This window comes from Crocodylus siamensis, chromosome 4 (assembly GCF_052110815.1).
Source record: "Crocodylus siamensis isolate JL-2025a chromosome 4, ASM5211081v1, whole genome shotgun sequence".
Taxonomy (NCBI): domain Eukaryota; kingdom Metazoa; phylum Chordata; order Crocodylia; family Crocodylidae; genus Crocodylus; species Crocodylus siamensis.
In genome coordinates, this window is record NC_143398.1 from 145,309,949 (window position 1) to 145,429,640 (window position 119,692).

At 45.2% G+C, this 119,692-nt stretch overlaps 1 protein-coding gene across 1 annotated transcript; it reads right to left on the reverse strand.

Moving 5' to 3' along the window:
- Positions 1-21,405: 21,405 nt before the first annotated feature.
- Positions 21,406-85,457, reverse strand: LOC149866701 (antigen WC1.1-like). Its single transcript, XM_090044020.1, has 16 exons — positions 85,382-85,457; positions 71,107-71,421; positions 57,138-57,452; positions 56,456-56,767; positions 55,459-55,770; positions 53,553-53,870; positions 48,508-48,822; positions 47,592-47,906; positions 34,093-34,155; positions 33,692-34,006; positions 32,738-32,773; positions 32,079-32,216; positions 30,952-31,047; positions 30,565-30,648; positions 28,988-29,119; positions 21,406-21,632 (listed from the first exon to the last, which is right to left on the reverse strand). Exons 1-16 carry the CDS (start codon positions 85,449-85,451, stop codon positions 21,508-21,510), a joined length of 3,261 nt encoding a protein of 1,086 aa, XP_089900146.1. The 5' UTR covers positions 85,452-85,457; the 3' UTR covers positions 21,406-21,507.
- Positions 85,458-119,692: the final 34,235 nt, after the last annotated feature.

The window sequence follows — 119,692 nt, forward strand, 5'->3', positions numbered from 1 at the left end:
CACTAGGATTCCATCCCACCATGGTCTCTGCCCCTGGTATCATCCAGCAGCTCTGGCACCCAGCCCAGCACCTGCCCTGCCAGCTCCAGGTAAGCAGCCCCACCTAAGAGGCCAACACAGCAAATAGCACCACGTACCCTCAAAAGCTCCATTTCCTCCCCAGAGGGGGTCCCTGCTCAGCTAGGCAGGTGCCCTCAAGGCAGAAGGTGAGGTGCCACTAACTCCACATCCAAGACTTTGGGGTGCAGTTTCCCCAAACCCCCTGCACCTATCTCCTTGAAACATGGCAGGCTTCATGCCCTCAGAAGGGGCTACCATTCCTGCGCATTTCATCCAAGTCATGCTGGAGAACTACTAACTACATGTTTATCTCTGTGGAAACTACATGTTTATCTCTGTGGAACAGATTAAAGTTACCCTGATGTGAGCTAGGTAGCATGGCCCAGAGCTAAACCTTACCTGAAGTGATGTAACTTTAAGTTGCTCAGAGATCATTTAGCATGAGTTAAAACAGGAGTGGTCAAAATATGGCCCATGGGCCGGATCCATCCTGCCAAACACTTTTATCCAGCCCACAGCACCCCTCAACAAATTGCACCCCACCCACCCCTTCCACCCATGAGGGTGGGAGCGAGGCACCCATGTGTACAACCCCCCAACATACCCTATTGGGCCTGACTCCCACCCTCTTGAGCAGAAGGGCTCTGCCCAGCCACCAGCTTCTAAGCTGGACTCCTGCTGCAGCCAGAACCTGCTCACTCAGGGCAACAGGTAGGGAAGGGCAGGAAGGAGGGAGTTGCAGCTGGGTGGAAGCGGAAGCACAGCGCAGAGCCTGAACCCAGAGGGCAGTGGGAGCATGGAGCTCAGCTGGCCATAGTGTGGGTGTGGGTTTGTGTGGGAGGGTGGGAGGTATAGAGACCCTCTACACACTCCCCCCATGGCATGCAGCCCTTGCTGCCTGGCACCAGCAGCAAGCAGGGAGGTCAGGGTGCTCATGCCCACTGCAGGCACACAGTGGGGCATGGCTTTGGCCAACACTGTGCAGGAGGAGGGAGCAGAGCCTGCCCTATCACCTTCAGCTCCAACACTGATGCCTGCACCTCCAACACTCATGCCTGCAGCTCCAACACACGCAGACAGGGAAGCTCCACCCTGGAGCCTGCTGCCTCCCCCACTCCTGCTGCACAGGTCCCCACACTCTGCCAGGAGCGGAAGGAGCCCCACCTCCTGTTTCTCCACAGAGGCCAGCAGGACTTCCCCCTGTGAGTGCAGAGCTGCAGGCATGCAGTGTGGAGCCCTTGCAACAGAGGCAGCCAGAGCTGTGCTGGAGGCGAGGAGCACACCCCAGAGCAGCCTGTCTGGTCACTTCTATTGCAGGGGCTCCATGCCTGCAGCTCCACACTCACAGTGGGGAAGTCCCATGCTGGATTCTATGAGGAAACATGAGGCGGGGTTCCCTCCTCTCCCAGCAGAGTGCAGGGACCTGTGCAGCAGGGGAGGCAGCAGGTTCCAGAGTGGGGCTTCCCCATCTATGAGTGCTGGAGCTGCAGGCACACAGTACAGAGCACCAGCAATAGGGCAGGCTCTTCTCCCTCTTCTCATGAAGTGCTGGCCAGAAACGTGCTCCACCAGGCACCTGTGCTAGCTACGAATGCCCTGACCTCCCCGCCTGCTGCTGCTGCCAGGCAGTGGGGGATGCACACCATGGGGGGAGTGTGGGGGGAGCCTCTACACCCCCTGATCCTCCTTCACACTCCACACCCCCTCTTCCTGCCCACACAACCCCCACCAACATATACATACACCCCAACATACACTATGCCCCATTATGCAACCACACCCTCTCCCAAACCTCCCACACCCCACCACACACATACATAATATAAAACAGTGACACTTTATTTTTGAGTTATTATGCAATCCCTTCTAAATACAGTAGAAGAACAGAAGTCATGGCAAATATTTTTTGTAATAAAATTAAAATATAGTAGGTGTTTCATTTCTAATTTATGATTTTTTTTCTAGTTCTAAGATGGTTCTAAAAGGAGTATTTCGTGAAGGCAGGAAGGGGAGGGAGGCAAAGGTCAAGGGTTAGGGGGCAGAACTTCTGGTCCCAATGTGGCAACCAGGGGGTGGGGCAACTGTCAAGGGGCAGGGCTACCTATGCGGCCCCCGACAGCTTGTGAAAACTAGTTAAGCAGCCCTCCACCCAAAATAACTGCCTGCCCTTGAGTTAAGAGCTTTAACATGCAAATGATTGTGTTCTGATTGTGTTCTGATTGTAATGTGTAACTTTACACTAAGAAGAGCTATGAAGAAGAGCTATATGTGACTTGGGTGCACTCATTGCCTCAAAGATGTATAGTCCCTCTCCAGAAGCTAAGCCAGAAAGCAGCTTCAAGAAGGTGGACGTCAGATTATTAAGGGGGTCATATTCCAAAAGGCTCAGTCTTGGAGTCCAAGAAACAAGGGGTTCACCCACTCTAAAAGCAAGCTGCAAAGAGCCTATACAAAGCTGGCAGTCCCAAGCAAGTGCTCCTCTAAGGAACCTGTGACAAGTACCTGTCTTTCAAAAGGGGGAAAACGAGGATCTGGGGAATTCTAGACTGGTCAGTCTGACTTCAATATCTGGGAAGTTAACTAAGCAAGTAGAAAGGGGTGAGCACTAACAAATGAACTGACTTAACAAACCACACCAAACAAACTGGATAGCCCCCCTTGACAGGGTTACATGGTTTGATCATAGATTTCATAGACATTAGGGCTAGAAGGGACCTCGGAAGATCATCGAGTCCAGCCCCCCACCCAAAGGGCAGGAAGTCAGCTGGGGTCATAGGATCCCAGCAAGATAAGCATCCAATTTGCTCTTGAAGGTGTTCAATATAGGTGCCTGAACCACCTCCAACAGCAGGCTGTTCCAGACCTTGGGGGCTTGGACAGTAAAGAAATTCTTCCTTATGTCCAGCCTGAAACGGTCTTGCAGGAGTTTATAACCATTCGACCTCATCATTCCTTGGGGCGCTCTGGTGAACAAATGTTCCCCCAGATCCTGGTGGTCACCCCTGATAAATTTATAGGTGGCCATCAGATCACCCCTGAGCCTGTACTTTTCCAGGCTAAAGATCCCCATAGCTCTCAGCCTGTCGTCGTAAGATCTGTTTTCCTGACCTCTGATGCGTATGGCTCTCCTCTGGACTCTCTCAAGCTTCTCCACATCCTTTTTGAATTGTGGAGCCCAAAACTGGACGCAGTACTCCAGCTGCGGCCTCACCAAGGCCGAGTACAAGGAGAGAATGACATCCCGGGATTTGCTTGAGAAGCATCTATGGATGCAAGCCAGCGTTTTGGTCACTTTACTAGATGCAGCATCACATTGCAGGCTCAAGTTCATCTTGTGGTCAAGGATGACCCCCAAGTCTCTTTCTTCCATAATGCTAGCCAGCATAGCACTGCCGAGCCTATAAGGATGCTGCAGGTTTTTCCTCCCATGATGGAGAACCTTGCATTTTTCAGTGTTAAACACCATCAGGTTCTCGTCCACTCTTGATCAATAAGGAGAATCCTATGGACACAACATACTTGGACTTTAATAAGGCTTTTAGTCCAGTTGCACATAATGTTCTCACAAGCAAACTGGAGACATATGGGCTAGACAGAATTACTATTAGTTTGAGACCTATTAGTTGAAAGACCACTGTGATGGAACCTCAAACTGGCCAAGGCCATCAAGGTGCAAACTCCCTATGAGGTAAGATACCCAATTAAAGGACAGCTAAATTTAAGCACTAAAACCAACTTTAATAACTAGAGAAGAAACACTACCATGGAACTTGGGGAGACAGAACATAAAATAAAGGTCTAAAACAAACTGACTCCTAAAACTTTTCACTCTCCCCAGCAGGGGTGCCTCACCATAGCAGTGCAGCTGGCACAGGACACCCAGTGGCGGAGGCAGCACCAAGTTGCTCTGCCCTCCCATGCTGGGACCTGCCCACTGGCCCACAAAGACCCCCAAAGGCAAAGAAAACAGCAGGGCAGGAAGCCCCAAACTCTACAATGGACAGCCTGCATCAAAATTTTTTTATCAGACAGTTTGGAAGCCCTGAGCACACATACTCCCTCAGCCCCACATAAAAATCTGGAGAGGCACATGCCCACTCATTCCTCCCTTCCCTGGGATTTGCAGGAACTGAGAGCCGGCCCCCTTGCCACACCCTGGATTTGCTGCCCGTGGCTCTGTCCCACTCCTTGGCCAGGCCCTGTGGCCATGTATTCCCACCCCAGCCCTGATTGCCAGCCTGACTGGGCAGTACCCCCAGCCACAGCCACAGCTGCCAACCTTGTTCCACTCCCTCCCTTATCATGCCCACCTCAATCTGCCACCTCCACCCATAGTCTTACCTGCAGGCGGCTGGGGGAGCTGCTCTTCAATGCTGCCTGGGGATGTATTGCTGGCCACATGCATGTCTGTGCATGAAACATGAGTGAAGTCTCCCTCTCTCTCTCTCCCCTGCCTTGGGACATTCCACACACCCCTCCTCTTTCACCTGTGTGCTATTTGGTTTTAACCCAGTCAGCTACGTGACTGGGCTGGAAAGATTCCCAAGGAAGGGAGGAGATCGCTCTTGTCTTTGTCCTGGAGCAGGCATTTTGGGAAGGAGAGGGGTCATTTTGTGGATGGCAAGCTTGGACCTCTGGAGGGACACTTCAGATGAGTATAATGTGAGTAGATATGGAAACTTAGCATGTATATTAGCATTAAGTGAATTTTAGCCACATGTTAAAAGAGTCACTGAGCTCAATATTGAATGAGACTCAATTTATCCTACATTGCTCAAGGTGTTTTCTCTGAAATCATTTTGTTTTCCTCTAACCCCATTCTCTCTCTCTCTCTCTCTCTCTCTCTCTCTCTCCCCCTCTCTCTCTCTGAACAATAAAAGGTTACCTGCATGCAGCATGCTGGGTGTGGATTCCTCAGGGGAGATGGGTCAGACAGCCTTTAAAGCTCTCTTAGCTTGGCTAGCTAAGTGGGCTTGGCTCTTTACTTTCTTTACTTTCCTCCAGTATAAGAGGCTACTTTTGAATGCTTCAGGCTAAAAGAAGCACCCTGAAATACCACAGTGCAGTTAAGCACCCCCAATGTCTGCATGGTCTGTGTACCCTGGGCTGCACAGAGTCCTAATGGAGACCAAAGCCCTGGTGGTGGCAGCAATTACCCTAGGCTTGCAGGTGTGCTCAAGGAGGGGGGTCAAGTGGACATAGGTGCCCTGGGGGAGACACCCGAAGCTTGGTTTTGGTCAGATACAGTGAGGTGAGTGTCTCTGCATAGTAGTGCCCCCTACTGTCTCACCACACGATGCATGTGGCACCCCCTATTTCCCACACCCTCCAGTCCCAAGCAGCCCCTTGCAGGCTGGAAAACTGCCAGGCTACAAAAGGAAACTCACCATTTCCTGCATTTTTCTCCATTAAAGGAGAAAAATCCATGGTTTTTCAATGAATGGAAAATCTGCATCCCTGCTTCATAGTCCCCACCTGGTTCCAGTGGCTGGCAGGAATTGTCATTCTCTCTGCAGCAACCCCCCACCCCACTCATCTCCTGAGGTCTTGGTTTCTCCACTGTCCCTCATCAGGTTGCCTCTGTCCCACCACTCTAGCCTTTCCTGACACAGTCCCTACATAGCAGACTCCCTCTGTTTTCATTCTCTGGGCCTTCACACCAGCCGGCTTCTGTTGACTTCAGCAGACTGCAAGCGGGCAGGCACTCACACAGGTACATCCATCCACATGTATCCTCCAGCTCCCCTGCTTATATCTGCCCTCTCCCCTGCTTTCCCCAGCTTTTAGAAAGCGCCACACTTATCAGGAAAGGAGCCCTTCCAGCACTATTCAGAGGATGGAGTGCATTTAACTAGTCCACACCCAGCCCTTCTGCAATCCAGCCACTTACCTTTTCCCCATCAGAACAAAAACCATCCAGAAACACACTTTTAACAGAGAACATCAACACAAACAATACAACCACTTGAGAGGTGAGTGACATATATGATAAAGCATTTGGTGTGAATGAGGACATGTAAAGAGAAAAAAAGTTGGTTGCATGAAGAAATGTAAACAGAATGAGGAAGGTTTAGTTTGTCCAAAATGAAATTAAGCAAGACATGAGAGCAGCTTTCAAGCAGTTCCTTCTATCCCCATAACAAGCAATTCAGAAGAATTCACCAGTCCATTGGAATCTGACATAGCTGTACCATGAGTGCTTTTGCTGCAGCCTCAAGCCTCAAGCTTTCAGCCACCCACCCCAGCATCCACACCACTAGAAGAAGTCTTTGGAAAAGTTAAAAGTCTAATGTACCTAAGAAGAAGAACAACTGTTTTCTCTTTCCATAGAAGCCAAGACACAGAGCAATACATTTAAACTATAGAAAAACAGATTTAGATTAAATCTAAGAGGAAAAAAGAACCCTTCATGTCAGAACCATGGGGCAGTGGAAAAAGCTGCCCAGGAAGGTTGTGGAATTTCCTTCAATGGTAGTTTTCAAGAAGAGGCTACAAAGGCATTTGTCTAGGACAGCATAGGGAGCAATGCATCCTTGATTAAATTGGATTACATGGATTTTTAAGTCCTGTCCAACCTTATGGTTACAGAGCACCACCAGTGATTGAACTGACCCATTTTATGCCAAACGGTGCCTGGCAAAAAGTTGCACAAATAAAATTATCATAAAAACTAACAACTTCAGAATGCAAACTCTCACAGCAGGGCACACCCAACTACAGCAGTCCAAAATGAGAGTATCCCATTGGAATTAGCACCATCAGAAAGGCACAAGACTATCCCATATTCTTTATGGCAGCGTTAGAACATCCAGCATGGACTATGGTGACTAACTACAGTGGTGGTCCTTTCTTTCTTCTCTGGGCTGTTTCTACTAGCAGTGTCACTTGCTCTTAATGTAATCAGTATGTTGTTCTGTTCTGGCCCTAAGCCCCACTGTACTCAGCACTTTACAAAAACCTAGTCAAGAAGTTGCAGTCAGAGTTCTCTTGTGTGGTAGAAAGATCATCCTCTCAGTAGGCCATCACTATTTGTGACAGAGATGGATCTTACAGTTCTCTGCATAATGTGACCTTTATCACAATGAATACAAGACTTTTAGGAACAGAATATTGTGGGTTCTAGATTTCAACAAAAAAATATTACTAAAAATAGTGGGAAGGGGACAAAAATATTGATCAGGAAGTAATAGCCTCTCCATAGATGATTTCTTTCTTTCAACACAATTCTGTTACAAAGAGTATACCTAATTAGCTATGAGTTCTTTTATCTTACATTGCTTAAATGACCAAAAGCACTTTACCTAAGAGTCATGACTCCTGCAGAGTTTAATAGAAAGTGACAGTCTTGGGGGAAATGAGCAGAGAGAGAGAAACCACTTTCTTCCTAGATCCGGCCCTACTACAGTGAGTTGGTATCTCATGTTGGCAAAGTACCATACTGTGTGGTTTCTGCAGCTGTAGTCTACACAGCCAGGGGTTTGCTCTCCAGATTATAACTGAAGGAGGAATATCAAGACTTTATTTTTAATGCCTGAACCACTATCACTGGATCTGTGCCTTCGATTCCGTCTGTGACACTTCAGAGCTTCCTGTGTGTAAATGCAAGCCACTGTATAAGTATCACCAATGACAGCCAGGGGCAGGTTTGAACTTCTTCATTAACTAACTTATTTCAAAGATAAGAAATCCACCAACTGCCTGACCTGGTGCAAGGTGGGGGGACAGAATTAAGAGACTGCATATCATTAAGTAAGAAATAAAGATAAAAGATAAAATAAAGGTTTAAAACTAACTTTTGAAAAAGTTTTAAAAAATAACACGAGCGAGTCAATGTCAGTAGAGCCTGGAGACTTAACATTCATCTAGTTAAAGTAAATAAAAATATTACATGCACATTTAATCAATTCATCTTCCTTTATACTCTCTTACTCATTAATAGTAGCCTCTTTTGCCATTTTATCTTATGCTTTTCCTAGTTCTGTTGAAGTATTTTTCCCTAGTTATTAAAGTTGGGTTTTTTAATATGCCTATATTTAACTGTCCTTTAATTGGGTATATTACCTCACAGGGTGGGTGGGAGCTTTAATCCACTTTAGATTCTGTAATAAAATGTGCAGTTATTTGTTAACTTCTTTATCAAGCAATTCATTTATTTTTGCATGTCCAATGATTTGATATTATTTAACTTCACTAAAAGCTTTAATGACACTCAGTTCTCTACCTTTTATATTGGCTTCTTATTCATACTTGGCTGCAATTTAAGGTGTTGGCTTGTAAATTCCTGATGCAATTTTGATCCTGGATGGACAAAGGACTCTCCCCTTTCTGTTCAGGATATCTGAGATGCTCCTATTCTATTTTCCTGGATTGTAATTAGGTTGCCCTATAGCCAGGACCCCTATGGTCAAGCTAAGTTTTCATAAGCCATGGCAGAAAGGGGTGGCAAAGTCCCATAGAGGAACAGTGGGCACATGAAAAATAATGTCATCTGGAGTGATTATGGGCATTTGTACATGACACAGGGGTTTAATTCTCCTTAAATTGAAGTGGTGGTTTTTTAAAAACACCACTTCAATTTAGGGCAAAGTAAACCCCCGTATCATGTACACCCCCTTACCTGCCTCTCCGGCGGCAGGGAAAGGAGAGTGAGCTGCTGGAGGGCAGAGCGGTCCTTGAGCTGCAGGAGCTGTGGGGGGAGGGAGGGCTGATGCTTCCCTCTGCAGCTCGGTCTGTCCCAGGGGGCACCGCAGCTGCAGAGGAAAGCACCAGGCCTCCGCACAGCTCAGGCAGGCAGGCTCCAGGGGCAGAAATCAGGCTTACCATTTTGTTTTTTCTTTCTTCTGTGGAGCCTGCCTTCCCAGGCTGCTGCCAGGCTGCCTGCACAGCCCCTGAGCCACATGAAGCCCAGTGCTTCCCTCCGCAGCAGTAGGGTAGGAAACTAAAACTCCTCAGAGGTATTTTACTTTGCAGTGCCCCAAAGTCATTAGCTGCTTCCCAAAGTCATTTAAGGCTCATTATGCCACCAAATGTGCTACAGTGGCTGGAATTAATGCTCAATATGCCACTGAATGTGCAAACAGCAATGCCATTAAAGCCTGGCAAACAGCATTTAACCCTCTTTAAACCCATTTTGAAGTGTTGTCTATAAACAAGGCCCTAGTGAGTCCCACCAGGTAACTATTCTATTAGTTTATTTGCAGCAGAAAGCCCCCTTTGTACCTTACCCTTCTGGACACTGATATAACAGAAAGCCCCTTCTTGCCTGCAACCCCCTGCCCCCACCCCCATTTTGTGCATTTCTTTTCCTTCTGAGTATTGGCAGAGACCTAGCACACTCATTGCATGGGTGTGGCAAGGCTCAGAACAAGCCAGAAAGCTGAAGTGGCTTTTTGTAATAGAAACCTAGGAACTACATCTACATATCAATTAAGCTCAATGTCACTAAAGAAAACAAACTAAAATATCCACTGCAAAGACTGTAAATATATCCTATGCTAACCTAACTCACTTACTGTCCCCAGTAGCCTTTGATCTTCACTACCTCACATTGCATTTTTATATATTTCTCACAGTGCATTTTCATATTTCATCTGTTTCATCCTTACCATGGCATTTTGTATTTTATAGTTTATATATTTAAACTTTTAAGGAATGTACTCCCTGTAGAATGAAGTTACTCCCTGGACCATTGTTAAAACTGCATTGAAATTGTAAAATAATAAAAATCTGTTGAGTGAATGCAAGTGTATGGTGATCACTATGTAATTAAATTACAATAGTTTAGCCAAAGGAACTTAACAAGCCATTTTAAACTAATCAAACCAAGGAACTGATTCCTGGAACTGAGCACTCACCCTATGGACTATTCCTGTAACCCATGACAATACAGCCATTAAATCAATAAGTCAACAGTGGACTTCTGAAACTTCAGGTACCAGCAGGCAGAGACCCCCTGACTAACAGCTGTCAGGTACTACTCAAGACCCACGTGGGACAGCAACCTCTGGATTGGGCAGCCAAGATGATGCTGGGAGATCATGCAAGTCTGCCAGAAATGTATAAAAGGCAGTGAAGCGTGACCCTCAGTTGCGCCTTCTCATCCAGCACCTGAGCTACTGAGACTGAAGGACAAACAGGTGACCCCCTTCTGGAGAAGACATTACCATGAAGAAAGCTAACCATCAACAACAGACTCCAGGGCCTCAGATAGGTAAATATACTTACACCAGTGCTCTCACAATCACTACGGCAGCTACCATACACTATACTACATGGGTCTGAATGACATGGGGGGGTGCGCGTGCATGCGCGTGCAAATTTAACCAGTACCACCCATAAGTCAAAGTTTGCATTTATGATTTTATTGGTAACTTCACATCCCATCCAATAAACTAGAATTTATTATGATCCCGTGAGCTGGTCCTTTGTAGACAACATATTGACAGCATTTGTTTTTCAAAATGTCTTTGTTCCTCAATCTCTATTACCAATGCAGTTTCTTCCCTTTGTACTTAAGGGCTGGAAATAGTAGGCAGCCATCAATCCTCTGTATCATGGTATATGCATAAGATGCAGATCTCCCCAACACAGCACATGGATTGCCCTGCCTGCAGGGTCCCAGCTCCCCCACAGGGGCTACAGCCCACCCCCTCAAACTCCCCTCTCCTCTCCAGCCCCCTGCTTGTTCCCCTGCCTGGGGAGGCTGGAGATGAGCAGGAGAATGAGCAGGAGGCTGGAGACAAGTGATACAGTGATCAGGAGGCTGGAGACAATCCAGGGAATCCCCCAGTCAGCTCCAGGCTCCTAATTGCTCCCCCCCTCGGCTCCTGCCCACCCCCCATCTCTCCCCCCACTGGGGTCCAGCCTCCTGCACTGCCTGCAGCTTACCAGCAGCAGTGGTGGCAGTCAGGGCCCCTTGGGGCCTCGTGGCACAGCCCCACCACTTGGTGCAGGGCAGTGGGGGGCAGTGGGGTTCAGCCCTGGCTGCCTGGCACCTGCACTGCTGCAGCCCAGCTCACCAGGGTGCCATGTGCTGTTGGTAAGCTTGGGGGTGCTGACTCCTGGATATCAAGGGGTCTAATTTTGAAGGAAGGTTTTTTTGTTCCCACACGTGCCTCTTGCAGCGTCTCAAAGTGATCTATGCTAGATCCATTACTGAGAACCACCGCTCACATACCATCATGGAGCAGGCAAAAAAAGGTCACAAATTTTGGTGAGCATCTGTCCTTCACCTCCACAGCACTTCTTGGCTGACAGACTTGAAAGTTTTCATGAGGTCAAAGAAGGCCATACAGAGAGGCTTATGTTGTTCCCAGCATTTCTGCTGCAGCTGGCAAGCTATGAAGTTCATGTCAGTTGTGTCTCTGCCGTAAACCCACACGGAGATGCCAGGAGGAGCTGTTCAGCAAGGGAAAGAAGGTGGTTCAGGAGGGTTCTCACAATGATTTTTCCTGTGGTGGACAGTCAGGCGATCCCGCTGTAGTTTCCACAGTCAGACTTGTGTTCTTTCTTAAAGACTGTCATAATCATGACATCTCTGAGATGATCTGGGATTTCCTTATTGTTCTGGATGCCTAAGATGAGAGCATGAAGCTGTGATGTAAGCTTCTCTTCCTCCTGCTTGAAGATTTCTGTAGGGATTCCATCTCCTCCAAATGCTTTGCCATTCTTTATCTGCTTGATGGCTTTCCTCACTCCATCAAGGGTTGGAAGGATTCCTAGATAATCTCTTGGTGGGTGTTGTGGGATGGAGTTGGGAACAGTCTCATCAACAGCAGAATCTTGATTGAGAAGGTCTTCAAAATGCTCCTTCCAGCAGGCATTGATGACTCCTCTCTTCTTGGCCAAGTCTTTCTATCCTTAGGTCTCAACAGGGTTTGTCCCTGAGTGCTCAGATGGTAGATGGACTTGGTAGCACTAAAGAAACGGCACATATCATAGGTATCAGCAAGATTTTGAATTTCCTTAGCCTTGTCTTCCCACCATTTGTTCTTCATATTGGACCTCTGCCTTGACTTGTTGGAGATTCTGATTTCTTTTGCTTGGAGTTGGTGTCATTTTGCCAGGCACAAAAGGACTGGAAATAAGCCTACAGTAAAAGGTATTCATTATTTGTTAGTTTTCACCTTTATCAGTGTTATTTGATATCTGTCTGTTAATCTTAGGGTATTTGCATATCTTTGTGCATACATATGTATCTGGCATGGGTTTCTCCCCATGGACAGGACAGGAAGATCATGATACTTTACCCCACAGAATATTCAGATTCATATATTTTAAAGGGAGAAATAATAATTTTGGTCATCTAGGCTGACCTCCTAAATGACACAAGCCCCAGATTTTGCATAATAGTCTTAGCCTGAATGTATCTAGCTTGTATTTACAACCACTGCAACTTTTCAGAATGTCACCATCTGTATTTGTCCTAGTACATTTGCCATTGTGAAGACAAAGCCAAGAGCCACAACAGTGATCACAAAAGGCCCTGATATGGATACACTCACTGTTTTGGCTGTGATAGCCTGTGGAGAGTTTTGCATATGTTGGCATGTCCATATACTGAGTACAGGTCATGTCTGTAAGACATCTGAGGAGATGACAGAGGTTGGACAGGATCTGACCTGAGAATGAAGACGGAGAGGGTTAATGGTCTTGCATTTAGGTTCATGTTCTCTCCCTCTATGATACTGAGGGCGCTTCTACACATGACCCTATAGCAATGTAGTGATGTGCTATGTCGCTGTACAGCATGCTACAGTGATGTAGTGATCACGTGGATCTACATATGATCACTAGTTAGATCACTGTAGCGGCACTCTCCCCAATGCAGCAATGTAGCAGCAAAATCTAACTGTGTGCCATTTGCATGGTGCAGTAACTGCCCGTACTGTGTCATGCTTCAGTACTTCCAAAAGGAAGTACTGAAGCATGGCACCCTAGCAGCAGCACCATACAGCAATGTGTAGACACACCTTGAATGTTTTTTTTTTCTTCCCTGCTTATCTGTCTTCATCTAATTCTTCTCCTCCCACCCCCAACCCCCACCCACCAGCCCCTTCTCTTGCAGGGCCAGATTGTTACCACAGTGGTGGGCACCTTTGCTGCAAACAGATCATGGAGGCTGTTAGAAGAGACTTGGTTGTCTGACACAAGTGACTGTTTTGAGGATCCACATTACTCCCTGTCCTTCCCACAGAGCTGCTTTTCTCTGTACACAAAGGAAGCAGTGGTTGCCTATATGTCATAGTGACTGCCAACCAGACATTGGTGTATTTTACCCCACAGCTATAACAACCTCATGATAAGCAAAGACACTCACACTATTAGCACAAGGGAATTGGCTACACAATAATTTCTTTACACAACTTTACCACATTTTGCTCCCTCTGCCTGTGTCATCTGATCCTCTCCTTGTGCTGATGCAAAGACATATCATATTTCCTCAAGAAGATGACCCTAATTATAAGATGACCACCACCCCCCATAATAAAATTCTTTTGTTTGTTATAAATTTGTTATAATTTTCAAGGAATGAATCTAATTATTAGAGGTCTGCCTTGAACCTGTCCCCCTCCCACTGCTACAGCAGAGAAAAAAAATTGCGGGGGGGGGTCAGCCCTTTTGCTTTCTGCTTCCACTCCAACTATTTTCCCCTGGCAGCCCTTCCTGCTACCCTTACTATTAGACCTGGCCCACCCTGAGCACATGGAAGCAAAGAGCAAATTTGAAAACAATGACCTTGAAAATAAACACAACTGTAGCAATTTGCAAATAGTACCCATACACTTAGTTTATCCAGAATTGATACAGGTTCCCTTTTTTTAAAAACTGTTGCAAGTTTTGAAATTATTGCAATTGCTGCAACAGGTAGTCCATAAACAATTTTGAGCATCACTTTGGCACGTACTGGGCATGTCTACAAGTGCAAATGTTGTTCAGTGGGTTTACTGTAGAGGAAATTACTCTGGAGTAAACCAATCCTGGCCAGACATCTACATATGCAGAGATTCAGGAACAGATTTTCTATTCCTGGCAGCAGTCTTCTCCTGCCCCCTCTGGCCCTTCACCAGAGCTTTAGGCTCCCCCTGGGTGCTAGCACAGAGGCTAGCAAGCAGCATGGGGCCAGGAGACAGCTGTCTCCTAGTATGGGCTGGGACGTTGCTCCCTGCCCCTGGCAGCTGCCTGTTCCTGCGGCAGGCTCCACCACTGGAGCCCAGGCAGGACCAATGCCCCCCTGCCCAGGCAGCTGGGGCCAGGAGGGATTGGAAGAAGCTGAAGGGGAGGGGCAGGTCCCAGCTCCTTGCCCTGATGCACCAGTGGGGCAGCTAGCAGTGAGCTCCTGGTGGGGCGGGGACTCCCTGCCCAGCTGCAGGCTGGCTGCTAGCTGCCCCACCAGTGGATCAGGGCAGGGGGCTGGGACCTGCCCCTCCCCCGCAGATCTTTCCTAGCCATGTGCCTCAATTGCCTGATCATTCAGTTTACTGTTTAACCAATATAGAGGAAGTTAAGCAAATACATTTTTAGACAATATTCACATCCTTAGTTGCCACAGCTGGAGTTAAATGAGGAAGCTGCTCTCCCAGCAGCCAATCGGGATACCCAGACAGTGACCAACTGGAGTCATTTGCTGGGTTTAGGCTGCCAGTCAAAGACCCAGGCATGTGTGGCCCACTAGACAGTTAGCCCAGGTGGGGCTGCCTGTTACAAATGAATGTTATGCTAGGTGCAGAAACAGAGCTGCCAAAAATGCAAGTCAATCAGATCTCACTACAAAGAATCAAGCCTATCCAGAATTGGAGGAAAAGCTTCCTACTAAAAAGAAATCAGAAACTGGATCTGATACTTCCTCAGTCTGAGAAGAAAGCGAAACCTGAAAGACTCAGGGGCTGTGTCTATTTGAGACACTTACTGTGCAGTAGCTCGTTACTACTGTACAGTAGCTTTGCAGGGCACAAACTGTTATGAGACATTATTGCACAGTAATAACAAGCTGCTGCACAGTAGTAATGAGCTAGTGTGCAGTCAGCATCACCACAAAGCCATGTGGAGATGATACTGTGTTGTAATGCCAGTTACTGCATAGTCATTCAGTATTTGGGTATATGAGTACAAAATGACTATGCAGTAACAACTATGCAGTCAGCATCTCATGTAGACGTGCCCAGAGATTTGCTAAAAGAGCTGCAGATATAGGAAATAGGAAACTGAGTGGTACAGGCTCACTCCAAAGTGAAGCACTAGTAACCTTTTGTAGATGGGTGATAATTGATTTTTGAGTTTTCTGATTTTTTGATAGTTTTAGGTAAGAGGAAAGAAGCAGTGATAGAATTCATAATTTAATGATCCCTAACTAAGGAAACAGAGCTGCTAATTGGGAGATACTACTTCAGTTAGGTGGCCAGCTAGTCAGTTAGAGACAGGACTGCAGATGTGCCGTGCCCCATAAATTCAAGTGTGTTGCTTATCTTCTAAACTGTATACTTGTGTTTATTGAACCCAGTGATCACTATATCATGAACCCGCATTTATAGTATCCCTCAGGGGTCAAACCTTTCTTTGGTCTCTACATGCAGGCCATAACATTGGCAAGGTATCACAGGCTCGAAACACAATAACAACATACAGAGTACACATTCCTTTGTCTGTGCTTATGGCAAATTCGCAGTTGTTGAACTGGCCAGGGACTGGGGTGAAGATGAACAGCCTACACATCTTGGAGGCTGTTGTGGTTAGACAGAGGAGATACTCCTCAGAGTTTGCAGCTGCAGTGCACTATCCTTTTGGCTCAGGATCATAGAAGCATAGACAGTTAGGGTTGGAAGGTCATCTAGTCCAACCCCCTGCTCAAAGCAGAATCTTCCCCAACTATATCATCCCAGCCAAAGCTTTGTCTTCCCAGGTGTTTAAAACATCCACAGATGGAGAAACCACAATCCCTCTAGATAACCTGTTCCTGTGCTTTACTAACCTTCTGGTGAGAAAGCTTCTCCTAATATCTAACCTAAACTTCCCTTGCTGCAACTTGAGACTATTGTTCCTTGTTCTGTCATCTACCACCATTGACAACAGTCTAGCTCCATCCTCTTTTGAACCCCCCTTCAGGTAGTTGAAGGCTGCTATTAAATCTCCTCTCAGTCTCCTCTTCTCAGACTAAATAAGCCCAGTTCCCCCAGCCTCTCCTCAGAAGTCATGTGCCTCATCCCCCTAACCATTGTTGTTGCCCTCCACTGGACTTTCTCCAATTTGTCCACATCCTTTCCAAAACTGAAACACAGTACTCCAGATGTGGCCTCACCAGTGTTGAATAGAGGAGAAGAATCACTTCCCTCCATCTGCTGGCAACATTTCTACTAATACCACCCAGTATTCCGCTAGTCTTCTTCGCAACACAGGTACGCTGTTGTCTCATGTTCAGCTTACTGTAATCCCCAAGTCCTTTTCTGCAGAACTGCTGCTTTGCCAGTTGGTCCCCAGCCTGTACCAGAGTGTGGGATTGTTCCATCCTAAGTGCAGGACTCTTCGCTTCTCCTTAATGAACCTCCTGGAATTTGTTTTGATCCCATCCTCCAATTTGTCTAGGTCTCTCTGAATCCTACCTCTACTCTCCAGCATATATGCTACTCCCCTGAGCTTGGTGTCATCTGCAATTTTTTTCCCTAAAGTCTGGATTTATTTTTCTACAAATAGAATTCAGTTTTCAAATAATATTATTTTAAAAGAGGCAATTGCTAAAACACAATAGACAACACCATTACAAAATTAAGATTACTGGATTTGAAGATGAAGCTTTACATTTTTTCCTAGCTGTTACACAGTGAAGAAAACCCTGCAACATTAAAAATTGTTTACCATACTTTTTTCCCCTCCCCAAACTCTCCCAAAACCTGAGACTTTCCTTGCTGAGAAGTCATCATACAGGTTCTGAATTGTTACCTGTCACTTGTGCTCCTACTTCCCCTTCCCCACTTGCTCTGCAGCAACACGTCTTTTATCTAAGCCAAAGATCCCTCTGAAACCCAAAAATACTGTGGGGTCCACTCATCAAGAGGCTACCACTATTAGGACAGTTAGGGCAAAAAATTGGGATGTGCTGAGTTTGAGACACTTAAGGGGATCAGTTTGTATAGGCTGATTGACCCAGTTTGGCTCAGACATACCCTAATGAAGCAAATGCTGGCCCATGAGAGTTTCAGCTGGACACCCACCTGGATTCAGAGGTATTCTGTTCACCTTTGTACTTGCGCCTGACTGCATTTTATTGTTGCCCTGATGAACTGATTCCTGACATATGAGAGTGTCAGCCTGTACGTGCTGATCAACCTGGCTGGGTCAGGAATGTCACATTAATCTGTGTGTGTGTGTGTGTGTGTGTATGTATTTCATTGATTTGGTAACTGGAGGAACCCAACCCCATTGAAACCGAGTCCTGCAAAATAGCTCCCTTGAGGAGTGGGGACTTGCAGAAAGGAGAGATACAGCTCCATATAGAAACACAAGTAAAACAAGCAGCACATTGATAGAATTACAAAGACCCTAGAAAAGTACCCCTAATCAATGAGCACACCCCAAAGTGATGGGCAAATCTAGTAACAAATTGGTGGAGAATGCGGGCAGCACGGGACCCTAATCACATAGTCATTGTTGAGTAGTTGCTGCAGAGTGGGAAACTGAGACATAGACCTGCGATGCAGAACTTTCTCTTGCTTTTTTTTTTCTCTCTCTCTCTTTTCTTTCTTATTAGACCAAGCTTCTTCAGTGAGCTCCCTCTCTCATAGAATATTTGGTAACCTCCTGTATCTTTTAACTTAAGAACTGTGCTGGAATAACTTTAGGACCGTCCCATAAAGAGTTAAGAGTTGTGCTTTAGAAATAAGATTTTAGAGTAATATTGTGTCAGCATGAGATCTGAGTGACTGTGTAAAAAAGGCTTTTTGATAGTGATCAATAGTGTAATAAGGGAAACAGAGATGTCTGGAAAAACCTCTTTAGCTTTTCTCCCGCTTGTCTGAGGCAGGAAAAACCCTGCAGGTTAGAGAGGTGGGTAATGAAGAAGGGGAAATGCCCCTGGGAAAAAAGGGTGCTTCAAGAGGGAGAAATCTCTCTGACCCCATCCACTGTTGTTCTTGAAAAGTTGGGATAAACAGATCATCTCTTTCAGTCACTTCTTTAACCTTCAAATATCATGCTAGGAACATTGCCTGTCAACAAACCACCCAAGTGCCTTAAAATGGTGAGATCCCAGCTCTCGCTCTTATTTCTCTTTCTCCCTCTTTCTCTTTTTCTCTCTAGGCATAGCTTTCTAAACCTGAATTGTATGAGTTAAGCTTGAGCTAGGTTTCCCCAAATACTCAGCGGAAACAGGGTAATATTGTAATTGTTTTTGTTTGTTTTCCCTTGCATGTCTATTACTACTAGTACCATCATACATTTCATATACCTAGCAATGAATAACCTTGATATTCAAACTGGTGATAACCATGTGAATTTTTCCTTCTCTACTTCCCCCTCCCCACTTGCTCTGCAGCAATGCTTCTTTTACCTAAGCCAAAGATCCTTCTGAAGCCCCAAAATACTGTGGGGTCCACTCATCAAGAGGCTACCACTATTAGGACAGTTAGGGCAAAAAAAATCGGGATGTGCTGAGTTTGAGACACTTAAGGGGATCAGTTTGTATAGGCTGATTGACCCAGTTTGGCTCAGACATACCCTAATGAAGCAAATGCTGGCCCATGAGAGTTTCAGCTGGACACCCACCTGGATTCAGAGGTATTCTGTTCACCTGTGTGCTTGTGTCTGACTGCATTTTATTGTTGCCCCAGTGAACTGATCCCTGGCATATGAGGGTGTCAGCTTGTACATGCTGATCAACCCAGCCAGCTCAAGCATGTCACATTAGTGTGTGTGTGTGTGTGTGTGTGTGTGTGTGTGTGTGTGTGTGTAATTGATTTGGTAGATGGAGGAATCCAACCCCATTGAAACTGAGTCCTGCCAATAGCTCCACTGAGGGTGAGGACTTGCAGAAAGGAGACATACAGCTCCATATAGAAAAACAAGTAACACAAGCAGCACATTAATAGAATTACAAAGACCCTAAAATGTACCCCTAATAAATGAGTATGCCCCAAAGCGATGGGCAAATCTGGTAACAGAATAACCCACCTTTTTTTTTATTCTCGACCACCTGAATGGCAGACTCCTTATTTACTAGAAAGAGATTAAATTCCTTGGAAGCCTTAAGTTTATAGAACTAAACCTCTCTAGCTGATATGAGTTAGTATTATCTTATATATTCAATGGAGAAAACTTTCTGATTCAGAGTCTTTTTAGCTCTTTGAATATTTGCCGCATTTGAGACCCCCATAATAAAAGTTTATTCCATAGTTTTTATGAACCAAAACAAGGTCTTTTCCTTGAAGATGTCTCCTCCTCATCATCTTCTTCTTCATCATCAAGATAATCCAGCAGTCCAACTATATATCCATTAGTGGCTGTTACCACTGTAATCAAGTTTGCATTCTTTGATGAAGAGCTATTAGAGTTTGCTGGTGACATCTGAGCTGCTACAGATTTACTGTTTGTACTATTTTCTCCATTAGCTGCACTGGCAGAAATTCACTCCTGGGGCATGTCCCTATGAGTGTGCATGTGCAGTTTGAGGTGCTGTAAACTGCATACTGTACATGTGCACACATTTGCTGTGCTGCTAATTTGTAGCACAGTAGTTTTTTTTGAGACTGGGAGATCCTATTGTCAAAAAAACCCAGTACTGAAAAAAACAGTGTGGAACATGTGGCAGCAATGTGCACTGCCAGAAAGGGAGCCTGGCCACCTAGAGCCACACTCTTGCTTCCAGCCAGGCTCTCAGCAGCTAGCTTGGCACCACTGCTGCCCCAGGAGGCCCCAGGATCCCAGGTACTCCCTTACCCCACCTGGGTCACTTTGCTACATGCCAGAATGCAAGTGCAGGGGTATGCCCGGGGACAAATAGCAGAGGCACAAATATATGCTGCTACTATTTGTCGCAACAGGAAACACACACCCCTGCATGTGCTCCTGGAGTTCATCAAGTTAGCTTGTAGTACAGAAAATCTTCTAGGTCCTCACATATGCTAAATTCCTATATACAGGAATGTCCAAGAAATCCATTCTGTCACCCGCAGCTGGATGGGGTATTGTTCCATCCTGGTCATTGTTACTGCCAGCCTTAACTATGGTGATGGAATTGGCCAGGCAATAAAAAACTGAACCCAGATGAAATAAGCACAATATTGAAATGCACCAGAGCACCTCCTTAGCAAGGGTTCTCCTAGGGCCATCAAATCTGTAGTGAGTAATTACACCAGCTTCCCAGAGAGTATGATGTTGATTCAAGGTGTCAGTGCCTAACTTCAAGTCACGCAATGATTCATTTGTGCCCAGGATATATAAGCTTACCTCATATTCCAGGATTATGTTCATCACATTTTCCCTCATGCACAATGGAGCTGTCTACTACAACAGCATGACTTATTTGGGGAGGAGACAGCTTTCCTGGGGGCAATCCAAGACTGGCATAAATTCCCATAGGAATTCATGGCCACTTACACTCCACTTTCATGTGGCTTGCTTCACCTGCCTTCACTAATTAGAACCCACAACAATTCACTAAACAGCACAACAAATACCCACCATACCCTCCAACATTTGGCATACACATCATTTCATGGGAGAGAGATGGAGAATAAACAGAATCTGATGCAAGACAAAAAGTATTGCTTAACTATGAGTTGTTCAGATACCATTGTGGCTGGGCATGGAATCAAAGAAGAGAAAGAGACTGGCATCACTCCAAGATTTTTAAACTTTCCCCATGTGTGCATGTACCTGTAACTGACAGATCATTTATCCTCCTAGAAATCAAATAAAAATATTGAGTCTGGACTCAGGGTAGGTACACCTCTGCAATTAGAAATATTCTAAGGACAGGTTTTTCACCATTGACACACACCAGATACAACAATCATTCTAAATCCCAAATCTTGTTTAGCACCCTGCTATAGCCCAAAGATGGCACTTTGTTGTTGTTTTCTTTAGTTCATTCTGAAATTCCTTCCCTGATCTTTCTGGGAGGACTGCCCAGTATATCTCAGAGAAAAGTGTAAAAATTGAAACAGACTAGGTTTTAATAAGAAAAATAGTATCTTCACAATGAAGTCAATTTAGGAATAAAAATCAGAAAGTTCCAGGGAAGTCTGATCAATGAGAAACTACAGGAAAAATTAGAGAACTTTTCTCAATAGCATTTATATTACTTATAACTACAAAAGTCAGGCAAAAAGGCTGGCATCTAGGCCATAGGCAGGGATTGTCATTGATGACACAATGCCCAGTGAGCATTTTGAAAAGAAAAAATTTCAATCAGACAACGTCTATGTCTTCCTAGGGTATTTGCTCTAAACTCAGTCATTCTTATGTCAGTGTCACAGGGATGCCATCTTCAACATCATCATAATGCGTATCTCCAGGAGGCAGGGTTGAATCTGCTTTCTCAGCTCCAGAGGCCACTTCACTTCTTAATGAGTACAGACTCCAACCTGAAAATATCAAAGGAACATGACATTGACCACATACCCCACGGTGCACCTATGGGCACTGAACCCAAATGCACTTACAGCCTACAGCAGGGCTTTCCAACCAGCAGCCCACAGACTATATGTGGTTAACATGTAGCCCTTAGGCCCCTATGGCTGCCTCTCCTGCTGCCATGCAGTGGGGGACATCCCAGATGTTTAACAAGCACAAATTGTGGGATTGAGGAGAAGGGGGCTCTGTTCCACTGGTGCAGCCCATGGGGTCAGGCACAATGGTGCCATGTGCCACCAGTGGGGCTTTCCAGGGTACAGCCTGCAGCAGGGGCCATGGGTTCTGCATGCCGCTGGCATAGCCCATGTGGGGGAGATACCAGGGGGTCATCCCCATAGTGTGGGTTTGTGCTGTGTGCAGCCCCCAGCTGCGCCAAAGTAGAACAACCCTGACCTACAGCATGGGCTGCCAGTTCTCTTCCCTCCATTATAGAATTACTGAATCATAGAAATGCAGGCCTGGAAGAGACCCCTAAAGAGGAAGGAACCCCAAGAGATCACCTTGCCCAGCCCCCTGGAGTGAAGTAAGAGCAAATAGACCTAAACTATCAACAGCAGATGTTTGTTTGGCCTGCTCTTAACAATTGTAACAAAGGCAAAACAGTTAGTTATTTTCTATTAAATATGTAGTGGACATAGCATGCTTGGACTTCAATGAGGCTTTTGATAAAAAGTCTCACATGACTCTCTCATAAGCAGATTAGAGAAGTGTGGGCTAGATAAAACTACCCTAAGGTGAATAGACAACTGGCTCAATAGCCATAAGCAAAGAGTAATTATAAATGGATCAATGTCAGAATGGCGGTAGGTTTTGAGTTGCATTCCACAATGTCAGAACTCAGGCAGGCAAGGCAGGCAGACAAGGCCTCAGCTGGCCCTGATCCCTCTGGGGGAGGAGGAATGGGGACACTGGCTACTAGCTGCTGGAGTGTCCCCCAACTGGTACCTTTGAACTGCCTGAGTACAGCTATTTCATATAAGCGACAGCCTTGCAGTGCTCTGTGGGGTTTCAATAAGAGATATTTCCTGTCCTAGCTTCTGTGCACCTGATTCTGTGCTTCTAGTCTCCTAGTCCTGGTCCCGAATTCCTGGCTTTTCTTGAACCCTTTGCTTAACTCCCAGTGTCTATCTCCTGCCTGCACCTCTGCCTACTATCCTATGCCTAGATCAGGCACTGCACTCCCGGCTCATGACCCCCAGCTCTGGATTTCCCAGGCTTGTGCCCTTACTTCTGAACTCTGACCTCCCTTCACCCCCATGTCTGAGTCATTCCTGCAACTGAGTGAGGGCCTCCAAATGACAGCATCTGCTTCAGAGCAGTTGGTACTTCACATGATGGGCCCTCACCACTGGCTTTTCCTTACGGGATTTGATGGCTGCCTGCAGAGCTTTGTAGACAGAACTGGGTGCATTGCAGGGTCAAAGCACTGCAGTGCAAACCCAAATAAAGACCCTTTAGCAGGACACAAAAGTCCTGGGGACCCAGACTTACTCAAAATATCCCTTTATCAACAACCACTCGGACCTACCATGAGCCTGCGGTTCTTCTGCCTGACAACTTTGGTGGCAGCCCTGGGGAGTTTTGTGGGGAGGGGATAGTCAACCAATGTCTCTTGTCCTCATAATGCCCCTAGACCTGCCCCTCTGATAAGGTAAAGGTGGGCCTGATAATCAGTCTTCTTTCTAGAAAGGCCCTGAGATAAGCAAGTCCATTGCTGAAGATGGGGCAGTCTCTTTTGTACAATACAGATGGGTTTCTCCAGGCCACGGCACCGATGTTTAATCACTTTTGGACGAGCCCACCAGAGATAACCCTGCAAGACCTGAGACAGAGCCAGTAGATCATTATCGACAAGATAGCTTTTTTTCCAGCTAAAGATCCCAGCTGGAATGTAGCTGCCTCTTTTCTTGGACCTCCAAAAGCTGAACCCCATCTATTCCTGGATCACCAGAAGCCCACTCCAGCCCCAACTCCAGTTCCAGCTGCACGTCAGATCCCAGAGTTTGCTCCCAATCCAGTTCTAGTTCTATGCTGATCCCCAACCCTACAAAATCTGTTCCATCTCTGGCTCTAGCTCAGATCTTGACAAGATCTCCTCTAAGCTCTAGGCCCACGCTCCTAATTCTGTCCTTCTAGCTCCCTAGTCCTGCTCCCAGATTTGTGTATCTTTATTCCCTAGTCCTAGCTCTTGCTGCATTGCTTCTGCCTCCATCACTTCTCTAGCTCCTACTCTCTAGTGCCTGCCTACATCCATGCCTAGACCTTAGAGTCTGGACTCTTGGCTTGTGACCCCTGGCTCTTGGATTTCCTAGGCTTGTGCCCTCCCTGAACCCTGACACCCCACATCAAGATCTTGCTTGTGACACACAGGTGTCTGTCCTGGGACCAGTGCTCTTAAACATTTAATTATTTATTTGGCTGCCAAAATAAAGTTTCCTGAGCAATTTGAAGATGATGTGAAACTAGGAAAAACTGCAAACATGTTGGAGGATAGGAGTAGAATTCAAAAAAGATCTTGATAGATAGGAAGGAAGGGGTAGTGACAGCAGGATGAAGTTCAGTGGAGACAAATGCATGCTGGTATACCTAAGCAAGAGTAATCAAAAGCACAAATACAGAATGGGAAATAATTGGTTAGAAGGCAGCATTGCCAAGAGGGATCTTGGGGGTTTTTGGATCATAGACTCAATATGAATCAGCAATGTGATACAGTTGGAGAAAAAATCAAATGCAATTATGGGCTGAAGAAGTTAGAAAAACCTAACCTAGAGTACTATGTTCACTACTGGATTTCATATTTTAAGAAGGATGTGGAGAAGTTAAAGACGGTAAAGAGACAGGAGATGAAAGTAATGAAGGGGTTGGAAGGCAAAGTTTAGAGAACTGAACATGTTTAACTTATAAAAAAGATGATCATGGACCCTCTTGACAGCAGTCTTCAAATATCAGGAAGGCTGCTATACAGAAGAGGGAAAACAACTTTTCTCTCTTGTTGAAGAGGGTAGGATGCAAAGCAATTACTTTCAATTGCAGCAAAGTAGATTTAGATTAAATCTGAGGAGAAACTCCCTTACTGGTAGAATAGTAAGGTCGTGGAACAGACTGCCTAGGGAAGATATGGAATATCCTTCGCTGGAAGTCTTTAAGAAGAGTTTAATTTAGATAAGCATCTGGCAGGGGTAATTTAGAAGTAGCGAGCTGAACCAGATGACCCTTGAGATCCCTTCCAACTTCATGATTTTACCATTCAATATTCAATGCTTCAGAGAAAGGCAAAGCAAAAGAAAAAGAAAAAAATCTTCCTGATTCCTCTAGACAAACAGCAGAAAACCTGAAGCATAGGGCTATAGAATATAAAGCAGTGCATCAATTATTGGTAGCACATTAAAATCCCAGCATAAGAAGGGTAAATAAGAGAAGGAAACAAGGAAAGGGATCTCACAACTATTTTTCCTTAATTGCACACACACAACTTGGAATTCTGTATCATCTAAATTAAAGCACAACCTCAAAGCACAAATCCAGCTTCCCTCTTCCCTCTAAAATGACTTTCTCCAGCTTTACCCTGTTCTCACCCTCAGCAAAACTGAATACTTTCCACAGAATGCAAGCAGCATACTTGATGATCAAATCTTCTCTCAACCCTGTCATGCTGCTACCAAAATACTCAGAGCCTCATATCATGTGTTAATTACTACTCCAAGAATACCTCTATGGTAACCATGCTATCCCTTCAATAAAATTATCACGCCCCACCTTAGAGCAATGTAGGTTCCTTCCCCCAAATGCCTTGCTTGAAAATCTGTTGTGAGCTTCCCTCTGCTGGTTAGAAGCCTTCTTCTAATTTCCCCTCTAAATTTATATATGCACAATTTGTATCATTTGATCTTGTACAATATTACCTTTCATATAAATAGCCCATCATCTTCATCTTCTCTGGAGTGTATTTATATAGAAAAACCATGTAATAACTCCACCTTCATTTTACAAAACTGCCCAAATCAATCTCCTTAATCTCTTTTCATAAAATGAGTTCTACTTGACCTTCAGCACCTTAGTAGCCCTTCTCTGTAGCTGTTCCAGCTTAATCTTTTTTTTTTAACACTGGTGACCAGAACAATACACAGTCTTCTAAATGAGCTCTTACCAATGCTTTGTACAGTGTTAACGAAACTTCACTGTCTCTGGAAGAATGCATCTTAGAATTGTATTAGAATTTAATGCTCATACAGTACTGGTCATCATATGATTAACCAGTACAACCAGTGACTACAATGAAGAAATGTTTATCTGATACCACAAGGTTTTAAATTAGTCCCTAGAGGTATTTTTACATGCGTGCCCAATGCAACACTGGGCATTTTTAATTAGCAGTCCACATTAATTAAAAGCACCTGGCACTGTGTTGGGTAGAAGTGTATAAGCAGTGCAGCCTGCATCGGCGCTGAGGAAATGGTGACAGTACACTTTGAACTAAACCATACTGAATGTGTTTTAGTTCAAAATGCACTGCCCGCCATTTTCTCAGCACTGATGCGCACTGCTCTGCTTATACACCTGCATCTGACGTAGCACCAGGCACATCAATTACATACTCCAGCAGACTTGATCAATCAAGTCTTCTCTGACACGCTGGACTTCCAGCACACCAGAGTAGACTTACATGTGTATAAGCTCCCTAAGTCTGAATTTGTAATTTTATGTCCCTCTTCTGTGTACTCTTCATCCTTCTTTGAGAAGAACTGAACTGCCATAAACAACAGAGAGAGCAACTGTTTCCCTCACCACAGGGGGCAGGCTATGAAGCAATGGGTTTAAAGTAGAGGTGCACTGATACATCACTTCATATCATATTGGCAACAATAAAAAGAAAACTGACATTATTGGCAATCGTCTTCTTTTGGCTGATGTGGCCAATAATGCCACCAATAAATGCTGCATGCATGCAGCCAGGAGTACAGCCCAGCAGCTTGGAGACCAGCATCCAGTCAATAAGTCTTTTGGAGGGAAAGGATGCAAGGGAGGAAAGGTGTGGGCGGGGGGTGTAGACTGAGGCCCCTGTGGTGAGAGAGGAAGTGTGGCTAGGCTGAGCCAGGGGATGCACAGCCTGGGTGAGACAGGGCACAGGATGGAGCCACAGGTCATCCAGAGGGCACGGGGGGGTGGGAGGGAGGGCAGCTCCCAGCCACTGCATGCATCCCCAGGGAGGCATGGGGGGTATATGCCCCCTGGATCTGTGCACAGGTCAAGGGCAGGCTGCCACTGCACACTTGGGGCTGGAGGCTCTGCCAGGCTCTTCCTAGCAGGGCTCATGTCTCCGTCCCATGCCCTGCCCCATCCCAGTTATTCAGCGCCTGTCCCAGCACCAGTCCAGCCCCACTCCCTCCCTCACCATGGGGGTCTCAATCTCTCCCCCTCGCCCCTTCCCCCCCAACAGACTTACCAGCTGGATGCTGCTCTCCAAGCTGCTGGGCTGCATATCAGCAATCACACTGGTATTGGCTGATACGACTGGTTAATAATTGGCCATCAGTATCGGTCCCAAAAAATCTTTATCAGTGCACCCCTAGTTTAAAACTGCAGCAAGGAAGATTTAGATTAAATATCAAGGAAACGGGGGAAGAAATTTTCTTATTGTTAGAACAGTGGGACAATAGAACAAAGGTGTTATTGCCATCCAGCCTTGGTCATTTTCAAGGGGCCTAGGCTAAGCTGTGGAAGTGCTACTGAGCAGAATGCCCAAAGCCTGTTTCTGGAGTTACCGCAGTGTGAACCTTTGTAGATGTGACAGTTGACTTGGTCAGCAAGTAACAAAAACTATCAAACCAAAGCACAAGGCCTGAAAGAAGATAAGGGGAGACCATACATTAAATATACACTATATCATAGCTTTATCTTAAAGTAGAAATAATAATAGTTGACATAACCAAATGTATTAGATTTTATTTTACTATAATAGATATATTTTTAGAAGTGGACCAATATATCCATCCAATATCAGTTCAGTACCGATAAAGAAAATTGTCTGCATCAGAAATCGGCCTGATATGACTTACGCTGTTTGTTTATAACATTTATCTCATGTTCATACAAAGGTTTGCACTACATGACCCCTGAGGTCCCTTCCAACTGAACAGCTGTATGAACCACAGCTTTTCAACCCCTCAAGGACTAAATCTCTGGGCAGCAGATGCCTCATTTCCCAATAGTGCAAAGACTAAAGCCAGTCAAGTTATATATATATATATATATTGATGTCCTCTCATTTAACCTATAAGTTTTCCTTGTAAGCTTTGGTACATTTTCTGTTGCCTAGTTTCTGCTGGGAAAGATAGGCTGTCATGCTGCAGTTGGCTGCCTCTCCTTCTGTTTCTCCAGTTAGCAGGTAAACAGAGCTCTCACCAATTCTCCCTGAATCTCTCCTGTTAACTTATTCAAACCTCTCCCTCCTCTGCAGCAAGCTCTTGTCATGGCTTAGCATTCTGCCATGGCTTGGCAGCCAGTTCAAAGTGTCTCTGCACAGTTCTGCCTTACACCATATACACACGCCCTAAGGGACTTTAGAGCTTCTTACATCCAGAATACATAATGTAATGGAGAACGACTGGGCTCCTTGCATCCCAGTGCAGGTCAAGGGCAAGGATCCGAGTACTGTAGGACAGTTATTCTCAGTTTGGGTGCCATGGGAAACACTTGCACATGATTCACAACATAAACCAAGAGATTTCAAAGACAAAGCCATGGTCTCAAAAACATTTCTGACCTGTTGTGGTCTTTTTGAGCTCTTTGCAACAAAAGAATTGTTCTATTATTTTTCCATTGCCAAAAAACAAGTCAAAACTAAGAGTCTGATTTTTGTGGGGGTGCCTAGAGACCAAAAAGTTTGAGTGTAGGTTTTCATCAATTCCAACCAGTTCACACTAGCAAGATAATCTCATCAAGTTTTAAAAATGTATATTCCACCTCAACATAATTTGGGCAGGCAAGAGAATGGGAGTTTACTTCTTGGAAAAAGATCATGAGATGTTCCAATATTATGCCAATGGAAGTCACTTAAATCCTTTAGATTAACATGTTTGTCTTTTTGATTGTTTACTGGGAATTTAGGCCCATTCACCTTTCCGAGCTTCTTTCATCAACCACATAGACTAGACAATTTGCTGGATTTTAAACTGAAGCTGGGATTTTCATGCCATCACATGATTCCAGGACTTTTAGAAAACTAATAACACTTCCTAAGTCTTTTAGAAAACTACTAATTATCACTAGACTATATTTAATTGATAACCCTGCATCTCCCTCTTACCTGACTGCGAATCCCTCTTCCTATTACTTTCTTGTGGGGCCATAGGAACTTCCTGGTCAATCTGTGCAGAACCAGAACCATCCTCTGGATCAAAAATTTCTCTGGCATCATCATAACCATCTCTTGTGGCACCTACGAGCAGGGCACATGGGAAAGACAGAAATTAATGGAAATAAAGAGCCACTTCCACTGAAGAGAGAAATAAATGACATGCCAGGGGCAAAGAGCAGAGGTACTTATGCAGATTCTATGACAAGAAACCCAAAGTTTCTTCTCCCAAACTTACGGTCAGATATGTACTATACTTGGCACATTTATTTGATATACTTTAAAGACTTAATGTGCCTGTCTACTGCTGTAAGGAGCTGAAAGCAGAAAATTACCTAGCACGTGTGGGAAAGATATAGGAGATCTGGAAAGAGGAGGCTGTATGGTCTCTTTCAAAGGAATATTTCCTCAGCGCACTTTTTGCCACACCAGTTACACAGATGAACAAGCCTTTAATTTGCCTTCTTTATCACCCACATTCTAAACTTTCCATCAGTTTTTAAACAATTCATTTTGTTACTGTTACTAGGGCTCTAATCATTTTTTTTACTCTTCTGGACCCTTTCAAATCTATCCACATCTTTCTTGAAGTATAGGGTCCAAAACTGGACAGAGTACTCCAAGTGAGGCATCACCAGTGGTGAACAGAGTAGAAAAATCATCTCCTTTGATTTACAAAAGACGCTTCTGTTAATACAACACAATATAGTGTTGGCATTTTTGTGACTAAGGCACACTGGGCTCCTATAGATGTGTGGGGAGCCTGGAGCATGAAAACTCATGCACTCTTGCATCCTTCCATGTCACGTGTATCAATGTCCCTAATGGCAGCAGGGCGCTTTGCACAAACCATGTTTGATGAGCTTTAGCTCAAAGTGCCCCGCCACCATTTTTGAGATCAGGAACACTGATAAACATGCTGAATGAGTGATTTTAATTAGCACAGCTCACTAATTAAAGTGCCTCGCACCATGTGCCAAAACACATGTAAAAATGCCCACTGTTGGCTCATATTCACCTTATGATCCACTGTAACTTCCAAGTCCTTCTCTCCAGTACTGCTGCCTAGTCAGTCATTCTCCAATCTGTATTTGTGCATGCACTTTTCTGTCACACGTGCAGGACTTCGCAGTTGTTCTTGTTGAATTTCATCCAATTAACTGGAGAACGGGTCTAAAATCAATCTGGCCATTCTGAATCTTAGCCCTATCTCCAGAGGGTCTGCAACTCCACACAACTTAGTGTCATCTGTGAATTTGCTAAGCGTACCTTCCTTCCCATTGTCCAAATCATTAATAAAGATGTTAAACAACACCAGACAAGGACAAACCCCCTGGGGAGCCCTACTTAATATATCCTCCCAATTAGACAACAAGCCATTGTTGACTACTGGGCACAATGATCCAACCAGCTGTGTATCTTTTAAATCTGATCTGATCCCAATGTCAGACATTAGTACTGGAATGTGAAATAAAGCAAGCAGAAATGGGTGTATTTACAGAAAATCCACCACTCTTTTCCTCCATTACCTTGTACTGATCCTGGGTCACTTCCATCCTCACTGTCCCCAGTGTAATACTGCAATTTCGTCACAGAATCCTCTGAATTGGAGACTGGAGATAAGAGAAACAGTATGCTATGAATTTTGATGAACTAACCAGTCACCACCATTTGGGGAAGAGGGAACCCACTTAGCAGAGCAATGACTGTGGGAGGGAAGCACAGAGTATCCCTTCCACAGGTGTTGCAAAGAAGCCTTGTATGAGCATTTCGCCTAATCCCAAAGACTATCACTTGCCTAGCCACAATTTTGTATGCTTTTAGGGCCAGATTCTGTTCCACCCTTTGTACCTTGGTCAGGATGGAAAGTGAATTAAATACTTGATCCCTCTTAGGAAGGAGAGAGGGACACAGACCTGAACGATAGAATGTGTTCTGCTTCTTTGCCATCACATTATAATCAATCTCTTCATACACAACCTCAGAGAAGGGACCCAAGGGTCTTTTGGAGCCTAAAACCAAAGGAAAGTGTTAGCACAGGGTCATGAAAGCAGAATATGGGAACATTTTATTATATCATTATTCAGCCTTTCCCCATGGAACCAGTTTGACTGCTTGGTTCAAACTGATGTAAATGTCCCAAGTGATCAGGACCATGTCCCTTTCAAAAACGTCCTGCTAGAAATTATTTCATGAGCTATTCCTCCATCACATTTCTCTGCATATGGAGCTGAAACTTTCCCTTGTTACTTTCATCTCATTATTCCTGGTTATTCCCCCTTATCCCATTTTAAATAATTCCTCTCTCACCCCAGTACTTATACCTACCTGTTAAAAATGGCAGCAGGGCGCTTTGTTAAATGGGAATAGTAATACTTAACTTTTTGCTTTCCAAAGTGCTTAGAACTAATGAGTCTGCTGTGCTTTGCAGGTGTAAGAGTGCCACTATATAAGTGCCACCTGTGAATATAATTGTTGTGTTTGGGGTCAAGAGAAGTATCAGTTGCCAGATGAGTTTCTCAAAATTAGAGAAGACTTACACAGGGACAGGGACTCCTACAGGAACCCACCCTAGGCAAGAGTTAAAAATGCTTCAAGAAAACTCAGAAATGTATCCCATGGTGGCTCTGTTCTTGCTTCCCATCCGAACACAGCAGTGGGCCCTTCCCAGTGTCAGTACTACATCAATAACACCACATCAAATTACATTCCTCCCAGCACATTTCGTTCCCAAGGGCCTCCTTTTGAGTGAACATCTCTTCCATTCAGAATGTTTTTTCTTTATAGTTTTTACAAGTAAATACCATTCCAAAATATTTCCAGTTTCTCTTAGTCCTCTCCACTATTTCTCTCCTTGCTACATTACCACCTTCTTGTTTAATGTCATTTCCACATTTTTTGCTAGAGACAGATAGTGACAAATGAGCTAATGCAGCCACGCAGCCTCCCCACCAGCTCTTTCAAGACCTTATTCTGACTCCCTGCAGCACACCTTGTGATTTCAAAGAGGCATCTCAACACACTTAGACCAATGGGGACTCACCTCTGCGCAATGCCTTGATGCGTCGCACCTGTCCCCACAGAACAATTAAAACTAAGCATAGGAGGGCTCCCAGGACAACGCAGATGACAATGGGCAACATGTCTCTCCCAGTGTTTGATGGAGGGAGGCGGGGAAAATCTGAAAGGAAATGGACATGCAATTGGTAGAGATTATTTTGTGAGAGTCGTGTGGGCCTCTCAGAGCTTCCCAGGTTTTTGATGGGCTGCCCGTGACAATATAGTTATACATTGCCATACACAAGCTAAAGCCTTGACATGACCATTTATCATGGAGGAAGCTCATATGTTGCTGTGTGACTCACAGTCCTGGTCTCATCAGCCAGAAGATAAGAATGGCTCCTCTCAGAACTTCCTGCAGCTCCTACCCTGCTGGTGTCATTCACACACCAGGTGGAGGAGCCCATTCTCTCAGACTGAAAATTACAACTCACCCCCACCCCCTATGACACTGTCATCCCACTGTGGCCCTGTGACACTTAATCCTTGCACTGAAACTTCCAGGTTCTCCACCCCACTGCTGCAGACTCACCAATTAACAGAAACTGAATAGCCTTTATTCACCATCAGTTGCCAAGTAATGGCTCTTTCTTAGCTTCCTAAGAGAGTCGACACTAGGATAGAAGGGGTGGGGATCCTTACCTGTTTTCAGTGGGGATGCTGTTGTCTTTATTGCACCTATAAAGGAAAGAGCAAAGTAGATGAGAGGTGACAGTTTTTTACCATAGGGAAAGTCCCTTCTGACAGACTTCATGGTCAAGTCTATAGGGCCTTCCTCCTAAGCCCAAGTTTACTTCATCCACTCACTACCCCCGGTATGCACCAGTTACAAAAAATTGGACACAAAAGACAACTTGGAGAAGCCCTGAGTGCATGTCCCATGGCTGTACTCAGAGCCTACATACCAGAAGAGGCTGGGAGTTGGGAAAGAGGGATGGGGAGGCATTTTCAAGCCATTTACTCTGGCTAACAGCTAGGCTCTGAGGCACTGATGTGAAACGGAGTTGCCAGCATACCTGAGGTTGTGAATGAAGCCATATAAACATGACTATATGTCTCCACACAGCAGCTGCCAACTATGTATGATTTTCCCTCCAATCAATGTAGGGTCTCTTGTGCAGTGACTCAGTGTACACATCCTGGGTTTTGGAAGCGATGAGAATAATAGTAACAAAACAGTCCACCTGAGCCTGGGATAGGAGCATGGACTAGGTGCGTTAGCACAGTGGGGGCCAACCTGTTTGTTAGGCATGCCAGAAATTAGCGTCACAACCTCCACGGGTCTCACTCCATCATACTCCTGCCTGATCAGCCATTCTGCTTTCTGCTCTCCCCAGTCTGCTGCTCTGTTTTTGCTCCTTGCCGTATCTGCCACTATGCTGCCTGTTCCCTTCCCAGCTGTGTACCACACACAGAGGTTGTTCATACCACTTGTGGCATGTGAGCTGCAGGTTGGCCCCCCTGCATTAGTATATCTGGACCCAAAGGTTCCACCACACCTGGTCCATGAGATTCCTGTGTTTAGGAAGAAGCAGCTGGTGAAATACATACCCTATCCCTCCCCCAGTACTTGCACAGAAAGTATTTGTCACTCACCAGAACAGTTCACAGCAGCACCTTCCTTATGGTGGCATTTACTATCACCCCAGGGCTGGGCTGGACACTCCCAAAGAGACGACTCTGCCCCTCTACAGCTCACTGTCTCCAGCCAGATGGGACCAGTCCCCTTCCCAAATGCAGACTCATTCAGGGCAGACACAGCAGGTCCACAGCCCAATTGTTTACACACAACATCCGCATCCGCCATGTCCCAGGAGTCATCACACACCGTTCCCCAGGAGCCACGATGCCAAACCTCCACTCTCCCCGAGCACTCATCCTCTCCTCCTACAACACGAAGCTTCTCCTTGTCTGGGAACAGCAGAAATTTCATGTTAGTTGAACCACCAGGAAAGTCCTTAGGAACTGAGAAAGAGACACAAAGAAAAGAGAGGTACCTGTGCAGCTAGTGGAGTATGGGCATTCAGCAAATGGGGTTTGAGTTGTTTTCTCTTTTATACCTATAGAAATAAAAAGTGAATGTGAATGTATTGCTTAGTATGTGTGATGCAAAAGAATGTAGAATATAGCTGTACACTAAATCCCTGATTTCATTTTCTTTATAACTTAAAATCAAAATTCTAGCTTATTTAACACTGAAGGGATTTATACTCAGCTGTTACTATGAACTGTAGAACTTTCTTGCTGCTCCCTGCTGGTTATATTTGTCTGTGGGTATTTGACACTTTCTTTTTCACCCTGTGTGCAATAACTCTAGCGTAGGAATCCACAAGCAAGAAATACTGTAAATAGAAATGGCATCAAAAATGGAGTTTTAGATCCAAATTCACATTTCTCTTTTGCTGTCTCCTTCACACACACACAAACACATGCACATGTGTCTACACAGCTTTTGGGGAAATTATGACCAGAACTTCACAGACTGAGCCCATCTTGGATTGTTCATCCCCAAAAGAGTTATTACCACAGAACTGCAAAAATGATGATTTCTAATGACAGGCTGTGTTGAAATCTCACTAGTTGGTTACTCCAGGTAAGGCATGTTTGGTGTAGATAAATAATTAACTCCCAGGTTAGTTTTCAATGAAGGATGAAAAATAATAAAAGTATGTGTTTTGTTTTTTTGCTCAGAATGCAAATTGTTCATCTCAAAACAACAAATGAAGATGACATTTCTACCCCAGCATATCACTGAGCTAAATACATAGAAATAAATTCCATTTCACCAACACCAACTAGGGATCAGATTCTATTCTACCAGCTGGGCTTCTAATTAGACATAGATGCCTAATGTGATCCTATTCCACTCTGTTCAGGTTCTGATAATCCATTAACAAATCTATTTTTGTAACAATTTCCACCTTAGCCTTCAGAAGGAAGAGGATGACTCACTCACCTTTTGCACTGATTGGTTTTCAAGTTTCGGGGTCAGAATGAAATAAAATCAAACTTAGATATCTAAGTCTACCTATGTGTGTAACAGGTGGAGTAGAGTCTTGCCCTTAATGTCTAATGTATAGGTACTGAACAAAGTCCTGAGGTACGTGATCAGAAAGGCCTTCTGCTCTGCCTCTGTAGAGGCATAATGCTCCTCTACTTTCAAAGGGTCACAAGTATCAGCATGTGTCCCTGAAGATGCATTCTACTTCATCCTGAAAGGGCACACAACTCTCCCATTCATTGCAACGGGCAGCACTTAGACACCTCTAGAGACCATCCCTCAGGTCTGCAGAAGGTAGGTGATCCTTAGTGTTCCGCATTCTCGGTTTTTTGGGGGTTTTTTAAATCTGGGAATTTTTCAGGGTTTATCTTCGAAACATAAAAACCAGGATGAAATCAGGATAAAAGAAAGAAAAGGAAAAAAAAATTAAATCAGGGAAAAATTGGCAGTAAGGAAGTACGGCTGGGACTAGGAAAGGGGCAGGGGAAGGGGTGCTGTGCAGCCCATCAACTGCTCCTGGGGCTACAGCAAGGAGCATGCAGGGGGAGCTGTCAATGGGTGCAGGGTGAGGAGGTGCAGCTCTTGCTGCTATGCACCTCCCAGGAGGACTGTGGGCTGGGGGGCTGCACCAGGCTCTTCCCAGGGGCCGCATGCCCCCAGATCTGTGCATGGGCTGAAAGCAGGCTGCTGCCCACCCCAAACACCAGAAAGAGCCCAGTGTCGCCACCAGCTCCAGGTTGCAGGGCAGGGCTGAAGCTGAAGTCATTGGGGTGCAGCTTGGACACACCCGCCCTGGGAACAGTTCTCATGGCCTGGCCTGCCCCACTTGGGGTCAGAGCCGGGAGCCCCGTGCCCCCAGGCAGTGGCTCCAGCCACCTTCCCCCAGCCTCCACGTGGCCACCACCAGCCCTCAACCCACTGTACTTCACATGTAGCCACCGTGACCACCCTCCCCACGTCCAGCCAGAAACCATTGTCTCAGGTAACCGGCACAGTGGTACTTTTAGCTTACTGGCACCACCCATTTTTCAGTTCAAATCCCCGTTAACCAGTATAAGTGAGGAATGGGCAACTCCCCACTCATGCCAGTTAACAGGGATTTAAACTGAAAAATGGGTGTAAATCAGTAAAAAACAAATGACTTCAAAAAATCAGGGAATGTATCAGTGAAAACTGATTTAAAAAAAAAATCGAGAATGCGGAATACTAGTGATCTTTCATTCATTCAAAATTGGGAATTTAAATTTTTCTGCTATGTTTGGCTACTCAGAATCCTACTTCCCATTGACCACATCATGCACGTGCATGTTAGAAGAATCCCTAATCTGACCAGAGAAACAGTTCCATGCACAGCAGCAGTACACTCCTCCTTCTCTTATACAAATAGCCTAATAGTTAGATCACTTGCACGTGATATGAGAGACTTTGGTTGCGTCCACGTGAGCAGAGGCATGCCTTTACAACAGCACAAATAGTAGCACCACAAATTTGTGCCACTATTTTGTGTCCCAGTGCACACCCCTGCCCATGTCCTTTGCCGTGAAACACGTTGTCCTGCTGTACCACATGCTACAGGGGTGGGGCTGGCTGAGGCACAGGCTGCCACAGCATGAGTTAGGCATCCCCTGCACTGAGGCACCCTGTTGTTACATCCAGTGACGCTGTTACAGGTCCCAGCCAATTGGGGAGCAGCATGTAGAGATGGGGGAGCAGGCCACCCACGGCTGCCTGCTCCTCCATCTCTGCATGCTGAGACACTCTGCACCACAGCCAGCTGCTCCCCACCTGACTGGGGCACAATGTACATTGAGATGGGGGAGCAGGCAACCTTGGGTTGGCTGCTCCCGTTTCCACGTGCCTCAGTGCAGGGGCTCCCCTGTAAAGCCCTCAATCTGAGGCACACTGGACCTCGCAGGGGCTCCATGTGCCACAGAGCAGGGCTTCCACAGTGGAGTCCCCATGCTGAGACACGCAAAGACAGGGTGCAGCCAGCTCAGGGCTATCGGCTCCCTCATCTTGAACTACACTGCGCCCACCCAGCTGCTCCTCAGTGTGGTAAATTAGCACAGCTGAGCACTCGTTAATGTGGAACGTGTGTGTTTTGTGGTTCTGCAGAGATATGCAACACCACAAACCACATGTGCCTGCACATCTGGATCCAGCCATTGATTCCAAGCCCTTTCTCAGCCTTACAATAAACACCTCCAGGGATCAACAGTGTGCCCTAAGCAGTGCCAGATTTAGGCACAAGCTAAGTAAGCTACAGTTTAGGGCCTCACGTTATGAGGGGCCTCTAAATATGGAAAAAAAAAATACAGTAAAACCTCAGGACTGAGAATGTGCCAGAAATTTGAAAATGCCAGTTTTTCTAAATCAGCACTGCAACCAGTCACAAAGCTGGGGAGCGATGGAGGGGCAGGGGTTGCAGCGACCAGTCCCAGAGCAGCAGCCACATACAGAGCAGCAGTACAGAGTGTCTAATGGAGCTGTCAGGATTACAGAGTGTCTAATGACTGAGGATGATATTTCATTCTGGATACAGAAAGGTCCCTCAGAATGTCAACATTGGAACGGCCCATTTAAGAAATTGAAGCAGTTGTTCAAAAACCAAATTAGATATTGTTCAAATGGTCTATATGTGTGGTGGGCCAGTAGGGGATGCTCCTGTGTTGAGCCACCCACCTCACTGTGCCCAACCACCTTCCAGGCTCCAAGTGCCTCCCTGGGGGCGCCTCACATCTGGCCAACCCCCTTCCTGGAGCACACCTGCTAGCCTGGGGGTAGAGCTACCACCACCCAGGGATGGACTTGATTCTAGTTTTGCGCCCCCTGGGGAACACAGGCCTACTAGCCCTCGAGAGTACTTGACTCACTTCAAGAACTTGGGGTATTTCCCTCAGTCAGAAGCACAAGTAGTGGTCTCCCTTAGTCAGCCGAACTAAGGGGACCCCAAGGCATAATCTAAAGCTGCTCCCAATAAGTCTCCCACACTAGCTACAAAGGAACTTTATTGGTTAGAAGGAATAGGGTTGGAATAGGGTACAGAGTTGAATAGTATCAGAGAAATCCCATAGAGCAAACAGGGTGGCTGGACTAGCATTTGATCATGCATCTGAGTTACTGCAAGCTATATATCTATTAGATCTCAGCTAGCTTACTCACAGGTATCATCCAGAGGTGGGTGGAGATTCCCTCTAGAGGCAGGCAGTTCCTTGATCATGAGTTTTGAGAGACAGACCAAGTTTCAGATGGTCCGGCTCTTCTCTCTCTGATTCTTCCTCATGGCTGCTGCCTCCTCCTCCTGGGCAGTCCTTAAATTATATAGCCCTTATGACCTCATTTACCTGGTCCAATGTAGACTAGCACCTGTTCACTGTCAGCCAATGAATTTGAAATGCATCACTGGTTGCTGAGCTGACTGGCAGTCTCTAGCCCACCAGGGAGCCCAAGCCCCTTACCCAGGTATGTGATGCCAGTCACGCAGGCAGAGGGAGTAAGTTTCCCTGCTCCCTCAGGAATATATCCAGCGCGGGTTACCTAAAGAGATAGGGTAAGGTGTGTACCCTCTGCAAGGCCCAAATTTCATAGATTTCATAGACATTAGGGCTGGAAGGGACCTCAGAAAATCATCGAGTCCAGCCCCCCACCCAAAGGGCAGGAAGTCAGCTAGGGTCATAGGATCCCAGCAAGATAAATATCCAATTTGCTATTGAAAGTGTTCAATGTAGGTGCTTGAACCACCTCCAATAGCAGGCTGCTCCAGACCTTGGGGGCTCAGACAGTAAAGAAATTCTTCCTTATGTCCAGCCTGAAATGGTCTTGCAGGAGTTTATAACCGTTCAACCTTGTCATCCCTTGGGGTGCTCTGGTGAACAAACGTCCCCCCAGGTACTGGTGGTCACCCCTGATAAACTTATAGGTGGCCATCAGATCACCCCAAGCCTGTACTTTTCCAAGCTAAAGAGCCCCATGGCTCTCAGCCTGTCATCATAAGGTCTGTTTTCCTGACCTCTGATCATGCACGTGGCTCTTCTCTGGACTCTCTCAAGCTTCTCCACATCCTTTTTGAATTGTGGGGCCCAAAACTGGACGCAGTACTCCAGCTGTGGCCTCACCAAGGCCCAGTACAAGGGGAGAATGACATCCTGGGGTTTGCTTGAGAAGCTTCTATGGATGCAAGCCAGCGTTTTGGTCACTTTAGTAGCCGCAGCATCGCATTGCAGGCTCATGTTCATCTTGTGGTCAATGATGACCCCCAAGTCTCTTTCTTCCATAATGCTAGCCAGCGTAGCACTGCCGAGCCTATAAGGATGCTGCAGGTTTTTCCCCCCAAAGTGGAGAACCTTGCATTTTTCAGTGTTAAACACCATCAGGTTCTCATCCGCCCATTTGCTGAGCCTGCCCAGGTCAGCCTGGATCACCCGCCTGTCTTTTGCTGTGGATGCTTTGCCCCAAAGTTCGGTGTCATCGGTGAACTTGGCCAGTCCGCTTCTGACTCCAGTGTCCACATCATTAATGAAGATGTTGAATAATATGGGTCCAAAGACAGAGCCTTGGGGGACCCCACTGGTCACAGGGCACCATGATGACTGACTTCCATCAATTACTACCCTCTGGGTCCGACCACAGAGCCAACTTCCCAGGCAGCGGATCATGGTGGACCCAAGGCCACAATTGGCCAGTTTGGCCAAGAGGTGATCATGGGATACCAAATCAAAGGCTTTTTTGAAGTCAAGATTTCATAGATTTCATAGACATTAGGGCTGGAAGGGACCTCAGGAGATCATCGAGTCCAGCCCCCTGCCCAAAGGGCAGGAAGTCAGCTGGGCTCATAGGATCCCAGCAAGATAAGCATCCAATTTACTCCTGAAGGTGTTCAATGTAGGTGCTTGAACCACCTCCGCTGACAGACTGTTCCAGACCTTGGGGGCTCGGACAGTAAAGAAATTCTTCCTTATGTCCAGCCTGAAACGGTCTTGCATATATGACATCAATCTCTTCTTCTTCTCCCTTGACCAAGTGATAGGTCACCTGGTCATAGAAGGAAATGAGATTGGTCAAGCAAGACCTACCCGCAACAAACCCGGGCTGGCTATCCCTCAGGATGTTGGCATCAGCCAGTCCATTAAGGATGGCGTCTTTAATAAACTTTTCTAAGTTCTTCCCTGGGAGAGAAGTCAGGATGATGGGCTCATAGTTAGCTGGATCCACTTTTCTCCCTTTCTTGAAGATAGACACCACATTAGCCTTCTGCCAGTCTTCGGGCACTACACCAGAGCACCAGAAGCTCTCAAAGATCCGTGCCAGGGGCTGGGTTATAATGTTAGCCAGCTCCTTGAGTACCCTGGGGTATAGATTGCCAGGGCCAGCTGACTTGAAGGTATCCAGTCTCTCAAGGTGTTCCTTCATGAGGTTGGCATTTATGGAGGGCAGGGAATCACTGTCACCTGGACCTCCCTGCCCCATAGCGGGCACAGGCGTCCCATGGGATTGATGAAAGACTGACACAAAGTGCCCATTTAATAGGTTGGCTTTTTCCTGCGCGTCAGTTGTCAGTTGTCCCATCTGATTCAACTGGGGTCCAACGTTGTCCTTGCTTTTCCTCTGGCTCCCACACATATCTGAAAAAGGACTTTTTATTGTCCTTCATGCTCAAAGCTAGTTGGAGTTCAGCTGCAGCCTTGGCTTTCCTGGTTTGCTCCCCGCAGGACTGAACCAGTGCAGAATATTCCTCCTTGGAGGTGAATCCTATCCTCCATCCTTTGTAGGCCTTTCTTTTTAGCCTCAGGAGGTCTGCTAGATCCCTGGAGAACCAGGGGGGCTGCTGTGCCCTCTTGCTGCCTTTCCTTCGAGATGGAATAGACTTAGCTTGTACATTGAGGATCGCTCCCTGAGGAGCAACCATTCTTCCTGAACTCCCCTCTCCCTGAGGTCATGGTCCCTTAGGGCCTCACTGACCAGCCTCCTGAGCTTGTCAAAGTCAGCTTTCCTGAAGTCAAGGACTTCCATGTTGCTGACTGACTTGCCAGCTTTACGGTGGATGGTGAAGGTGATCAGCTCGTGGTTGCTGTCACCCAGCTTCCCATCGATCACTAGGTCACCGATTAGATCATCCCCAGTAGCCAATACCAGGTCGAGCAGCACTTCACCTCTCATTGTCCCATAGACTTCTTGAGTCAGGTAGAGGTCATCCATGCATGAGAGGAAGCTTTGCAACCGCTCGGATTTTACTGAGTGATCCTCCCACGAGATATCCGGGTAATTGAAGTCACCCATGACAACCATGGTTCTGGAGCATGCGGCCACAGCCAGTTCCCAGGCGAACTCTTGGTCAAGCTCTTGACTTTGGGTGGGAGGTCTGTAGTAGATTCCTACCATTGTCTCCCCTGTGCTGTGTTCCCCACATATTTTGACCCAGAGGGTCTCCAGTCGTCCACCCTGGTCACCGACATCATCTTGCAGGGACATGTAGCTTTCCTTAACCTAGAGAGCTACACCCCCACCCCTTATACCTACTCAATCCCTCCTGTACAGGGTATAGCCATCTATATCCATGGTCCAGTCATGGGTAGAGTCCCACCAGGTCTCTGTTAACCCTATGACATCATAATTTTTTGTGTTAAACAGGAGGATTAGTTCCTCCTGCTTATTCCCCAAGTTCCTGGCATTTGTGCACAGGCAGGCAAGTGTCCCCTTGGGGGCTCTTGCCTTGCCCACAGATTGTACCAGGGCTGAGGCTGGGGTGGGCTCCCTTACGTGCCTTTGCCGGCTGGCTTTGCAAGGATTGCTCGGCGGGCCAGCAGTGGCGGTAGTCCCCCCATCCCCTAGTGGGCTTAGTTTAAAGCCCTGGGGAGCAGGTCAGCCAGTCTGGCTGAGAAGAGCCTCCTCCCCAGCGAAGAGAGGTGGAGACCATCTCTTCCCAGCAGCTCGCTGCCTCTCTTGCCAAAGAGCAGGCTGTGGTCATGGAAGCCAAAGCCTTCCCGATGACACCAGCGCCGCAGTCTTTGGTTGACTATGTGGATCCTCCTCTCCCTCCTCAGCCCATACCCCCAGACTGGAAGGATTGACGAGAACACCACCTGGGCCCCCAGACCCTTTAGCCCCACTCCCAAATCCCTGTAGCACCTCATGAGCCAGCTGGGAGCACTCCAAGCCGTGTCACTGGTGCCTACATGAATAAGGAGCATGGGATAGTGGTCTATGGGTTAGAGGAGCTTAGGGATCTTCTCTGAAATGTCTCAGATGCGAGCCCCCAGGAAACAGCAGACTTCCCGGGCTAAGGGGTCAGGGCAGCAGATTGCCCCCTCAGTCCCCCTCAGGATGGAGTCTCCCACAACAAACACTTTACGTTTTGTCTTGGGGAGAACAGGGGCGATAGCCGCAGTTGGGCTTGTGTTGCCTGCTGGAGCTGGCAACTCAGCAGGCTCTGCTAGAGCAGCAAGAGGTGTGTACCTGTAGCCATGCTCCGGTGGGGCAGGATCCTTGGTGCAGCGGGTCTTAGGGCCCTTGACCACCTTGGTCCATGCCCCGGACTGGACAGAATGGGAGGTCCCAGAGTCCCCCCTTGTCCTGGAGGGAGACCGTGGTCTACCCTCCGGCTCCCAGGGGAGAAGGACATGGCAGTAGGAATCTATCTCCTGCTTACAGTCCCTGATGGCATGCGGGCTCTGGACTGTGGCCTGGACCTCCTCCCACCGGCATGCCAGAGACCCCAAAAGGGAGCAAACCCTACAAGGGGAGGTAGCCATGCTCCCCAGACCCAGAGCCTGAAAAAGGGACAGGCAGCCCCCACAGCCAAGAGCCAGGGGCTCCATCTGTATGCAGCCCAAACCCATGGGCTCTGTCTGGGTGGCGGTCTCTGAGGTGCCTGGGTCAGGGCCACAGAGCCTGAGGGGACCCGAGGGGTGCGGCGCGTGCCCATCCACAGCATGCCGTTGGTAGGTGGGCTGGGCCTGAGTCTGTCTACCCTAGGAGGCTTTCAGGCAGGGCCTCAGCCCTCCCACTCGCCCTCCTGTGCGAACTCCATGCTAACTCACATGCGGGTAGACAAGTGTGCCTGTTTGCGCAGCCTGTTCACACGACTCTGGTCATGTGGCTTCCTGGGGGGCTGGGCAAAGTAGGGGCCTGGGCGGGGTGAGACCCAGCCCGCCTCCACTTAGCTGCCTCCTCCCATTCCCTAAAGGGTTAACCCCCTCCCACCACAGGCCCCGCTTACCTCCAGCTGTGCTGGGGGTCAGCAGAGGGCTCCATAGCTGCTGGGGGGGTTCATAGTTTCATAGTTTCTAGGGCCAGAAGGGACCTGAGTAGATCATCTAGTCCGACCCCCTGCCATGGCAGGAAAGAGTACTGGGGTCAAACGACCCCAGCAAGGTGTACATCTAACCTCCTCTTAAAGACCCCCAGGGTAGGAGCCAGCACCACTTCTTTTGGAAGTTGGTTCCAGATCCTAACCACCCTGACCGTGAAGTAGCGCCTCCTGATATCTAGCCTAAATCTACCCTCTGCCAGCTTGTGACCGTTATTCCTGGTCACTCCTGGTAGTGCTCGGGGGAACAGGGACTTCCCCAGTGCCTGCTGGGGGGTCTCTGGGAGGCTTTGGGGGAGTGAGGGCACAGCGGGCTTTCACCCATGCATCTCTCGCTGCTCCGGAGCCTAACTGAGGCTCATTTTGCTGTTCGTGGGCCCTTTTAAACTACGCGCACGCTCAGTGGGCCCACCATCGGAGAAGCTGCTCTCGGGCAAGGGGAGGCCCTGCCCTACTGGAGGGGGACTGGTGAGTACCTCCCTACCTCTCTCTGCCTGGAGGGGCTGGGTCAAGTAGGGGCCTGGGTGGGGTGAGACCCGGCCCGCCTCCACTCTGCTGCCTCCTCCCACTCTCTAAAGTGTTAACCTCCTCCCATCACAGGCCCCGCTTACCTCCGGCTGTGCTGGGGGATCTCTGGGGGGCTTCGGGGGAGCGGGGGCACAGCCGGCTTTCACCCATGCATCTCTCACCGCTCCGGAGACTAACTGAGGCTTATTTTGCTGTTGGCGGGCCCTTTTAAACTATGTGCATCAAATTGTCACAGAGCAGAGTTTTTGGGGAGAAACAGAGGTGGTCTTCTACCACAGTCTATATCATTCAATGAAAGTTAATGATGAAAAATACAACTGGGAGTGGCTAGTCTCCAACAACCGGTTGTGTTTACAGTTTTGTCTGCAAGCTCTTCTCAACATCATCAACAGCACTTGCTTGTGATGGGTTTAATGACTAGCAAAACCCTGTTGGAATTTAAAATCATAAGAACTCTGAGGATCATAGAACAGCTTTGCTTACATATTTAATGAAGCAACATGGCTTAACCTTGGATTCACATCTGGAGGAACAGATGAAAAGGGAGCAACAGTACTGGAGGCATGTACTTGAACGTGTTATTGCAGTTGTGTGCACGTTAGCAGAAAGTGGATTATCTTTTAGAGGAAGGGAGAGGCCATCAAAAGTTTGGCTCACCATATAATAGGAACTTCCTTGGCTTGACAGAACTCATTGCTAAGTTTGATCCATTTCTTCCTAGCCATCTAAAACATTATGGAAGCATGGATATGGGAAACCTTCATACTTGTCGAAAACAATATGTGATGAACTCATCCAGCTTATGGCAAAAAAAGTAAGATCTATTTTGGATGACTTGATAAAAGCAGGATACTTCAGCTTGTCTGTTGACTATACACCAGATCTTTCACATGTTGATCAACAAACTGTTATCATAAGATATGTGTCACCCAATGATAATTTTTCAATTTAACGCTTCCAACTTTCCTTCAGTTAGAAAATCATAGTGGGGAAAATATGGCCAACATGGTGCTGGATTATCTAGTAAACGACTGCAAAGTTGACTTCAGTAAATAGAGAGGACAGGCATGTGATAATGCAGCCAACATGAGAGAAATGTATAATGACATGCAGCAAAAACTTCTGGAGAAAAATAAGTATGCTATATATATTCCATGTATTGGACATTCACTGAATCTTGTTGGCTGAGCTGCAGTTGATGGCTGCCTAGATGCAGTAAATTTTTTTTGCTGCTGTGCAACAAATATGTACATTCTTTTTTGCCTCCACAAAATGCTGGGCTGTGCTCCAATCATTTTTGGGTCCTGATTCCACAGTACCAAAACATCTCTCTGGCACTAGATGGGAAGCACATACAAAAGATACTTCAGCCATAGCTGAGACTTACGATTCAATTATTGATGCTCTTAACTCATATTCATACTGGTGACAGTGAAAAAGGTATTACAAGGAGAGAAGCTGACATTGTTTAGGAGAAAATGGAGGAATTAGAGTTTGTGTTCATGTTAGAACTTTGGAATCATTTGTTAGATCAGTTCCACAAAACCAGCAAGGCTCTACAGGATACACAGGTAGCCTTAGGACATATGCAAAGCTTGACACATCATTCTCTCACGTCTGGGAAAAAACCTGAGAAAGTTGTGATGAAATTGAACTCAAAACAAAAGAAAATCTGCCTGATGTAGACTACAAGTGTGTGAATAAAAGGAAAAGAATGAGAAAAAAAACAAGTCAATGATGGTGTTGCACGGAATACTGATGAAGCGCTTTTTCCAAGAGATAAGTTTCGAGTGAAATGCTTTATTGCTACAATGGATGCACTTGAAACCAACTAGAAGAAAAAAGCAGTTATATATGAAAATTTTGCAAAAAAAATTTCTGGTTTTTTTGTTGATTTAGATGCCTTGGAAAAAACAGCTGTGTGAAGGTGTAAAGTTTCTGGTGACAATGTTGATGTTAACCTTGTTGGACAAATAAGCGCTTCCACGCTTATATCAAGCGTAATTATTCAGATAAATGACATTTATGCCACCAGGACCTGTATCAAGTCATCATCCAAGATAAGATTGCATTGGCTTTCCCTAACATAGAAGTAATATTGCAGCTCTTTTTGAGTCTAACAGTAACAAACTGCTCAGGAGAAAAAGATCAAATATAAACTGCAAACAACAATGCTGCAAGAAAAGCTGTTTGCACTAAGCATTATGTGCATAGAAAGTGATAAACTTCATACATAGCTTATCATCTGAGGACATCATCAATGACTTTGCTCTCCAAAAATCACAAAAGAATATGATATAAATTTTATGTGATGTGCAAACAGACATAGTACAGGTTGTATTGCTGCTTCCATTTAGTAAGTGCTGATCTGTGCAACTGCTCGTGTTGCTGTAGATTAAAATTTGTCATTTATGCTCATTAAGAAATCAAAGTATTTTAATGTGAAAGCATTTCATAATGTAAATAGGCTTATTGCAAGATATATGTTTTAGTTAGATTATTAGTTTTTTGCTACACCTTCACCTATGTATATATACAAATATAAAGCTTTAATATTTCTGTTTTCATTGTCCCTTCTGTTAGAATAATACACTTTTTTTGGTAATGCTATGGGGTCTCTTAAGCTTGACATAGCTTAGGGCCACAGCATGTCATAATCCAGCCCTAAACCCTAAACTACGGGACAGATATGACTAGGAGCACCTTCCACTCTCCTCTTAAAGTTGTCTCACTGAACAACCAAGAAAGGAATCATCACTGGACCAGAAAGAGAAGAAACAAAAGGAAAACCAAAAAGGGACAGAACCAGAAATAGCACCATAATGAGGACTACCTCTCAAAGGCTTTCCAAAAAGTGCATTCTGAGCATCTAGTTCAACCCCACAGGCAGGGAGTAGCACGTCTCAAGCAAATTAACACCATATAGAAAAGCCCGCTCTCTACCCTGAGTGCTGTTTAGGCAGTTTTTCTAATGACGTAGTTACTCAAAGTGCACAAAAAACAGTAGAGAGAATCGCACCCCTCTACTCAAACAAGTTACTTTCCTGAGATCCATAATCAGGCTTATTCTGGATGGTTCTCCTATTCCTAAAATGTTTTCTCTCTTGGCTTTCAGCAGCCTACCCTCAACTGAAAAGTGTTCTCCGTTCTGTGGGGCCAAGTAATTAGGCCACTATTCTGTGAAGTAGGAGACCAGGGTTCATGTACTCTCAAAGGGAGTAAGCCTTGAATATGGGTCCCCCAGTCTCCCCATCAGGGGATGTGCTCTAATTACTAGGCAGGTGGGATGCAAAGATGAAACGCAAAAGTGCTGAACAGTTACTAGTTGTAGGTTTTGATAGACTTATTTTAGGAGCTTATGCTGCATCTCAGCACAACCATGCAGTGTAGATGTTCCTAGGGCAGCAGTAAATTACTTCCAGATCTACACGGTAGGGAAACACTTAGTTGCATAGGACAGAACTCTAGATACATAAGGCATTTTGTTATGCCAGTGTGCTGCAAACCATTGCACAAAGCAAAACAGAATTACTTACACACCTAAAAACTGCAAGTTATTTAGGGGTATTATCACTGACATAAAAGTTGGCTCATAATGTACATGTGTATTTCAGCATGCATTTGTATGTTTTGACTATCCAAATATTCAGATTCAGACTCACCAGTACAAAAAATATGGGTCTCTTCTGCTCGGGTGTTACATGACTGAGGATCCCACGATTTTGATGGGCACTGCCAAAGGGATTTGTGATTTTCTTGGCATCCAATGTGGTCCAGCCACATGGGGCCAGAACCTTTGCCATATGCAAAATCTCTTGCAAGGTCCCCTCCATCTCCACATCCCAGCTGTCTGCATACAATTGCTGCGGTGACTCGAGTCATCTGATTGGAGCAAATGCTTCCCCATCTACCATTGTAGAAAACCTCCAGCCGCCCGGCACAGTCATCACCATTTACTAGCCTCAGATCCGTGAACTCTAAAAGGAAATGGACAAAATGGAATAATTGGTCTGATTCTAAGGTGAAACATGTCCTGGAGGGATATGTCTGGGTAAGTGGCGATAGCAAAGCAGGTTCTCCCAAGGCTTGAGGGGCCAGATCCTGCCCAGGAATTTCCAGGGTGTGCCCCAGGGTTTGAGGGGTCTGGTCCTGTACCCTACATGCTCTTCCACCATAAACAGACATGGACCACAAGAGAGCAGCCTAATTTATTACTACCGAAACTGTTTATGGTAACTCAAGAGTGACATCTCTTTCCATCCTTCTAGACACTGCAGGCTCATTATAAATATAAGGGTCACCTCTGAAAAGTCTCTATGCACATGAAGAGATATAGCAGGGACTGCTCCTTCTCACACTAGAGAAAAGTATGAAATTGCCAGTACCTCTACATGAGAATTGATAGGAAATTATATTTTTCACTAGTTGTCCATTTTGGTAGTCTTGGTATACAAATAGGTAGTAGAGGGGCAGAGACAACCCTGGAGAATCTCTATTATTCTCAGTTATTTCCACCAGCATCAGGAATCTCCCTTAATTCCATGTAACCAGACTCATGAAAGCAGTCTCAGAACTCACCTGAGCAGAGCACTCCTGCATCCTCCCTGTGTCTGCAGTTGTGCTCACCCCATCGCCTGGAAGGACACTCCCATAACTTGAATTCATTCCCAGAGCAGTTCACATCATCCAGCCAGATCTGCCCTGATCCTTCTCCATAATGAGCAGAGAGAGCTGCCTCGATGGCATGCCCACATCCCAGCTGTTTGCAAACCACATTGGCATCTGACTTGTCCCAGAAATCATCACAGACTGTTCCCCAGATGCCCTGGTAGTAAATCTCCACTCTCCCAGCGCAGCGACCTGGCCCATTTCTTAGTCTGATCCTCCTGCTTTCTGAAAAGAGAAATCCCAACTGTTAAAAGAACTGAGCAGCTTCCTTGCAAATCAAAGGCACAATAATGGCTAATATTCTGAAATGGATGTAATCACTAAGGCTGTGCAAAGCTTTGGGTGGTGATTTGATTCGGAGGAGATTCGGCCCGATTTCGTGGCCAAATCTCTGAATCTGAATCAAATCAGGGGACCAATTTAAAGGTCCAAATCAATTCAAAGCTCTCCGAAGCTTCAGGAAAGATTCGGAGAGCTTTGATGACTTGAACAGTCCCCAGTGGGGGACTGCTTCAGGGAGCTGCAGCCACTTCAAGCTGCTAAGTACTAGGGTCGGGGGAGAGGGGGTGAGGGAGGGGACCATGGGGGGACCCCTGCCAGCCCCCTGACCTCCCCTGCTCCCCAACCCTTCCATGGCTTCCCCCACCTGCCCTAGCTCATTACTTTAAAGAAAAGCCCTGGTGCTCACTGGGTGCTGCTGGGCAGGGGGTGATCCCCACTGCCCCATGCTGCATGGGGGGCTCTGCATGAGTCCCCTTGATTCCCCCACTGCCCTGGGCCACCCATGTGGCACGGGGCAGTGGGGATCGCCCCCCACCAGCAAGAGTGGTGCGTCTTGGGGTTTCTCCAGGTTTTTTTTTCTTAAAGGGCCAGAGCTGACCCATGCAGGGGGCTGGGGGAGTAGGGAGAGGGTTCAGGGGCTCATGCAGAGCCCCCCATACAGCATGGGGCAGTGCAGGGCAGCGGGGATTGCCCCTTCACCTGGCAGCACCTGCTGAGACAGGGCTTTTTCCCCCCCGCCAAATGCTGGGAGCTGGGGTGGGCGGGGCGGCCATTGCTGGACTGGAAGAGGGGCAGGGGATGGGCCTGGCCTGGCTGATTCAGACCAAATTGAATCAGGACAGTGATTCGAATCACCAAATCGAATCACTGTCCCCCAAATCGGCTGAATCCAAATCCAAAGTGAATACTAGCTGTTTTGCCTAGTAATCACTTGTCTTTAAAAGAAATCCTGGATAGAAGATAAAACTAGAATATTTTCAAAAAGGTCTAGAAAGAATCAAGGGTAGTCAAGGAATTAATTATCATGATCAGTCAGCAAATCTCCCTAAAACTTTAATTTATATTAAATTGTTGAAGAATTTGGGAGGTACTTGTGGTACAGAAGATTAAGGAAGGCAATTACAATATCAGTTTGTTATAGGCGTAAAGTGAAAAAGGTTATATCTGACTTTTGTCAGCAGAGCTATGGGTGATGAGTATGAAAAAGCCACAACATAGCCAAAATAGTTACGTTGTCAAAACTATTGCATGGTACAGGTGATATCATTCATGGATGTGCTTTAACAAAATTGGAAAACAACTATTTTCTTATGTAAGCTGACTCTCCACAAGGAGCTTTGTACAGTGATTTTCACAGAACTCTTATAATGTGGATTAACCATAGGGATTCAGTGCTACTCCCATTGAAGGCAAGGGCAAAACTTCCTCTGACACAGGAACTTGAATAGGCCCAAATGCACTCTAGTTACATAGCAATTTAAATCTTCATGGAGAAAGAAGGTCAGCTGTAAGGAGGTGGGGTGCAGGAAAAACATTATAGTGCAAGAAGCTGGAAGCTTCTATAGGGCACCAAGGCTGGACACAGCCATGGGCGAACCAGACAGCTGCCCAGGGCTTGAACAGAAATGGGGGGAAGAATGGTAATTTTTATTATTATTATCATTATCTCTAGCGAAGTGGGGCCCAATACTAAAAGTTCGCCCAGGGCCGCCAGGAGTCTAGGTACGGTGCTGAAGGGCACAACATTGAAAGCCCAACAAAAAGCTGTTCCAAAACAATGGAAGCACAAGAAGAATGGTAAGAGGCCCATGTGGTTGCACAACGAGCTTTCACGATGGCTTAAATGCAAAAGGGAAACACACAGGCAAGGGAAAGACAGATGTGTCACCAAGGAAGCATACCAAGAAACGGCAAGAACTTGCAGGGACAAAATAAGGGAGGGAAAGGTAAAAACTGAACTGTACCTGGCGGGGGAAGTTAAACCCAACAAGAGGTTTGATAAGAAAGACCAAGGAAGCTGAGGGTTTGCTTGTAACTAGCCAGGGGGAACTCTTAACAAATAATGCAAAGAAGCCAGAGCTGCTCAACAGCTACTTTGCTTCAGTCTTCACACAAACATTAGACTGCAACAAGACACCTGATAAGAATTATTTGCATAAGGAAGGGACAAGCTGAAAGATTAGATACCAATAAGCAATCAGAGTGCTTTGGTGGCTCTAAATGAATTCAAGTCAGCAGGGCCTCCTGAATTTCATCCAAGAGTACCGAAGGAACTGGCAGAAAAGATCTCTGAGCTTTTGGCAATAATATTAACAAAGTCATAGGAGACAGGCAAGGTACCCGTGGGCTGGAAAAGGGCCAACATAATGCCTCTCTTTAAAAAAGGCAAAAAGGAAGACCCAGAGAATTATAGCCATACCTCGATACCTGGGAAATTACTGAAATCCATTTGCAAGCATCTGGAGAAGAAAAAGCTGATCACAAGCAGTCAGCATGGATTTACTATGAACAAATAGTGCCAAACAAATATGGTGTCTTTCTTCAAGAAGACAACTAATTGGGCAGATGACAGGAATGGAGTGGATGCAGTGTATCCTGACTTCAGCAAGGCTTTTGACAAAGTCCCCCATGACCAACCGTCTCATAAACAAATCGGAGAAATGATGGCTAAATGTTGGAAAACTACTATAAAACAATTTGGCTCAATAGTCATAAGCAAAGGGTAATTATATATGGGACCATCTAGGAATAGCAGGAAAAACTGAGTGGATTCCCACAAGTAACTCTCTAGGGTCAGTGTCATTCAGTATATTTATTAATGATTTGGACATGGCATAGAGTTTCTCAAGCCAATTTGCAGATGACACAAAGCAGGGGAGGATTGTGAACCCACTGGAGGATGGGAGTGCAGCTCTGAGGGATTTTAACAAATTAGAAAACTGGGCTTAAATATACATTATAAAGCTCAGTGCTGAAAATGCAAGGTGCTACACCACAGGAAGAATAAACAAAAACAAAGCTAAAAAAAGGGTGACACGTGGCTGTATGGTGGCACTATGGAGAAGGATCTGGGAATCTTGATGGATCACAGACTCAATATGAGTGTGCAGTGTAATGCATCTGCACAAGACACAAGAGGCAACAGTGCTTCTTTACTTGGTACTGGTTAGGCCTCACCTAGAGTATTGAGGGTGTGTCTACACAAAATGATACATTGCTGTAGTAATGACCTACGGTGATGTAGCTCATCATTATGGTGATGTAGTGTTGGTGGGCATAAACTGTGACGCCAATGCTATGTTGCCATACCAAATGCGCAGACTAGTGTGTAGGGGCATGGTCAGTGTGTAGTTTGGGGCTCCATATATGGAGCAGCTGAAGAAGGTTCAGGGGTTAGCAACAAAAAGACAAGCCATACAAGAAAATGTTAAAGAAATAGACATGTTCAGCTTATGGAAAAGGCACTTAAAAGGAAACATGATAGCAGTCTTCAACTAACTGAAGGCCTGCCAGAAAAAAAAGTGAGAACACATTTTTTTTTTCTGTTGCTGCAGAGAGCAGGATGCAGACCAATGGCTTGAATCTGTAGCAAAGTAGGTTGTGATTGGGTCTGAAGCAGAGGGTGTGGACCTCTTCCTTGGATCTCTAGAACGTATTTTAACCTTGTAGCAACATGACACTGCCCATGATTGTCCCCCTGTTTTGGCTGTAACAGGTTAGAGTGCTATCTATGCCTCGTAAATTATGTGACAGGGTTGACGGTGTAATTTTAGTACTAGGTTAGACAAGGATTTGTATGGGATGGCTTGGATAGGGATGATCCTGCCTCAGACAGAGGAGTTGGACTATATAACTTTTTTAGGTCCCTTCTAGCCCACTTTTCTTAAAAAGTATGACATGATTCTATGTACCAGTAGGTTGACACCAAAAACATCTTTTAATGCAAAGATCCCAGTGCTATAGTTCAATGCTTATTTTACTGTGTGCTTTTAAATTAATAAATTTGCCAGTATATAATGACAAATGTATCTATTACACAAGTACCACAAAATCAACAGCAAAAAAGGGTCCCATCAGAGAATGCTTAGTTATTTCCTTTTAAGAGAAGCAAATTACATTATAAGACTGGACATAGTAATGTCGCATTGTAAAATCTGTTTTTATTTAATTCCTGAGTAACTGAGCCAGTATCAATGACATTCTTGTGCTTCCTTGCCCTTTCTGATTCGGGAAAGTACATTATTTAAGATTTTCCTAATAGGAAGATATCACACTTATTAAAACTGCTTAGATAACTGGTTCTTTTTCCTAGGGGGAAAAATGACACAAATAAGAAACTTTCATTTTTATTATTCTGTAGTTTTTTAAGAAAATCTGAACATTTACAAGGAAAATAGGTTGCTCGTGAATATTAACATCCCTTGTAAAGATTTTTCACATAAAAAACGGTTTCAATAAAATGTTTTATCACCATATGTAAGTATAAGAAGGAGATCTTGCTTAGGTTCATAAGTCCTATGTTATTGATTTTATAATAAAACGCATGCATTTCCAAAGCATATGGCCCTGGGCTCCACATGCTGTTTGCAATTCGGTGAACGCACAGCAAGCCCTTGGGATGGCTACATTCTTACCAGTAAGAGCACATTTGTAGTATTTTCAGGGTAAGTCACCTGAGCAAACAACACCAACATCCTCAGTGATTCCTGCTTGCCTTGTCTCAGACAGGGAGGGACCGCAGAGCGTCAGATAAGACTCGTTTCCTGCACACTGGACATTTCTCAGTCCTACGGGGCCTGTCCCTCGTTCAAATTGCAGGGGGATATAGACTTTTTCAGCAATTCCACACTGGAGCTGCCTGCACACCACACTGGCATCATTCATGTCCCATTGATCATCCAGGACTCTGCCCCACATGTCACCAAAGGCAATCTCAACTCGCCCATCACACCGGCTTTCTCCATTCAACAGTCTCAGTGACTGAGAGTGACCTAAGCTCAAGAGAAATGGGAAATGCACACAATAAAACACATTATTCTTATCCCATTAGAAATAATGTACAGGTGTGAACTGAAAGACAGCTTTCTAGGTATAGGAATATAAAACAGGGAAAAAACACCTGGTCATTGATCTGAATACACCACAGTTGTAGGTAACCATATAATACATGTTAAATCCAACATAGTCCACAAGATTATGACAACACCCTCCCCGTCCGCATATTATAAACCACAAAAAATCTCAACACACTGTAACAAACCTAAACCTTTATGACAAAAATTCAAAAATCTCAAAACACAATGCATCACAGGAAGAAAGCAAGAGAGAACAACAGAAATGTCAAGATCATGATCTCCTGTAATAAAAAGGAATAAATTGGGTAAAATATTCCTAGAGGATCCCCTGAAGGAAACCATACTTATATGTAGAAGTAAGACAAGCATACAAACAAACATGTAATGGCCCTGGCCAATCTAACCAGAGAGAAAGTCTTTCCTTATCCTATATCCAACAGACAGTTTGAACCTGAATACATGAACAAGAGACACTAACCAGACAACTGCAAGGTTTCTTAATGCCACCAGAACCAGTCATATACCCCACTGAAACTCCCATATCTAGTACGGTCAATCTCTGATGTTTCAGATGAAGACAAAGAAAAACAACACAAATAAAATACAATTATGCATTAGTGTAGGAAAAGGCAGGCAACCAGTGGAATCGAAAGATTAATTAAATTCAGTGTATGCACGGTGCAACAAGTATTATAAAGCATTTTAAGAGATCAAGGGGGAAAGGATAACACGGGAATCTGGAATCTTATATGGAGTGGGCCAAATCCTGGCCTCCTTTACTTGCACACACAAGTCAAATAATTCCCCACATTGTAAACCAGGACCATCAAACATGGTCCACGGGCTAGATACAGTCACTCCCTAAAACCCTTGGGGCTCTGAGTGGACTAGGGACTAGGCAGGACTAGTGGGGGGGCAGAGCCTACTGCAGAATCTAGGACTACAGCACCCTGTTGGATATGGCTGTTGCTAGCAACAGGATGAGCAAGGGCTGTGCTGACACAGCCCTTCTTGCCCTGCAGTCACTTGGCCTGATGCTTGCACTGCTGCCACCACCAGTTGGGCTGCTGCCACAGCCTCTGACCCTGGCACCACCACCACAGCTTCTTGCCACACTGATCTGTTCACAGTTTACAAACCCCCGCCCTCCTGTGGACTCCTGCTTTCTCTCTCCAGCACCCTAAGAGCCTCTTTCCCCCTCCACAAGCACAGAGCAGCACATGAGCAGCAGAACTGTTACAAAACTACAGCAGTCAACCAAGGGACTAACTTACCCAATAAAAGGAAACATAACATTATCAGGAACCAATCAGAGAGCACTTTCTAGGGCCTGCTGCTAGGCTCAGACAGACATCTTCTCTTGGAGTGAAAAAGATATCTAGATGTTATACTTACGAAACTATTTACAGCAAAGTGTGCTCACATCAAGCCCCCCAAAGTATTCCCTGCAGGGTTTCCAAGCTACAACTCAGCCCACTTAGCCTGTCTGCGTCATGCAACTCACCTGAGCAGATAACACTGGCTGTTTCTCTCGGGGAGCAGGAGGGATTGCCCAGTGCAGTGTGATCACAGTCCCATAGGCAGGATTCAGTCCCTTCGCAGTGAAATACATCTCTCCATAAAGGTCCATCCCCTTCCCCAAAATGGGCACCTCTCGGTATTGACTTGGCATCACCACACCTCAGCTGATGGCACAGGACATGGGCAGCTTGCAGATCCCACTGGGAACCACAGAGGGTTCCCCATGTGTCTCCATATCGAATCTCTACTCTTCCAGAGCACTCAGTGCCATTCACTAACCTTCCACCTGGGCACCCTGAACACAAGGGAAAATGAGTGTCAAAGTACATGCTGGTAACAATAAGCAATCATGGCATAGTGGGGGAGCGGGAAACTGGAAGGATTTCTCTTTCATTTCAGGAGCAGAAGTTATTCCCCTGGGACTCTGAAACTTGGGTATACCAGCACATAAACGCACTGATTCGTCACCACGTTATTCAGTGAGAAAGGAAGACAGAGGACTTCAGTTCTCATGGTACATTACCTATAGAACTGTAGGTTGCAAGACATTTGGCTGGTGCAACAGCTTCAATGCAGGAAACACTTTGTGTCAGATCACTCTTACAATCTGGCCCTGTCTCTAGGGTTGCCAGCTCTGTTTGAATCTATTCCGGGAGGTTTCCAGACCGCCAATATACCCACGACAATGCGAATGTGCCCACGCTCTTGCGTATATCAGTTATGGGTTACAGTCATAGACTTTACATCAGAAAGGCCAATGCACATTACAATTACATTTTAAAAACCCACTGGATTACTATATCATTTGGATTCAACATTTAATATTTATTTTAATTAATCATTTATCTCCTGGGTGACTCTCGGCAGTCTTCTGGAGATGTCCATCTCATTCCTGGAGACTCCAGAGCAATCCTGGAGGTTGGCAACCCTACCTGTCTCTCTGTAAAGCACAGATTTTCTTCCTTCCTGCTGCTACTCACCTGAACACACCACGCTGGCTGCACTCCAATGAGGACACTCTGCAGCACCCAGCACAGTCACAAGACAGTCCCTCCTGTGGGATTCATCCCTTTCACAGCCAAAGGTGCCATTCCAGATAGGTCCATCTCCCTTCCCAAAGAGCTCGCTTCCTGGGATTGATAAGGCAACTCCACAGTCCAGCTGCTGGCAGAGGGTATTGGCAGCTTGGAAATCCCACCGCGAGTCACAGAGGGCTCCCCAGGTGCCCCCATGACGAAGCTCCACTCTCCCTGAACACCTTGTGCCATTTGCCAGCCTGTATCCTCCATATCCTGAGGAGAAGGAGAAGGGAGCTTATCAGCAATGTTTTCCAAAATAATTATCCCCAGAAACGCATAGAAGGAGGCCCAATGATCTGGGATCAGTAATAATTATTTCCCATGATAACAGTGAATTTCTTAAATCAGGGCCTACGGACTATTATCAGGCACTGATTGCCTGTCTTTCTTTCCCTGTTAGCTCCAAGTATATGTAAGAAGATTGTACAGTCATTCTTTCTAGCAGCTGGGACCCTAAAAAAGATACAAAGATCTCTGGGAAGAACACAGTAGGAAAAGGCAGAAAGGAGAGGAAAGATGCTAAATATCCCATCTGTTGGGAATATATTATTTATATTTTAAATCCATTGTCTTTCATTCTTACCTGAGCATATAACACTGACGTCATCAGTGTGAGAGCATGTCATATTAGGAAGGAACACCCTGTGGCAGCGTGTGAGATGAGACTCATTCCCCATGCACTGGAATTCTTCCTTCCAGATCAGATCATGTCCTTCTCCAAAGTGAGCTCCTCCTAGCGGGGCTAGAGCCCATCCACATTCTAATTCATTGCAGATGACAGTAGCAGCTTTGTGATCAAAATGTGAATCACAGACTGTCTCCCAGCTTTTTCCATGTTCTACTTCAACACGTCCTGAACAGGTAGTGGCTCCTTCAACCAGCCGAAGCCCAGTAAATCCTAGAGAGAAAATAAATCTACCAATGAAAAGAAACAATACTGGCATCTTACGATATTTCATACAGCCTCCCCTGAAGACGGCATTCTCTTTTTCTCTCAACAGAATGTCATACATTCAAAATGTTCTCTAACTTTATTCCAACTACATAGTTCTCCCAATAAAAGAAATCACCCTAAGAGTGCATCTACATGTTCTACTAATTCAAAGCAGGCTTACTGCACAGTAAAAATACTGTGCTAGTTAGCCTACGCGTGTGCAGGTCTGCACATGCTCCCTCTTGGAAGCAGATTTGCTCCTGCCCTGCTCTGCCCCCCTGCATCAGCCAGAGGGAGCTCCAGGTTCCCCCTGGGTGCTAGCCTGGGGGTTGGCAAGGAGCACAGGGCCGGTCCCCATATGCAGATAGGGCCAGGAGTGCTCTGCTGGCTGTGGTAGCAGCTGTCCCTTGGCCCCATAGAAATCAGAAGGGGTCCTGATGTGCATAGGGTTGGGAGACAGCTGCTGCTGTAGAGGTCTCCAGCTTCATGTACATGGGGACAAGTCCTGTGCCCAGCAGGTCTTCCCCACATAGCCCAGGGCTGGCTGGGAACTGTCCTGCTTCTGGAGACTGCTCAGCAAAGCCTGGAACAGACTGGGACCTGCCCCTCCCCCACAGCTCTTTCCCAGCCCCCTGCCTCAAAATCAGGCAATTGGGGCATAGGGTTGGGAAAGAGCTGCAGGAGAGGGATAGGTCCCAGCTTCCTGCCCAATCCACGATCCACCTACCGAGCCCCTGGCTCGGTGGGGAATCCCTGCTCAGCCGGGGGGTGGCCAGGAGCCATCCCACCAGTGGATGGAGACCCTATCCATCCCTGGCTGATTAGGGATTCCCCACCCAGACAGCGGTTTGCTGCTAGCTGCCCCACCAGTGGGAAGCTCCCAATAACCCCGGGCTGAGTGGGGATTCCCCACCCAGCTGGGGGCTCACTGGTAGCTGCTCCACTGGTAGCTCTCCAATCCCAGCACTGCTCAGCTCCCCACTCCTGTAGGGAATCATGAGCCCCACAGTGCCAGAATGGGAGCAAGAGCAGAGAGGGACCCTGAACAGTGCCAGAGCTGGGTTCCTTGCTGGTGTGGCTGGCCAGGAATAAATTTGCTCCTGGTCAGAGTCTACACAAGCTATTGCACAGTATCTACTAGACAGTTAATTTAGTACCTGTAGTTACAGGTACTAGCTAACTGTGCAGTAGACTAATCTACTGTGCCGTATTTTATTAGCACAGTTACTTGGCCATGCTTTACTGCAGGGTAGATTAGTCTACTGTGCAGTAAAGTGTCTCATGTAGATACACCCTAAGAAATCCTTGCCTCTCAACAGTAAAAGCACTTTTAAACAGACAAAGCCTTTTTTCCTACCTGTGGTGATTCCTGTGTGACACAAAAAGGGCAAACCCCTATCTGACGTTCATGTTTGCCAAGGGTTAAAATAAATAGCCAAGTAACTGCAATTTAGCACTTTTGCACCCGGTGGAATAGGGTCACCTTGCACACATATTTTCTGGATTTAAGGTGGAGGCAGGGAAAGCATGATAGCATTGCCACCTCTTAACCCAGGGTATAAGCTCCTCCTAGGAAGTTTGAACCTAAATCTCCTGCCTCTTCAAAAAAGTGCTCTAATCACAAGACCAAACGGTAAGCATTGTTTAAAGGAGGGCTGTCTATCTTCAGTGTGGCCAGAGGCTGCAGGCAACACCAACATGCAGCCCCTGAGCCACACATTGTACAGGCCGCATGTGGTCAGGGCATCCCCCTCCCTGGATCCACTCCCATCATTTAGGCTGCACTTCTGGCATATGGCCACCAGTAGGACAGCCTTGGCCTGGCTCAGAGTATTTTCTAGTCCTCCTTTGGAAGTTAATTGACTGAACAATCAAGAGAAAAAGTTATAGGCAGCCAGCAGGACCCAAAGCCAGTGGGTCAGTGAGAGGGAGCTATGCCATGGAGGGACTGAGACCACAGGTTGGGGCATGGGCCCCTGCTCCCAGTGTTGCAGAGACAATCTCAGTGCTGTTTACCCATTTTAACCAATGAATATTAAATACAATTTACATTGGGACAACTTCAAAAGGAGAGCTAGAGAGTCCATGATTCAATGTTGTGCCGGTGTCTTTGTGGTTAGAGCGCTTTGCTCGGAAGTTGAAGCTTCAAGTTCAACCTCCCCCTTCCACCTCCCAAGAACAAAAAGGATCTAAAACCTACCTCTTCTGCTCCCTGGGCAAGTGCCATAGCCATTCAAGAATTAACCTGAAATGTAGAAAGACTTCCCTCTGACAACTAGCACCCTGTTAGCAATGTTTTTTGTGCAACTGGAGTTTCAGGGCTTCTACAGTGAGACTTGGGGCCTTGTCACAAATGAGCAGTTAGAATGTGCTTTATTTACGGTTACCGTATGTCTGGATAGCCTGAGAGGGTGAGGGGTACCATCAGGGCCAGGGGCTGCAGGTCGGGAGTGAGGGGCACTGGCAGAGCCAGGGGGCTGTGGGCAGGGAGGAAAGTGTCCACCCGACAGGTATCCTTTCTTCTGGAACTGGAAATATAGTAACCCTACTTTATTTAGATCATAATAAGTGTTACCATATCATAATAAAAGTTAGAACATGTTCTGAGAAATCACACAGTATTATTTACAAGGGTCTCTAATACAATCTCCATCTTGCTGATTGTTAGTCCCAGCCCTGGTACCACACTAGCACCTTGAAGTAGCTCCTGCAAACCTGGTATTTAGGAGCTGTAAACATGGGAAGCCAGGGTCTTCAACCAGCTCCGATGCAGTCCCTAGGCTGGAGAACTGTAACTGGGCAGTTCAAAACTTCAGTGACATGCAGGGTCTGGGACTAACAATCAGCTAACTGTTGGAACCAGTCTAAGGATTCACTAGAGCCAGTTCAAGACATAGCCCCCCATGTTTGCAACTCCTGTAAACTGTGGTTGCACTGTACCACAGCTGATTCAAGATACCAGGGATCGTCTGGGACTCTGGTGTGGTCCTGGGGCCTTAGTCTTCACAAAAAATGTATGCTGCAACTCAACAGCTAATAATTCCTTGGGTAAAGAGAAGACAAGCTGAGGGATGAGATAACAAAAGAGACAGTCAAAAAGCCTTTGATGGGTCTGAAAGAATTCAAGTCAGTATGGCCTGATGAACTTCGTCTGAGAGGACTGAAGAAACTGGCAGAGGAGATCTTGGCACCCTTAGCAATAATATTTACAAAGTCATGGGAAACTGGAGGCAAGGCACAAGAGGACTGGAAAAGGACCAACAGAGTGCCCCTCATTTAAAAAAGCGAAAAGGAGGACTTAGGGAATTATAGACTGGTTAGCTTCCCCTCAAAACCCAGCAATTTACTGTCATAAAAAGTCCATTTGAAAGCTAATCACCAGCAGCCAGGATGGACTTCCTAAGGACAAATCATACTAAACAAACTTCATTTCCTCCTTTGACAAAATAACTAGCTGGGTGGATGAGAGAATGCAGTGGGAATAAGGTGTCTGGATTTCAGTATGGTTTTTCATGAAGTCCCACATGACCTTCTCAAACAAGTTGAAGAAATGTGGGCTAGATAAGGCTACTATGAAGCAGAAAGACAACCTGCTCAGTAGCCACAAAGGGTAATTATAAATTCAAACTGAGATCACCAGGGGACAGGCTATCAACTACTAGTACAAGGCCAAGAAATGGCAACCTTGAAACCAGCATACCAGGCTACAATAGGAAGCATTCTCCAACACCAACCAAAGGGCAGGTTATTCCACAGCTCACCAGGAAGACTCGGGCTTCCAATGGCAGGCTTAGTTGCCTGTACACAAATGCCAGAAGCATGGGAAACAAACAGGAGGAACTGGCCCTCCTTTTAACCAACAAGCAATACAATCTCATAGGGATTATGGAGACTCAACCTATGATTGAACCACAGGTTTAGGGGGATACACCCTCTATAGGAGGGATCGCATTGGGAAGAAGGGCAGAGGAGTTGCACTCTATGTCAAGAAACATTACACCTCCTGAGATATGAAGAAGGGCAACTTGAGATCCTCTGGGTCAAAATATGGTGAGAGCATGAGGAAGGGGATTTGACTGTAAGAGTATATACAGACCTTCAAACCAAGAGGAAGAGCTTGACCAGGAATTCTCTGGAGAACTGGCAGAGGCTGCATACTTTCAGAGCATGGTCATCATCGGTGACTTCAGCTATCCAGACATTTCATGGGATGAGCACTCAGCAAGATCTGATCACTCACCAGGTGGTTTCAAAGAGAATGGAGCTAGATTGTTCTCAGTGGTGGCAGATGAGAAGTGACTTCAAGTTGCAGCAAAGGAAGTTCAGGTTAGGTATAAGGGAAAATGTTCTCACTAGTGGGATAGTAAAGCACTGGAACAGATTACCCAGAGAGGTTTTGGAATCTCTTTTCTCAGAGGTTTTTAAGACCCAGCTAGACAAAGCCTTGGCTGGGATGATATAGGTAGGGATGGTCTGGCTTTGAGCAGGGGGTTGGACTAAATGACCTCCTGAGGGCCCTTCTATATGTTTCTATGATCAGTCAAAAGTATGTGAATAACCACACTTATGGGTGCATAAATGAAAAAAAGATTGAAAATCACTGTTCTAAAGAGACCATATTATGGGCATAAAAGTAGGCTATCCCAGTGTGAAGGAAGGACAGGAAGTGTAGCAAGAGACCAGCCTGGCTAAATAGAAGACTCCTCAGTGAATTGCTATCCCCACAAAAAATCTTACAAAAAGTGAAAACTTGACACTATTACTAAGAATCAGTGTTAAATAAGACTATTGCACAAGCATACAAGCAGAAAATCAGGAATACCAGGGTATGAACTGAGATTCAGCTGGCAAGGGATGTATAAAGCAACAAAAAAGCATCCTCTGTTGGAAGAGGAAGACCAAGGGAAGTGTAGGTACCTTTTTAAATGAAGAGGGATATCTAATAATATAGAATGTGGAAAATGCTAAAGTATTTAATGCCCTTTTAACTTCAATTTCCATGAATAAAGGCAGCTATCAGATAATGACTAGAGCTGGTGGTAAGGATAGGGGAGGAGATATATAGCTTAGAGTAGAGAAAAAAGTGGTTAGAGATTATTTAGAGAAGCTGTATTTTTTAGGACTGCAGGACTGGCAGAGATTAATTTTAAAGTACTCAATTAATTTCAGAGCTATGGCCAATTTCTCTGAGAACTCGTACAGGTTGGTTGTTGTCCTGGATAGCAGGAAAAGAGCACATATAGCATCCCTTTTAAAGAAAGGGGAGCAGAAGTTTCCAGGGAATTACAGACTGGTCTGACCTTGATAGCCCAAAAGCTTGTGGAATATATTTCTAAGCACCTAGAGGATAAAAAGGTGATCAGGAATAGCCAACATGGATTTGTCAAGAGTAAATCATGGAGGACCAGTCTGATTTTCTTTTATGACAAGGTAATGCACATTGTGGATGGTGAGAGAACATTCTTGTTTGTAAGTTAAGAAAATACAGTTTAGATGAAAGTAGTATAAAATTGATATGTAACAGAATTGGCATGGAGTTAGACTAGATGACTTCCTGAGGTCCCTTCCAACCCTAATTTTCCATGATTCTATGTGGCCTTACCAGTTCCAACCAGAGGGTAAGAATCACTTCCCTCGATCTGCTGGCAACACTCCTGCTAACGCAGTCCAGTATTCTGTTAGCCTTCTTCAATGGAAAAAGAGAGCTATGCAGGATGCTTGCTTCAACCAAGCCTCAAGGTTGTCAGGCATGTCTGTAACAGGGGCTTAGGCAGGGGCCCTGTTACTAAAACAGGATCAGGCATGACTGACTCGACCATGCACCCTGTCAGGTGGAGGGAATCACACACCTGGGGCAGGGCCGGGTGATTAGCCCACCAAGACTTGTATAAATCTGGTGGTGGGGCATATAATATTTACCTTAGGGCACAAGGAGGCAGTGAGGGCTGTTCAGAGCCTTGGATGGCGAAGAATACAAGGAACCTGCCTGGCAACCAGGAAGAGATGCCAAGACCGCGGGACTCTAGACAGAGAGAGTCCATTCAGGGCAAGCTACGCACCATGAGATTCTAGCAGCTCCAGTGAGTGTGGTGGGAGCCGAGGCTTGGCAGAGCCACACGGCAAGGGATCCTGAGTGAAGGAGGCATCCCATGGGTGAAGGATGATGGGTGGGCAAGAGGACCCCATGCTGGCTCAGATCCTGATCCCAAAGGAGCAACACTGCCAGGAGTGGCAACGCGGAAAACAGGGAAGCAACTGGGGCTGACACCAGTATGAGACTTAAACAAGAGACGCGGGAAATACACCTCATTAATAAGATAATTAGCGCTTAGAACACTGAGTGCTACATTGTAGCCAGAAAGTACCCAGTGCAGGGTGAACTGCTCCGCGGCACTGGAGATGCCACTAATGAAGTAATTGGTGAGGCTACAGTTACTGTACCATTTTACTTTAAAAAATAAACCAATACCCTGAGCAAGTAATACCTGGGTGGAGTTTATCAATCCCTAGCACTGAAAAGATTGCTGATGTCCTCCATTTTCTTTAAAATCCAAATCATAGCAAGAGAGTACAAAAGGGGAATGAATGAAGCTAGGATCGCCCAACCTGATCACAGTGTCCACAAAAAGATCTCCAGCCATCAAAGGAATATGCATCTGTACTGGATAATCAATACTAGATTTCATAGACATTAGTCCCTGGAAGGGACCTCATGAGATCATTGGGTACAGCCCCTCCACCATAGGCAGGAAGTCAGCTGGGATCGAGTGACCCCAGAAAGAAAGAAATCCAACAGTTTTTTGAAGGAGTCCGGAGTAGGTGCTTGTACCACCTCTGGAGAGAGTTTGCTCCAGACCGTGGACACATGCACCATAAAGAACTTTTTTCTTACATCCAGTCTAAATCGGCCTTCCTGGAGTTTATGGCCATTTGACCTTGTTATCCCTCAGGGAGCTCTGGTGAACAGGTGTTCTCCCAGGTCTTTATGCGCCCCTCTTATGAAGTTGTAGGCTGCCACCAAGTCGCCCCTGAGCTTTCTATTTTCCAGACTGAAGAGTCCCAAGTCCCTCAGCCTCTCCTCATACAGCCTTCACTCCAGGCCTTGGATCATATGAGTGGCTCTCCTCTGGACTCTCTCAAGTTTTGCCACATTCTTCCTGAAGTGGGGGACCCAATACTGGACACAGTACTCCAGCTGCGGTCTCACCAGGATTAAGTAAAGCAGAAGGATGACTTCCCTGGTTTTGCTTGAAATGCACTGGTGGGTGCACGTCAGAGTTTGATTAGCTTTGCCTGCCACTGCATCACATTTGTGGCTCGTATTCATCTTGTGATTAATCAGGACCCCCAAGTCCCTTTCAGTCATGGTCCTAGTGAGCATAGCACTGCCAAGCCTGTAAGTATGCTGGGGTCTTCCTACCGAGGTGCAGCATCTTGCACTTCTCTGCACTGAAGACCATCCAGTTTTGGTTGGCTGACGTTGAGAATGTGTCCAAGTCGGCCTGTACTCCCAGCCAGTCCTGTGGTGTGATGGCCCTCCCCCATAATTTGGTATCATCCACAAACTTGGCCTGTTCACATCTGACTCCCAAATCTAGATCATTGATGAAAATGTTAAAGAATACTGGCCCAAGTGACGAGCCCTGAGGGACTCCACTGGTAACCCTGTGCCATGTTGATTTGCTCCCTTCAACTAGTAGTCTTTGGGTCCAACCCCGTAGCCAGTTGCCTAGTCATCGGACCATATGATAAGCAAGGCTGACCTTGATAGCGCAAAAGCCTGTGGAATATATTTCTAAGCACCTAGAGGATTTTAAAAAACAGTTCCCCATCTTAACCATGAAGACATCATGGGGAACTAGGTCAAAGGTCTTCTTGAAGTCCAGACATATGACATCCACATCATCTCCCTTGTCCAGGGCATATGTTAACTAGTCACAAAAGATGAGGTTGGTCAGGCAAGACCTGCCAGTCGCAAAGCCATGTTGGCTGGCATTCAGATGCTTGCCTTCATTAATCTGGCGTTGATGGATCCCTTGACAATTTTCTCCAGTATTTTTCCAGGGATGGACATCAGACTCATTGGTCTATAGTTCCCTGGGTCATCCCTCCTCCCTTTCCTGTAGATAGGGACCATGTTGGCTCTTTTCCAGTCATCTGGGACCTCACCCAAGTGCCACGATTTTTCAAATATCCCTGCCAAGGGGGATGCAAGGATGTCTGCCAGCTCTTTCAAGACCCTCGGGTGCATTCCGTCTGGGCCTGTGGGCTTGCGAATGTCCAGTTTCTCAAGGTGTTCCCTCACCTGATCCACATTGATTTTGGGCCCATCACCCACTCCTGAATTGGTTTGTGCCATTCCTGGCACTGTGATCCTTGTGGGAGGGTGAAAAACTGATTTAAAAAAGTCATTTAGGAGATTTGCCTTTTCTTGGGCATCTGATGTCAGTTGCCCCACTGGATCTCTCAGGGGCCCAATACGATCCTTGTTCTTTTTTCTACTTCCCACATATCTGAAGAAGGAGTTTTTGTTGTCCTTCATCCCCGTAGCTAACCTAAGTTCAGTTTGTGCCTTCGCTTTTCTCAACTGCTCTCTGCAGGTGTGGGCAAGTGCAGAATAATCCTCTTTGGTAATCCTTCCTGTTTTCCAGGTGATGTAAGCTACTCTTTTGAGCTTAATGAGTCCAACAGTTCCTTATTCAGCCATGGGAGCTTCCTTGCCCATTAACTATTTTTTTGTGAGAAGGGATAGCTATGCCCTGTGCTTCAAGGATTATGTTTTGGAGTGATGACCATTCCTCATGGTCATCACTCAAAAGAATAGCACTAAGATTAGCACAAAAACGTTCTGCATAATCGGGAAAACAGCAGGAAAACATGTTGTTATCTTAAAGCCCAGAAAGTGGATGCCATTCTAAGACAGAAAGACATACAAAAAACTAATACTCTTGCTTCCAAAATGATACCTTTTATTAGACTAACTGGAAAATGGCAAGAAAATTGTTTCTGCAAGCTTTCAGGATCAAAGTCCCTTCGTCGGGCTCTGGGAAAAGTACAGATAGTACAATGTGGTAAAAAGTTCCCATAGGTAGGAAATAAACTTCATTTTTACACAGAGAGAGCTGAAGATGGAAGGCTGTCCCTCTGGGTCCATAAGAGTGTCGTTGTGAGCTGTGCTGAGTAGCTCTTTGATGTGTTGATCAGGTAGAATGCCTTCCCTGGAGGTGTCAGATGGCAGGTAGGGCGGTAAGAAAACTTCCTTGTTGTTCTGCAGTGAAGTTTAAAATCCAAAATCAGCTAAAATTCAGCGTCTTCCATGTTTCAGGGGTGTACCTGGTAGCCTTGTGGGTCTGAGACAAAAAGACATAAAAAAAACTAGAACATTCTAAAACAGATAGTTTTCTGACGCTGGCAGGTAGGAACACAAGTGATAGTGCATTAATTGGCATTAAGGGCACTGCATCGCAGGATATCTCACTGGTTGTAGGTAAATTCAAAGTACCTAGGAGAGTAGGGAAGGAGAAGAATGTCCTAAGGAGTTTCTCCACAATCTTTTCTGTCTTTCACAAGGGAAGGCAGCAGAGGGCAGAAGATACTAGAAGTGAACTTCAAGTTAGACTAATGATGCACATGTGGAGTCCCCCTTTTTTTTGTTGGAAGCTTGTTCCACTTCTTATTTGGAGAGGAGTGTGCACAGTTTGGATGGTCTCTACCTCCATCCCTCATCACTTAGGGGAGGATCAAACCAGACTATCTGAAATCATGTTAAACTCATAAGCGAAAAATAGAAAAGACGGAATGAGCACCCTTTTAGCGTCAAATCAAGGCACTAAGAGGAAAATTAATCCAAACAAAAAAGAAACAAAGAGGACATGACTATGATTGTCTGTATACCACCACAGTAATAAACAAGAAGCACTGAAAATGTTAATTAGCAGTTCAAGTTCAACCTATTTAACTTCACTCTTGGAAAAATACTTGATTAGAATGGAGAAAAATAATCATTACCACCTATGCAGGAAAGATGGAAAGCAGAGGAGTAATGATGCAGCCAGGTACCTGGAGCAGCTGTCACAGAGACACTGGAAACTTCAGGCTACCACCAGTGTGATTGCAGAGCTGCAGTGGCAGCTGGGTTTTTTCCCACTCCCTCCACAAGTCAGTGTTCAAGGTGGATGCCCAGTCACCCTGCCCTAGTGACACCATTAATAGAAATGGGAGGTGATGTGGCACCCTATGTAAAAATCACTTTCCAAGTCAATGAAAATTCAGACCAAATAATCTTTCATATTTATGGATCATATTTATGGATCGATATTATATCCAACTGAGTGCAAGGTGGGGTACAGGTTGGTATCTGATACTGACCATCAAATCACCCTAGGGAGCAAAACAACTGGCTCATAATGAAGCTTTCTTTAATATGTAGGCAAACAGCTCTGCCACCATTGGGGCTTCAGCAGGGGTGCTTTATGATTGCGATTTTATGTTTCCAGACCTCACGTATCCTTGCTATTTCTAAAAATTATAGTGGACAATTTCCTAACTCAATAAGTGCTGCATTCAACATGGAACAATTCCATGCTAGACCTCATCTTGACAAATAAAGAGAAATTTGTCTGAACTACATTAGTGGTTGGTTAGATGCAAGTGATCATTTTATTATATCTGGAAACAGACTAAAGTCCAAATTAGTAAAATACATACTTGGAGTTGTAACAGGGACAGTTTCACAGAGCTGAACCATGTACATGCACCATGTCAGTGTGGAGAGAATATTTAAAGAGAACAAAATGTTAACAGTAGTTAGGACAGTGCTTGTTAACATTTTCCTAAGAGTCTGTGATAGATTATCAATACCCAACAACAGAGTATCTTGAAAATGGTCAATGAAGAAACTAGTTAACGGATGAGCTGTGATCAAGCAACCAGTTAGAAAAAGCTGCAATAAAATGCCTTGGTGGTTAGAGGATATCCCAGTGATGATTCAGAGAGGCAGGCAGCAAGAAGCTGTGGAAAGAACTAGAAAGAAAGACTGGGAAGGTATGATGTATCCCCTAGAAGCGATGAAGGACAAAAAGGAAGGGTCACCTGAGCTGGAGCCCAGAAAACCCTGTACCTGAATTCTTCATCTTCATAACTGAAGGCACTGGAGTGAAGTTGCCAAGGACAAGTGACCTCTAAACAGTATAGTTTCCCAAAGCTGGGAATGCAACCCTTTAGACTGTGAACCTTCCTACATAAGACCATGAGGATGGATGGGATGCTTTGAAAAGCTTCTGGGCTTTGCTGGTGGCCACATGGGGCCAAGAATGATTTTCTTCCCTGCTGTTACTAAGGTTCTTCGTTTTGGGGGAAGGCAGGTTTAACCTTCCTCAAAAGCATTGGGTGTCAGCTCCATCCAAGGCTGGGGATTTTGACTGGTGCCCTGCTGGGATTTTAAAAAACCCAGAGGTTCCTGGCTAGAGGCTCCTGTTCCTAGGCTTGGGGTCAAACTAATCATCACATTTGGGATTAGGAAAGAATGCTGCCACATTGTCAGACTGACATGACTTTTTCTTCTGTAGTCGGTGGCCCAGTCTTCCTCTTTGGACTTCTTGGGCACATCCACACATGCAAGCACATGTGCTTGCAGCAACTCAAATAGAAGTGGTGCAAATTTCAGCTGGGGATTTTTGCCTCAGCACACGTGCTTGGACATGCATTTTGTTATGAAACAAATTTTGCCACTTGGGGCAAAATAACCCTCCCTGGCTCCTCCCAGTTCTGCAGCCAGGGGTAGCTAGAGCCTGAGGCCAGCACCTGTGCTGTCCCCAGCAGTATAAAAAGCCACCCTGGCAAGTAGCTCAGGGCTTCTAGCTCTCAGGAGCTTCTGGGGCCCATCCAGTTGGTACCTGGGGATACTACCCTTTGTGCCAGCTAAACTGCTGAAGCAGTCCTGAGAGTTCCCTGCACCCTCTACCCACTGCAGGGTTCTGGCAGCAGGGGCTGCTGCCTGGCTGTAACCTGCTGCACACCTGCCAGACCCAGATGGGGACTGCACAGCCAGTAGAGGCATCTGCCCCTCTGGGCCAGCTGCCAGTGGGCTGTGGCTATAGATTTGGCCTCTGTGCAGCACTACTGCCACGTCTTCCCCCTGCCAAGCCACCTGGGCAGCTATTGCCTGAAAGATGTTCTAGGTGTGGTGGCCTGCTTTGAACTGTCAAAGCCTGTCCTCCTGGCCAGGAGGTCAGCCACAACCAGCTAGGTCCAAGGTGCTAGCTCTGAGCAGGCAGCGTCCTAGCAGGAATTCTGGTGTTCCCTATTGGAAAACTGAAAAATCCCTGATAAAAAATCCCAAAGTCACTCTGTAAAAGACCCCAAAATCCATGTTCCTCCACAAGTAAAACGAACGACCACTATAAAGAGAGAAAGTGACATAGAAAGAGCAGTTAGTTGGATAATGTCTTATTGATCTTTCTACAGTTGTTAAAGCATGTCTCATCATAATAATACAGCGAACTCTAAATACATGTTTCATGAATTCATGATTATATATTTTGCTGCCTTTCCACAGGAGATACGGCCCCCACACAGGAGTTACGGCCCCCCAGCAGGGGATTCGGTCCCCACACAAGAGCTACAACCCCTCCAGCAGAGGGTTCACTCCCCACACAAGGGCTATAGCCCGCCAACAGGGGATTCAGCACCCACACAAGGACTACAGCCTGCCAACAGGAGATTTGGCCCCCACACAAGGGCTACAGCCCCCCAACAGGGGTTACAGCCCCCACACAAAGGGTACAGCCCCCGCAGGGGCTACCACGCCCCTGTGAGGCCCACATGCCACACCCCAGCCCCGCGATTGCTACCCCACCTGGCCCCATCCCCCACCAGCTGCTGCAGCCCCCCCATGGCTGCCCCACCCAGCCCCGCCCCCCATTCTCCCAGACCCCCAATGAATACCCCACCCAGCCTCACCTCCCAACTTGCACCCCCAGACCCCTATGGCTGCCCCCACAACCCCAGGCACTGTCACTTTAAAAAAAAAATCAGAAAAAAAAGCCTCTACTTACCTTAGGGGGAGGGGGCTCTGGGGCCTCCTGGCAGAGCCCCCACCCACCCTGGGCAGCACAGAGCAGCAGGGGACACCAGGCCTGGGCTGGGACTGATAGGGCTGTCTCTCTGGCCTGCACTATGCAGGCAGGGCCCCAGTCAGCCAGACTGCAGCTGAACTGCCAGTAAGTGCTGGGGTTTGTTTTTTTAAACCACGGGGATGTTGTGGGGGGCAGGGATCAGGGGGCTGGGAGGGATGGAGCTGGGCAGGACAGGCTTGGGGAGTCTGGGGGGCTGGCAGGGGGTGGAGCTGGGTAGGAAAGTGATGGGGGGTTCAGGGCAGGGAAGTAATCAGGGATGTGGGGGGGCAGGCAGGGGGTGGGGCCAGGTAAGGCAGGGATTGGGGGAATTGGAGTGGGTGGGGCCAGCAGGGGTCCCCTCCATGGTCCCCTCCCCCCTCCTCCAGCCCCCACAACCCCTTACTCATGGCACTGGAGCCCTGGTGCTGAACATGAGACTGTCACACCTGCAGAACCAGGGCCCTTCTTTCTCACTTACAAAGGCATGTTGTCTGAATTCTCACCTGAGCATATCACTCCAGTATCAAAATAATGAGGGCAATTAAATGCCCCCCATCCTATGTGTGAGCAGTTCCAGAGAGCTGATTCGTTGCCTTGACAATCAACTCGATACAGCCAAGTTTGTCCAGCACCTTCCCCAAAATAAGAATAGCCATGGGCACTGACAGCGGATCCACATCCAACCTGCCTACAAACAACCTCAGCATCCTCTATGTCCCAGTCACCATCGCACACCGTTCCCCACTGGCCCTCATGTTTAACCTCCACTCTGCCAGCACAGGGGCTGCTTCCATTTCTCAGCCTCAGCTCATCAGCACCTGCAAAGACAAATACAGAGCAGGGTTACAGAGAGCGCTGTTGTTCTTCCTCCTCTCTGGCCTGTTGCACAGAGGCTCTGAGCTCTGCTCCCTACTTAGACCTATCTTCAGGGAGGCAGGACCAGAAGTCTCCTTCTTTCCCAGGTGACTGCTTCATGATTCACAGCACCAGTGTCCTCAGGGATTCCTACCCAACCTCACCAGCCCCCATCAATATTTCTACTGCCCCCTCTCCACCAACACACTGAAAAATAGGTATCCCCCCAACCTTGCCCCTCTGAAAGCCAGCTCCTCCATGCAGAAGGTTTGTATATAGCTGCTCGGCAACAAAACTCCACCCCAGCCTGGCCTGCCCTAGCCCCAGCCCCAAGGTAGGGAATGCTAAAGACAAGAAGCTTTGATTCTGAGTGCAGCCCCAAGGCTAGGAAAGCCCAGCCACTGCCCCAGCCCAGGAGCTATGCTTTTTCTACCTCCTTACCCTGACCAGACTATTTCTGGACCTCCACCCCCTATGGGCAACCCTTCCTATGGACCACCAACCCATGCCCCACTCCTGCAGGCTTGCTTGCTCCCTAGCCTGATCCCACCAAATCACCCACTAACCCTCCTGCAGACCTGCTAGCCCCCACAACCCTGACCTAACTTATACCAGGTTCCTGACAGCTTCCAGCACTGCTGCTGCCCATGCCACTCAGAATCTATGATAATCACACAACTGCATGATCATAGACTGGGGGCGCATCTACATGAAATCCATTAATGTGCATTAGCCTAAGTTAATGTGCATTACCAGGAATTCAGCTACACATGAGTGCCTTTAATGAGCATTGGCTTAGGCTAATCAAGCCTAAATTTGATACCTGCAAATTCAGGTATCAGATTTAGGCATGATCACTTAATGTACATTAATACACACGTACATGCAACCCAGCTCTAATTTTAGTGCCTTTAGTGCCAGGTCTGCCCTGCCACCAGGGGACCAACCTGAGCCCAGCCCCAGGGTACATCCAGGGGCTAGGGTGCTAGGCACCTGCCCCCTCCCCATGGCCCTCCGCTCTGGGCTTGAAGACCCAAAATCTTGTAAATAGTTTTCCCCTTTATATAGCTTCCCACTTGTAAGCAGGTTTGTTTTTTTTTCAAATCAGTGGCAGTGGGGAGGGTAGAGGTAGAAGGGCTCTGTTTGTTGAGGTGGGAGGCTGTTCTGTTGAGGAGGAGGGATGGAGATGGGTGTTATGAGGGTAATAAAGTTTTTTTGTTTCACCTATATGCATGTCCTGAGAGTGGTGCTGAGCTTCGGCAGGAGGTAAGGGGTGTATGGGTGGCAGGGCAGGTGGGCTGGAGCAGGGAGTACAAGAGGAGGGCGTTGGGCAGGGCCTCTTGCAGCTAGTTCCCTGGTCCCCACTGGCAGTTGTACAGCTGTCTGGGGCCTGGGCGGGGGGGGGGGGGTCCTACTGGGGCCAGCAGGGCCAGCATCTTGGCCAGCAAGAGCACAGGGTGCTGGTCATCACTGGCGGGGACCAGGCTGGAGCAGCAGGGTGCTGGGCATTACTGACAAGGGCAGGGGCAGCCCTGGAATGGGGAGGCAGGGTGGTCAAGAAGGAAGCTGCCATGCTCTGCCCCTGTTCTGGGTACACAGCTCCTGGGCAGGGAAGGGGCTGGCCAGGGACCAGAGTTTCCTAGAAGGCTGACAGATGCTGGCAGCTGGCTCTGGCATCAACATGGTTGCCAAGTGCTGGCAGCCATGTGGCCGGAGGCCGGAGCTCCCCCCGGTGGCCACAGGGGCACATGGCAGGGCTACAGGGACTGGGAACTACGTTTCACGCAAAGTCTCTGCACATATAGACATCTGCCAACAATCACTTAATGTGCATTAAATTTAGTCGCACTTAAATGCACATGTAGACACACCCTGGGTGTAGCAAACATCTGCTCATACCCCTAGAAGTGAAGTGATATCTGCAAGGCCACACAATAAATGTGGCGGATTCAAGAACAGAACCAGCCTTAGCTGATTCGCAGTGAAGGGTTTGCATGAAAAAGCTGTTGGTAAGTGACATGGATGGCCTGAGCTATGCACCCATTCATTCCATGATGTCCTCACAACAGCAACTACCAAAGAGTAGATTATTGTTATACCTTTGCTGCCAGTGGGACAAGAATAGTTTATAACCTTGAACTCTTTCTCTACTGCTGCATGTTTACTGTCTGGTTGGAACAATTACCATTGTGTTATGACTGACTGTGCATTTCATGACTGGTCCAGTAAAGCATTCAATCACTTGTGAGCTATCCTGTATTTAAAGATCTGCTTGTGTTGCTCCTATCAAGTTGTGGGTTGATCTTCTGAAGAAAGAATACAGATAGCTGAAGTAAAGAGTTTGCAGGTGACCTGAGGAAGTTAATCTGTTCATGTATCACCTGAATGCCACATTTCAATAAACAGTTCTCTTAACAAAGACTGAGTTTAATTTTAAAACATGAAGACTTCCTGTGCTTATACATAGTGTGCAGTATATAAAACATGGTGGCAGCATGAAGTTTAGGAACACAGGAAGTAGAGACGAGAGCATGATTTTGAAAATCAAGCAGCACCTGGAAAGAGAGTGAGCAGACAGACTCCAGTGACCAGGAATGCTGACCTCCAGACAAGATACCTTGCATAAGCAATAGAAGCAGGACTGGAGTCTTGTTATAGGTCTGTGCATGAGGAAAAAAGATGAGAAAACGAGAGTAAAGCTTTTTTACTCTCTCAGCTGGAAAACAAGGACAAGAAATGAGTGAGACAATGCTGCCAGGAAAATATCCAAAATATGGAGAAATTGATTAAAGTGTTTGAATTCCGTGGCCTGAAGCAGAATATGGTAGTAGAGCTGGGGAGGTGCTCCAGTGTATGAGGAATGATTTGGCTTATAGGATGGTGTTGTCTGCAGTCCTTGCAAAGGCTCTTTGCTGAACTACAGATTGAAACAAAGCAGAAATACCACATTTTCATGCATACAACTTGCACCTTTTACTCAAAAAAATCAACTTCTGGAAACTGGCGATTGTACTGTAAGTGAGGACATATGGTAACAGCATTTTCTGTAACATAATTCTCTGCCAGGGAACAGTGAAAGCAACACTACATCTGCTCCACAGGGGGTGTATTTACACATGCACCCAACTGTGCAGTTGTTACTGCACAGTCATTTAGTACCTGCATAAGCCAGTACTAAATGACTGAACAGTAACCATCATTACTGGCCTCATAGGTCATTTCCAACCCTACTGCACAGTAGCTATGAACTACTGTGCAGCAGCTGGTTGCTACTGTGCAGTAGTTTTGGTGTTGTGGTTCATACTTGCCAATGCTATGTCACCATAGCAACAAGCTACATCACCATAGCTCATCCCTATGGCGACATACCATCTCCTATAGATGCACCCAGGGGGTGGCATAATGCACATTCTGAACTCCATAGCTGCTGCTAGCATACTAACAAGTATTTTTAGGGAAAGATTTTTTTTTCATCACTCTGCCTCTCGAAAACAAGGTGTGCATCTTACGCTGGGACATGTTGTATGCAAGAAAATGGTTGGTTTAAGTTCATGGTACCTCAAGACTGAAACAGATGAGCAGAGAGGTGGCTGGATACCAAGAGGTGGCTGTGGAACAGCAGAAACACTATGAGAGCACAGAGTAATGGCAGTGCAGTTAGAAATGGTAGAGGTTGAACAGCATGAAAAGTGGCACACCACCCTCTAATGTTGTTGCTGGAAAGCACAAGCTAGCAGGAAGATGGAAGGAACTACCTTGCCTGGTAAGAATAGATTATGCAGCCTAATACAGTGGTTGGGACCATGGTGGAGAGTGGTGGTTCTGATCCAGAAGCTAGATGGCCTCCTTAAATAGGAATCTGCTGCCCGTTTCAGGAAATCAAATAGTGTTATAAATCTCTCTCTCTCTCTCTCTCTCTCTCTCTCTCTCTCTCTCTCTCTCTCTCTATATATATATATATATATATATATATATGATAGATATGCATTCCCTTCCCTTCCCCAATTAATCCTGGCTTTTTTTTCTCTCCCTCTCTATTCCCTATAGACAAGCATAAGCAAGCTCAGACTTAGGATAAGCTTTAACATATTTATTTTGGTAGCAAGTTTTTGGATATCCACTGTTTTATATTGTATTATTACTAGGTTTGTATTGATTCTTACTGTTGTAAATTGTATTATTACCATTTTTGCATTGATTTTTATTATTTCATATAGATATTGAATGGTTTACACCTGTGTTTGTAAGTGAACCAAAGTAACATCAAGTTTCCATTTTGTATGTCAAGTCTCCATCTTGTGTCCTCTGCCCAGGCATTCCCTGTGTCGCAACAGTATGAGTCACATACCCCCCCACCCCCATGTAAATTGGTTCCCTGATGAATGAGAATGATTGGGAATGATTGAAATACAATGGTAGCAGGCCTGTAACTGAATGGCCTGTGACAACTGGGCCATCACCTCGCATTGATTCATCCAGGAACCACCGACCTCACCCAGGAACAGAGACCAGAACCCAGCATTTGAAAGACAAAAGACCCTGCAGAACCAGCAACTCTACCATTGTACCCCACCATTACAGATACCCAAAACTGCATATCCCTGCATGAAGCACACATGCTTAGTATGCCAGGAGCTGACCCTTGCCTGGGCATGCCTCCTCTCACTAGGGTCACACAAGGTCTGCCCCTATAAAAAGGGGCAGTGAAGGCAGACCCAGTGGGATGCCCTCTCCATCTGGACCAGCACCATGCCACACCACATATCCACCCATGGCCCTGCCGGCGACCCTGCTCTCGACAACACCTACTGGACAAGGACCCCTTTCCAGCCTGGTTAGGTAGCTATCACACCCCACCCCCTCTTCAATCAAGGACTTGGACTCTGCTTCTCTTCCCTAGCTGGACTCCAACCCTTCCACTGAGTCCCTTTCTCCTTCTGCCAGTGAGTGAGTGAGTGTGTGTGTACCAATAACTTCATGGGGCTGTGTAGTGTGCTGTCTGTGTAATAAAACTGTTATTTGGACCCATAAGTTGGGTTTTGCTTTACTGTGGTTCAGCCCTGCTCCAGTCTCTGCTCCTTGCCCCTCTAACGTCTGTCTCATTTCTTCCTCTTCTGCTTCCGGCACACTGCCACCTCCAACACCTTTCCTGAGCTCCTCTCCACCTCCAAAGCCCCTGTTCCTTTGCCACTGTCTTATCCCCACTGCCTTTTCCTTTTCACCTGAGCAACCACGTTTCTGCCTCATTTCTTTCCTGGCTATCTCCTCCTTGCCACCACATACCTGTCCCCCACCAATATCTCAGCTGTCTGCCTCAGTTTCCAGCCCCAGTCTACCTTAAGTAAACCCAAGCCTCAATTCCTCAGCCAGCTTCTCTGTAGTCAACCAGTTCTAATCCTAGTTCTGGCAACTTTCACTCCTTACACTAACTCTCTCTCTCTCACCTTAACCTTCCCCCAAGTATCCCAGCTACCCCAAGCACACACATACACACTGTATCATCCAAGTTAGGAACTTACCTGTGTGTATGTGTAGGTGGGTTGTATGTGTGTGAACTGGTGTGTGTGTGTGTGTGTGTATATATATAGCATTGGGTGCATGATATATGAATTAGTGATCTGTGTCTAACTTTTGGGGTGTATAGTGTATGTGCTTGAATTGGTGATAGGTATGTATGTGTCTAGGCTGGTTTGAATGTGTATGCATCTGAGCTGGTAGTGTGTGTGTGTGTGTGTATGCACCTAATTGATGTGTGTGTTGTATATGTGCAATTGTGTCACCCTTCTGTCTAACAGCGCAATATTGAGATCCTGAGACCAATCAAGCAAGGTGGGTCTCACTGCTAGTGTCCTTACATAACCCCCTTCCTTTCAGAAGTCTTTGATGCAAGTTTGTCAGATAAGTTCCATTGGAAAACCCAAACAATGTTGGATACACTGACATTCTTCAAAAGTTCCCATGATTGGTGCTCAGGACTGTGGCCCTTCCAGTCTACAACACAATGAAACATCCCTTGCAGTTTCTTGGAGTCCAAAGTCTATCAAAAATACAGCCAATTCTCTCACATACTATACACTACCAAATAAGACACATATCTTGTTTTGAAAGTCAGAATGTAGCAGGAGGGGTGGAAATCCCGAGTCACAGCCAACTGTGTAACATGGAGTCAGTCGAGTCCTCCTGCAAAGAGTGTCCAGCAAATGTGGCATCCCAAGAGACAGTCTGGGTAAGGCTGTGAGAGGGTTACCACTGGGCTCCACCCCTTCTGCTTGCTGTGGCCAGGGAGAAATTGCAGTCAAAGGCGTATGGACACTGTGCATACTATTCCAGCAAAGGAAAAAATCAGCCTCCCTGCTTAAAACACACATCGCAAGTTAAATGGCTGATTTTTCTGAGGAAGAGGTGTGTGTGGTATATGCATAAGTAAGGTGTTTCTCATTTGCTTTTTGCTAGTTATGGGAGCTGACTGTAGATTTAGAACAGAAAGGGAAAGAATTCTTATGATAGAGCTTAATTGAAAAACGTAAAAGATAAGATAGACTTCCGCTGTATTATGCTATTCAGGTCTGAATGCTGCTGAACTGATTTATTCCATTATCTTGAAACATCTCAGGTACTGATGAATCCGTTTGCCCACGATATGACTTGACATTTTCAGTTAAAAGCCAGGCCTTTTGCCTACTATTAGGTTGCATTCAGGGTGCCAGTTTTACACCTGACTCTTGTGTGTGAGCAGATCCACAGTGGCAGGAACTAAAGGGTTGAAGGATAGGGCAGAATAGAAACAAGGGTGGAAGCCATAGTTCACAAAAACGGTTTTTGTTCATTGGAGGCATCAGGTGACTATGTGCAAGTTCTTCATAGGGCAAAAGGGAAGCCCAGTTATTTGGATTATTGAGAAACAGTGTATATATTGCTCCAGGATTTGGTTTTACCCTCTGTTGGCCAGTAATTTGTTGCTGGTAAGTTCACAAAAATCAAGGGTTTAATTCTGAAGAACTCAGAAACAGAACTGGAAGAGGCTTCCTGGACCATGAAGTCCTGTCCCCTGCATTTGCAGGCAATCACACCAGTAAGAAAACACAATTTTGACTCCTGGTTAGACACAGTGGCAACTGGCAGTCTGTGCCACTGGCAGGCATATTCTAAAAATGAACAAAATGTTTCTTGCTGCAATAAAAGTGGAGACACATACAGTCATCTTGTACGTGTTATAATCTGCCCTTCCTCCAGGGCTGCCAATCTTTTTGTCCCTCTCATACAGAACTCTGGTCCTCTCTAATAGGTCTAGAGGACCAGGACTCTATGATCACACCACATCCCTGTTTCTTTAGAACAAACAAGATAAGATTACAACTCATAAATAATAAACAACATACTATAACCCTTAAAACTATTTGCACTGATGTACCAACCAATCAATATATACAACTAAATCTATAAATGGATGTTTAAAAGCCAATTCTCTGCCGAGGTCTGCTCAGTCTTCCTGACCTTGTTCTAAACTCTCAAGCTCTAACTGAGCCTTCTTCCAACTTCCTTGAATACCTTCATTTTCACGCCCTGACCCTCTCCCTTCTAGTGTTTGATCTTCTTTACGTTGGGGTGTAATATAAGATAAACCCTATTTCTCCAAAGAAGGCCTTCTGCAGTTTCCACTAAGTAGAACCTAAGAGTGTTTGCCATATTTTGGACAGTTCCAAATATTTGGGAACCTTTGAACACTGTCCCCTAGCAGCAGCTCTGGTAGTGGTTTTGTTCTGTGTCTATACTGAAGTTTTTTTCTGCTGAAGTTTTACTTCAGCATCAGATTTCCTGTAGGCTGGGCCATCTAGGGTTAAGCTGTATCAGTGTCAGAGGTAATAGCATCCTAAATCATCATCCCATGAGCATTCTGCCAGAGAAAGTCCTGGTGGCAGTGGTGCAGACCAATTTGTCAGGAGTGCCAGATATGGACCTCTAGATTTACATAGAAGCTGTTTCAGAGCCAGTACTGCTCTCTCAGCTTGTTTGTTACTCTGAGGATAGCTAGGACTGCTAGTGCAATACTGAAAAATCAAAATTCTCTGCAAACTGCAGGAATAACTCAGAGGTAAACTGAGGTCCCATTGTCTGATACGAGGACCACAGGAATGCCATGATTTGCAAATATATTCAGTTTTTGTATTACCCGAATTGTTGCGGTATCTGTAAGTAAGCCAAGTTAATACAGCTAGAAAAATAATTAACTACAACAACATATATGTGCCATTTCCAGAAAAATAAATCTGTTGCTACCTGCAGCCACAGTCCATCTGGTATCTTTGTAGAAAGTAAAAATGTTGTCTCTGGAGCCTTTTTCTTTGTTGGATTCCTCACAGCCTTTTGCTAAAATTGGTATATCCTGTGGCCCTGTCCATTTTGACAGAAATGAATTAGTTTCTGGTAAGCGTCATCTTTTCCTTCCTTATTTGTAATTGCCAGGCAAGTAAGAGCTGAGCTGTTCACAGGCCCAAGACACTGTCAAGGCTTCTTTTCCACTTAAGCATAGCGTTGCTGCATGTCAGTAAGACATCTTCATATAAATGCAAGAGGCCTCTGGCATCCTTTTGGCTGTGTTTGAATGAGTACTGCTCCAAACCCATATAAACATACATCTGCTGTTACTACCACGTGTTAATGTACTAAATAGCATGCTAAAACAGGTGGTGATGACAGTAGTTCTTTGATTACATTCAGTGCCCCTTGCTGTGTGTTCTCCCAGACCCACATATTGCATCCATTAAGGAAATCTCTTATGGGTTTTGTTAGCTGTTCTAAATATGGCAATTTTTTTCTAAACTGGTTGGCCCTCCCAGCAATTGTCTTATAGCAGGAACATCTTGGGGTTCACATAAGGCAAACAATGCCTTTATTTTTTGTATCAGTATGACTGAATTCATTTTTGCTAATCATATAGTCAACAAATTTGTGTGTTCCTTCCTAAATGCATATTTCTCATTCAAAGTCACACCAGCTTGTTAGAAATGTTGGAAAAGAGCATGTAAATGTCCATCATGTTCCTGTTTATTTTTGCTATATACCAGCACGGCACCTGCATGGCAAAGGATGTGAGGCAGCCGTGTTACAATCCAAGATGCATGTTTTTGGAAATGCTCTAGCTCTGATGATACGCCAAAAGGAAGCTGGCTGAAATAATAACTCTTGAACAGGGAAATGAATGTTGTTAATAGTCTAGATTCTTTAGCAAGAGGGATTTGCCAGAATCCTACTTTTAGCATCTAATTTTGAGAACACTTTCACCTCTGACAACTGAACCAATGTCTATTTTACTGAAAGATACATGCGTCTTTTTGCCGAGTAAGGTCCACACAAATGTGAATTTTTACATTGGGTTTTAGTAGTAAAATTATACCAGCACACCAGTCTATGGGCTCATCTGTTTGGGAAATAACTCTCATTGTTTCCATCCTCTTTAATTCCTCCTTGACATTCTGAAATGGGGATGCACCAAGGAGCTGTTAGAGCAAATGGAGTTGGTGATGGCACCAAATTAATTTTATATTCCCCCGACAGCTTCCCCAACCCTGTGAATACCTGAGGATAAATCTCTTGCATGGTTTGCATTTTACTATTAATTGAGCCTAATTTTTTCTACTAAACCTAGTCCTTGTATTGTTGGCAATCCCAACAAGGTACCTGTTAACCCGTGTGCCACATAATAGGTTGTTACAACATTTTGCCTCTTTTTTCCAGTTTTCCCCTCAAAACTAGCCACACATTTCTAATAACATTCTGAGGAACAAGCAATATTGTATCCGATCTTTACAAGCCTCCATCCAACAATGGATCATAATCTATTGCACGATGACAGTAATTACAAGTTCCAATGTTTGCTTTGAAGTTAATGGTTCAGCTATTGAGATTTTATATTTGTGTACCGACTTGTTGATTCTTCTGTTGAGGATATAGTTCCTAGTAACATAAGCTCATTGTCATCCGATGCCAGCTAGCCCTCCTGAATTAACCTGGATGATCTCCACTCCCTTGCAAAGAGTCCTTTTTGTGACATCTCCTGCCTTCTGTATTTATTGCTGAACATTGTTGGCGATCGCAATTTGGTGTTTTGCCTCTTCTGCCATACCTTTGATTGTTTTTGCTATTAAAGTTACTTAATTGTTTTTGCCTCACTTCTCCTCTGCTTTTATATCTTAGATGTGAGGGTCCCTTCCTCTCTTAGATTTTCTCTTTACTATATCAGTGTTATCTAATGAAGTTTTAGATGCACTTAGCCTGCAAGTCATACTGCTGCTTCTGTATTCTTTCTTACCTTCTGTTATGGCTTTTGCTAGTTCTGGAGCTAACTGCAGTTATGCTGGTAAACTAACATTTCTGATGCCTACGACAATCCTGTCTCTTATGAGTTCTTCCTTCAAAACTCCATAATTTTAGTGTTCAGCAAGAGCTTGAACCACAGTAATAAAAGATTTGGCTGTTTCCCTTGGTTCCCGATATCTCATATTAAATTTGGTTTTTTAATATATAACATTTCATTTACCTATAAAATGCGCCTCGAAAGACTCCTTCACATTTTTATACTCCTTCTTTTCCTCCTCAGTGAGGTGGGGACCTAGACTACCATCCACAGCCTCTCCCATGGCAAAGATGAGGGCATTTCCCTGGAGTTCCTGTGCTCTTTCTGCTGAGCCTGAAACCATCTGGAACAACTCAAACTTTCTGATGCAGCAAAGCCAATTGCCTGCATGCCCATTTTCAAACTTCTCTAGCAAAGGCATCTGTGTTACTGCCTCCATAGCTGAACTGGGTTTTCAGATCTTATTATTATAATAAATCAGATCTTACTATTAGGTCTACGATTTCACTACAGTAATTTCTAGTGAATTTCACAGCAGAGTGAAAAAATTGTGGAAACAGCACAGCAATAACCTTAAGGCATTTTTCTTCTGTAGAACATGGCCTCAGAGGAACTGTAGTTCGGGGGAATAACCCTATTCTTTCCTATAATATAGGCAGACTCCTCTATCTGAAGTACATCACCCATGACCCTTTCCATTTTCTCCTGAATGGTAAGACTTATCATGAGATCATTGAGTTTCTTCTTCCAACTGCTATGACAAAATTAGTCTTTTTTAATATGCCTTTGTGAAGAAAAAGGACATTCCTAGGCCCTGTAACTAGGAATCTTTCTTTGATTTCAGATCTGCAGCTAATACACAATGTGTGTTTTCAAAACACATCTTTGACATGCTAGTGAAAATATCACTTACAAAAGGAGCACAGATTGTTAGCCATATGGTAGAGACTTTCAGGGTATAGCAAGATGTCAGTGATGTTATTTCCTGCTTCCCATCCACAGAAAAAGGAGTAGATTGAAGCGGGGGGGGGAAACCATTTCTGAGAGCATTCTACAATAAAAAACACCTAGTGTAGCTCATCCCATCTGAGCTACAGGGCACACGTCGGTCCGTGGCTTAAACTTAACTCAGCTGCTTATGGGTCAATAAAATAGAATGTTGCCAGTCTTTGATCCAAAACTTCATCCTGACATACATACCTATTATGTGCCCAAACACCTCTGGAGCCCAGCACCTTCTTCATCCTGACATACATACCTATTATGTGCCCAAACACCTCTGGAGCCCAGCACCTTCTGCTATAAAGAACCATAGAAGTTACTTCCAGGGTCATCTGGCCCAACCCCCTGCTTTTCTGTTTAGCTCTTACAAGAGTTTTTCTGTATCCCAGGTAGTTTCTCAAGGAACCAAGAACAGCAGCCTGCACAGAAGTCCAGTAAAGTGGCATCTTCCATCTCTGTATCTGACCTTAGCAAAACAAGAAATCAAGGAGGATCCTAGAAGGTCCTAATCACCACCAGCCAACTTTGACTCTTGTCCTTCCTGACTAGTGAAAGGACTGAGAGTATTTGGAACTCCAACTGACACATTTCATCAACACTTCCTCTGAGCAGGGACTCTCCCAGTCCTGACCTCTTCCCCCATTATCCCTTAAGCATGCCATAATCTCAACATTATTCCAGAAAGCATAGTTGATGTGGCCACCAGCCAGTATCTAATCTCCCACTCCTGAGCAAGTTAATGGTGCCATCCACTAAGAGTTTTCACCAATTCCATCTGTATCTGGCTTGTAACTTGGTCTTTTCCCAGTCAGTCATCACAAAAAGACACAAAGAGACATGGATGATCCCATATTTAATTCACTTGATGCGATTCAAGTCATGGAAATTATAGGAGGATTATTAAAGTAAATGCATCATCAAACAAATTGTTAAAGAAATTATCTTAAAGTCCTTTTTCATCCATAAATTTCATTAAGAAAACTCAGTACTGTGTACAATGGTAAGGTTCAACAATCTATAAGTGGTAAAAGGGGATTATTTAGTTATGATCCCAAGACAAGAGAAAAAATCCTCATGAATCTGGAAGACAGCCTGGGCAAGTAGAAGTAACTTTTAGGACACAAAGCTTTTGATAACATTGTTTCATTGAAAGTATTGAAAAGTGCTGAACATTTGAATTATATTTAATCTTTAAAATTCAGAGACAATTTAATCAGGGTTAATTTTCTCAGTTTCTGATAGCCATCTTGGGAATAAAAAGAGACAGGTTGATTCCTCAATCACCCCCAGTTTAAGAGAACTTAATGTTTTCAGCACACTGAGGTCCATGGACTTCTTTTTTAAGAAGGGTTGCTGGAGGTGCTCCCAATAGTAATGTTACCAATAATATTTTATTGGAAATCATATTTGCTCCAAGTGATCACACATAGGTTTATGTTTAGAAAGTGATAGCCAGATTCTAACTTGTTGTTTCATGCAGAGTTGTATCAGTTATTTAAAGGACACAACTTATAGAATACCACAGAATAAATTTGAGGGTGCTCTTCTGACACACAAAATCAAACTAAAAGAAAAGGCAACTTTTTAACCAAGACCTATTAAATTTCCTGAACAAATTGTTTATCAGAAGAGTCCATAGCAGCCTTCTCTCCCTATAGGATGCTTACTGAAGTTAAAAGGAGTCACACCCACCCTGAGAAAGTATATGGCCCCATGAGTTCAGATGACTCATTGCCTAATTGATGTCATTCCTGTTAGCCAGTGGAATGCCCTGCTATTTTCCGCTACTAAAAAGTCCAGTTTGATCATGTGATCAGATTTTGGCAAATTCTGTGTCAAGTTTTTTATTAATTGCTCCAGAAAATGTAATTGCTCCTGCAGTCCCCAGTCACACAGACTTTGCAGAAGCATCTGTGACCTGTAAACACTGACTGGGAGGCTATAATTTGACTCTGGGGGTTCTAAAATCTGATTCTCATCTTTAGCTTCAATTGGTTATACTACAGTTCCAGAACAGTGGTGTTTTAAGTGGTAGCAAATTCACAGGTATGCATATCCTGAAAGACTGTTTGAACCATGATGGAGTTAGCCCAACATATTTAATGCAGAATGCAGTAGTTTTATTTTAGAGTGTGTTGACCATACATCCAGGCTTATTCAGTGTCCATACAAAGGCACAGAGCTGGGCAGGGGAGGGAGATGGAACTAAAACAGTACAAAAATTATTTTGATTTTCCATATGGTTATTTGTTTAGCAAGGATTTTCTAAGCATTGAAGCTACTAAAACCAAATGTAAGTGGTATAAGAATAGGCTAACAGGGTGGGATCACAGCGGTATAAAAACGGGATAAAATATATGTAATCAGTGACTGAATAAGGCATAACCCTCTTTACTCAGGATCACCAAGAGGAGATAATCAGAGAAATAGTTTTACTGTAACTTGATTGCCTTTCTTCTCTTTGCCTCAGGGATTTCTGAAATAAAACCCTATTTCTCTTGGAGTCGCACTTATCCTCCCAGTTCTAGTTTGCCACGCTCATTCAGTGAAATAAAGCAAAGACTTACCCATAGTGAACTGAACAGAAAGGAGAAGCAGCCAAATAACTTGAGTGCAGAGATGTCCCTTCACTGCCATCCTGACCCTCACCCTTGCTGACACTGCCCTGCCTGCACCTCACACTGTCAGGGCTCTTCTGTGTCTGACAGGCACTACAAAGCAGTGGGAGGAAATATATATAGATTCAGGTACTGGTATCAGCTGCAGGGAAGAGCCAATAGAAACAAGTTTCACCTTTTTAGACATTATCAGAGGGTTTCTCTCGAATGTTTCACAGCCAAAACCTCCAATGAAATTGTCAAACTTGGGCTGTGACCATATATGAGAGACAACTCTGCTTCTGATGTCACATTCGCTATACTATTGGACCATCATGTAACCGCCACTTGGTGCACAATATTATGGAAAATGATTCTGTCTTATTGAGGAAATGCAGACAGAGACATTGAGGGCTGATCATTAGCTAGAACTAAATTAAGAAAAGAAACATGAAAAAAAGAAACTTGTAAAACGCAAAACGCATGGAGTTAGTTGGGTCCAGTTATAACCATGCCACACAAACCACAGACCTGAGACTACCACTGGGATCAGATGTACCAGAAAGCAAAGAAACTGACCTCTTCTTCCCTGGAACCAACAATGCTCAAGGGGAACTTCAGAGATACATTAGTGGCTGTGGTGTTATGATGGGACTGTCAATAGTGGCTGAAGCTTCCTGAGTAGGCTGCTAGAAACAGTTCTCACTGCTTATATTATGAATAACCTTCAGTAGTACTATATGGACACACAACACATTTACTTCAGAATAACTTGACTTTATTCCATGGCAAAAATGGATCTTATACTAACATAGGTGCAATCCATTCTACTCTTTGATGAAGTTGCCATTTGGAAAGTGAGAAGTAACCATACATTGGTATAAGTTACACACGTATTGATTATGTGTCCACTACCCCAGTCAGCTTCATTCAAGTAGCTATTTGCTCAACTTAAACTGACACCTCCATCACCTAGTGGCCAGGTATTGCAATAGTGCCTACCATGGATAGCTAGCTTCAGAGAGATGACCATGTGTCCACTCCATACTAAGGAGTAAATTTACAATGGAATAAATTCTGGCATAAATTGCCCTGTATTAACCATGTTGTGTATCTACACCCATGAAGTAGGTAGCCCTTTATTCATGAACTCTGAATGATTATCAGAAGGCAGAATAACTTGAGCAGCGAGGTGGACTAAATGACCTTGTGAGGTCCTGTCTAGCCCTACTGTCCTATGCTCCCTATTCTACAGGAAAAGGAGGTAAAGTACAGGGAAAGCACCCAGTGGATCAGTGCAGAGCCAAGACTAGAACCCTGGTCTCCCCAGACTCAATCCATTATTGCCTTGATGGCAGCACAACTTTCAATGCAATGCCTGCACATGCCTCCTCTTATTCTGTGCACTTTGTTATCCTGGAATAGGATTTCTGTTTATCCATTGCAGAGTTTAGCATGTGGAATTGCTAAAAGAACCTGTGAAAGAAATCAGAGATATAATCCATATAACTAAGTCTCAATAGTTTCATTACACAATGGTCACATTAACTTTAAGCACCAAAAACATTACTGTTGTATCTATCTTCTCCTGCTCTTTCTCTTTCACCATCCTCTCCAGCATATGGTCCCCCACCATCATCTTCATCTCACCTTCTTCCCATCCCATTCATCCATTACCACTGTAGAAGTAATTAGCACAAAAACTAATGTGCTTGTCTTATGCCCTTAAACTCCATAGATGTCAGCTTGCTCGAGAGTCACTCACTCATCATGGTTTTGCCTGCACTGTACTCTGGACTAAACCCTGCTTAAGCACTAGAGGAAGAATACTATTTCCCCCATTGAATGGCTAAAGTGCAGTTGGCAGTCAACTCTGAGTTCACCAACTGTTGTGTAGATGTAATTCTATTACCCTCTCTGGCACCTAAGTAGAAGGGATTACCCTCTGGCTAAGCACCTATACCTCCCTATTTCTATAATAGGTATTTATATTCAGTTGGGTAAATTGGAGTTGGCCTCAAGTTGCACCCTGATCACCCACTAAATGAAACAGAAGCCTTTCCCCAAGCTGTACTTCTTGCCTTTGGTCTCTAGCCATGCTCCTGGTACATTAAATATGCCCTTCTCAAGTTATCCCAGCTCCCCTTTTCTACTCACTCCTTGCACTCCCATGCATGGGGTATGCATCTTAACTTTAAGTGTAGTTTGTGGGACTTCCGGTTAAGCTAAGCTGTAGTTATGCTAAGGCCTTGATAGAGAGCTCAGGAAAAATAGAACTCACTTACCTCTAGATGACTTGAGAAGAAATGTAAAAAGTAGAAGCCCATTAATGAGCAGAGAGGATGCTATGAGAAAGTAGTAACAGGAGCAAAGTAGAATGAATTGAGTGCACATGCACAGATAACAATTGAAGAAGCCAAGTATAAAGTTGGCAAAAAGACAAGTAGAAATGGATAACTGAACAGAAAAATAGCTAAGCATTCACATGAAAACTTGAATATTTAGGGTGTAAATAAGAAGGTCACAAGATTTGTTTCTTTTGCAATGAAAGGGGGTGTAATTCATGCAAGTAGTTGTTATCTTGCCTTGGAAAGTTTCACTGAGTTGAGTTGATTATTAAGCGGACAGCTAGTGTACTGTTCCCTCTCATGTTGTTGTTTTGCAGCTGTTGTGTTTCAGCTTAGCTGTGTAGCTGAGGCCACTCAGGCTCCTCACCCTGACCCAAACTGTGCTGGATCTCACCCTAGCTCAACCTCTGGTCTGAGTTAGAGACTTGGCAAAACTGCCAGGCTCCAAACCAGATTTGTGTGCTCCAGGAATTCATACCCCCATGATATTATCCCACTCAAATACAGTAAAAAGCTAAAAGTGGGAAAGAAGCCAAGTCCCAAACTTTGAAACAGGCTCTCTTTCCCTTCACCTTGGATTTTCTCTTCACATAGCTCCAACTCACTTCTCCAATGCAGGGAAGGGGAGGACCGAGGGACACTCACTCTTTCCTCTCTGCCCCCATAAAGTGCACTCAGCTGTTTCACATTTATCTTCACTTAAGCATAGCACCTGTTGCCATATCAGGGAGGTAATATTGGGATCATGCCTGAATAAGATTTATAGGTTATATGGATTGGTCCACACTAAGCAAATTGCAATGTGCAGGTGCAGGACCCTTAAATTCAAACTTTAAACAGAAAAAACTTCTTACTCTTAGTATACAGAGCTGGGACCTCCCCTCCCCCCACAGCTCTTTCCAAGCCTCAAGCCTCATGCCCAAAACAGAATAGTCCCCAGCCACCTCCAGACTGTACGTGTTCAGCCTGGCTGCCCAGGGCTAGCCGGGAACTGTCCCAGCCAGCTCCAGACTGGGCAGGGAACTCTCCCCATATAGAGAGCTCCCAGCCCCTGCTTCACACTTGCAGAGTGGTGACTTGGACCTCCCTGCTGCCAGGGCAGGGGGACATAGTCCCCATCCAGGTTCCAGTGGCGGAGTCTGCCCCAGCAGCAGGCAGCTCCTAGGAGTAGAGAACAATCTCCCCACCCTGCTGCCTGGCTGACTGAGAGCAAATTTGCTTCCAGTCGGCCGTCTCCACATGCCATACTGTACAGTAATTACTTGGCAGTTAACTTGCTGCTTGCAAATTAACCGCCGAGTAGGACAAATTACTGCACAGAAAGGGTCAACATGTATGGACAGTGATGCTTACTACACAGTAATTAGTGTAGTGCTTACCACTGCACAGTGAAATGTCTTGTGTAGATGCACCCACAGTTAGTCTCTAAGATGCCATCTGACCCTATCCCTACTCCAATTCAATGTGAATAAACCCTGTCTCCCTGTACTACAAAGAACATAAAATTGTACCACAACTTCAGCTACTTTTTAAAAGTCTTTACTAGCTTCAGTCTGTAAATACTTCTTAATATCTGCTTTACATGTCATCTGTTTCAATTTAAGACTGGAACTTTTGTCCTGTTCCTTGCAACAACAGAGAATGGTAATCATCACCATCTCCTTTATAACAAACCTTCCTGTATTTGAAGATTGTTATTAATTTCCTCCTTGATCTTCTTTTCTCCAGACTAAATAATTCCAATTATTCCCATTTTTTCTCATAAATCATGCTTCATAGGACAGTAATCATTTTGGCTGTTCTCCAATACAGTCGTTCTAATTTGTCCATGTCTTTCTTAAAGTGCTGTGCCCAAAAGTGGACATAGTACTCCAAGTGAGGCCTCACCAGTGCTGGTGTAGAATTGCTCCCCTTGACTTGGAAGTGATACTCCTGTTAATAAAAACCACCAGCATCCTATCGTCCTTTTTGCAAGAGCACATTGTTGGCTCAATTTTACATTACAGTTCTCTATAATCTCCATGTCCTTTCCTGCAGCACAGACAGCCGTTCCCCATCTTTTATTTGTGCATGCTGTTTTTCTGTCCTGAATTTAGAGCTTTACATTTGTCCTTATTAAGTTGTAATTTGATTAATTATGGACCATTTATCCAGTTTATCAAGGTCCTTCTGAATCATAATCCTAACTTCCAAAGTATCTGCAAGGCCACCCAGATCGGTATCATCTGCAAATTTACTAAGTATGCACTCAATCCAATCCTCTAAATTATTAATAAAGATATTAAAAATGTACCAGACTCAAGACAGATCCATAGAAAATCCCACTCAATACCTCCTCTCCTTTAAACACCAAGCTGTTGATAATTACTTTTTGAGCACAATGAGCCAGCCCTGTTACATATCAATTTTACACTACTTTCATCTAAACTGTATTTTCTTAACTTACTTACAAGAATGCTCTCCCACCATCCACAACGTCCGCTACCTTGTCATAAAAGAAAATCAGACTGGTCCTTCATAATTTATTCTTGACAAATCCATGTTGGCTGTTCCTGATCACCTTTTAATCCTCTAGGTGCTTAGAAATATATGCCTTGATTACCTGCTCCATGAGCTTTTGGGCTATCAAGGTCAGACCAGTCTGTAATTGCCTGGAAACTTCTGCTTCCCTTTCTTAAAAAGGGATGCTATATGTGCTTTTTTCCCGCTATCTAGGACAACAACCAACTAGTATAAGTTCTCAAAGAAACTGGCCATGGCTCTGAAATTACTTGAATACTTTAAAATAAATATCATCCAGTCTTGCAGTCTTAAAAAAATCCAGCTTCTCTAAATAATCTCTAACCTTTTCTTTCCCTACTCTAAGATGTGTATCTCCTCCCCTATCCTTACTACCAACTCTACTCATCTGATAGCTACTCATCCTGTTCTTCCTTCACACTGGGATAGCCTCCTTTTATGCCCACAGTGCAGTCTCTTTAGAACAGGGATTTTCAATCTTTTTTCATTTTATTTATGGACCCCTACAATTTTTTAATGGAGGTGCATACCCCTTTGAATTGTAAGTGTGGATATTCACATACTTTTGATTGCTCATAGAAAAGTATGGTTTGAAAGGACCTCAGGAGGTCATCTAGTCCAACCCCCTGCTCAAAGCAAAACCATCCCCACATGGTCCCACCAATGCTTTGTGTAGCTGGATCTTAAAACCTCCAAGAGGGATTTCACAACCTCTCTGAGTAGCCTGTTTCAGTGCTTTACTACCACCCTATTGAGAGAGTTTTCCCTTATTCCTAACCTAAACGGCCTTTGCTGCAACTTGAGACCGTTGCTCCTTGTTCTGTCATCTGCCACCACTGAGAACAGTCTAGCTCCATCCTCTCTGGAGCCCCACTTCAGGTATTAAGTTTCCCTCATTTTCTCTTCTCCAGACAAAATAAGCCCAGTACCCTCAGCCCCTCCTTATAAGTCATGTTCCCCAGCCCCCTATTATTGCTGCCCTCTGCTGGACTGTCTCCAACTTGTCCATATCCTTTCTGTACCGGGGGGCGGTGCAAAACTGGACACAGGACTCCACATGTGGCCTCAGCAGTGCCGAATAATGGGGAAGCATCACTTCCATTGATCTGATGGCAATGTTCCTACTAATGCAGCCCAGTAGGCTGTTAGCCTTCTTCACAACAAAGGCACACTGTTGGCTCGTATTCAGCTTATTGTCCACTGTAACCCCCAGGTCCTTTTCTGCAGAGCTGCTGCTTAGCCAGTCAGTCCCCAGCCTGCATGGGATTGTTCTGTCTTAAGTGAAGAATTGGGCACCTGTCCTTATTGAACCTCATGAAATTTCTTTTGGTCCCACCCTCCAGTTTGTCAAGGTCTCTCTGAATCCTAGCCCTACTCTCCAGAATATCTACTACTCCCAGTTTTGTGTCATCTGAAAACTTGCTAAGGATGCACTCCATCCCATTTTCCAGGCCACTGAGGAAGATATTGAACATAATGGGCCCTAGGACGGACCCCTGGGGCACTCCACTTAATAGCAGCTTTCTAACTAGACATTGAGCCATTGATTACTAACCTCTGATCTTGATGATCCAGCCAGTTTTCAATCCACCTTACAGTCCATTCATCCAACTTGTACTTCCTTAGCTTGCTTGCAAGAATGTTGTGGGAAACCATATCAAAAGCCTTGCTAAAGTCAAGGTATATCATATCTGCTGCTCTCCTCACATCCACAGAGCCAGTCATCTCATCATAGAATGCAATCAAGTTGGTCAGGCATGACTTGTTCTTGATGAATCCATGCCTGACTTTTCCTAATCACCTTCTTCTCCTCCAACTGCCTAGAAATGGATTCCTTGAGGACCTGCTTCATGATTTTTCCAGCAACTGAGATGAGACAGATTGGTCTATGGTTCCCCAGATCCTCCTTCTTCCATTTCTTAAAGATGGGTACTACATTTGCCCTTTTCCCATCATCCAGGACCTCTCGTGATTGCCATGAGTTTTCAAAGATAATTGCCAGTGGCTCTGCAATCACATCAGCCATCTCCCCGAACACCCTCAGGTCCATTGCCTCCAACCCCATTGACTTGTACACACACAACTTTTCTAAATAGTCCCTAACCTGTTCTTTTGCCTCTATCAGTTGCTTTCCTTCTCCCTAAACTGTGCTACCAGGTGCAGTAGCCTGAGAGCTGATCTTACCTGTGAAGACCAAGGTAAAAAAGTCATTGAGTACTTTAGCCTTTCCTGCATCATCTGTCACTCCCATTCACTAATGGACTCATATTTTCCCTGACCTTCCTCTTGTTGATGACATACTTGTAGAAACTCTTCTTGTAACCCTTCATGTCCTTTGCTAGCTGCAACTCCAATTGCACTTTGGCCTTCCTGATTTTATTCCTGCATGCCCAAGTAATACTCTTATACCCTCTCTGGTTGTTTGTCCAAGTTTCCACTTCTTGTAAGCTTCCTTTTTGTATTTTAGCTCACTGAAGAGTTTGCTGCTAATCCAAGTTGATCTTCTGCCATATTTGCTCATCTTCCTACATGTCCAGACAGTTCATTCCTGATCATAGTTACCTTTCACAGCCCCCTTAGACATAGTTTGTGGACCCCTAGGGGTCCACAGACCACAGGTTGAAAACCACTGCTTTAAAAGTATAACCAGCTTCTCTGGACACATTTTCCTCTCAGACTTGCTTCTCATGGAATCCTGCTCACCACTTCCCTGAGTTTGTCAAAGTCTGCTTTTTCTGCAGTCCAGTGTGTTTATTCTGCTGTTCTTCCTTTCCTCCCTTCCTTAGGATCTTATACTCAATCAATTCAATTCATGGTCACTACCACCCAAGTTGCCTTTCATCTGTGCATTTTTAACCAATTCCAGCCTTCCAGCAAATTTAACTATGATTTTTATATTTCCTAATAATATTTTATTTACATGGTTTTTGCTCATTTGAAAGAGAATATATGACTTTTGTGCATGGTAGCTACATTTTACATAGTGGTTACACCAGCACCTGATGCTGTGATTTGGTAAGTTCAGTTACTTGTTTGGGGGGTGGGGAGGCGGGGAAAGCAAATCCATCTCTTCCCCCTGGTTTGGTGGTCTGTTGCAAACACCCATCACTACTTTATTTTTGCTGTTCTTCCCTTTTTATTTTGACCCAGAGACTTTTCACAGGCCTAACATGTTCTTCAGAGCATGTTTATGTCTCTTTTATATAAAAAGCAATAGCACCTGCCTTTTCCTTCCAAAAGGTACAGCTATTCATGACATGCAAACTATCCCACAAGACTCCACTTTCCCAATTACATAATACCTCCGTGGTTATCCTAGGTCTTCTAGCACTTGCTGCTTATTCTCCACTTTCCACATTAGTACATAGACATGTTAGAAAACTAGCAAATTGCCCTGCCAATTTCCATCTGAAGACACTGTTAAGACTCCTCAAATTACCTCCTCTTACTTGGCCTTCATCTGGGGCACCTTGATCTTTATTTATGAGTCAGTTTTCATCTCCATCCCCCTTTTGAAGGTAGTTAAAAGCTCTCCTCACAAGGTTAGTAAAGCTATATGAGAAAATGCTCTTCCTTCACTTTATTAGGTGGACCCATCTCTGCCCAGCACACCACACTAGGAAACATGCAGACACCTCCCTAGTGCTACAACATGGGTACTTGCAAGCCCAGAATGAGTAATAGAATATTTCCTACACTTTGATGCAGTGTTGGTCATAAGCTACACCTTGGCAGTTTGCTAAGTAAAAGAGAATCTCCCCTATCTTCCCCCTCATCTTTGCCCTGATAAAGCCCCCTGCGATGTTAATGTCCCAACCCCACTTACGTTGCAGAGCTGATACCCTTTCTGAAGCCAGACCCTCTGGATGGTCTTCTGCATCTCTTCGGGATACCCACTTAATACTTATTAACTGCTGCTTCTGGGGAGCAAATAGAGCACACAGTAAAATAGAGGCTTAGCCATACTGGGCACATGCAGATGAGTGGGAATGTGCATTTCCTCAGGGACAAATAGCAGTGGCACATAGTTAAGCAGTGGTGGTGATCCAGCAGCCTGGCCAGCACCTGGAGCTTAGCTCTGGCTGGTCAGGCTCTGGTTTTGGGTGGTGCATGCAGGCAGGACCCAGAACAGCAGGGCAGAATGGGGCAGAGAGGCTTATGCCACCTCTGGGAACCCCGCACTGCCATGGCAATGTGCCCCATGCCCTCCCGACAGCAGTGGGGGGTGCAGAGTAGAGTTGTGCCCCTGCTGCTGCTGGGCAGGCAGGGAGCACCTCGCCATGGCAGCACAGGGCTCCCGGCAATGGCATAAGCCTCCCCACTCTGCCCAGCCGCACTGGGTCCCACCCACTGGGTCATGGAGGTCCGGGGCGGGGAGGGCAGCAGGGCGGGAAGCCCTGAGCCCACAGCATCCAAGCTGCATCCACCCGCCATGGGGTCCTCTCCAGCCATGGTGCCCATGGGGGAAGGGGAACCAGGCTCCGCACTCCACTGCAGTAGCCACTGCCTCTCATGGGCAACAGCTGGAGCTTGGGCACTGCTGTGGGGGGCAGGGGCCTGTGGATCCGGGTTCCTGGCCCCATAGCCCTGGCAACTTAGGGCCCTCCAGCAGAGCTGGGGGGCTGTGGATGGGAAGTGAGTGACACCAGCAGGGTTGTGGGGGCTGTGGGCTGGGCGTGAGGGGCAATGGCATGATAGGGCATCAGCATCTCAGGGCTGCTCAGCACCACAAAGCAGTGTGGGGGACACCCGCAGGTGGACCTGCATCCTGGTGAGTTAAGGGGGCAGGAAGAATTCTGATTTTCCATGATAAAAAAATCCAAAATCAAACACCAAAATGTATAGGTACTTAAAATGTGTTTTATTATAGCAACTGAGGAACTGGTAGGTTTCCAAACTGCTTTAAAATTATAAATATATCAATAAACATTGTGTTCAACTGACATATATAATCTATATATAGATGTATATAGTGGTGTTTCATTTTAATTGTGGAAATACACAGATTTGGGGGGCTTTAATTAGAGAATTTGCAATATTTAAACAGAGAAAACCAGGATCCCTGGTGATGAACCAAGCCTGTGGCAGTACTGCTAAACTGCATACAATGCCAGCCCCACCCTACTTCCCTCTTTACTGATTTCCTTCCTGCACTATGTTTGGAACTTATCAACCCTTAAAGGTCTTGAGCGCAGAAAGCATGCCAACAGCAATCCCACAATTCCCTGTTTCTGATTCCTGGCCCTTCTGTAGCCCAGTTCCTGCCTGTATTGCCCACAAGTAGAAACAAGTCCAGAAAAAGAGACAGTTCGTCTGTAGACCAGTTCTAGAGGGGTTCTGGAAGGAAATAAGAGATACATTTTAGTGCTGTGATCAAAGAAGAAGAAGAACTATGTGGATGCTTTGGTGTAGACTTCAAGGAATGTGCAGAAACAGGTGTGTGCTCGCCAAGCGCCTAATGCTGGATATGCATTAAACATTGGATTACTTTTTTGCGTTTCCTCTTCTAGAATGTAAATGGGAGGGAAATTGGGGTATGGAAGCTGGGTGGCACTTGCCCCAAATAAACTCAGCCTACCCAAGTGCATGCAAAAACCTCTATATCAATAACCATTTTGACTATAAAGTAGCGTATCCCTTCTTTAGACAACTGCTTCCCCCAGGGTAATAACAAACATAGTGAATAGCACTGACCAGGCTGCGGGTCTCTTCCCTGGCTCTTTTCTGCTCCTTATGTCAAACAAGTTTTATCCAGCTTACCCGATTACTCTGTCACGAAGGATCAACCACCATGTTTGAGCGGAAAGGGAAAGCTCTTCCTCAGGACTCCCCAAGAAGCAGCTTTATTTAGTTTCTGTGTCCTGAAAGGAGCCCCTGCAGTAGCATGACTTCACAAATGGAAAGCCTCTGGCTTTGAGACCCTGGCTCTTCTCAGTCCCTGCCTTCTCCAGTGATCCGTAATACTCCTGCCTCTAAGAGCTGCTTCTTTTTGCTCAGGTCCCAGGAAAGAAGCAATGGAGGGGGGATGCCTTCTTTTTTTAAAGAAGACAGGTATCAGAGTGCCAGTTGTCTCCAGCAGCATTGCTTCAAAACAGTTTTTATTGTGCTATTCCAGTTCCCTCTGTCCTTCCTCTAACTGTACTTTATCTGCCATGGGACCTTCTCCCTATTCAGCAGTCCTCAGGCCCAGTCAGACACACTTGCAACAAAACAATAACAAAATTATAGTATTAACCTGGGGACAACACTCACCCAGTACAATGAATGAAGTCATGGGGACCTAATCAGGGGGTAGTCTCTGTAGCCAGCTGTCAGGTCTAGAGAGCCATCTGCCTCTGGGGTGAAAAGGGCATAAAGGTGTCCTGCTTATAAACTGTCAGCTATCCAGGTTGTAGCAGTATTGGTCTAAAGGAAAAAGCAATCAGGACTCGTAGTAAAGATGATATTTTTTATTAGACCAACAAGATTTTTGCAAAAAAATTTGTAGCTGGTGTGGAGCCTCCCACCTCCAGCTATGAACTGACTGCCCAGAGAAGTTTTCCATCTATTGACTCCTCTGTGAAATCCTATGAAATATGAACTTTCATTTCTACCCAGGAAAACGTTTACAATCTTTTCTCCAATGTCCGATGAAGGGTGTTTGTGCCCGAAAGCTTGCAATTAAAGACAATTTTGCAAAAATCTTGTTGGTCTAATAAAAAATATCATCTCTACTATGAGTCCTGATTCCTGCTTACAAAAATATTTGCACAGACATATACTCATACCGAGCACCTCTCCCCCACTCAAAATGCTCCCAACAAGAACTTCAGGCTACAGCTCAGCCCATTCAACCCTTTTCGTCACAAGCTCACCCAGCACAGCAGCAGTTGATGGATCTTCTGAATCTGAAAATAAATCAATCGATGGGGATAGCCATCCCTCGCTTTCCCTAACGCATGTGCATACACACAGGCACACCCAGAGGAAGCTGTAAAATGACACACAGCTTTGACACACAGAACTAAATGCACAGATCCAGAGATAGCGGTTCAGGCATGAAACAAACTCCCCAGTATTCCCCTTCAGGTTTCTGAATGTGCAGACTGCAGCTGCAGAAACCGCACTGCATGGCACCTGGTCAACGTGAGACACAAGCTGCCTCCAGAAGGCCGGATCAAGGAAGAAAGTGGTTTCCCTTCCTCCAGTGGTGCCTCCCGCCTCCTGCCTCATTTCTAGCAAGACACGGTAGCAGCTAAAAATCTTATACTAAAGAGTTTTAAAGTGACTTGGAGGAGTTTTAGTGACTTGGGGGAGGCAGCCCAGGGTCCAGCCATCAAGTTTCCCTACTAACGTGTCCCTGGTTCCCCTTTAAAGGAGCTGTACGTGGCACAGTGTTACTATAGGTTTCTATGCTGAAGCTGTTCTAACACATTCTTCAGTTTTCCCAGTGTTAATTCAATAGCTCTTGGACGTGCCCCAATGGCATCAAAGTGCACCTGACATCCAGCAGTGAAGATTCCTCCAGACCTGCTCCATTAACTGCTTAAATGCAAGTGTTGCTTGCTTCACTCCAAGACCCTTCCACAAGCCATGTCCTGTGAAACAGTAATTTCATCACTGCAGCCTAATCAAATTTATATATCACTGATATTTTAAAAACATTGAGATTAAGTTGGTTATAGGTTATTTTTGGTTGTTGTTTTACATCACTATGTTTTAAAATACTCTATTTGGCATTAGAGTATAAACAACTTATTGTGCTGGTAGGGTTACTAAGAGGTAGGAGTTAACGCAATACTGTCTTTTTTTTAGTTTGTTAACCGTTAAGTCTCAACTGTTTGTTTTAAGTGCCATGAATATCTAGAGTACCTGAATACATTTTAGAAGAAAAAAGTTCCTTTTCTTTACAACCCAACAGATTTTTAAGCAAAGTTTGTTGTCCCTTTTATCCTAATTTTGCCTAATGGAATTGTGTGGAAAATTAAATATGATTTGTTTTACTTACACTGCATTGTGTGATTTTTGTATACTTATCAAGTGTTATGTTTGTGTGTTATGTAGCTGTTCTGCATTTCATCCAAAGATAAAGTATTGTTTTTTTATTTGTTGTAACAAATCTATGCAGATAATTATTAACATCTATGAAGTTACAGTGATAGCAATTATTAACAATAATGCTGCCACCACATCATTTTTATATTTTAAGTTATAATAGAGTGGATGCTTATAGTTTATTCTCTCTTTTGTACACTTACAAAATGCCTTTAAAAAATAAATGCATATATTTTGCCTTCTCAGATCTAAAGGGGTTGTAGATGGGTGTTAGTACATGTATTAAGTTGTAGAAACAGTACCTACTGATAATAATAAATTATAATACTGATAATAATAAATTTGGGGGGGGTTTTATTAAGAGTACAAGTTTCCCCGTCAAAGTAAACACTGTCAAAGTACTATGTCTACGAAGTCTATATGAAGTCTACTGTTGATGGAAATGACCTGTAAAAATAGAGGCAAATTTCATGGGTAACATAATAAAAAACTGCTTGTTTTAATGGGAATTACAGCAAAAATCGAGGTCACAATTTGGGAAGCTCAGCATAAAGCAAAATTATTTTGCAATGTTTTCTTTGTTTACAGTTTCTAAAGCCAATTTAAGCTATATACTACCTAGTCTTTATTTTGTATTATAAAAAAAGTTAAGCCCTTCTGTGAATAAAAGTAAAATTATTTAGGGAAAAAAAGAGTTAACAAAATCTATTATGCAAATTTAGCAGAACAATTAGGGGACCTAGCAATGCCCACGTCCTGATTTTAATTCTTGTCCTAATAAAGCAGAGTGTGCCTTCGTAAAATATCTTCCAATTTCCTTCACAGCTTCATTGTCTGTGTTTGAGCCTAAAGTAGATGTTTAGACTCAGTTAGCTGCTGTCCATTCCACAGGTCACTTAAAAGGTGGAATTTATAATTAACATTTGAACTCTCTGATTTCACACAGAAACCCAGACTTGGAAAGCCCACAAACTATTTGCTGCTCTAGAGAGGGGCATCAGTTTGTGGATGCAATGTGTGTGAGTTAAGAAAGCATGCATGTCAGAGCCAGGATAAGACAAAATATAAAATAACATGGTACAATATTTGCTTCAACTCAGTTGATGAAATATCCCAACAGAAAAACTGTTGTGAAATAAAATGTGACAGTATTATTAAGTTAGTGTCATAAGCCATATTATTGTAGGTCTTTCAAGTACATACACATTCATTTAAATTTTGTATTTTAGACCTATTGAACACACCACAATAGGCCAGGCCCTTGTGTCCTTTAAAGCACTCTGTTCTTAAAAACATTTAATAATAAATATGACTCAACTACAAACATATGCAAAATATTGCTAAAATTCAGGTTGCGATTTCTCCCTCAAGTTTAAATACAAATTAAAAAAATAAAATGGAAAACAAATAAAAACAGCCACAATTTTAACAGATGTGTTTAAAACCAAAAATAATTATAAATAAACCTGGCATAAATACTGAGTTACTATTTAAAGATTTTAGCTATATTGGCAATATGGTTATCTGTGCTGTTTGGTACACAACAGTAAAAGGGGTTTTTTAGGTTCCAGTCCCTTCTTCTAATGTTAGTTATCTAATTTATCCAATGACCATTTAATGCAAAACATAAACCGTCCGGGGAGCAAAGACGAAGCCACCATCTCAGCTGAGTACCTGTGTCACTAACATACAGTTATATACCCTTTTTTCCTTGCCCCATAACTCTGTTACTCTTGGCTGGCCAGGGGACAGATTTAGCAAGAGAGACGGAAGATGCTTTCAGCCGGCCGTTTCAATACTGTGGTAGTCAAGACACTTGCCTAGGAGTTGGAGATGTAGGTTTGAGTCAGTCTTGGTTATTCAAGCCTATAACACAGGCTAGCCACTTCCTTGTTCAGTGCTTCCTTGTTCAGTGCTGCTCTAAATACTAGATTATTATGGAGAAGATTGCATTGATATGAATTTGTGTTGCCATTTAATGAGTGATCAAATTAACATTTTACAGTTGTCACTTCTTCACAGAGGAGGATGTCTTGTTATGTGTATGTCTATGTATGTTTTCAGACTGGCCACCAGAGGGCTTCCTGGAAGAAGTAAGAGGCTGTAGCTGGCAGAAAATAGAGTAATTTTTGGTCATTTGCTATTCAGCCCCTCCTGTGGTGCTCTGAGTTCCTGTAAACTCATTCTAGCTGAAAGGATACATGCCAAAAATCAAATGTATTCACACATAATTGATATCGCACATATTTTAAGATTACAATGGCTCACACTCTTATAACTCATGTATGTGAATCTGTGCTGCTTGAAGTTGAGAGTCTGTATTCCTAAATCTACCAGGTATTGCCATTACTTGGTTGTGAAATGGACTAAAACTGGGAACTCTCAGACACCAGCTTGTGGCTGGTTTTTCTTGGTGTTATGCACTGAAGGAAATCATAATTTCATAGATTTCATAGATTTTAGGGTCGGAAGGGACCTTGAAAGATCATCGAGTCCAACCCCCCGCCAAGGAAAGAGTGCTGGGACCAGATGACCCCAGCCAGATGCTTGTCCAGTCCCCTCTTAAAGACCTCTAAGGTAGGGGAGAGCATCACCTCTTGGAAGCTCATTCCAGATTCTGGTAACCATTACCATAAAGGAGTTCTTCCTAATGTCTAATCTGAATCTGTTGTCCCAGTTTAGTTGGACACAGAAAAAGGATTTATAAATACTGAGCACATTTGGAAATCAGTGAATTGACACAGAATGGATTTAAGGGCCTAACTTCAGGGTTCTGTTTTTCAAAAGTCAGCCACCAGCAGTAGCATTTTGTTTCCTTTCTGGTCTTCTCTTAAGTGCAAGGCAGGGTGGATATGCACCTTATAAACTAACCAAAGTAGATATAGATCTAAATATATAGCACAAGCAGATTTGGTTTATCTACATGGCATTTTTGATCATCTAAGTGCCAAAAATGCCACCTATGCACAGATTGGTATTCTATTCCTGGATACGCAGCTCTGCACACATGGATAACTATATATAACTATGTAGTTATGCAGACTGGGGATATGCAGTAGCAGCTGAAGCCCATACAACTGCCCCTTATGGATGCATTGTGACCTTATATGCCTCAAAACAGAGTCAGCCAAAACCCCTGAGTACCAAACAGCCTCAGAAACGGATAACTACATATGTGTTCATTCCCCCCATGCCCCAGCTCATTGGCTAGGACATTCACCTGGGAAGCTAGAGGTCCTGTGTCCAAGGCCCCACTTGCCCAGAGAGAGTTTGCACCTGTGTGTCTCTGACTTCCCAGTATAGTACTGCAAACCACCATGCCACAGGATTGCTGTTTTCTAGGACCTTCACCAGTACTCCGAATGAAGCTGAGCCATGAAAAAAGTCATTGGAAAAAAAAGGCTGGAAGGAAGTACAGGGAGAAGCTTCCACCCCACTAGGAGTAAAGGCCCCATTTAGAACTCAGGGCCCCCTTCTTTCCAGACACACACATGCGGTGCAATTAGGCCAGAGTAAACTAATTCACTCTGCCATAGGATAGCACTGCCCAACACAAGTATTAACCTGTGGCAGTTATTTGCTCTGTCACAACACACATGTAGACAGTGACAAGGGCTGGATGGGGCAAAAGGGTGCTACAGTCCAGGGCTGCCTTCTGGCTAACCCCGCACTGTAGCATCCTCTTGACCCAGCCAGCCCCTCCACAGCACATTGAGGCGGGTCAGAGCAGCCCTGGGCTGGCAGGCTGACCCCTGGAGCCCCCTGCCAGCTGGGGATGCTCCGCCCCATCTCAGCGTGCTGCAGTCTGGGCACATGTGCAAATGCTGCACCTGGAGCAATAATCTCTGGCACACACTGTGCTGGAGTTTATTACGTTGAATTAATTTCACATGTAGATATTCCCAAACATACTCTTTCAGCCTGTATCACCAATGCCTTGCAGGGGCCCAAGTTAATCTTTCTGTGCCTTGGTTTCTCTGTCTCCTCAAAATGAGGCTAACATTTCTTACCCACTTCTGTAAAATGAACTTGAGCTCTGTGCTTGAAAATGCCTGTGTAATCGTACATGTTATTGCAGTCATTTTTTAATATTGATTCCACAGACAGCTAGTCTAGTCAAATGTACCTAGGGTTCCTTACGTAAACTCTCGAAGTATAGCTGTTGCTGCCATACTGTCCCGCTGCAAATCCTGTACATTGAATTCAACAAATAACCCCTAACTAGAGGTGGTCCAATTCAGCAAGAAATTTCAAGATTTCAAAAGCATCGTTATTCTACCATGGAATAAAATACTGACATTTCTATAAAATAAAAAATAATCATTTTGAACTGTAACTTAAGAGCTTCAATAGCTATTTGAACCTATTGAAATCTCAAGTCAAAAGGAGAGGTTGGAGGCATACCCGTTTTACATATATCTTTCAGTGTTTTAATGTAAGGGAAAGGAAGGATGCGTTCCTGGCCTCCACACACAAAACCTTCAACAGCCACAAAACAAATGCACCAGTGTAAAGCTGTGTATTGTGAAAGAAAGAGAAGATGTGGGAAGCAAAGAAGAAAGAGGAAGAGTGGGAGGATAGTGTGGCGAGGATAAGGAGACGGGTATGGCCAGCAAGTCTGCAAGCAACCGTGCTTGCAAATGTTCAGTTTCACAATGTGTAGGGCCTGCCTAGAACCCAGTGTAATGAAAAACAGACAAGGAGTACAGACTGCAATGGACACTGAAATTATCACCACTTGAATTGTTTTTCCTCCTCCTTTCACCCCCTCAACAAGCCAGCAGAGTATTGCACAAGCAGGCAGTTAGTTATGCAGCATGTGTAACCTCACCACAACCTTAATCCTCATCACAAACAGAACAGCAGTTCTGTATGACATACCTGTCTGCTGAGCTGACCCACACATACTGCATTTATGAAAGCAATCATGGAATATCACTTAGCAATATGTAACAAATTCAGTCATTAATATACAAAAAAACAAGGAGGAAAAAATTAGGGACTTGGGGAGAATAATGTTTTAAACAGAAAAAAGCAAGTATTTGAAAAACTAACATGTTTTTCTGCTTGCAATTGTTAAAACAAGAACATGTCTTTATAATTGCCGTTTTCAAAACAGCATTTATAATGCACGTTTTCTCATTAGATCTGGCTCAAGCCCTGCTATACTCAGCCCTTGCAAAAGTTCACACATTTGTGGGTAGCAATGGAAACTTTTGAAAAAAAATAATGTTTGATGCTTACAGGCAAACATACAAACACACTGATCCACAGATTTGTCTCAAGCATATGTTTAAAAGCAGGCATCCTAACATTCTGTCAGTTTAAGATACAGAGATTAATCCACTTGAAGGTTCAGACTTAACTGTACAAACCACAGTATGCAGAAGCTCCTCTGAATGAGGCTCAAACTCTCTCCAGCTGGGCCTGAGTAAGGAAGAGAGTGGTTTCCTCCCAACCACTAATTTCCCCTTAAGCAAAAGCACTTTTATCTCTATGCAGCTTAGATTTTGCTGTTAGTTTAATCTCTTATATAAATGTCATTATATAAAGATAACAACAGCTGAAAATCAAACTTGAATTAGTAAAAAAAAGAAAACCCACCAGTTATAAACAGAACTGTGAAAACCCTGTACTTTTGCCATTGGGGTATGCATGTTCTCTTACATATGCTCCTAGGTTGTAAGACTTAAATGTTGTGGTGTAAAGACTGTATTTTATTAAATATTTCTACAGCCCTCAACATGCCGTTGAGTCCCAATCTTGGGAGAGGCTTTCTGACCTTTACTATAATAAAAAATGCACAACTAACCGTACAGTGTCCTTGAAATGCATAGTAATAGGTCAGTGTGAATTAAGTTCGGCTCTCTCAGGTAATTCATTATATTCTTTCCATAATATTTTACATGTCCCTGCAAAGCAAATGAGAAATCTCACTCTTTTTCTTTTTTATGCATGCAGGGAAACAATTAATAGCATGTTTAAAAATAACAGCCCCCGGAGCTCACAAATGACACCTTTTGAAGAACAGGATGAAGAACCGCTCAGAAAACTCCGGTTTTACTGTGGCCTCACAGGAGACAGAGCTCCCTATGAGCAGCTCTTTCTGAACAAGCGGAAACAGCTCAGTTGTTTGCATTTAAAAGATGGGCCATCTTGGAGCATTTTACCATAAGAACTGGCAAATTGAGTCAGACCAACGGTCTGCTATCCTGTCTCTAGGAAGTAGCAGTAAGTAGTGAATGCTTAAGGGGAGGAGTGTAAGCAGGACATATAGAGATGTTGAGTGACTGCCTATGTGTACTAAGCCGATATTTTAAAGAACTCTTCCCAAATGCTCCAACATCTCTTTCCTGCATGGCAAGAGTTAATTCAGAGCCCATCCCCCTGTTTGTAAAATTAGGATTGCCCCAAGTGAGCTACGTTGCACTTCTCAATGATGTATTTCTTCTGCTCTTTATTGCCTGCTCACTCAGTTTTAAATATCTATCCATATCTCTTCATCAAGTTTGCATTTGATTACCCAGAATCATTTGTTATCATCTACAGATGTTGGTACCTCACTATTTATTTCCCTTTCCCAATCATTTCTCTTTTTTTTTTAACAGAATGGCTCCTGGCACAGAACTCTGGGGGACCCCGCTCTTTTATTTTCTTCCATTTGGGTTAAAATACAGTTACATTTTGAATTTGGTGGTAATAATAAGCTATTATCCCTATAAGAAAATGAAAGGATATGAGGACTGCATGTTCGTACATGTGACTGGCATAAGGAGCCATCCAAGCCATAACTAGAATCTAAAGGGCTTCAGTAACAGACACCTGCCTGGGGTGAGAGGAGGGAGAAAAAAGGGAAGGAGGAGCAAATGAAAGGTGTGGGGGATCAGTCTTTTCAGGTGTATCTCCTTAGCATAAGAACTCTGTTCTCTGAAAACTGAGACAATGCTAAGTCAGCAAACTGAACTGGCATAGCACAGAGGCAACTTTGAGGCAGTGAGTCAGAGCTGAGATTGGACTGAAGCTACAGAGAGCAGAAACAGCCTTGCTGGGGGACTCCAGTGAGAGCTGCTTGCTACCCAGCACCATGGCAGTATCTCTTGAGGTAAGCTGTAGAGTCCCTGGACCTATCCGAATGCTGGACTTTTCCCACTCTGGACAGCAAACTGTGAGTGGGGTTTTATGGAAAAGGGTACAAGGACAGTGGCTAGCTTCCTTAAGATGTCTCATGCATAAAAGGAGGAGTGCATCAAAAATATTTCTGGGGCTCCCTGACAAAGTGGCTACTGTCTATTAATTTTGTACTTTTCCAAGTTCATTCTGTGTTCCTCCATTTTACTCCTGGTATCGTTCTCCTTATTCTAAATGCTTGGATTAATTGCTTGCAAGTGCTCCTTATCAAGGACACACAGCAGAGGTAACTTAATTTCCCATGTTTTTCTGTGTCTGTGCCCTCCTGCTCTATGGAGATGGAGCATGCGCAGTGATAATATATTTAAAACTCAGTTCCTCCACCTTTAAAGAACTGTTTGTGAAAATGCCATTTGTAGCTGACATTGTATCAGCACATGACAAGTGTCAATCCCAGAATGAATATAAGAATATTGACCTGGGACCTCCCAGGTATGGGATAATTATTGAGAGTGTTTGAGGTGAACACTCAGGGGGACACTTACATCTGTCCCCATAACAAACACATAGAAATTGTACAGTAGGATAATGAGGGGCAGTGATTCAGGCAATAACAGTGTAACCAATTGTGGGTGATTGAGCAGATCTCATGTGGAGTCTGGGGAGGGTGTGGGGAGGATACTTGGGCAGCACCAATATAAACTATTTTCTTGCAGAATGGAATCCAGAGCAAAACTCCCAGAAGGGCTGAAATTGTAGCTCGTACAATCTGGAGGTGTCTCCATGCCTTCAAAACACACAATGGCTCTGTCTACTCAGACATCAGGAAAACTCTTAGAAGGTGACGGGCAGCTGGTGGTAGTAAGGGGCCTCAGCAGTGCTGTAATGTTGTTTATGTTCACTACTGAAGCAGCACCAACTATCAGAGGTGGGAAATCTTGTATTTCGTTACTGCTTTGAAAACATCTTGTGTTGTTTGTTTCAACTGATCCAATCATCCCCATTTTTTTTACCTCTCTTAGTGTCCTGCCCCCCATCCCTTTCTCTTCATACAATCTTTCCTCTGTCAATCCATTCATAGCATCTGACAAAGTAGATTGTAGACGATAGGACAGTTTCACCTATTTGAGGCCCATGTGCCTAAAGTTCATTGTTCCTTGATTAGGACTAGTGTTTAAAGTCTCCAACAAGTTCATAGGATGATCTGAAAGTAGGGCTGGAAGGGACCTTGTGAAGTCATCTAGTCCAGCTTCTTGCTCAAGGTAGGACCATCCTAGGCAAGTGTCTGTCTAAACTGCCTCTGAAGAATTCCATAGATGAAGACTCCATAAATTCTCTAGGTAGTCTAGTCCAGTGCTTGACCATTCTCATAATCAGAAAGTTCTTCCTAACCACCGAAATAAATTCCCTCTGTGACACTTTTTGAAGCCATTGCACCTAGTCCTGTGCCCTACAGCCATAGAGAAAAGCCCAGCTGCATCCTTTCTATGAATTGCGCTTCAGGTCAGGTGTTTGAAGACTGCTATCAAATCCTCCCCTCCCTCACCCTGGTCTTCTCTATTCCAGATTAAATAATCCTAGTTCTTTCAACCTGCCCTAATAAATCATGCTTCCAAGCCCTCTAACCATTTTTGTTGCTCTCCACTAAACTCTCTCCAATCTGTCCACATCTTCCTTGAAGTGTGTGGCTCAAAATTGGACACGGTACTCCAGATGAGGCCTCGCCACTGCCAAATAGTCCTTGATTTTTTTCAAGAGACAGTTCTGCGAATACAAGCCAATAAGCCTCTGGCTTTTTTTGCAATGAGAGCACACTGTTGGCTCATATTCAGCTTAAGGTCCACTGTAACCCCAAATTCTTCTCTGCAATACTGAAATCTAGCCAGTCACTCCCCAGGCTGTACTTGTATATGCTGTTGTTCCATTCCAAATGCAGAACTTTGTACTTGTCCTTATTGAATTTCATGTGATTGATTTTGGACCATTTTGCCATCAACCCTGCTTTTACAAGTCCTCTAGGATTGCCCATAGTGTTTGTATGTGTTTTTCCCAGTCCTGTGAAGGATGATGAAAGATGATGATCAATGCATACCACAGTGTGTCCTCGATGGGATGCTAGTACCCATTTAATCAGCCTCTAGAATGGTGCTGCCACACCATGCAGACCACAGGGCAGTCTAGTGAACTTATACTGTCCCTAACAGATGGTGAAAGTGGGGAGGGGGGTTGTTTGTTTGTTTGTTCCTGTGAACTGGATTCTAGCAGGATCTGCCAACACCTTTTTCAGGTGTAAGGCAGAGATGAACTGGGCCTGCCCAATTTGTTCTAGCAGCTCATCCACTCAAAACATTGGATATGCATTGAACTTAACCATTTCACTTATACAGTGGAAATCAACACACAGATGAAGGAGTCCCCTTCTTTTTTCATATGATCACCAAGGGACACTGCCACTTGCTGTGTGATTCTTGTATGATTTCATGAGCCAGCATGTGTATAATCTCTTCTTGGACTTGCCCTTGCAGCCATTGTGGGAGATATCTCCAGCTCTCTCGCACAATACTCCCTGGGGGTATTTCTATGCTATGTTCAATAAGATGTGTAACTCCTGCTTCTCTGTGAAGGCTTCCATGTATTCTTTCTCTATCCTACTCAGCTGATCCTGTTATGCATCCTTAGCTGCTCTCTTTTGGACTCTGTGTGTCCACCTTCATGGCCCCAATTATGACCAGTCTGGGTACAGTGCCATGAACAGGCCTTTGCACTCCCACCATTTCTTTAATACGGTGCATTTTAACTTTTTTTTCTTTGCAGATCCCTAAAAAATTTCAAATGGAGGTGCAGACCTTTTGGAAATTTTGAATGGTAGTGCAGACCCCTTTGAATTGTAAGTGTAGGTAGTCACATACTTTTGATCATAGTCATCTTTCACAGACCCCTTAGACATAGTCTGCAGTGCCCCCTCCTCCCCCCCCCTCCCCCCGGGTCAACAGACCACGAGTTAAAAACCACTGCTTTAACAAATTCACATGGTATACCTGGTGGAATTCGTGTCTACTCGGTTGTCTAACTTCATAATCCATGGGGCCCATTTGCATCATTACCTTATACAGGCCCTGCCAACATGCTTTAATGTTTCATCTGGGAACAAAACTAACACTTGGTGCTTGTGCTCTTGTGGCAAGACACAAACAATGTCGCACATTATTGAGGAGTGTCTCCTCTACAAACTAAGAGGCAGATTAATAACTTTGAACTTGGTTAACGAGAAGGCTATCACTTGGCTCTGCAGATTTGCATTCGCTAAATAAAATAACAGAAAAGCAACAAGGAGGAGGAAGACCCACCTACCTTATACATTAACTGTTTTCCAGGGGCTCAAGCAGGGTGGAATATCTATTTATGTACCTAATAGGTGGGGTAGAGTCTGGCCCTTAAAGCCTGGTAGTTATAAACAATTGAAAATGGGTGTTTATATTGGGAAATGCTGGGTAAATATCTGTGAACATATCCCATGATCCTCTTGAAACACTTCTCCAACTTAACACCTCTAGCCTACAAACATTGTGTAGCAGTCAAGCACAGGGAAATGATTCAGCACTAAAAGCTGAGTTCACTGAGGCCCCCTCTACATGTGGGATGGGATATGGAAATCACATCTCAAAGCAGACACAATGGGATCTAATGTCCAGTCCACATAATGGTGCCTTCTGCCATGCCACACACAGATTCATAAATTCATTCATAGATTGTTAGGGGCTGGAAGGGACCTTGCAGATCGGGTCCAGCCCCCCACCCACTTTAGGCAGGGAGACAACTGGGGTAAAAGTGACCCCAGCGAGGTGACTGTCCAGTCTCTTCTTGAAAACCTCCAGGGTAGGTGACTGCAACACCTCGGAAGGGAGTTTATTCCACAGTCTGGACACCCTGACTGTGAAGGGGTTTTTCCTGGTATTAAGCATGAAGTGGCCTTCCAGAAGTTTATATCCATTGGTCCTGGTCTTTCCCAGGGGTACCCTAGTGAACAGTTGTTCAGCAAGCTCCTGATGCACTCCTCTGATATAGTGGTAAGCTGCTATCAAGTCACCTCTCAGCCTTCTCTTCTTTAGGCTAAAGAGACCCAGCTCCCTCAGCCTTTCCTTGTACGGCTTGTCTTGCAAGTCCCTGATCATACAGGTGGCTCTTCTCTGGACCCTCTCAAGTTTTTCCACATCCTTATTGAACTGCAGTGCCCAGAACTGGATGCAGTACTCCAACTGCAGTCTCACCAGTGCTGAGTACAGCAGGAGTAACACTTCCTGAGTTTTACATGAGATGCATCAGTTGATGCATGCCAGCATGTTGTTCGTCCTGCTGGCCACTGCATCGCACTGACGGCTCATGTTCATGCGATGGTCAATCATTACCCCTAGGTCCCTTTCAGCCGTGGTGCTAGTCAGGTTGTCACCTCCAAGTCTGTATGTATGTTGAGTGTTACTTGCCCCCAGATGGAGCACCTTACCCCTGGAAGTGTTAAATTTCATCTGGTTCCAGTCTGCCCAACTCTCTAGCCTGTCCAAATCTGCCTGAATCAGAAACCTATCTTCTGGCATGGCCACACCGCCCCATAACTTGGTGTCATCCACGAGCTTAGCCAGTGAACTTTTCACTCCCCATCCAAATCATTGATAAAGATGTTGAAAAGCACCAGTCCAAGCACGGACCCCTGAGGGACACCACTGGCTACTTTGTGCCAAGACCTCACAGATCGGTTCATGAGAACTCTCTGGTCCTACCCTGTAGCCAGTTTCCCACCCGCTGAACTGCCAAGCAGTTAAGCCCATAATTTTCCAGTTTTTCCACCAGGATATTGTGGAATCCTAGATCAAAATCCTTTTGGAAGTCTAGGTATATAACGTCTACCTTGTCTCCCATGGCAGAAGGTGTGATTGTGGGATCACAAATTGGATCCCATAACACCTTTTTGCCAGTTCAAGAGAGCCCAATCCCAGGTTCCCCCTGCACCAGCAAGAAGCAAGCTTCAACAGCTAAGAGCCCCATCAACTGATGCACCTAGGAAACCACTTTAGTTGTGGTGTCCCAGCTGTGGGGATGCATGAAATACCTCCATGGTTGGGAGACTGTGTCAGCAGTGGTCTCCCAGCCAGGGGTGTGCATGTGGCACCCCCCTGGCTGGAAGCCCTGTCAGCTGATGAGGATCTCAACTGTGGGAGCACATGCTCCCCCAGCTGAGAATCAGCTGGGAGATCCCAGAGTCAGGGGTGCACATAGGCCCCCACCAGCTGGCAGCTCTGATCAGCTGATGGGACTCCCAGCCACAGGGGCTCCTTGCCACATGTTCAATTGATAGCATGATAGTAAGCAGCTACAAAAGAATTGCACATATGTTGTGGAATAACTTTGTAGCTTTTTCGTCTTTTTATCAAGCCATTAATTGAATGAATATGTGGCCAGATGATCACTTCAGGCATGATTAACTGGCTAATTATGCCTTCAGTGTAACATGTAGATGGAACCTAAGAAGCTCCAAAAGTTTGACAAGATTTTAGTGAATTGTCAGATTGCCTTCTATGGTGGGGACCAGATATTTTGACTATGCAATCTGGTGTTGGCTTGAACATCTGGAAGCTATGCACTTGCTTATTGTCTGAGTCACATTCTAAAGCTCAAGGACTGGGTAGAAGATGTGGTAGGACCCTGCCATCAAAGCTACTATGACCAACTCACAAACATACAAAGGCTGTCCTGAGCTATACATACAGGACAGTTCTAGGGCATGGCTATGGGCTCTAAGGGTTCAAGTGGGCACCCCCCAATCAGAAATCCAGGCTCTCTCTCCTCTTTGTATCCACTTAGTGTACAGCATTCTCCAGTTCTGTGCATGTCTTGTTATCGTAGGTAGGAAACTATGAGAGGAGAGGAGACAGAATAAAAATGGAAAGGCAGAGAGAGAGATGGATGTGGCCCTTAACAGGTCCCCAAAACTCATTAAATGACCCTCCAGCCAAAATAATTGCTCATCTATGTTAAACGCTAGCATGCAGCATCCAGTAGCAATAGCTGCTGACATTCTCTGTCTCTGCAGCGTGAACACTTGTCTATACTGAGATGACACGCTCAGGCTGACCCCTCTAGAGAGATTCACTCTGTATCACCAAATTCCCTGATCAGTCAGGTTACTGCCCTTCAGTCCCAGCAGAATAGCCAATTGTTGACACTGGATTCACAACCAAATCTTGGAGGTTGGAGGCTGATGCCTCCTGCCCACTTGCTGTTTTGAAACTCCTTCTCTTGTATTCTTTCTTCTCCAATGACTCTTCATCTTTGGGCATCATTAATTGGTCTTCCTGTGGTCATCACACTGTCCACATTCTGTTCTGCCAACTAAAATCCTATTTTCGTAAACATATCACATTCACACACCTTAATCTGGTCATTTCCTTTGAAACCGGAAATCCCAAGGGTCGTTGCATGTGGGCACTGGAGCCAGGCCTATCTCTGTTATGAAACGACAGTTTGGATGTTTTCAGTTTCCCAGGAGGTGTATATCCATTGGCCGCAGACACCCTGTCTTCCCTGAAAGCTGTGAAACTGTGACAAAGCAAGCTTTTAGAAACCAATTAACTTTTGCTGTTGCCCTGGACCTTTGTTCTAATACAATATCTATTTACCTATGAGCCATTTCCTAAAAGCAAACCTGTACATATCATTTTCTAGCTAACAATTCCCTCCTTGAAGGTCTTATACCTTCAGATCATAAATGTGAGCATAATCAAGGGGATCTCCTGGAATGTTTAATACCTTTCTGGGGAGGACCTGCACCAGTCATCCTGGGAAAAGTATGACAGTACTCATGATTAGGGGCTCCAAAAGGATGGCAGTTGTGAGGAAAACTTAACCCTACTTGAATATTGCCCATACCCCATCTGGCTTGGCTTTTTGCCTCAGCATTCCCTAGCCCAGCAACCAAGTTTTAGCCAATTAAGTTTGAACAGGCCTCCCATACTGGGGCCAGGGAATGTATGGTGCCCACTAAACCTTTTATTTAGTAGGCCTGTGCAATGCTTCGGTCACTGATTCAGTTCAGTGGAGAATTGAATCTAGGCCTGCAGCAAGGCAGCAGCCCTAGATTTCAGGAAGGCGGACTTTAATGAGCTAAGGAAAATAGTTGGGGAACCACTGAGGTCGTGGGGGGGGGGAGCCAGGTGTCCAAGGAGAGTGGTCGCTCCTCAAGGTGGCGATCCTCCAAGCCCAAAGGGAGGTAATCCCAACACGGATCAAAGGGGACAGGAGGGTGCAGAAGCCCCCATGGCTCACCAAAAGCATCCTGGAATGTCTCCTAGCTAAAAGGGAGGCGCACACCCAATGGCAGGGAGGGGCCATCACCAGGGAGGACTATACTGCGGTTGCTCGGGGCTGCAGGGGGGTGGTCAGAAAGACCAAGGCAGAGATGGAAATGGGACTAGCTTCCCAGATCAAAGACAACAAGAAGTTCTTTTTTAAATATATGGGTGGCAAAAAGAAGGTTCCGGGTAACGTAGGGTCCCTGCAAGACACGCTAGGAAATTTGCTCATCACACCAGACGACAAAGCTAACCTATTTAATGACTTCTTTGCCTCCATTTTCCTGAGCAGGGACAGGATCGGCCCCCACACTGGTCCTCCCTCAGGCCCCAGGGGAGGCGCTCCCAGGCCACGGATCAGTGAGGATCTAGTCAGGGAACTTCTGGAGGGACTAGACATATTGAAATCAGTTGATCCGGACGATCTCCACCCCCGAGTGCTGAGGGAATTAGCTGAGGTCATTGTGGGACCCCTGGCACAGCTTTACAAGCACTCGTGGTGCTCTGGTGTGGTGCCAGGGGACTGGAAGAGGGCCAGTGTGGTTCCCATCTTCAAAAAAGGGAGGAAGGAGGAACCGGGAAACTATAGGCCAGTTAGTCTTACCTCAATTCTGGGTAACCTTTTTGAGAGAATTATCCTGGCGCATGTCCACAAGGGGCCAGCAGGGGAGATTATGCTTAGGGGCAACCAACACGGGTTCATTAGAGGCAGATCCTGTCAGACCAACCTGGTGGCCTTCTACAAACAGGTCACCAAATCCTTAGATGCAGGGGTAGCAGTGGACATAGTCTTTCTGGACTTTTGGAAGGCCTTTGACACTGTTTCTCACCCCATTCTCATTAAGAAACTGGGGGACTGTGGTGACGACACCTACACAGTCAAATGCGTCACCAACTGGCTGGAGGGCTGCACCCAGAGAATGGTGGTGGACAGGTCATTTTCAACCTGGAGGGATGTGGGCAGTGGGGTCCCCCAGGGCTCGGTCCTCAGGCCTGCACTGTTCAACATCTTCATCAGTGACTTGGATGAGGAGGTAAAAAACATCCTGTTCAAATTTGCTGATGACACTAATATATGTGGGGATGTGGGCACGCTAGACAGGAGGAATAGGCTGCAATCAGACCTAGACAGGTTACAGGGGTGGGCGGATGAGAGCAGGATGGGTTTCAACACTGACAAGTGCAAAGTGATGCACCTGGGGAGGAAGAACCAGCAGCATACCTACAGGCTGGGGAACTCCCTTCTCGTCAGTGCAGAGGCAGAAAAGGATCTTGGAGTCATCATTGATGCCAAGATGAGCATGGGTTGGCAGTGTGGGAATGCAGTTAGGAAGGCCAACCATACCTTGTCATGCATCCACAGATGCATCTCGAGCAGGTCCAAGGAGGTGATACTCCCCCTCTATGCAGCACTGGTCAGGCCACAGCTGGAGTACTGCATCCAGTTCTGGGCGCCGCACTTCAGGAGTGATGTGGACAACATGGAGAGGGTCCAGAGGAGGGCCACTTGCATGATCGGGGGCAGCAGGGCAGGCCCTATGAGGAGAGGCTATGGGACCTGAACCTATTCAGCCTCCACAAGAGAAGGCTGAGGGGGGATCTAGTGACCTGTTACAAACTAGTCAGAGGGGACCAGCAGGCATTGGGGAGTCCCTGTTCCCCCAAGCACTACCAGGAGTGACCAGGAATAACAGTCACAAGCTGGCAGAGGGTAGATTCAAGCTAGACATCAGGAGGTGCTACTTCACAGTCAGGGCAGCTAGGATCTGGAACCAACTTCCAAGAGAAGTGGTGCTGACTCCTACCCTGGGTCTTTAAGAGGAGGTTAGATGTATGCCTTGCTGGGGTCATTTGACCCCAGTACTCTTTTCTGCCATGGCAGGGGGTCGGATTGATGATCTGCTCAGGTCCCTTCTGACCCTACTAACCATGAAACTATGAGATTCAGCCCAACTCACAGGCCAAATCTCCAAATCCAAATTAAATTAGGAGACCTTTTAATCTCTCCGAATGGAATAGGAACCCCTCCCAGCTTGGCAACTGGTGCCTCCTGGGTCGGGGGGGGTACCTGGGGTCCCCTCACAGCCAATCGCCAAGCCAGGGGTGTGTGTGGGGGGCACGCACTTGGCGGTGGACTAGGAAGTGGACCGGAACTACTTCCGGTCCACTTCCAGGTCTGCCGCCAAGCACATGGGGGGGGGGGGGGACTGCGCTCCTGTGGGACACACTGTCTGCCTCAGCAACACAGCATTCATGAGCCATGCCTGGTTCCTCAAGTTATGTAGAAAAAACATTTAAAGCTGTGTCTATGGCCGAATCACTGATTCTATAATCAGCATCAAATCTCCAGATTCAGATCTGGCTGAATCAAAATTGGGATAATGATCCGAATCAACAAATTGAATCACTTTCTTCTGATTCAGGCCAAATCCAAATCAAATATGGCCCGTTTCATACAGCCCTATTATTTAGCATTTACAGGTAGCATTCTGCTCATCAGTCAATCAGTACTTCATCTGATTGCCAATAGGTGTTTAGACCAAAGAAACATTTCTTGGCCATAGTCTGAGGATTAGGCTTACTCTATATTTTACCCCTCCTATAATATGGGCAAGGTTTTTCTCATCATCCCAGCTGAACCAGTCTTGATGGCCTGATCCATTCCTGTGACCAAAAAACTTAATTATTATGTTTGCTTAAAAGAATATGCAGCTCCTCTCTCTGCTGATAAGCTGTAACCCTTTGAAGGAGAATGTATAACTGGTATAACAAGCCACACTGGCACAAGGTGAAAATGATTTCAACAGTCAGCACAACAATAAGGGGATGTAACATTGCATTTAACACTCCAGTCGCCTTGGGAGGCCATCCCAGCATTTCCCACCAGCTATGTTTAGCTACCTGTTCAGCTTCACATAGCACCTGAGTGATTTGTTCCACAGCATGATGGACAGTGACATATGCACTTCTTGCTTCTTCAACAACTTGATTAATTTGAGCCTGCTCCTCTGGATGCTGTAACATTTTCTATAGCAGCTGGGGTGATATTCCCAATGTGGCTGGTTTTAACTACTTGATTTATATAGACCCCATATCTCATAGTAAAGCTTTGCTGCACAGTTTTCTTTGTGCCATAATTAATATGATATCTTCTTACAGTAATAACACCACACAAACAAAAATTAACATTGCTATTGCTAACATTGCCCTAAAAAGTTACCACAAGAGATGCACACCACGTGCGGACACATCCATACACATCCATTGCCCACATTTATAGATTTATTGTAACTTTCCTCCTCTATGATATATTGGCAAGCACCAATATCTGGCCTTAAGCATAATGATTTTGCTTGAAGCATGTCTTCATGACACAAAAATCCAAAGCCTGGTCTCTGTTCACAGATGGACACTGAGATGGCCGCATGTCCCAAGGGTGTTTTTCTAGCCCACTGCCTATCCAATCAGGGAACAGCCACAGCTTTATTGATACAAGCTCCCAACACAAGTATATGATATATCAGTTCTTCTTCAGCATTACTAATAGCATCAATCTGCATTCTAACCATCATGGTAGCAGGATCAAATTCAAATTCTACCAATAGGTTATACGGTTGAAGCCACTCTGGTTGTCCAGTTTTAATGCCAATTTGTCTTTCTAATTCTACCAGAATATGTCAATTTGCTCGTTGCTCCACAATGCTTTCACAACTCCCAGTGACCAGAGTTGAGCCTGGACACACATCGTGGCTGTAAGGCTAGCAGGGCATCAGTCAGTGTTGTCATATCTTCCCCTTGGGCATGTTTGAATGCTTGCATGGCATCAGCCAAATTTATCTGTACCTACTGGTTACCTCTAGGCTGTCCCAAAGAGGCACATTCAAATGCCATAGGATAGTTCCCAATAAGCCAAATTTGTTGGCTAAAACCTCCTGACCAATGGTATTTAAAAGTCCCATTGCTATGCCTGCTGCACCCAAGACAATATTGACAGCTAAGCATCAAGTGATTTACATCTTAGGCCCAGGCCCTCCATCTCTGCAAAAGGGGATGTAGGTATGCAGCACATTTTGGATAAATTTTACTCACATTGACCAGGGTCAAATCCACTATGAACTCCCATCCATTTCTTGAGACCTTTGATGGGCAGGTCTTCCTTTACCACCACCATGCCAGCTGGATGCCACTCAGGGGTGACCTTGACCATAACATAAGCCAGCAGCCTTGATCCTTCTTCACTACAGTTCAATTCATGTAGCTCCCAGGTACCTGAATCTTGCAAGTTAAGGTCTGTCACATTCATTTGGGCCACCACACTTCCTCTGTCCCTAACATTAAAAACATGCCTTCCCATTGTGTGGAAGAGCACCTTTGGGGGTGCTCGTCACTGAAGAGCTTTCACAAGCTCTGAGGGGAGCCTGCTTTGGTGGAGCAGCAGGGGAAACCTCCCCCAGGAACTATTCTAAGGGGGACGGTATGTGGCAGAGCACCTCTGGTGTCTGCCACTGTAAGAGCCTGAAGAGGCAACCAGCAGATGCAGCCCAGCTCTGATGAGCATCCATTTTAAGATTCAGGCCAGCAGAGCTGGAGACAGCACTTGGCTGCCTGGCACCAAGGAAACAACACCTCCCGGTGGAGCTGCCACTCTGGTAACATCAGGAGGTAAGGGCATGAGCTGATGGGGATGGTTAGGAGGCTCTTGGTCCTGGGCATGACCTAAAACCGCACCCTGCCGGGGATGGGTGGCCTGGTGGGGCTTTGTGGCTGAACAGCCCCCCCGGAAATGCCAGGCCAGTGACCACCCTGGTGAAAGGTAAGTAGGGGCACCTAAACCCCAGGAGTGGTGGCAGAGGGGTGGTGAGTGGCCTTTTTCCAGGGGGTACAATGCCATGTTCAGGGGGTGCACATGCACCCACGTGCACCCCCTACGCATCGCCCCGACCTGATGGAAGTAGTTTGGGGTTACCACTTTGTGGTTTGAATGCTACTGGTTCTGCAGTATGCAATTTGTAATCAGCAGGCTTCATCTCCATCAGGATGTTAGAACTGCACAGTTTGCATCTCGTACCTGATAAGAAAAAAACACTGCCAAGGACTTTTCTTTCTTAGCTAGCTTTGCTACAGTTTTTCTTATGCTAAATCACTCTCCCTCCCCAACACTCCCCCTGCTTTTCCCATGCAGATTACAGAAGCTGGAATTCAACTGACTGTGTCCTTGAAAGGGGGGGATTTAAACTCTTGGTGACCTAGAGAACTTTCTGAGCATGCGCAATTAGCTGATGCATATTCACCTATCCGCCCTGCATACTTAAGTAGTTAATTATAATATACATGCGATGGATGAAGTGACGTGGTCACATACATGTTTGTATGAACCGGAAATGAGCTGTAAGAGTTCCTGTTTCTGCACACGTGCCCAGGAGGGGAGGGATAAAATACCAGCTGAGAATTTCCTCAGGGGTGCGGAGTAATCTGAGTCCTTTGACTCTGCTCCGACCCTATTTGTAAACACACCTTTTGTGCTGCTAATAAGTGTGTGTCTGAGATTTCTTCGCGTGCGTGCCTCCCGAGAAACAAACCGCAATTTTTTGCAACAAATTGGTGAGCCAGCCAGGAGATTCTCGTGGACTACCCCGAAATTCAGCAACAAAATCGCCTCCGGCACCACGGGGAGTGCGCACCGAGCCTACTTTTTGGGCTCGCCCGGGGGTTTGAGACATGAGTCGGGATATTTGGGAAGTTAAAGGCTCCTGTGCAAATTTTTAGTTTCTGAGGACGCCAGACACACACTCCGGCATTCTGATCGAGATCTCTGGGGTATCTGAGTGAGTATACGAATTCCCTTGCCCAATTTGGTCTGGGTCCAAGAACAAAAGATGTGTACGATTACTGGGAGAAATTTTGGCTGGGTTCTCGTTATAAATCGTCTGTTGTTAAGGATCTTTTGGTATTTGGTGTGCGTTGGGCGCACTCTTGTGGGCAATGGGTGCGGGTCACTCCCATGTAGAAAACTCTAATACGCCTTAGGATGTATATTATGGAATTTCAGTAAATTTGCAAAGCAGGCAGATTGTGGAGTGAAGATGAAAAAGGGTGATTTAATTAAGTTTTGTCAACTCGAGTGGCCAACATTTGGGGTCCAGTGGACCCTGAAAGGATCCTTTGTAGTAAAAGAAGTGATAGCTAGCCACCTTGGATTAAGAAATGCTTAGTAAAGTCTCATGTGATGGTTGTTAAAGGAAAGACTCGAGGAGGACTGCCTGTACTCCCTGAGTCTAATGATGGGGGGAATTCTGAATTGGCTGAGTATCGGACCCGCTCTCCGGTCGCCCTGTCAGGTAGTGAGGATGAATCAGACACCTCCTCGGGATCCAGTCCCTCTGCACCACCGCTCCTTCCCTCAGGGAGACTACCACCGGCGTATCAAAATATACCTAATGATTCAGAGCGTGAGCCTCAGCCAAGTGCCCCATCTGAATCTCTAGCACAAGCAAAGCAAAACAAAAGAAAGAAAAATAAATGGTTAATCCGACCTTCTCAATCTTTGGTATGGCCAAACTCTCTTTGAGGCCCTGGAAGTGATGCTCCACTTCCTGCAAGACAAAACACAGAGAAGGGGATTAGCCCCTTGTTAGTCACCTTTCCACTTTTTCAATTTTGATGCATGGAACCATTTCTGAAAACATGTCTTGTCTTTAGCAATTTCCACCTGATACACCATAGGACTAGCTTTGTTTACAATCTGGACTGGCCCGTTCCAGACAGGAAGTAGCTTTCTACCAGTCTGAGTGGTAGCCCTGTACATTAACTTATCCCCTACTTGCCTGTGGGTGTAATATCCCAAGTACTGATCCATCTTTTCAGTGCTGGCCCTCAGAGCCACAGCTACTTACTTCTCTGTTTCGGAA

Coding starts and splice junctions, on each gene's coding strand:
- LOC149866701 (XM_090044020.1), bottom strand. CDS start 85,451: ATGGCAGTGAAGGGACATCTCTGCACTCAAGTTATTTGGCTGCTTCTC. Junction 71,422..85,381: donor TTCTGTTCAGTTCACTATGG/GTAAGTCTTTGC, acceptor TTGTCTTTGCAG/GTGCTGATGAGCTGAGGCTG. Junction 34,007..34,092: donor ATACTCCACTAGCTGCACAG/GTACCTCTCTTT, acceptor TGCTGTTCCCAG/ACAAGGAGAAGCTTCGTGTT.